Below are 140,560 nucleotides of genomic sequence, written 5' to 3' on the forward strand. Positions count from 1 at the left end.
GATGTGCGCGCGTGAACCCGCGCAGGGGGCGGCCCGCACACAGCGCCGACGGCCGCAGCCCGCCCGGGGCCCCTCTCCCGCTCTGGGCGCGCGGACCCGCGCCGGGTGGCCCCGCGCCCTAGTGGCATCCGAGCGAGCGGAGCGCGGCGCGGGAGGTGGGGCTCCGGGAGGGAGGGGGAGGGAGGAGGAGGCGCTCCGGGCGCCTGGAGTTATTTGACAGGAGCCGGGGAGGCCGTAGAGGACGCGGAGGACCGCTCGGTGCCGCCAGGGCAGCTGCTGCGAGCCGGCTGCCGCCGGTGGGGAGAGGACCGCCCCGCGCCCCGCGCCCCGCGCCCCGCGCCCCGCGCCCCGCGCCCCGCGCCCCGCGCCCCGCGCCCCGCGCCCCGCACGATGCTGCTGCGGCTCTGCTGGCTGCCGCTGCTCGCGGGGCTGCTCCCGCCGGCGCCCGCGCAGAAGTTCTCGGCGCTCACGGTGAGTCCGGCCGGCCCCGCGCCGCGCAGGTGACCCGAGGCGGCGCCTCCCTCCGCCTGCCGTCGGCGGGCAGGTGGGCTCGGCGGGTGCGCGCTCGGGCTGGACGGCGCCGGCTGCGGAGGGCGCGGGGGGGGGGGTCCTAGCGCCGCGGGTGCGCGGGAGTTGGGGTGCGCTCCCCACTTGTGGGCGGGCAGGGCGCAGCGCGGGCGGACACCAGGTCTGGGTCGCTTGCGCCGCCCCGCGGGCTGTTCCCCGCGCACCCACCTGGGGCTCGGCGCCCACTTGCCCGGCCCCCCGGGACCCGGGCGCGCCTGTCCCGGGCTCTCCGCCGGGCGCTGCTGGGTGAAGGGGGTGCAAGCCGTGGGCTCTCTTTGTCGCCCACACGTTTCGCCCGCCTGTCCTGGAGACCCTCCCTCGGTGGAGTTGGGAAAGCAGATGGCATTACAAGTGGGGACCGTTGGTCACTAGTGCGCGCGGCAGACGGGAGGGAGGAGCCGCCTGCAAGTCCCGTGGCCACTTCGCCGGCCGGTCCCCCCAGGGCCGGCCGTGAGCAGGCCGGCGCGCGCCCCAGGCGTGGGTCACTGCGGTTGACCGCTGTGTGTTTTTCTTTCTTAGCTGCGACTTCTAGCCGATGGCCGTGGCCGCGCGGGTCTGCGGTGCCAAGCACGGAGCTATGTCCAGAGGCTGCGCCAAGCCGCCGGCCGCTGGCCCGGGCTGTCTGCAGCCCCCAGCTCCGCAGACCTCGTGGGCTTGCAGTGTTTGCAAACCCATAATTAATGCAATCTGCAGAAAGGAAAACATTCCACTTAAATGTGTTTTTGAACAAGTGCTTGAGAAAACACGGCGGCAGAGAGAACACCTCTGGTGGAGGGATGCTTTTCGGCGGCCGGGGACTTGTCCTGAAGGCGTTTATTGTATCGAAAATAGAGGCTGTGGTCGGTTCTGCTTTTCAGCAAATTCGAAGCACTCCTGTGAGCCTTTTTTTTTTTTTTTTTTTTAAAGCAGTACGAGGGGGAAGGAGCTAGCGAGTTCATGGTTCATACCTAAAATTCTTCTGGAGCCGCCCTGGGTCCCTGCCTTGTGTCTCACAGTGACTCGTAGATTAGAGGCTGCTCACTGGAGGCGCAAGGGAGGTGTTCACACGCCCTGCTTTCTATCTCCCCGGAGGGGACCGTCCGGCAACACGTCCCGCATGTGCTCATGTGTGTACACATCTGTACATACATGTCTGCAAGATGCACACACATAAAGACATCCCCTTATAGTGCATGAAAGGGTTAGAGAAACAGAGACCAGTTCTCAGAGACCCCGAGCCTTCTCCGGAGCTGTGGTGGCGGGTTAGCCACGGCGGCCACGGAGTCTCTGAAGGTGCAGAGGCGGCCACCCGCCTGCCGTCCTGGGGGGAGCCCAGCCGGGTGGTCCCTCTGAGGAGCAGCAGGATCATGTGGTTAGTTATTGGAACAATTTAAATCTCTGCAGATTTTCTTTTCTGCTCGCCCTCCCCTCCTCCAATTTAACCATTTCCTCGAAGCCTCTGGTCCTTCGGCTTTTGGGGTCTCGGGCGGTGCCAGCCACACGTGGGCTCCCGTGGCGAGGCCCATCCCGTGGGGCCTGGGGTGCCTCTTTTACTGCCCTGCCCAGAAAACTTCTGGCTTTCAAACCACATTTGCAAATAAAATGCTGTGTTGCTTTTGCATCCAGGAGAAAAGTTTAAAGCCGTAAAATATTTTGGCAGACTGCTCCTTACCCCGCCCCCAGCCCAGGACACCGGGGAGTTGGCGGATGGGCCGCGTGGAATGTTACACGCGCCCGTCTCTCTGAGGCGCGGGTGTCTCTGCAGATCACTTTCGGGGGGGGGTGGTCTCTTTTGTTCCCAGGGGAAGGGCTCTCTCCACGGCGTCCACATCTGGTCCCTGATAAATCAGAGAGGCCGTGGCATCCGTGGAGACGGGAGCCACAGCGGGGTGTCTCCTCTTCACTGTCCTTATCTGTAAAGTGGGGACCAAGCAGTGATATCTGCTTAGCACGCGAGAGGATTAAAGGTAAGGCTGGTAATATGCCCGGAACATATTCGTTCTCAATTCACAGTGTATCTGATGGCGCCCATGCCCCGTCCCTGTGAGATCGGTTTGAACACTGTCATGACCAGCTCTCGAGTTGCCGTGTCACAGGGGTGCTAGGACATCGGCCGTCCCACCTGTGCCCTGCCCTTGGCGTGTGCGGGAGCTTCCTGGGTGTCCGTCGCGTAGCCGGGCGGTTGCCGGGGGAGCCTCGGCCCTCGGCCCCGTGTTCTGTCTTCCTGTCACCCAGAAACGGGACGCCTCCGGCCTCGGCGGGGTTTAGCAGTCTGTCCACCTCGCTTCTCGGAACCAGGCATCCGTCTTCCCGTCTCCCCGCTCCCCGGGGAACGGCGTGGCCAGGGCGCATCCCTGGACTTTGTGTTCAAGACTCGGAGACTCTGCTTTGCTTGATAATTGCCTTTTTTTATTTTGGCCATAAGACCTTTGGTGTTTTCTCTTATGACTTTCCGGTGGCCGTGCGCAATCTCCTGGTCCGCGATCAGGCCTCTGTGCTGTTTCCGGGCACAGACGGTGCTGACCGAGTCTAACCCACCCTAACCTGGACCCATGTCTCTCTTACCTGAAGAGGTGGGTGCATCCCAAGGCCAGGCCATCTCTGTTTTTGTGGGAGTGGTGGACTCTTTTATTTTATTTCTGTGCCTGGCTGAGACTCGGAATACGTTCCATGTAAATCGTTGGCTGCTCAGAGGACAACTGTCCTCCTTTGTCAGAGGTGCAGGCGTGTGGGTTTTGCCTGACGGCCAGTGAGCCCACTCCTGCGTGTGTCCCGTGGGGCAGTGAGGAGTGACGGTGCCGGTGCCTCTGTCCCAGCGTGTTCGAGGGGAGCCGTGGCCTCGTGGCAGAGCTGGCCGCTGCCACGAGGCCACGTGGGAGGCAGAGTGGGGGGACCTCCCTCGCGCCTTTGCTCTGCCCGTGGAAGGCGAGCGCCCGCTGCAGGTTTCGGTGACGGACACACTGGGTCGGGGGTTTCTCCTTTAACCCGCACGACCCCCCCGCAGGCACATTCTGCTGCGTCCGCATTCGCGAGAAGAGGGAACAGCTTCCAGGGCCCCCGCCAGTGAGCCGGTCGAGATGCGGCCACATTCAGCCTGAGATTGCTTTCCTTCCTCGGGGTGGGGTGGGCGACCCAGCTCTGCTTTCCTGGCACCTTCGGGGACCTTATAACCGGTGCCACCGTTTCCCTGGGGACCGGTAGTCCGTCCTCCCCTTCCCGCGTCGTCTGGCGCACGGGGAGGGCTCTGGCCTCGCTGGTCTGTGGCACGTCGGACCCCAGAGTGGAAACGGCCGTTTTCCACCCCACGTGTGTTTCGTGGCTCCGGACGAGAGGCAGGGAGGTATTGGCTCAAACGTACATTTAAATGCTCGCTGTCAGCTTGTCCACGAGACCCAGCGATGCTGCCGAGATGCCAGCATGGAAAGGCGCCTCCATTTCCGGCCCGCGCGGGGTGACACGGGCACCGTCCTGCTTGAGGCTGTTCTCCCTGGACGTCCGTATTTTAGGGGCGACGGTGGCTTTTCTTTCCCCGCCGCGGGCGCGTCGGGTGCTCCGGGAAGGGGCGTCTCAGTCACCAGCACGCGCCGCCCCGGAGGCGGTTAAGGGAAAGGAAGCTAAACACAGTCAGGGTTTTCCAGCCTGGGGACCCGTCCACGTGGCGGCCAGAAACCCAGACATCTGCAGGAGGCGCTTTAATTTTGATTTGCAGTCAAGACCGTAAATAAAACTCGAGGCCACTTCCGGCCCTGCCGAGACCGCAGCGAGCAGCCGCGGGCCGAGGTCGCGGGGCGAGAGGGCAGCGGGTCACCGAGTGACCAGCGTCCAGGTGGGCCCGCGACGGTCGGGGGTTCAGGATGGGGCCGTCGTCAGGCTCGACGGCGTCGCTGTTGGGGCAAAGGTAACGTTTATACGGCTTTGAGTGAAAAGGGAGCCTATTCCACACGTATAGGACAGACTTGGAACGATGACTTTCCCGCAGAATCTTGGAATTAGGGAAGAAAACGAAGAGGACACTTTCGGACTTCATTTACGGGAAACTGGAATCGCCACCTTCATGCTTCCCCGACCGCTGGTTTCGGTGACCGGGCAGGTTTCGCCGTTCACATCCGCATGTCTGTAGAGCTGGACTAACGGTCGATCGATTATTTAACAAGCCTGCAAGAGGAAAGATGTCAGGAAATGAAATTTTAACTTTATACGGGCTCAGAAGAAATTGTTTAGAAGTGAAAATAGCAGCCGTTCTATCTCGGTTTTGGAGTCCCAGCCTGGAGGTCAAAGAGCAGGGTTCGTCACAGACGCAGGAATGAGCGGGTCCCGCGTAACTCACGCGTACAGCGCTGGGATTGCACAGGCCTGTACCTGGAACCGGGGGCACGTAAGGCCTGGCCGCCTCGCGTTGGAGCTGTGGACGCGGAGGCCGTCTCAGAGCGGCGCTGACGCCCCGGCTGTTCCGGTTTCTGACGGGTGGCGCCAGGCGGCCCGTGCCCGTGAAGCTGGCCTCGGGAGGAGACGCGTCGGTGCAGCGGGCGATGCCCACTCCCTCGGCGCAGACCCTGCTTCCTCACGGCCGCCTGCGCCCCGGCCGCCTTCCTCTCGCCTTCGTGCGCCTCCCAACCCTCGCTCGTGCCCGCGCTTCCCTCCTCACCCCGTGCCGACCCCTCGCAGGGCCGTTTCTACCTTCGTTTTCATTGAAGGCCCACCGGAGGCCTTTTAGCTTCAATTCCTCATTTTCTTCCCCCCGAGAGCCTTCGTCCGTCTCCCCCCGGCCCCGTCCCGGTGGCCGCCGTTGCGGTGGGTGGGCCACGGCAGTCATTCTATCCCCAGAGTCGGGTTACTGACCCCGTCCATTAGCCAGCCTGTGCCTATGGCGGGGTTTTGGGGAGGGTGGGCGGGGGAAGGGGCAGTAAACCAACTCTTAACGTTTGAGGTTGCTGGCAGAGAGTCTTCCAATAATAACGAAGTTTCAGAGCATGAAGGGCTCCAGATAAACAGCGATCTGCGGTGGGTTTGATCACTGGCTCGGAGACGTCTGCGGGGCCGTGCCTGGTGGGCCCCAGCCACCCCGGGTACCTCCAGTCGGTTGGATGTAGCGATTTCTTAAAGAAAAGCTCATCAGTCTGTTGGCAAAAAGCCGCTGTTGCATGTAGGTTGACCTCGTCCGAGTCGGGCGTTTCTGTCTGTCTGTCTCCTACCCTGCGCAGCCATCGAGGCCCGGGAGCGAGCCCCCCGCCGGCAGCCCGAGCGCAGTCTAGAGACCCGGCTGCCTCCTGGGGACTGGGAGAAGCTCTCTGACTTCCCCGGGCTTTGCCGCCCGCTGGGGTCCGGCCCACGCCGGCCCGCAGTGGCCCAGGAAGGATGGTGCCCGTGGCCCCGGGCAGGCCCCGCGCCCCCGCCCCGCGAGCGGGGATTCGCGCTCAGTGACGATCGCGAGGCCCACGGTGGAGGAGACACCCCGTGGGAGCCTGGGAAGCCCTGGGGGCGGCGACCCCGGGGTGGGACCGTCCTCCCTCCTGCCCGCGGGTTTCGGGAGCAGCAGCAGGAGAGGCACCTGCCGCCCGACCGAGAGGGACTCAAGCTTCGCTTCTGTGTTGACCAGGAAGGGATTTTACAGCCCAGTGACGGAAAGTTCATTACTGGGCGGGCAGGCCGATGACCCGAACTCCTCGGGCCGCCTCCCGGGGTGACGGCGGCAGGGTTTGTGATTCCAACTGGGCCTCGGTGCTCGGCGGGCGAGGCTCCCGAGCCTCCGGTTTCATAGAAGCCTGAGTGCGTTGGGTGCCGTCGCTCCAGTAACTCGGAATCGCACCCCAGGGTTCAGGCGTTTACGGGCACCCACCTCCCCTCCCTCCCTTGTTCACATGTGACCACTGCTTGGCCCATCTTCAGGACCGAACACGGCCCCGCCTGCGTCACGCTCCGGTTCTCGCATCGCCGACGCCGCTGAGCCTCAGGTTAACCTCTTCACCTGTCACTCACGGACCTGCACTTCCCTTACTCTACCTCACTTTTAAAAATAACCTAGAGGAAAAAGGCACAAATCAAAGGAACCTCACAGAGCCCTCAGCATGGCTTCCCGCACCGTTCCAGGGGTTACGCGTACCCTCCGAATGTTAGGGGTCCAACGGAAACAAAAAGACTTCATGAGATGCAGTCTCCCCCTTCGATAAGAACAGTCACTTTAAAATAGGAAATAGAAGCCAAAAAATAAGGAATAAATTCCCTACATACCTGCAATTCAATAAACAACTCGAGGGATCTGGACGAGGGTCTTCGAGCAGAATTCAGCGCCCTGGTCGTTTTCAGTTGTGTGATTGATTCAAAGCACTCGGGCCTGTGTCGTGAAGAAATTTTTTAATGAAACAGCACATTTAAGATTAATTTAATAATAATGACCTTCGGAGAAAAGCAGCTCTTTTCCTGGCAAGGTCGAGGCTGCCGGATGATGGCATCCGGAAGGTTCCCAGCCAGTGCTGGGCTCCGGGTTCAGGACCGCGAGTGCGCCCGGCGTGGAGAGCGTGCTCCCGGGCGCCCTCCGACTGCAGTGCCGTGAACCCGGGCGCAGCGTGAATTACACGCCAAGCTTCCCCGTCGCACTTCCATCCCAAAGAGCAGTCCCAGTAAATTTCTTAACAGACCCGTGTGAGGGGGACTGTCTGGTCGTCACGGAGGAACAGCAGAAAGAGCCCACGCGTTGCACCTGTCGAGTCCCCCGACGCCTCCACCTGTTCAGGACTCAGCGCTCAGCACGGTCCAGCTTCCTTCCAGAGGCGAGTTTCCTCGACACGCTATGGTGGCTTCTTCCGTAGGCGCCTGTCCCCAGCAGGAGGAGGAGAGAGGGCAGGGGGTGGGGAGGGGAGGACGGCATCTCCTGTGGGGCCACCTGAATGCTCTGACGTCAGAGCCCATGCCAAGGTCCAGGCCAGGCAGTCCCTTGTCTTTGGAAAACAGATGCACATAAATTTTTTAAAAAATATGTTTTTATTGATTTTGAGAGAGGAAACACCAATCAGCTGCCTTCTGCATGCCCCCTACTGGGGATCGAGCCCATAGACTGGACATGAGCCCTGACCGGGAGATGAGCCTGCAACCTCGAGGTGCACGGGACGAAGCCCAACCAGCTGAGCAACACTGGCCAGGGCTATAAACATAAAGTTTTAAGGATTAAAAGAGATACAATGTCTCATGCCGGTGCCTGCTCTGAGCCAGTCGCTACGGGATACAATGTATCCTGTGGAGGCGTCTCCTGGGCCTGAGAGGCTGTCAGTCAGGACTCTGGGGGCGGGGCTTCGTGCAAGCCCAGACTCACATCATGCTGGACGGTCCAGCGGTCAAGAATGAACACTGTGTGTTCTCCACGGGCCATTTACTTAGGTATTTAGAGAGTACTAAGTCGTCTGAAGGCAGGACCCCCTCAGGTGCCCCACCCCTTTCTCCTCAGGCCGGATTTTCTCTGCTTTTCGGAGGACTCTGCGAGGAGTCACCGCAGGCCCCACGGTGCCCCTTCTCTCTCGAACCCTCTCCCGCTGGGCGCTGCTTGGTCAGGGCGGCCCTCAGTCCTGGGTCAGCACCTGGGAAGCATGGTCCCCGGGCAGGCCGGCCCCAGCGTGTGGCTACCTCACGGCCCTGAGCGGCTTCCTAATCCGAGGTTCTGGTGACCTGGTCTCTCCTGCAGCTGTTGCTTGAGTTTTCTGAGCCCGCGCTGGTACTTGGTGTATTGCTCCGGATCCCATCACCCCAGGATGTGTGGAGAATCCTCTGTCTTCCTGTGACTGGGCGGCCGCAACACCCCCGAGGGGCAGCCAGCCTCTGAGGGAGAGCCCACTTGGCGAAATGAATTTCCATTCGCTGTCCCAGGGAGGGTCCCCAGGAAATCTGGCTGCCTCCACACCCTCCTTACTCCCCCACCCCAGAATCAATGATGTAAAAAGCATCAGTAAAACGCTACGTTGGGATCCCAAGTACATGTTACTGTGAATCGCACCCTAACTTTACCCTAACCCCGTGATTGACACTTGGCGAGTGTGGCCGTCCTCTCGCCCTCTGCACAGGCTGGGGACGTGCCCGTCTCGCGGCGACAGGGAGCCCGAGGCTGTGCCGGGTTCAGACTCTGCGCAGTAGAACTTGCTGTCTTTCCCCCGGCACCTCTCCCGGGTAGAGGGCGCCGGCGTTGTGTGCTCCGGCGATAGCATCTCATTTGTCCCTCACACCTGCCAAGCAGCCGGATGGATTTCATGGGTGTATATATACCTGGGGTTTTTGGAAACCCCTCAGGGTAAGGAAGGTGAGCAACAGCCCCGACCTGAACGTACACGTCGGATCCGTCCTCGCTGCGCCGGGTCCGGAGACATGCTCGCGCTAATCAGGCTTCATTCTTAAAAGATTTATCTAGTGCAGGGGGTTGCCAAGGACAGATCTTCCTCCTCACTCAGAGATATAATCCAGGCGGGGCTGAGGCTCCCTCTGTGGCTCTGCTGGCGTCTCTCCTGCCTTCACACCCCCTGAGCGCAGGTGAGGCACCCAGGCCAGGGAGGTGCCTCTCCTGGGGCGGGAGCTGTGGGGCCCAACCGTCCGTGTCCCGCATCGACCACAGGAGGGAGCCCGAGAGTAGCCTGGCCCCTCCTTGGGGGAGACTGGGGGCCCCAGAGCTGGGCTTTGGGGTTAGGGCCACAGGCAAAGCTTCCACCACCTTGGAGACAAGAAGTGCCCCGGCCCTGCCACTCCGCCTGAGTTCAGGCACCACGTGGAACTCTCCTGTTTTAAAGGTTTGACTCATGACGCAGACAGAGTTGCTAAATTAGGGAACAGAGAGCAGGGACTTTTCCGTGCCCCAGCACCTATATTTGGAAGTCTGCAGCCCGCGTGTCAAATCAGGGCCGTTACTCAGCCGTTGGGAGGAGAGCTGCCGTCCTGGTCGGCGTGACCGAAGCCAGCGGGTTCCACGGAGGGCAGTGGCTCCTGGTATTGTTGGCTAGATTAACACTATATTTCAGGGTTCTCCGGGCAAAATCTGCAAACGTTGCCTTTACGGGGGAGTTTAACCCGAAAGACCCTGTCAGCACCCAATTGGAGTCTGTGCTCCGCTTCAGTCTCCTTTCTGACTGAATCCTTCAGTGAGGTCGGCACACACCCGTCACGGGAGGGGGCTCTGGGAGGTGACGTGCCAGCTCCCAATGAAGCAGGCACATCAATCAATGCCCAGCATTCACAGGGTGTCTGCACATGCTCGAAGGAGTGAGGGGACTTCCCCAGAGGGACATGAAATCTCCTCTGGGTGTTGGGGGAAGCTGGGAGTGTCCTGTGCAGAGAGCCACCTGGAGAAGGGAGGAGCCTCCTGAGGGTCCTGGCAGGTGTGGACATGAAGGGCTATAGGGGAGGGGGGCTGGGCAGCCAAGGGGAGCCTCTCAGGGTGTCAGAGCAGGGGACAGGCAGGCTCCTCATGGAGCCCTGATGTTGGGGTGCAGAAGGCTCCTGGTGCAGCTGCAGACAGACTCCTGATACAGCTGCAATGTTGGGGTGCAGACAGGCTCCTGGTGCAGCTGTGCTGTTGGGGTGCAGACAGGCTCCTGGTGCAGCCCAGCTCTGAGGACGGGCCCTCTGTCTTGGCTTTGCTTGCTGCACTGTTTCTACCGCAAGGACACGTGGTGCTGCTTTCCCAGGACCCAGGCGGGACAGGGTGGGCCACGGACATTGGGTCTAGTCTGTGAGTTTTCTTTAAACTCTGAGAGCATTAAATGTGAGCCTGCAACAGACTCACAGTTCCACGTGCGCCGTGTCTCCCAGCTGTTTCTCTGAGCAGAGTCGGGAGCCGTGAATTACGGGGGTGGTGGAAGCTCGCAGCCGGGTGGCCGCCAAGCTGGTGGGAGTAACACCCTGAGAGGCTGGCCCCTTCCCTCCTCTTGGTCTCTACCTGACTTTTGGACGTGGGGTCTCCTTCGTGGCAGTCGTGGCCTCGAAGCTTTAGAGCACAAGTGTCCTTCACAAGTGAGTTCCCCAGGTAGCGCTTGGCTTTGCCAAGCCCCAGGGCAAGGCGACTTGGGAGGGAGGGCTCGCTGCGTTTTCCCAGAGGGTGCTTTAGAACTTGGGGAGCTGCAGCTGATCCCAGGGGAGGGAGCTGCTGTGTGTGGGGTGGGGGAGGAGACCGGAGGGCCCCCCTTCCACCCGGGGGACGCTCGGGGGAGGCTGTCTGCATGTGAGGGGAACAGCATAACCCTCACATTTCTGCCTGTGAGACGGAAACAGACACAAAGCTGAGGCGACAGGAATCACTAAGAGATGAGGGGGAGAAGGTGCACATGGAAATGGGAATCGGTGATATTTCTGCGTCATGCTGGGCTTTGTTCATTCCTGCAAACGGTGAAAACTCTGGAAGAGCAGGGCCCGGCTGGTGTCCTCAGTCCCCCCGAGACTCCGCCACAGCTTTACCCCCACTCCCTCTGTCTGTCCTGACCTGGTGAGGTCCCTGCGCCTGGCCTCCCACAGTGTCCGGGGGGGGGGGTGTTCAAACACTGAGCGGACCCCCGGTGCAGCCTCAGGAGAAGGGGATCCCGCCCTCGACTCTGCAGAAACCAGAACAGACGGAGAAGCACGTCAGCCGGCCGGGCCCACCGCACAGCCGTCCCCCTGGGCGCCGGGTCCTCGGGAGCCTGAGGGCTGGTGACTGACGGGCAGTGACTGACGGTGCTCGCGTGGCGCTCACTAACTGTAATTACTTAATCCCCTGTTTGCCTCTGGGCCGCCTTGTAATTACCCGGTGACCTGGAGCATCACGTGTAAACACCCCGCCTGCCAGGTTCTAACCACACGCACGTGGTGGGAGGGACCCTCCAGAGCCGAGAGGGGCGATGACAGGCCTCCGCGCCACCTTCCCGAGCCCTGGGGGCACGCGGCCCGGGCCACGCCTGTGGCTCCACAGCCCCCACCTGTCTCCCGGGACCAGGATCCGGCTGGAGTCCCTGTGCCCAGGCGGCAGCACTCGGCCCGGCAGTGGGACCCGCGGGTGTAGGTTCTCTCTGTCTCTCTTTCAACCCTCATCTGAGACTTTTTCCATTGATTTCAGAGGGAGGGAAACATCCATGTGGGAGACACATCGATTTGGTTCCTCCTGCACGAACCCTGACTGGGGTCGGGGATCAAACCTGCAACCCAGGGAGGTGCCCCGACCGGGAATTGAACCTGGGCCTTCTGGGGTGCAGGCCGAGGCCCTCACCGCTGAGCCGGGCCAGGCTGGGTGTGGGTGCAGGGAGGGCCGTCCAGCCGGGCTCTTCTTAGTCCGGTGACGCCAAGGGCCTGTTCTGGCACAGCCCCTGCCATGGGGCTGTGGGCTTGAGGTTCCTTGTTCCCCTCACTCTCTACTCTGTCTCTTCCTCCAGGAAGACCTCCCGACTCCTGGGTATAAATGCCAACGTCCTGGGAAGCCGGGGGCGTGCAGTTAGGCGTGTTCCTCTCATAATAATTAGATGCTAATTAATTAAGTGTATTTTGGAAACTAGCATAATGTAGCAGTTTAATTTTATGGAAATGGCTAATAATGATGTGGAAATGGCTAATAACTTTATGGAAATGGCTAATAATCGTTACTGTAACGCTACTGTGTCAGGGCCCTGGTCGCAGCCCCCCCCCTTAACTCCTGCCCCTCCCGCACCCCGAGCAGTGGGGCCCGGGTTGTGCCCCTTCGCAGCAGGGACGCGGGGTTGAGTGCTGTGCCTGGGGCGGCCGCAGGGGGCTGGGCAGGCGCGTTCCTGGCGGGATCATCAGCTGTAAGTTCTTCGGGACTCGAGGTCGCTCAGGCCTCGTGCGGAGCGTGTTTTGCTGTCTTAAGCCCCGGAGGTTTGAGGATTGACCACGCAGGGCAGTTAGTTCTCCTGGGGCGGCAGCTCCCGCTCCATTTAAGTCAACGCGGGTTTGCAAGTGAGAAACGCAGCCGCGGACGCAGGCCTCCGGCCCGTGACACGTCTGTAGGCTCCTTCCAGTCGGGGACACAGAGTCCCTGGGATTTGTCCCGAGGGTCTGGGTCAGGGACAGGAAGGGCAGCCGGGGACAACCTGGACAGGCGGAACCGGTGGCATCCGGAGGGAAAGCTCTCAAAGCTGGCGGAGGGCGAGCTCGTCTGATTGGTCAGGCCTGGGCCACGGGGCGGTTAGCTCAGCTCGGAAGGAGGAACGCGGGACGAGCCACAGCGGGTGCCGGGCGGGGAGCTGCGGCCTGTCGGGGGAAGGCCGGGGTGTCCTGGGCGGGGATGTTGGCCGGTGTTTCTCCCTCGGCTCGTCTCTGAATCACACATCCCTCCCGTGGTAGGTGTTTGGCTTCTGTCGTCTTGACTCACCCCTGCTCCTCTCACTGACATTGTGAACGGTTTCGAGACCCTTCGAGGACACCTTTTAATTTACCGTAAATCAGGTAAAGCCCACCTTGACTGACCGGTGCTCCAGATGGTTTCTCAGGCTGACGTGCCGCCCCCAGGACGGTTAACATGTCAGGACGTGTGCCCTGCAGGGCCCCTGGACTCCCGAGTGACGTGAACCCCTGGACTCCAGCCCCCACGCAGCGTTGAGGAGGACCCGGTGGGCTCTCCTTCGACGTTAAATAAATTCTAGAAGTAACTTGACAATATAACAGACACTTTGAAAGAAAACCACGTGATCCCGCGGCGCCAGCCACCACGCGTGCTCTGCACCGGGGTGTCTTAGTCGGGACTGTTGCGTGGTTTTTAAGAACGTTGTTGCCCTGCCCAGTGTGGCTCAGAGGTTGGGTGTCGACCGGTGAGCCAAGAGGTCCCTGGTTCGATTTCCCTCAGGGCCCAGGCCCGGTTGTGGGCTCGATCCCCCGGGGGCCTGCAGGAGGCAGCCGATTGATGACTTTCTCTCATCACTGATGTTTCCCTCCCTCCCTCCCTCCCCCTTCCTCTCTCTAAAATTCAATAAAAACATATATTTTTTAAAAAGAACATTGTTATGATGAGGATTTTCTGTGTTTTTCGCTCTGAGCCATGTGGGGGTAGGAGGGGCGCAAGGAGAGGATACTGGCCTCGGACCCCTGGCTTTAGAGGGGTTACAGGCTGCGCGAGCCCCTCCGTTCCTGGGAGGCCCAAGCTGGACAGTGGGCCGCCGGGCACAGCCCAGTGTGGCCACCAGCCTCCTGCCGCCCACCTCTGCTGGCTCCCTGCTTAAGGGACATTTAACCCCAGGTTTCAACAGAACATTTACGTATCCAACCCTCTGTCGTGTCTCACATTTATTACGATTTTGTTAACAGACAATAGCATCACTTTAAAATTAAGGATTCAACACGTGGTGAGCGTCACTGCGGGCATCCTTGGTTCAGGTGCTTGAGGGCAGCCGGTGCCCTGGCAGGCGGGAGACGTCCTGCAGGAGACCTGGGGCCTGGCTCTCGGCTCTGCCAGCCCGAGGGGAGCTGGGACCAGGCCCGGGGCTTTCTCTCGCATCCCTGGGTTTCCAGTCTCCTGCTGCTGATAACCACCCTGCCGTGATGAGCTGTCACACGGCCGCGCAGCCCAAAACCCGCAGGAGGCGGCCCGTCCAGCGCCGTTTCCGGTGAACTGTTTTCATCGTGGAGGAATCCAGGCAGGAACAAAACCCTCTGGGCTTATTAGCCAGTGACTGGTGCAGATAGACTCCCTTCGGGAGTATTCAGTTGGCATTTTTCCATTGTTTTTTAATGTACCGTCTGCACCTAAGGTTCAGACACCAAGTGCCAGACGCGACTGCTGCAGTGTTCCCACGGGCCACGCACAGGACCACGTGCCACAGACTTAGTGTTTACCGCACTTGCAAGCAGTGATACTTTGCTGGCGTCCAGAGTCCTCTGCGGGCTGCATTGGCTGCTTTCATTGGACCGTCACAGGAACGGGGTCTCTGGGACAACAGTGGGTCACAGACAACCGCTGGGAGGGGCATAAGAACCATAAAATACCAGAGAGGGAGGCGTCCCAGACGCCTGAACGCACCTCAGGAGCCCAAGATAAAATGAACTACTGCGTGTCCCCAGGACGCCCCCGGTCCCTGTGCAGAACGGGGTGTCCCACCCTGCCCTGGGCAGCATCTCCGAGGGTCCCACAGCTCCCGCCACAGAGGACCATACGGTCGCACTGAATGCAGGTTACATCCTGCCCACAGGAGCTTCGGAGTCACACGTTGTTTTCGGACGTCTTCCCGAGTGGATTAGACACCTTTCCTGGGCTGATTAGGCCCTTTCCTGGTGACCAGGACGGTTCTCCTCGTGCCGGGACTGGCCTGGGCTGTGTGACTCAGGCTTTTCCTAAATTCAGTGTCGTATCTGTTGGGGAAAGGATTCACTGTAGATGTGGTGAAGCGATGGCAGAAAGTGCAAGGCCGTCCCTGCGTCTGAGGACGCACCCGTTTATCTTTGTTTCTGGACAGTGGGTGCACCCCCCTCACAGTGACCCCTCCTCACACTCCGGGCGGCGTTTGGCTGTGACCACTCGCCCACCCCCGGCTCTGCGGACACAAACGCGGAGCGAAGAGTCAACGCCGGCGTGGTTGCCGATGTTCGTATGGGGTCGAGTGAGACCCGGTTTTCCGCCTCCACGGCGACTGGAGCGGGTGAGGCGCCTGGGCGCCAGGACTCCCCACCCGGCGGGGACGCCCCACAGACGCTCCGAGGGTGGGGGCACCGCAGGCCGGCTTCAGAGCCGCCTGTCCACGGGGAGATGCCGACGGGAAACCCCGACCCCCCCACTGCCGGCGAGGCGAGCGCGGGCGACAGCGATTCTCAGCGTGGGGGCTGATGGGGCGCAGAACTCACCCCGCGTGGCGCCGTGAATGTTTCTACAGCGCCCCGTTCATACTTTCAGGCGAGCGGTTTTATGGACAGTTCTGCTTTCCTGTTGTCTCCAGGGAACTGTAGCTACAGCCTGTGACAGTGAGGTCGCCCCTGTCAGCTGGCGGGCGCAGGGCTTAGGGCAGGTCTGGTCCTCCGGTAGCTTCTCTCCCGGCAGCAAACTCCTGCTCCAGCCTCTGGGACCAGGTGGGGTGGGGACAGGGCAGTGACTCTGGGACCAGGTGGGGTGGGGACAGGGCAGTGGTGACTCTGGGACCAGGTGGGGTGGGGACAGGGCAGTGGTGACTCTGGGACCTGGTGGGGTGGGGACAGGGCGGTGGTGACTCCTGCTGAGCCCTCCCCTTTGCCGCCTGAGCCGGCTCCTCTCCCTGGTTGTGGGCGCCCATCTCTGGCCCAGGACAGTAAAGGGGACCTTTATCCCAAGACCAGAGCCGTGCCCCCCAGGGCCTTGTCCCTGCGTGAACATCAGAAGAGAAGCAATGTCAGTGGGACCTCCCGAATTTCCTCTTCTGTGGAAACTCCTAACTGCTGGGGCAAGTTCGGCAACACGGCCGACAGCGGGGCGGGCTTTGCGGGGCAGTGTGTTTGTGAACAGACGGGGCTCCGTCACTCATGTAATAAATCTGGAGCTTTGGTTGGCTGAGCAGAGGGAGCCGAGGTGAACCCCGGGGCCAGGGTGCGGATCCAGGAGCCGTCTGACGTTTTATTTATATTTTTAAATTGATTTTTAGAGGGAGAGGGAGAGAGAAACCGATGTGAGAGAAACACGGACCAGCTGCCTCCTGCAGGCCCCTCACTGGGGATGGAGCCACAGCCCGGGCATGTGCCCTGACCAGGAGTTGAACCGGCAACCTTTTGGTGCCCAGGACGATGCCCAGCCAACTGAGCCACACCGGCCAGGGTCTGACATTTTATTTCTTGATCAAGTCATGTTAGATGCCTTTAAGGCCACAGGCCCCAAGACGCTGAACATTGAGAAAAGTCTGGATTTTCTCTATTGCCATCTGAGGCATTTCTGGGATAAATTTTACCAAAACATTAAGAAATGGCACATGCGAGTGGCTTAGTACACATACGCCTCTGCTGAGTCCATTTAATTTTATAATACTGTGACTTCCACATACGCAAGTCGTTTTAAAAGATTTTAAAGTGCCCCCTTAAGCCCCCGAGACATGCTGCGGCTTGTAGGCGGGCGGTGGGCTCCCGCCTTGCCCTCTGGGTGTGGTGGCAGGTGACCCTGGCAGGCTCGTGTTTATCGGCACCTAACTGCCCACATCGCCGGATCCTGCATCCCTGGTAGCTCCGGGCATCTTGATCCCACAGGAACAGGGCAGTGAGACTCTGACAAATGAGATGTTAGGTATCACCCTTCATGCCAACAGAGGGAAACAGGCCTCTTCCCCACCGGGCAGGGAGGAGTCTCAGGGCAGGGAGGTCGGCTCTTAGGCTCAGAATCACTGTGTGTTTTATGTTTTGCTGACGCTTTAGGGCCAAGAGGAAACCCTTGCGCCTGATTCAGTGTCGCTCGGAACACTGTGTGTTGGAAAGCCGTGTCCTTCGCTGCTCTGACCCCGCTTGGTTCTCTCCCCTGTGAGGTCCCCAACGGTAGTTGTGACACCAGGGCCCCCGAGGACAGGCTATGACTCACCCACACAAACACGCTTCAGGCCCCCCTGGCTGTGGCCCAGAACCCGGGATCCGTCCTCTGGCAGAAACGTGTTTTGGTGTCAACCTGTCCTGGCACTTGAACGTGACTCGATGTCCCGATGCCACCCTCAGGGCTCCAGTGGGAGGGGTGGGGAAGGACCAGGGCCATTGTGGCCTCCCCGGGGGGGTCAGGGAGGCGGCCAGAGCTGGTGCTGTCCAGGGGTAAATGTCAAGTTCAAGGTCAGGGGCCCAGACAGCAGGTGTGGAGAGTGCACCAGGTGTCCCCGTGTTACCAGGAAGGGCTCCTCCCTGCGCCTGCTGCCCTTGCTGCTACTTCCGGGGCCCTCCTGTGAGCTGGGGGGCTTACGCCACCGAGTCTCCCCTCCTCTCCATGGTGGACACAACCCCCACCTCGCCCTCCTTTCGAAGGAGAGAGGAGAGGCCCAGGCTCCCATTCTGCCTGAAATGGCGGCTGTCCTGTCCTTGTCACTTGGGAGATGGACAGTGAAGGACTGCAATGGGTCCCCTGACTGGCACTGCTCATCCGTGGACGCTGGCGGGACGCTGTGCTCTCCGCAGCAAGGCTCCTCGGTGTGGGTGCGAGGCGGTGTGTGTGAGAGTGTGCATGTGAGTGTGCATGTGCTGGGCGTGCGCACGCCTGTGAGTGGATCCGTGTTTGTAAAATTGGGTTCATGTTCTATGCTGCATTTTAAATATTTTTTCTGTTTGAAAATATTCTCTACATTTTATATGACTTTCCTGGATTAATCCATTTCTGATGGATTAGGGTTCGGGTGGCTCCTTAGGTAACTGATTTGGCGAGACCGCTGTATTGGATGGTCTCTCTTTCAGGTTGGTTTTCCCGCTGTGAGTAATGCCGTGAGCAGCGCTGCGCCTGAGTATCCGTGTGCTTCTCTGATTTTTTTCTCCACCTATATCGTGTACGTGGAATTATTGGGCATCAGGATTTTAAATGCATATGACAGGGTCAGTCAGGGTTTCTGTGTTTATGCAACATTTGGAACCATTGGTGCTGTTGGGAGCAAGTCGCCGCTTAAAATTCAGCATCTGCAAAATTATTTTCCTTGGTTTTTAATCTAAGAACCTATGTTCACTATAGACCTGTGTGGCCAACAGCACCGACCGAGACCCAAACCTCCTGCCCAAGCTGGACGGAAGGGAGTCGCTAGAGCGTCATTTGAGGCTGGTTCACCGGGAGGCTGCAGGGTGGGCCGTGCCGTTTTCATGAGGCTCTGTGCTTTCCAGATCCTGGCGGCAGGTGGCAGGGGGCAGTGGCAGGCGGCAGTGGCAGGTGGGCCCCATCGGGCCAGCGGAGAGGCCGCTGTGGGCCCGCACACGGCAGAGGCAGGCGGGCGCCCGCACACCCACAGAGGCAGGTGGGCGCTCGGGTGGGCCGCCGCCAGCAGGTGGGTGCGCAGTGCTTCCCGCCCGGCCCGCCCTGTGCCCGCCGGGCCTCAGACCCCACCCAAGCCTCCCGTTCACCTCCACGTGCTGAGCAGGAGGGGCTGTTTGGAGCTTGTCCTAAGGTACTTAGCATTAAATGTGCCTTTAGATGGGCTTCCAGGCATTGATTTCTCTCCCAGGGACAGTGACCAGTTGGTGTTTTTATCACTTATTTGTTCTGCCGAGAGAATTGACAAGTATGACTGGAAGCTTTGGGCACCTAACGAAGCCCTTTGTGTGGTTTTCTCAGCTTCCAGCTGCCCTAGTGTCAGGTGTGCAGTTGGGAGAAAGTTGTGGTGTTTGGGGCTCGACCTCTGTCGGAGCTCAGAGCAAGGGGTCGGCTGCATCGACGGCGGGCAGGTCTCGTCCTGAGCGGTCGGGCACGGAGAACGGACTGGCAATTTAACATACGGTGGGTACTGGCAAGACCGCTGTGGACAGTTATCATTTACAAACATACTAAAATGTATTCGTTAACTACATTTATGAGGCATCCCTGCTCCAGAGGGTAGAGATAATCCAGATAATAAAGCTGGTAGTGTCCGTGTGATCTTGGTGATAAGATTCGAAAGTCCCTGGGACTCCATCAAATTCAGAATTACTCTGCACGTTCGGTGTATTTTGTCTTATTTCGAGCAGTTCAAGCACTTGACCCCAGAGCTGCAGACAGCGGGGAGAGAGCAGGGAGCCTGCCCGTGGTTCTCGATGACGCTCCTGCACAGGGCGGCAGAGCAGCGGCCCTCTCGGGGCCCGGGGTCCAGCGCAGCTCCCGGCGGGCAGGCAGGAGAGGTCGCTCACCCGACGGAGGAGTAGAGGTGCGGGGCCGAGGGGCTGCTTCCCAGAGTCACTGCAGAAAATCCAGCGCAGGGCAGAGCAAGGAAATCAAGTCCCAGGTCTCCGGGTTCTCCAGGCGGCACGTTGACCATCAAACTGCGTTTGGATTTAAGGCTCATGTGGCCTTCCTTGGCCCGTGGCCTCCCTCAGCCCGTGGCCTTCTTGATCCGTGGCCTCCCTCGGCCCGTAGCCTCCTCGTCCCGTGGCCTTCCTCGGCCCGTGGCCTGTGCGAGTGAGTGAAAGGGAGGCGCAGACACGGATCTGGACGAAGACCTGCTCTGTCCTTTCCCTGCACTTCTTTTTAAGAAAATTTTATGTTTATCTTTATTGTTGAAAGTATTACGATGCCCCCCTTTCCCCCCACTGGCCCCTCCACTTCTTCACGGAGAGCGGCGGGAGGGGAGGTGACCTGGGGTATTTTTAGGTCAAAGAGCCGCCTTCATCCCTCTCAGGGCCGCCCGGCTCCTGCGCAGGCGGGAGCGGCGGGAGCTTCCCGACCACCGTGATTCACTCATGAATCAGCGGCCGTCCTGGGGGCCGACTGCGGAAACCTCTCGACTCCCTGACCAGCCTGTTCAGATCCTGTTGTGGTTCTGCAGCGTTTTACAGAAAAACAGCCCTGGTTCCAACTCTGCCATCCAAACCCGCATCTTTAACTTTCATTACAGAGCGAAGGTCCAGGGCGAGACCTCCGCCTGCGCGGCGCTGCCTTCCTGGAAGAGGGCGGCGAACAGGACGGGGGCTCCAGCGCCGGGAGGCGGTGCGGCGGGGTCCAGGGCGGGCTCCGCGCAGCCAGCTGCCTCCCAAATATTTGACCTAACGGCGCCTGGGCCGGGTGCTCGTCACGCCAGAGCGGGTTTTGGCCTCTGCGCGTTTTAATGAACAAACCCATCGGTTCATTTTCAGTTAACCCTTCACGTTCCACCGATGAGCAGAAGGAAGGTGGGCAGCTGGGGCCGAGGCCGAGAGGGGCACGATCCTGCTGCGGGCACCCGGCCGTCTCCTAGACCAGGACTTGCTCCCCGTGCGGATCCTCGCCCTCCCGGCTCTGGCCGTAACCGGAGGTTTCCGCGGGTTACGGCTTCACGGAGTGTGGAGCTGGCTTCGAAGGAGAATTCACCAGTTTGAATAAAGACTGAGCTGTCGGCACGTTGGGACGTATTCAGGCGCGAGCCCTTCGAAGGGCGGCCGACCTGAGCTCCGATCTTTCTTGGGGTAGATCTGGTAGGAAACCGGTTCCCGTTGCTTTGCCGTCTCGCCTTGCGCGAGAGGTCGTGTAGCTCTGCATAGATGGAGGCCGGAGCTTCCCGGGCGATGCATAAACCTTAACCCAGTGGTGAGTTTCCAGAACCGAAGGGCAGTGAAGGCCCTGGCTGGTGCGGCTCAGTGGTTAGTGTCGGCCTGACACCCAAGGGTCTCGGGTTTGACTCCAGTCAAGGGCACGATCCTGGGTTACAGGTTCGATCCCCAGCCCCAGTCGGGAAATGTCGGGGAGGCGACCGATCGGTGTCTCTGTCTCTCTCTCTTCCCCCACCTTCCTCCCTCCCACTTTTTCTGAAATAAAAGCAATGGGAAAAATAAAGACAGTGACATTCAGAATATAAAGCCCGAGCTGCCCTTGGAGCGGACACCGATGTGTTGAGATTTGGTCCCTAACAGCATCACAATGTAAAGCTCTGTTGGTTTGATATATTAATGTCACATTTTCGGGGAGAGTCGTAAATACTGTTTAGTTAAAATTAGCTTTAGACGAGCGAGTTGACAATGTGGATATAACTGTTTTTTCCTGAAAAGTGTATAAATCCTGATTTTCTTTTTTACGGTTAGATAACAGGTAGGAAAATCTGTTTCACCGCCTGTTCATCGGGTGTGTTTTCTGGTGTTTCGCCGTCTTTGTCGTCGCCGTGTTCATTGGTTCCCCCCTAAAGGAATTGCCGTTGAAAACACGTACGTGGATTCTGCGCAGTAGCCTCTCTCTGTGTTTTGCGTGTCAGCAGCCGTGGTTCCCGTGGGTCTGGGGTGTCAGGCGCGTGGGATCACTGATGCCCGGAACCGTCCGAAATCAAAGTGTCGCCTCCGTTTCCATCCTGAACTTCACTGTTTTCGAGGTTCGCCTTCACTCCAGGCCTGTTGGGCTGAGTCTTGGCGAGTCTGTCAAGTAGGTTCCCAGATGTTAAGAGCGGTTTTCCTCCCGAGCCTCCCGAGTGGATTTGTTCCCCATGAAACAGCAAAGCGCAGGGCGTGGGAGCAGGAAGCCGGACACGTGGGCGCAGGCGTCGTGTTAATCCCCCTTCGCTCCGATTAGGGGCCTTGGGGCGCAGGGTGCTAATCCGCTCAGCAGATACGGAAAAGTTGCGGCTGGGTCTCCTCTCTCCCGCTCCTCTGAGCTCGGCGCCTCGCCAGCGTTTCTCGGCACGTCTGTGAACGGCTCCCCGAGGTCAAAGCGCCGGTTTGGGGAAGGTCGTGAGTCCTTTGGGGATGAGCAGTGACTGTCTTTTTCTGCTTAGAAAGTCCCTGGCTTTCGGGGCCAGGGAACTCCGGGGCCTGGAGTCTTCTCTCCGTGAAGGTGGAGCTGGACTGGGGCAGCCCGATCCCAGAGCCCTGCACCCAGGGGTGGCGGGGACCCCGGAGAAGAGCAGGGTGTTCTTCTCCCCTCCCCTGAGGCTCCCCGGGGGTTGAGGGAGAGGTTGACTCAGCCAGGATGGGGCACTGGTCCCGGGCTCCCCAAATTCCAGTGCTCCAGGGTGTTTAACGACATGAAGAACCCGGCCCATCACGTGGACTTGCCCAGGCTGGGGCTCTGTTTCTGAATGAGCCACGGAATCGGGGTGTCCCACGCCAAGGACAGACCCCCGCTGCCCCTTCACCTGCTGTCTGTCTGGGCTGTGGCTCCCTGGGGCCTGCGGCTGCCTCTGGGAAGGCGACGGGGCCCGTTAGGCTCTCTCAGGACCTCTTGTCTCTCTGACGCCGACTGACGTTGACCTGGGATGACCGTCTCCAGCGGCGTCCGTCGGCGCGGCCGGGGGCTCCCAGAGCCTGACGTCTCCCGCTGAACCCTGACTGTCCTCGGCCTCCCTGTAACGTTTCATCTCCCTGTGGGACGCGGTGCCGAGCGCGATGCCTGAGGGGCGATGTGGACAGTTACCTCGTATGGCGTCTGCGCTTCCCGGGGACACGGGAAGTGTTTGGAGACACCGTGGTTTGGAGAAGCCCCCGTGACGGGACGGAGTGGGTCTGTGTCCTCACACAGGCCCCGTGACGCACAGCGAGGGGCCTGCCGGGCCTCCGCCTGCACGCGGTCCCTGCGCCTCGCCGTGTGGCCTCACCGTCCCTGGGCGGCTCTGTGGGGACCGGTGTCCCCGCCCTGGGCCAGGGGCTCGGGCGTTTCCCCTCCTGCCCCCTGGTCCCTCAGCCCCCTCACCTCTCTCGCCGTCGGCCCCACAGGGCCCCGGGAGTCCCTCAGAATCCTCTTTATTCCTCCACAAACCCTCACCTTTCCTCCCCCTGTAATTAAAGTCTTCCTTCTTCTCCGTAATTAAAGGTGTGAGTTTCAGGACATTTTTGGGAAAACGTTTTCCCCTCAGCATCGTCTTATTAGCACTGTAGCCGTGGAATGGATTTTTACTGGTTCTTCGGCGGCTGCTCCTTTAGACGGGGGTTTGGGGAGCTGGGGGAGGAGGTTTCCACCCTGAATCCCAGCGTCCAGGTGGCAGCGCCCGGGAGGGGTGCCTGTGGTGACCGTGCCCCCCGCCTGCCGGGGCCTGGCGTCCACACGGGTGCCTCTCGAGCCCTGAGGCGCAGCTGGGGGACGGAGCAGCCGAATTTCAACTGTGAAACTTCGGCGAACCTGAGTGTGAACAGCTCCGTGGCTGTGGCGTCTGAACCGGGCTGTGCGGGTCGAGGGGCGTGTGCTCCGCACCCTGGGCTCCGGCTGAAGTGCCGTCGGGGCGAACCCCGGCCGCCTGGGCCAGCCGCCAGCGCCTGCCCTGGACACCCCGCTGGTGCGAGGCGCAGATCAGGGCAGCCGGCTCTGCCCGGGCGGCGCAGGCGCCCAGGGAGGGGTGTCGGTGATGGAAGACAGGGTGGCGTCCCTGCCCGCCCGTCTCGGAGACTGCACCGGCGTATTTTGACGGTGATGACGCCCCGCGCCGTGAAGTCACCACGGGAGTGCGAGGCGTTTCGGAGAACTGTGAGGAGGGGTCTGTTCCGAGCGCCCCAGGCCTCGCTATCTAACAGAACCAGGCTGTTAAAAAATGTAGAGAATCTGTGTCACGCGTAAACCGAGGCGACGGAGGGAAGCCCCCCGCGCCGCGGACGGCGCCGACAGGAGCCAGCGGGGAGCTGGGACGGCGGGAGAGGAGGTCCCAGGCCTCCTTCCAGCGGGGCCCCGCACGGGGCGGCTAGTAAAGCCCCTGGGAGCCGGTGTCCTGGAGAAAGGAGACCCAGCCGCCTCCCATGGGTCAGTGGCCTGTGGAGAGGGGAGCAGGACCCGGGTCCCGAGTCCTTGGTTCAGTTCCAGCTGGGTGACCCCCTCCGGGAGCCTTGGTCTCTTCAGTGGGCAGGTGAGGCCCCGGGCGTGGGGTCCTCTGGGAGCCTCTGTCTCTCCATCGGTGCCCCTGTGAGTTTCTCCCCCCTTCCTCCTGCCCCGTTCTGTCCAAAGGGGCGGCCTCTGCACTTGCCCCCAGGGCCCGTGAGCCAAGGACCCTCGATTCTCTGTCACGGGGATTCCTGCTCCTTCCCAGGTTTCTCTCACTTCGGTGGTGGTAGTGTCGGTGTTTGCAGGGCGTGGTTGTGGGGAGATGTCTTCTCTGGGTCCCCTCTTTTCCCCAGGGCCTCTCTGTGCTTTCACCGGTCACAGGGTGTGCAGGCCCCTTGGGGGGAGCAGTGAGGAGGGTTCTTGCTGCCTCCAGACATGGGGGGCCGTCACCGGGACGTTCCTTTGTCCGGCTGTTTGCGTGTGGACTTGTGGGGAGACCACCTCACCCCGGAGACCTGGAACCACCCGATGCCACGACGCCGGTTAGCAGCTCCGTGTCCTTCCTTTCAGAATCTTTCCTGGGCGCATGTCCGGCCCCAGGAAGGGCAAGATCATGACTCAGGAGGAGACGCGAGGCTGGGATGCACTTAGGGACGTGGGGACGTTTCAGATGCGCCGCAGGTCCTGCTGGAGTCTGGGTGTGGACTTGGAACCGGGCTCCGCCTGGTCTCCACGTGGGGATCAGGGGCCCTGAGCCTTATACGATGTGTTTGTTCTGTGACACTTTTTTTTTGGACACTTTTAAAAAGTACAAGTGGATCTACGCGTCTGTGAGACCTGGCGGCTGCTCCGGGGGGCGGCTCCCTCCACCTGCGTCCCGGCAGCCGGGCGGCCTCCCGAGACGCCGTGGCCTGCGTGTCCAGCAGGCTCTGTGCCCGTTTCCTGCTCGTAACCCTTCATCACGCCGCCCGTGGGAATGGTTTCACTGTGGAGCCCGCTTCACTGGGGCTTGGCTCAGAACAAATCACCTGGTATCTTGGCATGTGGAAGAGTCTCCCGCTTTGCAGGTTACTCATAGTCTCCAACATGTATTTTAGTGTAATTGGCTCTAAATGCCTTGAAATGAGCCGGAACCTTGGAGGGAAAGTTGGCTGGATGCCTTTGGAGATGTCATTTCGTCAGCAGATGCGTTTGATTGTCCACAGAGGGCAAAGCCACACAGGGAATCGGTGGCAGTCTGTCCTTCCGTCAGCTGTCCCAGGAGACGCCGGCTGCCAGGGGTTTATGAACGGCCTCGTTAGTAAAACAGAGCTGCCCTCTAAACAGGATCGGCCGTCAGGGCTGGGCGGCCTCACACTGGACACAGACCCCGCATTTCTCTGTCCCACGGTCCGTGTCCGCTGTGCCCGCTGTCAGCACCTCCGCGAGCAGGACGCACGGCGTGGCCAAGGGCCCCGGCATTCCCAGCACCCGCTCATCGCGCCTGGAGTTCCCAGGTCCACCCCCAGAGTGCCTGGTGGGGACCGGGGATCCGCCTGGTTGACCGGCAGCCCCGCCGACGGTGGTGCCCACGACACTGACCCGGGGTGGGTGACTCCCGTGGGTGCGGAGTGGGCGTTTAGAAGACGCCGAATACCTACTTTCAAGGCTGACTCACCCCTTTATCTTCATTCGCTTCTCATCTAACCAACTCCGTCCCGTCACGGCTCAGTCTCCGGGATGACGCTTGTGATGTCACTAAGGGAGAGTCTTTGCTCGGATTCCCAGAGACGGAGGGAACAGGTGTGACACAGGCTCCCGGGGCGGGTGAGGGAGCCGGACGTGCAGCCGGGGAGCAGGTGGGCTTTGTTCCCTGCAGGTCACGGCGGAGACGGCCGAGTGTGTCCGTGGCCTCGCCCTCGACTGTGCCGACTCCCGCATCCCTTCTCCCAGGCACCCGCCCCGGCCACGTGCCTTCTGATTGCTCAGCGCGTCCCGCACGGCTGTGCTAACCCGGCTCTCAGGCGGCGCACGATCACCAAGCACAACTACAGACCGGACGCCGCGCTGGGACGCGGAGGCCGCGCAGAGGGACACGCCGTCCACCCTGTAGGGGTTCTGGTCCCCTGGGCTCGAACGCAGCTGGCTGAGTGTCCACATCACGTCCTCCCCCCTCCCAGACCGTCTCGGTTCCGAAATCTGCAGCCTGAGGAAAACGTGGGAGATGTTTGTAAGACGTTAAGTGCTCATTTGGCCTGATTCTGGATTCTTATTGGGATCCTGGATGAGAAACTGGCACTTCATTGCAGCAAAACTAGTGAAGAGAGCACCTGCCCGAGGCCCGGGACCCCGTGGACATTCAGTGACCAAGGGTGGGGGCCCCTCGGACAGAGCGTGTGACTCAGCAGCGTCCGTTCATCCCCACTGCGGCGCTTTGTGGGGCGTCTGTAGGGTCTGCCCTGTGAAGACGCGTTGCCCCTGACCCACGGGAGTAATGACCGAATGTTGACCAAGGTGATTTCTATTGAGAGAGAATTCTTGCGTTAAGGTAACACCCTGCGGCCCTTTATTAGGAAGGGTTTTAGGATAATGGAGTTCGTACTGAATTTAAATAAACGTGTATCTGAAACAATTACTAACCCAAGAGATGTCTTGACTTAACTCGGAGAATGCTAAGGAGAAGCGCGTGTCTGTGATCTCATCTTTGGCATTAGCGCGGGTGTGGAGGCAGGGAAGGAAATGAAACAGGAATGTTTGGGGAAGGCGAGGCTTGCGAGCAGGAGGCGCACACGGCACGTGCCGGTCCCGCTGCGGGGCAGGAACCCAGGGCGCCGTGCGGATCGCGGCCCCAGAGACGGAGCTCGAGGAATTCTGGGAAAGGTTGGGCCAGGGCCCGCGAAGCCGGCTCGGAGGCTAGGAAACACTGACCCACAGTCTAGTGTCCACGTAGATGAAACCACAAGGGCAACACAGGGAACAAAGAGAAACGTCAGCGGCCGGCATCTCCTGTTCTCGCCCCCACGGGTCTGAGCGTTTCCACGCGGTTCCCGCCCACAGGGGACGTCTGGAGCCTGTGCCCCTGAGCATCTGGGCGAGGCTGTTGGACTGTGTGTCTCTGGGTTCATCTAAGTGTTGAGAGGTCTGTCTTGGTTCCCACGCGAGATGCACGGTCCTCCTGGTGCGTGGTGCTCAGAGACATTGCTCCAGCCCCTGTGTCACCCTGTCTGACATCTGCCACCCCACATGTTGGGTCCTCCTCTCTGGTCACAGCAGTCCCCTTCCATCGACCCTGAGAAATGAGCCTTTATGTCCTTCCTGCATCTTCCTTGAAAAACCTATCTCCTCTTGACCTGGAGATCGATTATGTGTGGTCTTGATAACCTGGTGATCATGTGTGGTCTTGACCAGGCGATCAAGTGTGGTCCTGATGACCTGGTGATCATGTGTGGTCTTGACCTGGCGATCAAGTGTGGTCTTGATGACCTGGAGATCATGTATGATCTTGACCTGGCGATCAAGTGTGGTCGTGATGACCTGGTGATCATGTGTGGTCTTGACCTGGCGATCAAGTGTGGTCTTGATGACCTGGAGATCATGTATGATCTTGACCTGGCGATCAAGTGTGGTCTTGATGACCTGGAGATCATGTATGATCTTGACCTGGCGATCAAGTGTGGTCGTGATGACCTGGTGATCATGTGTGGTCTTGACCTGGCGATCAAGTGTGGTCTTGATGACCTGGAGATCATGTATGATCTTGACCTGGCGATCAAGTGTGGTCTTGATGACCTGGAGATCATGTATGATATTGACCTGGTGATCAAGTGTGGTCTTGATGACCTGGAGATCATGTGTGGTCTTGACCTGGCAATCAAGTGTGGTCCTGATGACCTGGTGATCATGTGTGGTCCTGATGACCTGGCGATCAAGTGTGGTCCTGATGACCTGGTGATTATGTGCAGTCCTGATGACCTGGCGATCAAGTGTGGTCCCAGATTCGATGCCCTCTAGATGTTAAGCTCCAGGCAGCTCCTCCTGGAGTTCTCACCCACCTGGACACTGGTAAAATGCCTGACAGAGGGCGGTCACTCCAAATTATTAAACAGGTTCAATTCAAGCTGGATCTGACTTTTGAATTATCTTAGAAAAATGAGGCTTTCTCCTTAGAGAGAGTGAAAAGGAAGTAAAGGCAGTAAAATGCTGAAGTGCATGTTTTTAAAACACACAGATTGGTTTGTATTACTCTCAGCAAATGAAAGAATGAATGGGCGAGTGAAGGAATGAGCGAGGGGTGAGTGAGCGGGCGAATGGCTGCAGGGACAAGCCCTCTGGGGACAACGCCCTGCAGCGAGCATGTTCCCTCCAGCCCTGAACTGCACGCGGAGGCTCTAGAGCAGTCTCCACATTTGCATCATAGAGTCAGGTTCTCTATTAATTAAGAAGGTCGAGGATTCTCCCTGAAACCTGGAAAGCTGGGGCTTTAAAATGAGGACTTACTCTTTTATGCAGGTTTGAATTCACGGCCACTCCCCGCCTGCCCCAGTTGCCGGTCGCCTTTGGGGCACCTCTGTCCCCCCTTCCCGGCCTCGTCCTCGGGTGAAGCTGACGCACTTGGAAGCTGTGCTCACTTCCCATGGCCTCGTGCTTAGAAAGCCCTCGCTCTGTGACTCGCACGGAGGCAGAATCATGCATTTCAGAGGCGTTTTTAATGTTTACTTACGGACCACGTGTGATTCCATGTCATGATCAGTGAAAAGTGTTTTCTGTCAGTGCTACAGTGGGAAACTCAGTATCGTGAAGCTTTGAATAGTGTTTTAACCTGTTTCTTAAATGTTTTGATTTCATTCCAGTCTTTTCTGGCTTAAACCCACACATTTGTTAAGCAAAACATAGCTCATGCCTGATCCGCTCACACCTGACCTGCTTCCCTTTCAGGCGGGCGCCGTGCACACCTGCATCCCGGGCGCACCTGTGCAAACAGCGGGCTGGGCGGGGCCCGCAGACGGGCAGAGCCCAGGGGGTTGGTTTTTATTCGTGCTGCTCAGGGTCCAGCCGACTTCGTTCGGAGTTTGGCCAAGTGCCTTTTATCTCACTCGTTTACCCCCCAGTTCTTCTAATAACGAGCGGATTCTTCAGGATGGGGCGGCCGCTTTCCTTCGGGGCTGTTATCCGAGGATCCGGTCAGAAGCTCCTTCCCCTGCGTGCGCGTCGCCCCTGGAATGTAGCTGCTGCTCAAACGGGGAGGGGAGAGGCAGGTGCACAAAGTGTGTGTTCTCTTATTTCGGACAAAGAATAGTCCCATTGTTAGCTCCACACCATTAAATCATCAAGAATTACGGTCAGATTCCAAATGCCTGAATGCTGGGGTTTGGGGTTTTTTGTATTAAAAGGTGTGGAGGCTGACTCTTTCCATTTCAAGAAAGTGATAATTAGGACGTCTTACCCTAAGACATCAGTTTTCCTCACCGAGGGTGTCAGGAAATGCAAACAGACGGCCTCCTCCACAGAGAAATTAGCGGATTTAGGCTATTCCACCTTTTCATCAAAACTAGAAGATGGGGCAGGTCCCTGTGTGAGCCGGGTCCTGTGACTGGTTCAGATTGGTTCAGTGTGTTGCTCTGTCTCTCCCGCTCTCCGTCTCTGTCTCTCTGTCTCTGCCTCCCTGTCTCTCTGTTTCTCACTGTCTCTTTGTCTCTCTATCTCTCTCTGTCTCTCTGACTCCCTGTCTCTTTGTTTCTCTCTGTCTCTCTGTCTCCGTCTCTCAGTCTCTCAGTCTCTGTTTCTCTCTCTGTCTCTGTCTCCCTTTCTCCATCTGTATCTCTCGTCTCTGCCTCCCTATCTCTTTGTTTCTCTGTCTCTCTGTCTGTCTCTCTGTCTGTCTCTCTGTCTGTCTCTCTGTCTCTCGGTGTTGCACCGTGGGGCCAGCCGTGTCATGAGATCAAGTCCACCCGACCCTCCGGAGCCCAGGAGGAGAGGAGTGAGCAGGGGCGAGAACTTTATAAGGCAGAGGCGCCGTGTCGGTGGTGGATGGACAGAGGCCCGTGTCGGTGGTGGATGGACAGAGGCGCCGTGTCGGTGGTGGATGGACTTCCTAGCGTGCAGGAGGGGCGGGTCAGCATCTTCTAGGAGCTGCCGGGCTGCAGGCGCCTCCACCGCTGGACCCGAACAGCCCGCCTCCGGTGAAGTGAGAAATGGGCCTGAAACCCCTTGGTGACGGGTGAGACCGTGCGGGGCCATTTCTTTAGGGAGCCGCCTCCCGGTCCCGGGCAGCGACTCTTCACCTCCCCGATGGGGGCAGAGCAGGGTGAGTGCAGAGTAAACGAGCAATGAATTTACAAACCCCCAGAAGGCGCCGGTGCTCAGAGAGGACAGGTGAGGAAGACGCACACGCCTCCCCGCGCACCACGGTTTTGCACGCGTTTAGGGTTCGGCCGCTCGGCCCCAAACTCCGACGCAGAGAAGTGTCTGTGTCGAGGCCTTTGGAAGCAGACGGTGGCTCAGGATTTTCAGGTCTCCGGCCGTGGTTCCCTGACACCAAGTGGCCTCAGGTCCTGTCTGTCTTCTGTTGCTCTGCGGGAAACGTTTCCCTAGACTGACCTGGCTTCTCTCTTTTCTCCCCCAGTTTTTGCGAGTCGATCAAGATAAAGACAAGGACTGCAGCCTGGACTGCGGGGGCTCCCCCCAGAAACCTCTCTGCGCGTCGGACGGGAGGACCTTCCTGTCCCGCTGCGAGTTTCAGCGAGCCAAGTGCAAAGACCCGCAGCTGGAAATCGCCTATCGGGGAAACTGCAAAGGTGGGTGGGACGCGCGCTCCTCCCAGCGCCGGTCGGTCCAGCGTCGCCAGGCACGTCCCTGCGTTCTCTCGTCGTCTTTGCCACATTTTTTATTGTTGCTATTAATCGTCCCCTGAGGATATTGTTTCCATTGATTTTTAGAGAGAGTGCAGGGAAGGAGGGAGAGAGAGAAACATCGATGTGAGAGAGACATCGACTGGCTGCCTCCCGCCGTCGGCGCCTGGGATCGAACCTGCAGCCCCGGTACGTGCCCTTGGCCGGGAGCCAAACCTGCGACACTTGGGCGTGTGGGCCGACGCTCTATCCACCGAGCCACGGCGGCAGGGCTGTGTCTCGGATTTTTTTAGGAATTTCGTGGAGTTTGTGTTTTCAGGGCTCAGCAAACACATTCGTGTTTCCTTCTGATCTGAGACCTTTGGGTCTGTCTGTCTTTTCAACAAAGCTTCTGGCATTAAATAAAAAAGCCGAAAGGAGAAAACAGAAGAAACGTCCGATGCCAGGAGACCGTGGGCCTATTTTGAGATTTCTGGGAACAGAACCCTAATGAATGTCTGACAACGGCAGCTTCCGGGAGATTTCCAAGACCGAGCTTCAAACGGACGGACTTGTGAGGAAAGGCTGTCACTTCCGAGTGCTTCCCGACGTTCGCCCGTTGCCGCGTGCGGCTGGTGTCTCCGGGTCACTGTGGGGTCACTGCTCGGTGACCGCCCGGGCCAGGCGGGGCACACACAGCCTGTGAGTCCCCGTGGGACGCGGCAATCCTGCTTCAGGGGCCTCCTGTTATACTTCGTTTCTGTCTTTATGCGTTTAAAGCGACAGCACTTTATTTAAAGTGAAAACCCAGTTCCGTTTCTACCCTGGCTCTAAAATGCTGTGGCCGGGGGACGGGTCAGCCGCCCCAGCTGCAGGCTGGTGGTGGACGGGCCTGGACGGCAGCCCTCGTGCTGTTTGTCACAGCATCTGTCTGCACTGAGAAGGGGAAGAATATTTAATTTATGCCAAGAGCATTCAGCCCAGAATTCTTAAGTTTTCTGTCAGTCGGTCTTCGATATTGCAGGTGGGTGAAATAGTACAGCGGTGTCTGCCTTCCGTTGGCGCCAATAGAAATAAAAGGCAGCTACTTGTGGGGCTCCCTCTGTGTGGCTGCTACAAGGGTCACGCTTCCTTCGCCTGGTGGCCACTGCTCGTCCTGCCCGCACGTGCTAATGCCAGCCCAGCCAGTGCCAGGCCCCGAGCTGGGCCACGAGGACACGGCCCTGACGCTGTCCCAACCTCGGCATTAACAACCACGGTCACAGCCACTCAGTGCCGTTCAGATCCAGAGTCCGGGGTCTGCTGGCCGGAAAACTGTCCAATCTCCCTTTCACTGTATATTATACCATTGAGACTGAAATAATCCCACGTTCCCAAAGCTCCTGCCTCAGAGGAAGGTCGCCGAGCAGCGTGGGACCGCGATCCGGCGTCTCCAGTGTGGGCTACGCCTCGTGGGAGATGAACCCAGGAGGTGGAGGAAAACCTGACCCACGTTTTCTAGTGACCGTGTCCTTGGGATCCTGTTGCCTGGTGGACAGGTGTCCCCGCGAGAAGCGCCCTCGGGCTAAGGGCCCGAGTTCAGGGTCACCTGTGAACCTGCTGTTTCCTGACCTTGTTCTGATGTAGTAGATTCTCTCTGAAATTCTTCCCAAAGCCTCCTCCCCCAACTGCTGCTTAATCCTGTTTTAAGTGACTTTAGCAAAGTAGGAAATTATTTGCTTCCTGTCGAAATGAAAACCATCATTAGAAACAACTGTGATACAACGTTGCTCTTTGTTCCTGCATCTGTGACAATGTGTCTGATGCATAAACAGGCCCGTGTCCCACTGGGAGAGAATCTGTCTTACTTTTCAACTGACAGAAAAAAAATTAACAACCAGGTAAATAAATTGCTTGCTAAACTCATTGTTATTAACTCATCAAAATTTTTTATATAAAAACCTCCTGTTAGGGTTGCTTTGCTGAGCACAGTGAAGAGATTTCTTACTTATAAAGTCTCTGCTCTTTCGTATAAGAACAAAAAGTTTCTAAAAATACGTGATCCAGTCTGCATCAGCGAGTTTCCTTTGGTCTGCTACAGTGATTCAAGTCTTCATTAGAAGGAGATTAAATTAATAACTTGATTTAATTAAGATACTCATATTGCAATGTTTGGTTGCGATGGATTTTCCTACGAGGTAAAAATTGACCGTAGTTTAAAAATTACTGTGAGCCCCAAGGTTATGGGGTAACCTTCATACCCAGGAGGCTGTAACAGTTAAAAGTGAAAACGTCGGAAAGAAAGCGCCGGTGAGCACGTGGAGAATGGGAGCCCTCGTCCAGGCCGGCAGGAATGTAAGTGGCTCGGCTTCGTGGAAAGTAGTTTGGTGGTTTCTCTGTGAGGCAAACACAGAATTATCAAGACCCAGAAAGTCCACTCCCAGTGCAGATGCAAGAGACTCGAAAACAGATGTTCAGACAAGGACTGGCCCCTGCTTCCCCCCGCAGCAGCGCCCGGCAGCCAGAGCGGGACCCACCGTGTCCGTCCACAGCCGGCGCCGTGGTCCATCCACACAGCGGGTGATTTCCAGCCGAGAGGAGAGAGGAGGCTCCGACACGCGCTACGTGGATGACCCTGGGAACGTGCTGGTAGAAGAATCCGGGCAGAGTCCACATTGTCCATGACTCCACTCACATGAAATGTGCAGACCAGGCAAATCACAGGGACTGAGAGCAGATTGATGGTGGGGGTGGGCCCTGGGGTTTCCTTTGGAGAGAACGTTCTGGAACTTGATAAAAGTGGTGGTTACACAGCCCTGTGGATGCATAAATGCCACTGAACTATACTCTTTCCAATGGTTAAAACGATGAATTTTATGTTTTGTGTTGTTGTATCACAGTGAAAAAAATGATGGGGCTTGTGTTTTGAGGATTTAATTTTCTAACAGTTAAAAAAAAAAATGCCCAGAGAAAAGCCTCAGCAAGGCCGCGGAACAGTGAAGGACCTGCTGCGGCTTCACTCCAACTGCAAGCAGACAGTGGCCACAGAGCGAGGAAGAGACTTGTCGCCTACGCGTGCGGCAACGAGGGGAGACGCCGAACGTTTCGATTCTGTTTTCAGAAAGTGGTGGGAGAAAAGCAGAGATGAAAATAATGTATTTTGAAGCTGTGCTGAAAGCTTGATTTCTTTAGGGAGGGGCATCTGATTTAGCCTCAGGTGGGTACACATTAGCCATGAGGTGGTTCACAGTGACGTGGAGGACGGGAGCCGGGCCCACTGCACCAGCTGCGGTCACCCTGAGCTCTGCCGGGGGCGCGCACCTGTTGCCATAGGAGCGTATGGCGCACTTGGAACTCAGCCGGGCCCTAGGCCTCCTGTCGCATGTCCTGACGACTCCAAAAGGAGTAACAAGACACAAGCAACACAGGGAGACGTTAGCAGTTCTGGTGCTTTGCACGTTTCAGCAAGACCCTCCTGGGGGCTGATGTCCGGATTCCTCGCCACGGTCAATGCCCGGCGCCCGAGTTAGAGCGTCTGGAGTAGGAGCGGCGGGCAGGGAGCAGAGGCCACAGCGCCTGACTCCGCGGGTGGCCCCAGACCTGTCTCGGGGACAGTGGAGGCGGATGGGCCTGCAGTGTGTGCCGTGCGTCTCCCTTGCTTCCCCGATGGCGCAGTCGGCGAGCCGGCCACGAACCTGGAACTTAGTGTCTGTCGAACGCGGGGCTGCAGGTCTGAGAACCCTGACAGGCGGCAGAAGTGGCGTCTTTAAGAGAGGGCGGCCACGCCAGGAGCGGCCCGAGAGTGGTTTGGAAAACATATGCTTTCTGGCATGTTCCACGAGAGTTCAAACGCTGGGCGTAATTTGTAACTCCATCCACCGAGTGGAGACCCGGCAGGCGGGAGCTCATGTCACTTTCCCCTAGACAGTCAAACCGCAGGTTATCCTAAAAAAAGGGGATGGGAGTCCAGCAAAGCAGTGGTTTCTGCTTGGCTCAAACACAGGGCGCACTAAAACCACACATGGCCGAGGGCTGGCTGGGGGCCCAGCGCCATCAGGACAGGCCCTCGGACCACAGGGGTTTCTCCAGAACAGGCCCCTGGCCCAGGGCAAGCCTGTCCCGGGGTCATGGCAGCCCAGGTGGCCCACCTCCAGCTGCAGGGTTTGCATGGGGCTCACTGACCCCCCCCCCCAACAAGCTGTCAGACGTGGCCCGAGCAGGGGGCTGTTGCCCAGATGGCACCTCGGCGTAGCCAGCAGTTTTACTACCAGGCAATCAAAAAGTCACCAACTAAAGACACTGGGCAGTGGGCATGCTTGAAGAAGTGTCTTTTGGAGTCCACGGGGCCTTTAAAATCTAGACAACGTGTTATTTAAATCTGGAAACACTTAAGAAAACTTGGGAAGGCCATTCTTTTCAAGTTTTAACATTCAAATGAGCTGCATGGTCCGGCGGTCCAGGGAAAGAAAACCAGTACTTGTGGTGGTGTCCGAGGGCACAAGGCGAGGAGGGGACACCGCGAGGCGTGGCGGGGACGCTGTGGACTTTCTCTGGTGGCTGGAGGCTCCCGAGAGAGAGGTTTCACTGGCTATTGGCCGGGGTCAGGAGAAGAGGGGCCCTTCTAACAGCTGTCTCTGACCTTTAACCCTTTCTCCGGGAGTCAGAAGCCAGCACCGGGAGTGAGCATCCTTCCCTGTTTCAGGTGGCGAGAGCCCAGACTGCACCCCCGAGAGGAGCGAGGGAGCTTCGTCGGGGCCGCTGGCTCCCCTTCCTCGGCGCACACGACCTCCACGGTCGGTTCTCCTGACTCCACCCCTAACTCATGTCCAGGCTGGGATGGGATGTGCTGAAATGTTTTTTCCCCCTTTCAATTTTATTTTGTATTGTTTTCAGGTGTACAGCTTAGCGATTAGACAACCGTATGCTTTACAAAGCGGCTCCCCGGATGTTTCCAGGACCCACCCGGCACCACACACAGTTACGGAAACATTATTGACTGTATTCCCTGTGCTGTACTTTGTATCCCTGTGACTAGTTTTTCGCTTTTGTTCCAGCTTGTTCCAGGCACAGGGATTTCTTCCTGAGCAGCAGCAGGCACGTGGCGCTTTACCTCTAGTTACATTGTAGCGGTTTTAACACGAGTGTCTGAAAGGCCGGGGCAGGATGAAGGGAGGGGTGCTAACGGCCCGTCAGGCTCTCCATTTGCAGCGGGAAGAGGCGGGAGCTTAGTGTCTCGTTGGGATCCTAGGAAACTTAGATGCAGAGCGAAAGGCCACCACGGTTTCCCCAAAAGGATGGCTTTTAGTTGGGGGGGGTCACCTGGGCCCCAGCTTTGGGCCAAATGTCCCGCACCCTGCAGGGGCCCTGATGCTCCTTCCCCTGGGCCTGTATTTCTGGTCTGATTTTATCTGTGGCATGTGGACTGGCCCCCGTGGCTCATCCCGGGACCTGAAGCAACTCTCACTGTATCTGGCTGGACTATAGCTTGCGTCTGTTCATGTTGCGCGAAGCGAGTCCCGTTTCACCGGGGTGACTGAGCCTCTGCCTCCTGGCTCCTTAGGTGTGGCGGGACCCTGCTCCTCTGAGCACACGGCCTCTCACTGGGTGACGCCCGGCGGCAGGGCGAGCTGCCCCGGCTGAGGCTCGCTGCCAGGCGCCGTCCAGCCCCGGCCGCGTCTCCTCTCCCCTCCGTGCCTCCTGCGGTCATCCTGGTGCCTGACCTCGCTCCGCTCTGCTCCTCCCTGCAGACGTGTCCAGGTGTGTGGCGGAGAGGAAGTACACCCAGGAGCAGGCCCGGAAGGAGTTCCAGCAGGTGTTCATCCCCGAGTGCAGCGACGACGGCACCTACAGCCAGGTGACCGCTCAGGGGGCCTCTGCACCTGGGCGGGGGGGGGCTGGGCTGGGGACGGAGGGGACCAGGTCGTCCCTGGGAACCCACCCTCCGCCTGGTGGTCGCCGGTCCCTAACCAGCCTCACCTCCGGGAGCAGGTGCGTGAGTGAGCGCCAGTCCTCCGGGCGCAGGGGTCCCTGTCATTGCTCCGTGGTCACCCTCACCAGGGTGTGAATCGGGATGGGGCAGCCTTGCGGTGAGGCTGTGGGACAACTCACCTGGCTCAGTGTCGAGGACCTGACTTTAATTTAATCACAGTGCAGAGACCACTGAGAGTCACATAGCGACAGCAGCAGCCGGGAGCCCTGAGAGTCCAGACAGGAGGCTGAGGCTCCATGGTTTCTGACTGTCCTCGGACATCGATAGTCACAGGCAGTGTCGGAAATAACCCAGTGCCCTGTCCCCAGTGCGGCAACATGATCATTGTCCTGAAACACAATGCCAACTCACAGCTTCTGGTAGGAAAATAACTCAGGATCTGCTGTGAGCCCCCAATAACAGTGAGAATTCACAATCATTGGACCTTCGGGAGGAAAGAGAGAGAGAGCAATGGGGACAGGCTGGAGCTACAGGGGGACCCTGTGGCTGGTGTGGAGGGCGGCCCCGGAGAGGACAGGCGCCCGAGGGACCCAGGTGGGGGTGGGAGAGGGAAAGGGCACCCGTCTGACAGCTGATGCCAGTCTCTTCTCCTTGACTCTGCACCGGGCACGCAGGAGACACGGAGCGAGTCTCTTGACACCTTGGAGCCTCAGTGTCCCCATTTGTAAGAAGAGGGCTTGGGCTCCATCTCCAAGTCAGCAAGGAAGAGAAGAGATGCGTCACCGCTGAGGGGCCAGCAGGCACCAGCATTTGGTCGGTGCCCTCGGTGGCTTTTATGTCCAGAACCCCGGGTTCGGCTTATCGCTCTCCGGCTATCACTGGGTGCTGAAAGGCAGGGCTTAGGAGTCACGAGAGTGGGTCTGTCCACAGCGAGGCCGCCTGTACTGACCACCAGTCCTGTCGTCTCTCCAGGTCCAGTGTCACAGCTACACGGGATACTGTTGGTGCGTCACACCCAACGGGAGGCCCATCAGCGGCACCGCCGTGGCCCACAAGACACCCAGGTGCCCCGGTAGGTCTGAGTCCCTTGAGGGGGAGAGGCTTCCGCTGACACCCGATGACTGATTTTCTGATCCTCTCGCCTGTGTTTGCTTGTAATTCAAAAGAAACTCAGCTTGGGGGCCGTGCGAGGAGCGATGGGAGGGGTGTCGCCGGGCAAGCCCTGAGGTATTATGAAACCTGTTTTTGCGACGGGCGGGAGGTCGGGTCTGAGCCGCGCCAGGTCCTGGGGACTCGGGACTCTTAGTTTTTAGAAATAACTACAAGGACTGCAGTCAACAGCGGAAAGGACCAAATATTTTCTTTGGCAAAAAAAAGAAAAGCAAACATTTCTGGGTTTGTACGTATATTTTTGCAAAGAAAAAGTGGGTCATTCTTCTCGGCTCTATTTCCAGGCTTGTTCCTGTTGTTTCTATTACTCATCACAGGGCTTAATGTCCTGAACGTAACAGTATTGGCAAGAGGGTGATCTATAAAATAGTCTGTTTTCTGTTAATATTTTACCAAAAACTTTATAAACGATTCAGATCATTTTTATTTGAAAATAGTCTGCAGCCTCGAGTGTTGATTGATTGATCGGGAGACTGATCAGGTCATCTGTGAAGAAATGTCATGTTCTATGCCTCAAAATCCCTAGGTTAGATTTACTAAAACAGGCAAGAAATATCCTTATAGACCAATAATTAAGTACAAAGTGTCTTCCTGACATTTCTCGTAAATGATTTGCATGTGGAGTTTCCTTTGAGGCTTATTTTCTATTTAAAAGGCGGCCTGTTATAATTAGATTCCAACATTTATAGCCGGGGCCTCGCTCAGGACAGGCTCCTAATGGCCCCGGAACGAAGGCATCGTCATTAGCAGGAACACGAAACCTAATATTTCCAGTGACTACTCGTCACTTGAGGGGGGGGGGGGAGTTGTCTAATGGGGAATGAAAACGTATTTATTTTTAAAAACTATTTTGTCATCCAAGACCTAAAAATTGCTGAAAAAATATTTTTAGTGAGCAAACGCTGTACCTAATAATTATTATTTGATGAACTCATGGAGTAAATGAAAAAAGAAAAAAATATCACACTGATTCGGCCCGTGTGTGCCCCTCGGTCTGAAAGGCACCCTCACTTGCTGACTTAGTTTCCCCCGAGGGGCAGCAGCTTCAGCTTCAGTCCAGGCTCATTCTATAGAAGAGGACACGGCTGATGTCTGTTTCTGTGATTTTAGCGACACCATTTGAAAATTAAAGAGTATCCCAAAGAACTATCTTAGAAAACCATGTGCAAAAATTGTCTGAATTTCTTACATTCTCCAACTACTACTTGGCTCTTGGAATCAAACACTGTACTGTTCACTCACATTGTTTTTTCCGCATCAGCAACGTTTTACTGGATAGAAATGCCCCGTATTTTTTCATGGCCCCTCTGGATTTTTTTGGTCTGAGTGATGGGTGTTGGAAGAAAGACTGTTCTGTCCTTTTGCTTCACAGCCTGGCTCATGGTGCGGGAAAGGCTGTCGGGAGGAGCCAGAGACTGCGGGGTCTCGGTTCAGGGTTGGGTGCGGACTGCGCGCTCTCCTCGAACCCTGCTGTGTGTGTGTGTGTGGTGGGCGTGTGCATCTCCGTGGCCTGGTTTTGTGGCTCTGACCGGCAGGTTGGCTTGGCCGGGGTCAGCTCACACCCGTTGGTCAGCTCACACCTCGCTCAGAGTCGTGGAAAAGCTCTGTGCATCCCCCGTCGAGTTCAAGCTTTCGCTCTGCAGGGGTCTGGGCTGGGAGAGCAGCGCGTCGGGAGCGCTCGTGAGACTTTGTGGCGTTGTGGGGAATCCTTGAGGAAACTGTGAAGTTCAAGGGAGAGCTTGGGGCGGGCTAAGTGTACAGTTACACACAGATGCGCAAAGAGTTTACAGTAAATTTCTGTGTAACATACTTTCACACCTTCCCAGACGTAGACACAGCCTCACACATACTGCAGAGACGCCGGGGGTGGGCCATCCCTTTGCGTGGGACTGTGACGAGCGACCTCAGTCACAGCTGTCCACTCTCCATCTGCAGACACCTCCGTGTCCAGGGCCCTCCCTTCCCCCGTGAATTAGCTGGTCCTCGTTACAGCTCAGGTGCACCACCTGCCATCTGTACAGGATGGGGCTGGGTCTCAGCCAGGTCATTAAAACTGGATAAACCTTTTGTCCTGGAGTTTATGCCAAGCCTACCATGTAAGTACATGATAGAAAAATTTTAAACTCAGAAAAAGAAATTTCCAATTTAGCCATAAATAGTAAGAGCCACTGAGAATGTGCAGCTGTGTGAATACAGGCGGACCCCGAGCCAGGCCAGCCCGGAAGGTGCAGGTGCCGTGTACCAGCCGGGCCTCGGTGGACGGAGGGAGCCTCGGCCCGACCCTCCGCCTCCTCATGTCTCCCAGAAATATCTTCCAAACGGGAGGATTTCCAAATTCACAATTATGCATTTTAAGCCATTTACGCAAAACACGCAAATTCCTAATAAGCAAGAAGAATAATGAAATGATGAGGTGACAGGCCTCAGCCCGCCAGCGACCAGTGCTGTGGCTGGGCCCGGCCTCGCGGTTCTCCTTAAGGTCATGAGACGCCCTCAGCAATGCCCACCGGGAACTCGGAGAAGATGCAGGTTTACGACTCACAGGCCTGGCAATTACGTGCACACCTGGGGCCACACACCTGGGCCACACAGCGAGGTCGAGGGGAGAGAGTGCGTGGGGCCTGGTGCTGCTTTATTAGGGTCAAGGGTGGGGCCTGGGGCGTCTCAGGCTCGCTCTTTATTGGTCAATTAAAACACGAAAGGCAGGAACTTAAAGCATGGGAAGGAAAAACAAATCCCACACAAGTGGCCCAAATGGTCAGTTATTGAACCAACGGAGACCTCTGGGGGGGGGTGGGCTCTGTCTCTGGTGTGGGGCTGGCAACGTGTTTACTCAGACAGACCCTCGGAGCGGACGCCTCCGGAACGGGGTTGGTCTGGACAGGAGAAGCCCCAGGAGGGAGCGGCCCCTCCACCCCCACGTGAACTCTTCTGGAGTCTGAGAACCACCCCAACTTTGATAACCTCTCCCCACTGCGCCCACATCCTCGCGACCGTCCGCCCGGAAATAATGAGCAGTTAGCGCAGGTTTTCACGCTGGCGAGTCGTCTGCGTTTCTCGCATGGTTGCCCCAGGTGTCGGTGTGGAGAGGGTCGGGAGAGGAGCATGTGGGGTGTTGTCCAGCCCCTCTGCCCGGGGACACCTGTTGCTGGTGCTGAATTACGCACGTGACAGCCCAGGAAGGCCACCGGGGTCTGGTTTAGGGAGTGATGGTGCCTGCGTCCCGCCCACCCCACGCTCAGGGGGAGCATCTGGGCTTTGCCTCCCCTCCAAGAAATGCGCTCACCACATACTGTTATTTTATTCACGGGCAACACGGCAGCGTTTCCCAGGCCAGGGCTCCAGGTCTGGGGGAGCCCTGCAGACCCACATCACAGGCCCCGTGTCACAGGCTCAGTGCCACAGGCACACGGAGAGAGGGACTCGCCGCGTCCAGGAGAATTCGGGAGGCCTCCTGGGGAGACGGTTTCTGAAAAAGGGGGACGCGTTGGCCGGGCTCAGGAAGGGGGCGCCCTTTATTCCCGAGCGTGCCCTGGCCCTCGCTTTTCTTCTCAGTACGGTTGCTCCCGAGTCCACGAGCTGTGAAGATGAGCAGGGAGAGCCCAGCTCAGCTTGGGGAGGGGCGTGTCCATGGCAACCAGGCCCCACCTGGACAGGAGGACAGGCCCTCAGGACCAACACCTGCCCCTGAGCCCTGCCTGCCCGGGAGCAGCGTTCCGTGCCCGGGGCATGGACTTGCCCTGTTGACTTACACCTGCCGGGGCCACAGGCCTTTCCCCTGGGGTCTCCCCTCCCAGCAGAGCCAGTCGGAGGTAAAGGGACCTCGGGACCTCGGTGCTGGTCAGGGCCGGTCAGCTGCCTCCACCTGCACACAGCCGATCTGTTTTTCTGTCCAGATGGTCTCTGCTGCTTCCTTTTTTAAAGACCTGAGGAGTGACATTGCTGGGGGCAGGGAAGAGCTTACACAGGATGTTTTGTGAGGGAGGACCTCTGAAGCGGCCTATTCTCTACATTTTGGGAATCGCTCCAGGGTTTTAATCTCATCTCCCGCGGTAACCCGCACCCTGGCCGGGAGCTGGTTCCTGGCTCGAGTACAAAGCCGGTTAAGACTGTAAGCTGAGCCTACGTGCAAGAATGCTCACTGCTAGATAGCCCCGGGACCGCACTCCGCTCGGCCGAGGTATGTGTTTGAAGTGAGCTGCAGACTTGGGGTGCTGAGGAGGAGGGGCACACCCCACAGGCTGGGGGCCGAGGCCCGGGATCTGCCCCCACCTGCCCCTTTGAGACCCGGGTCAGGTGCGGGAAGGTGTGGAAAGAGCTCGTCCGCCCGGCCGCCCTGCCAGATGGCTGGCTCACAGGGCAGGGAGGAAAGTCATCCCTTTGTATTGTTTTTTCTGGCAAGTGTTGTAACATCAAAAATGACCGACGCCCTGGCTTAAATGATCGAAGGTTCTGTGTCGTCTGGGACAGGAATGGGAAGGCCGTGGTCCCGTCCGGGGGTTCTCTCTGCTCTTGTGCATTCCATTGTTAAATTTGGGGTCTGGGAAGGCCCAGTTATACACGACGGGATCTTGCCCGTCTGGCGTGGCTCAGAGGTTGAGCATCGACCTAGGATCCAGGAGATTGGGGTTCGATTCCCAGTCAGGACACATGCCAGGGTTGCAGGCTCCATCCCCAGCAGGGGGCGTGTAGGAGGCAGCCGATCAATGACTCTCATCATTGATGTTTCTATCAGTCTCCCTTCCTCTCTCTAAAAATCAATAATATATATATATAAAGAAATAAAAAAGTAAGTGACGGGATCTTGGGTCAGAGAGAATAACCTTCAGCGTATGATCCGTGTCCGTCTCTCTGGGATCCTTGCGTTTTCCTACGATGCCTCGCGCCTTTGCCTCTGCCTGAAATTGCGGAATTCTGTGTTTCTATGAATATACATAAATGATTTCTGAACATTGTCACTTTGTGAAGAGCGCTGTTTTTTTATTTTTCACTAATGAATATTCCTGACACCAAGTTAAGGAACCTCTGAAGCTGGGGAACTTGAAAGAACCGGTTGCCCAGAACCGTTGAATTCCTGGAGGTCAACAGCAGCAGCCCCGCTGTGGGTGATTCCTGACGTCTGCAGTATTTCTTTATGAAAATATTAAAATGCAAATTGAAAGTTGTTTTGCTTAAATTGGAAGGTGACAGATCTGGGGACTCTCATTTCTCCTCAAAATGCCTGTTTCTTTAGGCTTAATAAACCCTGTTCCCGAAAAGCTGCTGTTGTTAAAATGAGGCATTTGAGTGGATATTGTAAGAAGGCAGGAAAGGCCCTGAAAATGGAGCCCACTTTCCACGGAGGAGAAAACCAGTGAGAGATGAGCTTTGGCGGCTTCACGACCGTAGTCGCCTCCTCCACAGTTTCCCTTTCTGCCGGTCTGGTCCCTGCGGCCCAACCGTGGTCCAAGAAATCCCGCAGAAAGGAGAGGCCACGTTCACACAGCTTTATCACTGTATATGGATCTAATTCTACTTTATTGTTATTTATTGTTAATCTCTTACTCTGCCTAATTTATAAATTAAACTTTATGATAGGTTTGTACATATAGGAAAAAACCATATACAGGGTGCCCCCCAAAATGTAGACACACTTTAACAGCTGATTCTATTACATTCTGAAAATGAAATGTATTTTAATAAACACTGCCTTTATCATTACTCAGTATGCATACATTTTGGGGACACTCTGTACATATATTTACGTATCTGTATATTTAGGGTTTGATACCGATGCAGCGGTTCTGGGGGTCTGGGGACAAGAGGGCCCATGACTCCCTGTGGGTTGTTGGCTTCGCAGGAAAGAATTCAAATACGAGCCAGCACAGAGTTTACAGTCAAAGTGAGTTTATTGGTGAAACAGTGAGACAGAGACTGGGCTGCTCCACAGGCAGAGCGTCCCCCCTTCAGCAGAATTTATTGAGGTTCATTTAATGGGGGGAGGGAAGGGTATTCAGTGAGGGGAAGTAATTTCAGGATCTTCCAGGAAAGGGGTGGGGATTTCTCAGAGGCGCTCTGGCTGCCATTTGTGTCCGTGTCTGGGTTCCCTCTGACCCTCGCAGGGCTGTGTGAGTGCGTGTTGATTAGCACACAAATGGCTGCAACGAGCATATTGTGAGGCTAATGAGGCTGGGGCCACGTTTGGTGAAATTAGTTGCCACGTTGGATGGAGCTGGTCTCTGCTGGTTTTAAGCCATAAATCTGGGATGGGGGGTTCGTCTTACTATCTCCTGACAGTTCCTGCAGCTTTATCGATTGCAGCTGCTCCCCAGTTTTATCGATTGCAGCTGCTCCCCAGTTTTATCGATCACAGCTGCTCCCCACCTCCTCCGTCGCACTACCACCTGCGATTTCAGACGTCCCCTGGGGGGTCTGGCTCTGTATCCTTCTTGGATAAGGGGGGAGACTGTATAGACTGAACTAAAGAAGTGATTTTTTTTTAGAGAAAAATACAAGATGTATCCCCTCTAACACGCTGAAGAAACCCCTTTTACATCTACGAGGAGATAAAATAGTAATTTGATTCCGCCAGCACAGGATACGTAACATTTCCAGTAAAAGCTCCAGCTTGTGGGAATCTCTGAAGGCGCTGAATTAACACTGAGACTTAAAAAAAAAAAATAAGCCGCATATTCAGTGAAAACACCAGAGGGTGTGGTTATTATGTCAAACAAGACTTCAGAGCCTGTGGGATCCGTCTGAGGAGCTGCGAGTGACGGGCTCTGACAGCTGAGGCGAGAGGCAGACTTTCTCACGTGGACGTGGCTCAGCGTGGCCCCGTGGGGCTGGGGCCTGGGCTGGGGCCTGGGCTGGGCTGGCTGAGACCCCCTCGGGCCAGCGTCCTCTGTTTCTCTTTTCTTTTTAATTTGGACTTGCTTTTGAATTAGTCAACAGCTTGGTGAGCAATATTCTGGTGTTATTACTTTCCCTTTAGGAAAAATGTGCATTATTTTTATTACTACTTTTCCCTTCAGGAGAGAAAGCACTTTCAGGTTTTTATTAGTGTGCTCCGCTGTTGTACTTTATTGTATATTTAATTTGGTGGCTAATTTGTAATTGAATTTTTCATGACTTCAAAAGTGTATAAACTGTTCTTTTCCATGCCTAGTCCACAATGGCTTTTCCCTCATATTTTCTAATATTTAATAAAACTATAAAAGAGACCAAGACATCTTTTAGGAGCAGATGGTTCCAATTCAGATGACCCCGCTAAAGAATACAGGACGTTCTATGCATATGTATTTTCCTGCTTGCTTATTTCAACAAACAGTGCGTTTTCACAGCACTTTTTAAGGTGCAGCCACAACAGTCCAACGTGGGGAAGGTCTATGACGCTGTTAACATGACAACCGTTTTGCAAGAGCGATACAGCTGCGCAGACTAATCTTTGAAGTCTGTACAGTTTGGATGGTAAAGTAAAGATGGAAGCACAGGAGACAAAGACATGAAGGTGGGTGCTCACGGAGGTAAATCTGGAAACAACTGCTCATTTCCGTGAAGAAGGCTTCAGGATTTAGTTTCTTCTACCCCTTTAGAGGAGGGAATTCTCGCAGGTCGGGTATCCGGGGGCAGCTCCGCAGTGGGGCTCTGAGTGCCCCCCTCGGTCAGATGCTCCTCTGACCAGGAACCCAGATGCAATGAGATGTCTCCCTGGATGCAAATGTGGCTCCGGGAAGCGGGAACCAAGGCCACTGAGCTCCTGTGACGGACACGGTTCTCACCCCATCTGCGAGCACCCAAAGCTCTGCCGTGGAAACTAGTGGATTTCGCCTGGTTTCTTTGTGTACAGAAACGTAATGATAGCAAAACACATCCCGGCGTGGCTCTGGCTCACAGCGGGCTTGTCCCTCACCAAGTGACCGCTGCTGGTCTCTGGGCTACATCTTCCTGCTCTGTCCGGAGGGGGAGGCGCAGGCCCAGCCGATGCTGCTTTGCTGCCATGCGGGTGTCACTGTCTCAGGACTTGCCCTCCTTGCCAGAGATGCCCCCATGCTCGGCGCGCCTGGTCTCTGGCCTCAGTCACAGCCAGGCCAACGGTCTCTCCCCATTTCAGGGCTGGCCTCTGACGGAAGAATGACACAAGAGTGGCTGGATTTTAAGAACTTGGACTCCAACATCACCTTGCATCCAGGGCCTGGGCGCCTGTCCCTCCCATCCCCACTGAGCCACTTTCTAGCGCCGTGTCCGCCCCAAGCCTGTTCACAGCCAGGTGTGCTTGAGTGAGTCCAACATCAGATGGCGCCACTTGGAACTTGCCCGTGTCTCATGAACCTTCACAAACTATGCTCAGGCGTCCGGACTCTCACCTGAGGCCTCTGCATGCAGTCACCACGCCAGGCTCCGCAGAGGCCGAGACGTAAGAGCGAGGCATGTCCTGGACACAGAGTATGGGCACAGAATAGCCTGGATGCAGAGCGTGTGAAGGACGAGCTGGCACCTGGAGGGCCTGAGTACCCTCTGTCTCCCTGGACACACCGAGTACCTTCCTGCTGCAGGTCCGTTTTGCCCGAGCCCCCTCACCCCTTCCACCTTCCTCAGGTGAAGTTAGCTCCCCTGCGTGGCTCTGCCACTTACTAGCTAAGTGACCTTGGCCCGTTACTTACCTCTCTGGTCTCAGTTTCCTCATCTGTATAATGGGCATGATAAATAAAGTGCTGACTCCCTAGGCTTGTGTCAGCATGAAGGACTTGGTGTGTGTGAAGGGCTTGGAGAGATGACCACACACGGGCAGAGTGCCATGTGCACAACTGTGACATCAGTTATCTCAGTAATTTCTGTTTAATGCTTCTCTCCCAAAGCAGATGAGACTTCTCAGTGCTGCAACCCCTGCGTTGCTGGTCCACAGGCACAGGAGGAGCTTGTGTTGAATGAATGAATGAATGAATGAATGAATGAAAGTGGTCACAGAGAGAAGCTGAGGTCACCCAGGCCCGTCGTGTCGGGTGTTGGCTACACATGGTTGGCTGGGTGCTCTGCGTGGAGACAGTTGCTCTGATGGAGACAGAGTTGCTCTGATGGAGACAGTGTTGCTCTGATGGAGACAGTGTTGCTGCTCTGATGGAGACAGTGTTGCTGTTCTGATGGAGACTGTTGCTCTGATGGAGACAGTGTTGCTGTTCTGATGGAGACTGTTGCTCTGATGGAGACAGTGTTGCTGTTCTGATGGAGACAGAGTTGCTCTGATGGAGACAGTGTTGCTCTGATGGAGACAGTGTTGCTCTTTGTGGCAAATGGGCTGTCACCCTCTTGACAGGTAAAATACATGTGTGAAGAGAAGCTACATGTGGTACATGCAACCCATACCTGAGTGTCCTAGAACATTTTAAGTGCACATGTGTTGTGTGCCTCATACATGTTCTCACATATTCTGCTAGCTTCCTGCAACTCTGAGGCAGGTGCTGCTTACAACACCCAGTTTACAGAGGACACTGGAGTCTAGACAGGTGAGGCACAGTCATTGTGTCATCTGCACACTGTCCCTGGAAATTCTTAGCGTGGAGGAAGGGTCCAGAAGCCATGGAGAGACCGATGGTCCAGTGCAGGGCTTTCTGGGACTTCTGCTCTCAGCCCAGTGCCAACCAGAGGGCTCCGAGTAACAGCACAAGAGATGCTCGTCTGGAAAGTGCAAAAGGGTGGAGCCCTCTCTGTCCCTTCTATTGCTGTTCATATTCCTTCCTTTCCTCTCTTCTCTCTCTTTCTATTCTGAAGCAAAGCCACGTGATGTTGTAAATCTACCCTTGGCCGTGAGATTTCCAGAAAGGGCTAAATCACTGGCTTGGCTCCTGCCCGCAGGCGCGAGGGGCTCGGGCTCAGCAGGCGCTCCCTGCAGCGCGCTGACCTCGCTAAGCCCCCGGTTTCTCCTCTGGGGACGCAGCACAGATCTCCTGCCCTTATTTACTTTTAAAGAGCATTCAGTACTTGCGAGAAGTGCTCGTCTCAGACCACCGACTCTGTGAGCAGACCCCGCGCCCTCCTCCAGGCTGCTTGGCTCTGAGTTGGTTTTCTGAGCGGAGCTGGATTGGAACCAAGTGCTCAGAGCTACACGACTCAATAGCTCATCACTCCTCCCTTAAACCACAGACATTCTCCTCACATTGTGTTTTTGTGGTTTCCTCCGCCAGAAATGCATGCCCTCATCACTGAGAAGCCACCCTTTTAAAGCGGCATTTCAGTGGGAGAGTTTGCCCCCATGGGAGGGAGTCAGGGTCCTTAAAATCAGGGTCTGAGGGGCGGCATTCAGGGAGTCCTCGTGTCTGAGCAGAGATCAGGTCTGAAGGTTCTGCCACCCAGCCACGTGTGCGTGGCTTTCAGCTCCCCCCATTTCCAGCCCCTTTCTGCACCCACATCCTAGAATCCTGCCCACTCCAAACCCTTGGGGCTCTTCCGTAGCCCTTACCTCCAGAAATCAGTGACGAGGCAATAGGAGGGCTCTCTGGACTCGCGGACTCTCGTCTGCATCATTGCTTTGCCCCATGGACAGTGAGGTTGAGCTGTGTCTGCGTCCCTGGGCTGCTGCAGGAGGGCTGGGCGGGCAGTCGGGGGGAGGCCTCGTGTCCAGAGGCAGCTGGAAGATGAAGCAGCTGCCTTCATCCCCGTTGGGACCTCCTCCAGGGTCTGAATCACGGAGCAGCTCCTCGGGGACTCTTGGGTCTGGCTTAAGAGGATTTCTTACATATTATGAACAAGATGGAATTATTCTTGTATGGATTCATTCAAGTAAATATCGATTGAATTTAGAGGGGCTGATGACCAAGCTGAAATGTTGGCTGATTCAGAGAGAAAAGAAATTTTCTGAAGGTCATCTTTGGATCTGAGCCTCTGATCCAACTGAACCAGCACTTTGGACTTTTCTGTCCTTAGATTATAAAATATTATCTTGATTCGACTGAGAAGCTCTCTCACGGGGGGCATCTAATTATTATTTAGAGTATTTACATTTAGCTCGGAATATCAAAGCCTACATGGTTATATTCAGAAATACTACCAAATGATTATAATTTCCAGCCCAAAGCAGAAAACAATTTTTTTTGACTCATTGCTGAAACACAGGATAAAAATAAACTGATGACTAAGAAACTCAAGTGCTTAAGAAATCTGGGTTTGTAAGGAGACGGTACAAAGGAAGAAATAAGAAAAGTCGGATCCTGGGCTCTGCGTGGAGGCCACACAGGGAGGCCTGTTTCACATCACGGGGGGACTCGGCTGGAGGTGAGGCCTGTGCTCTGACTGAGACCTGGAGACAATGTAACATCTCACCAAGTGGCAACAGTAACAGCTGGGAAGTAACCAGGGGCCTCAGCGCCCCTAATACATGCAAATAGACCCAGCAGGAATCAAAACTAAGTTTGCAAATGCTCCTCCTGTCCAAAGGTTGTTTCACAGAAGCCCGGAGGAGGGGCTGTGTCTCCACCCCCTGCCTGTGTGTGTGTGTGTGTGGAGGGGAGTGTTTTAGGACGCTGTGTGTGTTCCTTCAAGGGTACCCTCTGCCGCCCTGCCCAGTGGTGCTCAGTGGTTAGAGCTTTGGCCTGAGCACCCAAGGGTCTTGGATTTGATTCCCTGTCAAGGGCACGTACCTGGGTCGCAGGTTCATTCCTGGCCCCGGTTGGGGCCTGTGTGGGAGGCAGCAATCGATGTGTCTCTCACGTCAATGTCTCTCTCTCTCCCCCTCTCTCCCTCCTTCCCTCCCTTCCACTCTCTAAAAATCCATGGAAAACATACATATATCCTCAGGCTAGGATTAACCAAAAAAAAAAAAAAGGGAAAGAAAAGAAAAGAAAAGAAATCCTGCTGCCTTGAGTTTGGGTCGGTGTGAGGACCCATCACCAGAATGCGGTTTTGTCAGTATTTGGGGGACTGGCCGGTAGCCCCGCAGGTCATGTCAGCTTCTCGGTCCTTCAGGATCCTTTCTGTGAGGCGCTTGTGTGGTTCCTGCTAAGTTGCTGTTGTACGTCCAAGAAACGGGGGAAACAGGCTCAGAACGTCATCAAGGGCCTGGCGTTTATGTGAGGGCCGGTCTGTAGTTCACGCCATGTTCAAGGTTGGGAAATAACGCATCTTGAGCTCTGTTTCCCGAGGTGTTTCGCTGGCGAGTACGACCGAGCGTCTGTGGTTATTCTGAACGGACCCGGGTGCGATGTTCTGACCCCAGTCGGCAGGTAGACTCCGAAGTAATTCTGAACAGATTTTTAAAACAAATGTCTTTGAGTATGTTCCCGATGAGGAAAATGTGGGAGCCTAGAGCAGCTTCACCCTAACGGGGCAGAAAGAACAAGACTCATATTTGTAACATAAACCTGAGTATTATATAAATGCAACAAAACTTTTTCCTAAAAAAGCACTTGGTCGGCCTTAGTATCACTCCTGTTTCCCTCTACAAGACGATGGTTCCTCAGGTGTGGCTTTTTTTCTTCTATAAATTGGAATCCACCTAAAACCAAGGCTTTTATTTATCTTCAGTTGCATAACTTTTATTTTTATTTTTTAAAGTTTAATTCATTTGACCACCCCAGCGTGGTGACGCGCAGTTACGCAGGCCGTTGCGGCCTCCAGACGAAGAAATGTGCTAAACTGGGCGCTAGGAGGGTCTTATGCCCAAGGGCAGTGAGCCAGCGGCAGAGGCGGGAGCTGACCTCGCGTTTCCTACTTTAGGATTTGCGGCTTCCGACGGCCCTGCCAGCTCGGGCACCGGGTAGCTTGTCTGATTTAACCAGAAAGTGACAAGGACCATGAATTCATCAAAACGGAACAAAATACTTTATTACCATTATCGATGAACATTTCAGAACCAAAATAATTAATTTCATTCTGTGTTTTCCCCTCTTAGGTTCCATCAATGAGAAGTTACCTCAACGGGAAGGCACAGGAAAAACAGGTAACTATCTTAAAATGAATTTCCATGTTGATACATTGCATCTAATCCAATCTGTGCCTCGAAATAACTTTTCGAGTTACAATTTAAACATGTACCGGTGATGACAATGAGAGCCGAAGCCGCTGGTTAAACATTAGTCATTCAACAAACTTCAGGAGTGCTGGGTGCCCTGTGGGTGCTGGGCACGTACCCTGCCCCCTGTGCCCACATCGGGGCTTCTCAGACCTTGTTTTTATTGGGAACACCTGTAGGTGTTGGTAGGGACCCCCCACAACTGTGGAGGGGGCTCCGGTTTAGCACCTGGGCTGTTACACGTGCGATTCTAAGGCATAGTGATTGCGAGGCCACCGACAGAGGCCATCGGCTCTTCTTGGGAAGGAAGGGGGTACAGTTCCCACCTGTGACAGACTGTGCTCTGGGGGGGGCCCCAGCGAGCACCAGGCAGAGCAGTGAGCCCCTCCCTTCTTAAAAAAAAAAAATGTTTTTATTGATTTCAGAGAGAGGAAGGGAGAGGGAGAGAGAGAGAAACATCAATGATGGGAGAGTCCTTGATCGGCTGCCTCCTCACGCCCCCTGCTGGGGATCGAACCCACAACCTGGGCATGTGCCCTGAGCGGGAATCGAACCCTGACCTCCAGGTTCATGGGTCAACACTCAGCCGCTGAGCCACACTGGCCGGGCTGTACTGGGATTTGCTCCTGAGATTATTATACAACAAAGTGAGATCCGGTGGAACGCACTAGGCTGGTCCTTGGAGCCGAGGTGCCTGTGACGCATCCCTGGGGCCCGGTGTCATGAGCGGGACCTAGGAGCTCACTTGCCGGCCTGCTGTGTCTCAGACTAAGCCTTAGGCTCGGCCAGGGAAGCCCAGAGAGTGTTTTCAACCAATTAAATCAAGGTTACGCACTTGTGATATACGTGGTCAGTGAAAAGACCCCGAGTTCTCTGTAACCCCAGTCCCTGCCGTCCGTTCTCTGATCTCCATCACCCTGTCCCATCACCCTGTCCCTGTCCACCCCATCACAAAGCCCCTCATGGGTGTCACTGCTGCAGAGTGGACGAGCGGCCTCAGGGCTGCAGAGACCGCGGGGCAGCCATTCGCCCGGGATTCCCTCATCCCTGCCCTGCCACTCGGGAAACGGGCCCAGCCAGGGCGTCCGGCCCACCCTCGGGCCCCTGCCAGTCCCCACTCGCCCAGCTCCCGCCAGCCTTCCTCTGGACGCCATGTGGCGACCTGACCTCGCCGACCCTTCAGGCTGAGGTTTATCTCGGTGCTGGGTTCCGGCTCAGGCCCCGTCCGTGTCTCTCCCACGGTGGCTCAGGGCTGGGAGCCACGTGCGGCCCTTGTGGGACCGCGTGTGGAGCCGTGAGTGCGGCGCGTGGGAGGAGCTGCTCCCCGAGCACACGTGTGCCCCTCCCACACGCCCGCCTCGAGTGCCTCCGGGTGTCCTGGGTGGTGGTTCGCGTTAATCTGTGGGCTGTTTGCAAACCCGTGGCCTCCCCCGCACGCACACTTACTTAACTTACTCTCGTGATTGTAGTCTCCTTGCAAATGTTTTCCGTTCTGAATTCAGATGATGCCTCAGCGCCCACGCTGGACACTCAGCCTCAAGGAGACGAAGAAGGTGAGCTGGGGGTCGGCCTGGGGGGGCCTCCCGTGACCTCCGTGCCGAGCGGCCGGCAGGGCCGTGTCCCACTCTGTGAGCACCGCTGTCCCTCGTGGCTTTAGTGCTCCACGTGCTTTCCTAGAGCAGACAGAGCACGAGGTGTCTTTTCAATAGACATCTGTGGACTGAAATCCTGTACCTGGGGGAACAGAAACAGGCGCTTGGAAAGAGCGCCACGGCGTGTGCTGTGTCTCGCTCACATTTCACGCCCGTCGCGTCGCGCTCACCCCCTCGTGGTGACCCAGACACGCTTCGTAACCTCAGGGCGGTGTCTCTGGGGTCGTTGAATCTGTAGTCGTGACGAGGGGGTTTCCTACTCACAGGCTCCCGTAGGCTGTCTCGGATTCGCCGACGTATCCCAGATTTTCAGGTCGAGCGTATTAGGGTTTGAAGACAAAATATGAGGAACACACATAATAAATAAATCTGAGATTGGAAGGTAGCATTACATTGCGCTTTGCAAATAATAATAAAATAACAATAGTAACAGCTCACGTAGGCCCGGCCCCGAGGGCTACGCCTGTGCCCTGCTGCCCAGGTGAGACTCCGAGGGCGGCTGTCCGAGCTCGGGAGGCCCATACCTGGCACAGGTGGCCGGACCCGGCGGTGTTTGGCTGTGGGGTCCTCGGGCACATTGCGCGGCTGACCCCCACTGTAATTATTCAGTTACACCTGCTAAACAGCATCGCCGAAAAGACATGTTCCCGAAATGCCTACACAAATGTCGTTCCCTACGTGCTGCATTTTTACGCAATCTCTCGCCCGAGCGAGACCCTGTGTGTTCCACAAATGTCTGGCGTGGCCACGCAGGGACGTTTTGGACAGTGGGGCCTTTTGCTAACTCACTTCTACCGCGTGGGGCCTGGACGGATTCATACGACATTTGTTTACACCTTTAGACGAAGAAAGAAAGGAAAAAATATGCTAAATGCTTAAAAATGTATATTGTTATTTATTATCATCTCCTGCACACAGTTATTTTAACTCTTTTCTTAAATGTACGATATATATCTATTTATCATATTGATGTGTCTGACTCTTAGGCTACCTGCTGACATCTCTGAGAGACTTTGCATTTTCACGATGATTTAAAAATAACGATCATTTTATTTTTCTTTGCTAGATATTGCGTCCCGCTACCCTACGCTTTGGACCGAGCAAGTGAAAAGTCGCCAGAACAAAACCAATAAACATTCAGGTAAAAAGGGCCCCATGTCGCTGGTTTCGTCTCCTTGAAGTCGGGCGTGTGCAGCGTTTTCTTTGCTGGTGCAGAGAGTCGTGCGAATAGTTCTTAGGACTTGACCATGAAAATACAGTTCTGATTTTGGTGTTTTTATTACACTTTCTACGTTCTTTAAAAGGTTTCTCTGTAGCAGACTATAGTTTTAGGTGAAAATGGAAATATTTGATAATATTTGTTTTAATCTAATTTCCGAGATGCCGAGCAACCCCCCCCCCCCGCCGCCGAATCTGGGGCGCTGGCTGCTTTGTTTCTTTATTGATTTCACCCCTGAGGTTGGCGATGGGGTGCGTCTGCTCCGGGTCTTTGCCCACGGCTCTCCCAACACCCGCGTGCGGCTGAGAGGGTGACCCTCCTGAGACCTCCACGGGCGTGAGGCTGAGACCGCAGACCCCGGACTCCCGCAGGCCCCTGGCCCAGTGCTGGGGAGCCTCTGGCTTACTGGCCTTTTCATTTATGGGGAGAAAGCAGGGGCCCTGGCTGTGTCACCCCTGAGATCCCCCCCCCTTGGGATGAAGTATTTCTCCCCCGACCGACCGTTAGAGCAGCTCAGGTTCCCGCCCGGAGCCACCCTCTGTGCTCACGATGTTCCCCCGTTTTATGGGGCCGCAGCACAGACATCTCTTTCTGCACAGTTGATAACTTTGGTTTTATTGCTCACATTAAAATTAGTGCCAAAAGATAATCATCTTTTGATTCTGCTCTAAATCGTGGTAAATTGCACTCCAGGGAAAATCACACAGATCATGTTTTCATTGTTTATTTCTGAGTTTTAAAATATTTATTTCCCCCATTTTAAAATTTCATTTCTAAATGCAAGATTGTAAAAACATCAAGACACCAACGAGACTCTAAGTTAGGGAGGTTTTAGTCATTTGAAGAGATTAAAATATGAAACCATAACTCGATAGCTACTTTTAAATGTGGACTGTAAAAGTGTATTATGTAAAAATGTTAATTAATTTACCTAAAAGTGTGTGTGACTGAATTTACCCAATTTTCCTCCTTAAGGGGGTTTCATTATATCCCGTGGAATTCCTGGGTTTTGGTATCCAAACTGTGGTTGCATCACTGGGATGCACCGCGTCACCCCGGGAGCAGAGGACGGGAGGAGGCCGCCGATCCCCCGGCGGCGAGGACCCCGGCGTGTGCGCACGTGGTCTCCAGCCCTCGCTCTGTACAGGGGATGTTTCATTTGTTGTCTGACATTAAATAGTGTCCTTGGTAGGACCGTGGCTACAGCTCAAAGGAGGCTTATTACGTAGCAGGCAAAGGCCTGTGTTCCTGCGAATAATGTCATCTTCTCGTCTCGCTGAGTGGCGGGGGGGCTTTAGCCCCGGCGCCTCCGCCTCTCCTGCCCCGGCCGTGGCCCGGGGGTCAGGGGGGAAGCTCTGTGCGGGGCCTGCACTCTGGGGAAGGGGCGGCCTCCTCCCGTCCTCTGCTCTCGGGGCGACGTGGTGCATCCCAGTTATGCAACCACAGTTTGGATACTAAAACCATCGTGATGTGGATGGACCTTGGGCAGAAGCAGGTCACACGTGGACGGGCCACAGGTGTGCCAACCAGGACAGCAGCGGCATCTTCCCTTGAGGCCCTGACACAAAGCCAGGCCGACCTCCTAGCTGACGTGAGGAGCACGTGGATTGGGGGGGCAGGAGAGACACACGCGTTGTGCTTGGGGAAGACACGTCAGGACACAGGCCGCCCGTGGGAGACGGTGACCTGTGCGACTAGAGATGTGCCCGCCCCTCCCCCGGGTGGCTGTGAGTCTGGCTGAGGCCTTTCTTCTCACGGGAACTGTGATCCTTGTGGGGCCTCTGAGACCTGCAGGGGTTGGAGGGAACTGGGGGGACCGGGGGGTCCTGAGAGTCCCAGCCTCTCATCTTTGAAATGGTAGCGGTGAGGTGACCCCGCGGGGTCCGATCACGTCTGCGAAAGGCCAGCTCGGCCAGGTGGGTCCATCGACTCCAGTCAGCCAGTGGGAACGGGATCAATTTCTGGTCGTTCATGTCCAAGCTCAGCCCTGGGCTTTGCAGTCGTGTGTGCATGTGTGTGTGCCTGTGTGTTTGTGCATGTGTGTGCATGTATGTGGGTGTTTGCGTGTCCGTGTGTGGCTGTTCATTGTGGGCATTACTAGTCACTCGCTCTGCAGAGGCCAGGGGCCAGCTCTTGTCACTATAGGATAAATAACGCGAGCGCGCTGGGGAAAGGTCTGCCGTCCCGGTGAAATTCAGGGGTGTCTCAAACGCCGCTTTGGTGGGAGGGGCTTCGGAACGGAAATCTGTAGCTAAGCCGAGAGGCATCTGAGAACGTTCGGCCTTCACCGTGAGCACCTCACGCTTGTGATGAGGACGAGTTTGCGGGACATTAAAAGTGCGTAGACTCGGTCGGGCTGCGAGGTGCCGAGGCTGGACCCCAACAGGAGACATGGGACCTTTGTCCGCCATCGAGTCTCGACAGCGAGAGAAAGCACCCTCTCTGGCCACGCGTCTAAGCTCAGAACTGAGAGGTACATTTTCCAGGTTGGCCTCCACCAAAGGGCACGTTTTCTCTTTAATTTGGAAACTTGGGAATGTTTGGTTTTCTGTTTTGGTGTTGACTCTGCGTCAAGAAAAAATGATGTTTTCTGCATTTTAGAGGTCAGTGTTTAATGCTAAGAAATTAGAAAAGTTTCTCTCAAATGCTTTTTTGGGCAGAGAGTTTTTATTAACTCGAGATTTTCAGATTTTATTTTAAGCATTTTTTAACCGCTGTGTGTTCTCGTGGTTGCTGAGCTATTTTATCTCAAGCCGTTGCAGTTTTTGAAATAGCCCCATGTTACAAGTCAGTTGCCCATGAAGTGGAAGATGTTAATAAATGACTTAAGACTTTTCTCTTTGTTTCATGTCTTGGTCTGTGTTTAGAAATCAAGGCCTTCCCTTCTTCTCTGCTCTTTTATTTCCTGCGGACGTGGTGGGCGGCTGGTGGGTGCTCAGTGACTACCGGAGGCCTGTGAGTTTCCTACGGCCTCTCGTCACGTTTTTGCCACCTTCAGATGTGACATAAAGGGGAGATGGAGGGTTTTGAGCAATAAAGCGACAGGAAGAACCCAGAACGACTCGAGGGGCTGGAGGTCTTTGTTGGCTCCCAGGCCAGCGAGTGGCACAGACGAGGAGCCTCCCTGAGCCCGCGCGGGGGAGTCCGTTTCCACGGTTGGAGCGTAACGCCCGCGTCTCTCTCCAGGCGGGAAGCGGTGTTCTAGTTATCGATTGTGTTTTGGATACGCTTTATTGTTTTCCTGCAGTGTTAGATTTACAGGAAAAAAACCTGCAGGTGCCGCAGGGCCCCCACACGGCCCCTCGACAGCCCCACGCGCCGGTTTCTCCCTCAGCAGCTTCGGGCGTCGCCGTGCTGCCGTCGATGGGCCGATGCTGATGCCTGATTGTTGACTGGCTCCCAGTTTGCATTAAGATTCACTGTCGTCTTGTGTGTCCTATAGGATTTGACAAACGCACAGCGTCCTGTGTCTGCCTTTACGGTTTCGTCCAGGACAGTTCACTGCCCTAAACGCCCCTGCGCTCGCCGCTCGTCCCTCGCTCAGCCCCCGGCTGCCCGGGGCCTTCTCACTGTCTCCATGGCTTTGCCTTCTCCAGGCTGCCACAGAGTCACAATCTTACAGTAGGAAACCTTTCCAAACTGGCTTCTTTTACTTAGTAACATGCACGTAAGTTTCTTCCCTGTCTTTTCACGGCTTGATGGCCCATTTCTTTTGAATAACCTTTCGTGGTCTGGGTGGCCACAGTTCGTGTATCCGTCCCCTGCTGAAGGGCACCCGGGTGGCTTCCAAGATCTGGCAGTTGGGGCTACAGCTGCTGTCGGTATCCAGGTGCAGGGTTCTGCGTGGACATAAATTTCCAACCTATTGTGGTAAATACCAAGGAGCATGATCGCTGTATCACAGTGAGAGTGTGTTTAGTTTTGTAAGAAACCCCCAAACTGTCCTCCGAAATGACCGCGCCACGTTGCACTCCCACGAGCACCAAGGTGGCCTCCGACCATGGGAACGCGCCGAGAGTGAGCGTGAGGCCCACGGAGCTGGCGACGCTCAGGGAGGAGCGACTTCGTGGGGGTGGCACCTGCCCAGGTTCAGCTGGGAAAGGTGAGGGGGAGGGTTCACGCCCGGGTTTGCTCCTGAGCCCCCCGTGTCTCGGGGAGGCAGCCTGTGTGTGAGGCCACGTGACCGGAGGCGGAGGGAATCTCACCGCTCAGCCTGGGATCTGGCCCCCTCCCCTCTGTGCAGGCTGCACAGCTCACCGTCCTCGCTCCAGACAGTTGGGGGGCTCCTGCTTGCCACTGCACTCGGCACCCCGAGTGTCACGGTGTGTGTGGGCACGAGCAGGACTAGCCTCCCGCATAAACCAGAGCAGAACGTTGCCTTATTAGGTGACGTGGTTGGTGCCAGAGCCGCCGTTTCCTGTGCTCTGGGATCTGCACAAGTTAAATATTTAGAATCTCTTCTATTTGAGCACGTCTGCCAGATGCGTCTGCAGTTTTCTCCCCCGTCAGGAGGAGGGGCTTTGAGGAAGAACAAGATGCTCGGGTCTGGCAGCAGGTGACAGCCCCTGTGAGGCAGGAGGTGACGGCCCCTGTGGGAAGCAGGCTGAGTGAGGCTGTGGCCGTGCTGGCCTTCATGGTGGGGCCCCGCTGACCGCAGGGCTGACGTCACTGGGCCAGGCTCCCCACTGAGCTGCTGGGTTTGCAGCTACATTTTTAAAAACAGTTATTCTGTGATTTAAAAATTACAGCAGATATCAGGTTATAAAGTGAGCATTAGACGTGTTTTTGTTGCGTCTTTAAAAATAACCTTTCCCTTCTCAGTTTCTGTTCTCCTCACACTGGCCCAGCACGTCTGTTAACACCCCGCTAAACATGCCGGGTGTGCGTCACTCAAGGCCGAGGCCATGGGGCCTTCTTCCAACAAGATGGGTCCCACCAGCAGCCCCGGGGTGCACAGGACACAGCCCAGGTTTGGGGTCATCGCCACGGAAGGCAGAGCCAGGTGGAGGGTCTGGCCTGGCTGAGAAAGCGGTGAAGTGGAGGCATCTGACCAGCTGCAAACGTGGGAAAGAACCGGCTCCAGGGAGCAGCAGACTGGGCAGGGGGGGAGGCTGGCCAGGCCACTGGGACGGCCCCTGGCTGGAACTCAGCCTTGGACACATGGCCCCGGGACACACATGGCCTGACCAGTTGGGCAGCTCCTCTGTAATCTCCCAGAGGTTTACCCTCCCCTGTAATTAGGATGCCGCTGTCCTTGGGATCACTCCCTTCTTGGGGTCAGGGCTCCTGTCCCTGGCTCAGATGGACCACTGTCATTTCCTTGACTTAACGCTCTCTCAAAAGCCCTGAGCAAAGCTAGTGTCCGCCTGTCTGTTGGCAGCTTACAAACCGACAACCAGTTGTCAGTGCGTCGTCACATGGCCACCGTGTGCAAGGCGCTCGACCTCGGGCCCCTTGTCCTGACGCGTCCCTCCCATGGGCTCTGAGTCCAGCTTGGGCTGGAGGCTCCCTGACTTGAGCTTCCCAGGGGGCAAGGACAGTCCAAAGTCACACAGCGGAGGGAAGGCCGAGGTCAGCGTGGAACAGGCCTGGCCACCCAAGGATGCTGGTCACTGTGCGTCCTGTGAGTTGAGCCTGGGCCTGGAGGCTGGGCCATGTGGTCACACTGGGCCACTGAGTGAGTCTCTCCGGGCAGGGTCCAGAGACAATGGGGACGGGATCAGCTCTGGGTGAACACTGGCCTGTGGCCCAACTTTGGAAAGGACTTTACCTCCCCACACCCGAATCCCCAGGAGGCCTGTGTGGTGGTCCCAACACTCCCTGCTTAGTGGTCAGGGCAGAGTGAGGGCCTCAGGGAGCCGGCGTGGGGCTCAGGGAGTGAGGGCAGGTCAGGGACGGCCTATGCCTCCCATTTGCACCTGGGAAATGCGGGGATCACAGCCACCTGTGAGCCGAGACTCTTGAGTTCACGGGAGTGACCAGAGCCGTGCCCGGTGCGGACTAGGCCCTCGGTAGCTGTGGGCGATTGTGACCGAATGAGACCACGAGTGGTCCAGATGAAAAGTGTACAGAGATGGGAGCTCTGTCCAGTCAGGAGACCCGCCTGGCTGAGCGCCGAGGTCCTTTCTGCTATAATTTTATGTGGTCTGTCCATCTCCTAATACTTCCTTGCAAGCCCAGTGCTCACCTGCCCTTCATATTTGCAGCCCACGGCACCTCGTGCCTCAGTGACCATGGAAGGTCCTGCACACAGAGCTCAGGAGAGCAGGTGCGGGTGCTGCTCGGTGCCGACGAGGCCTCAGAGGGTCTGCGGTGGGAGGTTTGCTGGGTGGGAGCTGCCGAGGACGTGATGGTGGGGGGGCTGGGGCACCACCGGGGGCTCTCGGTGCCCAGGCCCAGGGGTTGGGGATGGTGACTGTGGAACGGGAGCGGGGAGGGTGGAAGCACCGTGGAGAATTAGGCTCCGTGTGGAGGCAAAGGAAAGAAGGCGAAGCCGTGGCACCTCGGGTGCCGGTTGGTGTTTTACTGAGCGTGGGCATGTGAATGACTATGTTCTGTTGCAACTATAAATTTCAAGGTCTCCCCCTTCCAATCTGCTGTTTCTAGGAAACCAGGTTCCAAGTGGGCGCTCGCTCCTTACGTTACTGTGTTTGCTTTTGATCAATTAAAAAGAAGCCACAGAACACGCCATGGCTGATGAAGACGTGTGTGAAAATCAAGTAATCAATTCTAAGGAAAAATAAAAACTCACATGTTGGAACCTGAGGCAGATGGAAACGTAGGCTCAGCTTCACCGTTATCTGGGAACTCGTGGGACACGCATGTGACCGGCCGTCCCCAGACCTGGGGCCCCAGTGTCTCCGTCCGGGCCACCCTGCGTCCCCCCCATCCACGGTCTCACCGAACACTCCCGTTCCTCCCGCGCCCTTTCCTCTGCGTCACTAGGTCTCGTTACGTGTTTCTAATGCGTCGTTGAGGCTTGTCGCCCTTGTTTGTTCGGAAGCGCTGTTCACGTGGGTCTCAGCGGCCTCGAGCTCCCAGCATTGTGGGGAAATACGACTGTTTATGCCGCTTTGTCCGCATTCAACTCCTTTTGTGCGTGTGACTCACTCACTTTGCAGAATGAGGGGTGTCTGTGCCTCAGAGACCCCCCCACGGGGAACATGGTCCCTCCGCTAGTGGCATGTGGCCCGAGCCTGACCTGGAGCAGAACAGCCGGTCACCTCCCTGGAGCCGGACTGTGGGAGGGAGCAGGGCGACCTCCAAGTGCTCGGATCCTGCCTCCCTGAGCCTCTGTGCCCGAGGAACGTCACCAGCTGCCTGCAGGATGCCTCCTTCACCCACCACGGCCCTCACTGAACAACGCACAGCGGAGCCCGGCTCTCAAAGTTAATTCGTTCTGGAAAGTGGTTTGAAAACCAAATCATTCTTCCCCCATTAGAAATAATGTAAATTGAATTAATCTATTCCGGACCCCAAATTATTCCGTTTTAACGTTTCTTAGATCTGGTGCACGTCTAATGTACTGTTTAATCTAGAAATAAACACTTTAAAACCGAAAGACATGGAATGTAAATAAAAACTGAACAAAAAGGAATAGAAACATAGTAAAAATTCAAAACTTTATCATCAGCAGCAAAAGCAAAAAAAAAAAAAAAAAAAACCACCATGAAAATAGTCACAGCACAATTTCCTGAGATGATGACGACGTGAGGGTTTGGCAGCGAACTGACTCGCACTCAGCGTCCTCTCCCTTGTCAGCGGCCTGCCTGAGAGACGTGGGTGATTCATAGGTATCGGCGTGAACGGGACATCCAGCCGAGAAGCGAGTTGTTTGGGACGGGAGACTGCGAGAGCCGGGGTTTGGCTGTCATTGCATCTCCCCCGTAAGCGTGAGTTCCCACGACGCGCCAGGTTTACTGAACTGAACTGCAAAGCTTAAGAGAGCTCCTCAGCCGGAGTGTTTATTCACACAGACACAGGTTTCACCCGACTCGGCAGTAATATCTGATCGTTCATACCCTTCTCAGCAAATTTTAGCAGATGGTTGGCTCAGTCAATTGGCTTTGCTTATGCTGAGCTTTCGATGTGACACACGACCCTCATGGGGACGTTTCACAGATTTTCCAGAAGGATTTCTGTAGACACAGCCTGTCCTTGGGTAGAGAGGGAAGGCGTTTGTGCCCAGAGAGTCACACCACCAATCCTGCCCGCTGGTGACGTTTCTGGGAAAGGGCCAGGCGAGCGTTACGTCAGCGATGCGTTTTCCAGGTGGCCTGCGGGGAGCGCCGACCTCGCCGCCGGTCATCGCTGCCTCGGCAAACGCTCGGCTTGGTCCCTGCCCTCCTGCATTTCCTCACGGGACCTAAAGTAACTTCAGGGGAAATGCAACATCGTCATCTGCGGCTCAGCCAGCTTCCCAGTCACAGGAGGAGCAGAGGCCTCTTCTCGGCGACCCGTGTGGCTCGGCGGCTCCGTGGCGGGAAGAGCGCCCTGGAGGAGCCGGGCGCCGGCGCTCACACCGCGTCTGTCTCCCCCTCTCCTCAGGAGAACATTTAAGCACCTGCTGTGCGATCTGAATGACCCACGGACGGGCTCTGGGATTAGCCCCGAAGGTCGGCCTGGGCGGACTCGGTTTAGCTTCCACTTGCCCGTCCGCCCCTCACGGGGGCTGCGGTCAGCCTGGGAGGCTGCCGTTGGGAAGTCGCAGAACCCGAAAGGTCACACGGATTCCGTGTTCTTCCTCGGCACCCACAGAAAAACAGGCTTTAGAAGTCTGACCGCAGCGTCGGGTAACAGCTCAGGGCGAGCCCACGGCCGACTACGTAGGTTACCAGGGAACGCCTCGCGTGTCGCCACAGCGGCCCTCTCGCGCCGCCTTGAGAACTGGCGGCCGTTCCGGCTGCTCCACACGTCCCCGGTCCAGGCCACGCGCCCTGTGCTCACCAGCTGCCCAAGGCTGGTTTCACTGGTCAAACATAAGCCGGGGCTTAGGAGTCTTTTCCCTTTTGGTTCAGCATCAACTTAAGTGAAAGTTGGTGACAATTGAAAGAAATATAAAATGGTAGTTGGTCCAGCACCAACTGCAATAAAAATATTTGAAAAATGCTTGCCTGGGGCCTGGACTGCCAGCGAAGACGGAAAACCCGGACGCGGACAGACGTCCTGTGAACTGCACCCTCTCTGCCCCTCGCGCTCTGGCCCCGTCCAGGTCCTCGCTGACCACAGGAGTCTACTCGCTCAGCTTACCTGTGGCCTGGACACCGAGGGGCCGCCCTCTGCGGAGGCCACTGGGCACGTCTGGACCTCAGGCCGGGGTCTCAGGCCCTGGAGGCTAGTTGGAGACAGAGGCAGGTCCTACAGGCACCAAACTGCACAGCAGCCTGACCACCGAGGCTGCACCCAAACTAGCCGACTGTCCGGCACCCGGTTGGTAGCTGTAGGTGCCGTTGCCAGTTGGGTGAACGTAGAATTAATTGGCAAAAGCAGAAGAAAAAACTCTTCTCTACTGACCTGAACTATATTTTTAACAAACTTCATGTGTCTCAGATTTTGAGTTTAGTTTCCTTTCTGTGTGTTTTCAGTAGTTAACAATCACGTCCTCAGCTCATCTGTAGAGGAACCTGCAGTGTGTGGGGGAGTGTGAGTGTGTGTGAGAATGTGTGTGAGTGAGCATGTGTGTGCGTGTGTGAGTGTGTGTGAGTGTGAGTGTGAGTGTGTGAGTGTGCACCTGTGTGTGCATGTTGTGTGTGCATGTGTGTGTGAATGTGAGTGTGAGTGTGAGTGTGCGCCCGTGTGTGCATGTTGTGAGTGTGTGAGTGTGTGTGAGTGTGTGTGAGTGTGCGCCCGTGTGTGCATATTTGTGAGTGTGTGTGTGTGAGTGTGTGCATAACGCAGGGTCTTTTCTACAGCAAGCTGTGTTCGCCCGGACGATAGCGTATAGACTGTGCATTAAACACGTTACACTGTGTGTATCGTAGAGACGGGGGGGGGGGGGCTGGGGCGAGGAGCCTGCTCCGGAAGTTGGTTTCTGTGCATTTGTGTTTTCTGACTCGGGAGTTTTCACAGGTGCCCTGGGCGTCTGCTGTGGGTGGTCAGGACAGTGTGACTGCTCCGGGCCACGTGCTCACCTGTCTCTTCCTCGCTCCAGTGTCCTCCTGTGACCAGGAGCAGCAGTCGGCCCTGGAGGAGGCCCGGCAGCCCAGGAACGACAACGTCGTGATCCCTGAGTGCGCGCACGGCGGCCTGTACAAGCCGGTGCAGTGCCACCCGTCCACGGGCTACTGCTGGTGTGTGCTGGTGGACACGGGACGGCCCATCCCCGGCACCTCCACCAGGTAAGGCCCCTCACGGGGCGGGGGGCGGGGTGGGAGCAGGAGCGCGGGCCCCACAGTTCCCACCGCACCCCGACGTTGCCCCGCTTCTCTGTGCTCCGTGTCTGTGGAAACCAGTGGCTTGGGCCACGGGAACTGAGAGGAGACGATCCCTCTGAGGGTCACCGGGACTGACGGTGTGAACAACGGCTCTTTCCAGCACTGGAGAGCAGGGTCTGCTTCGTGAAGGGTGGAAATCTGGAGAGCGGCTCTGCTGTCCGGGGTCGCGGTGGCCTAGAGAGAGTGTCGGGCGTTGACTGGGTCTCCCCGTGGTCCCCAGTGTCAGCCCAGGAGCCAGCGTTTCACACGCCGAGGGCACCGACCACCCCTGACGGCTCTGTGACGTGAAAATATGTGCCTCCTGCATTTGCCACTCAGGGGAAAGTGCTCGGGGCAGGGGCAGCGACAGCTCCTCCAGGGACCCGGGCACAAGGCACCTGCTCAGGTGTGAGTGTCAACAGAGCGTTTCCCACCGGCCCCCGATGGACACGGGCCTGGTTCGTGGAAACACTGTCAATGTGGGTTAAAGTGTCTTTGCAGCTTTTTGCTATATGACTTCACCTCTGGCTTTTCATTAATTTGCATACAAAAAGTTTACAAATATATCAAAATACCTCAGCTGTTGCCAACTTCAGCCATGAGTCTCACCTCTTGTGCCCGGGCACGAGGGAGCATGTTAACCCGTCTGAGTGATGTCCCCCAACTGTCCCAGGGTCACCACGGGGCACTTAGAGGAAGACACATAGTGGGACAGCGTCCTGGAGCCAGGAGTGCGGGGACCAGCTGGCAGACGCTTCCTCGCGACCGTCGGCCACACCTGGCTGCCCGCCTGGCTCTCAGTAGACCATCTCCCTGGGCGCTTGGCTTTGGAAATTGGAGGAGCAGCGTCCCATTCAAGCTGGGCCTTGGTGGCCAGCGCGGCACCCACCCCGGCTGCAGGGACAGACTGAGAACCCTCTGCACGGGCTCATGGTACGCCCAGCCTGGCAGCACCCAGCGAGGAGCTCCGGCCCGGGCAGGCCCCCAGGGCGCTCACAGGAGCCTGCACCCGCCTGCTCCGCGGCCAGGCAGCACGGGATCCTTCCAGGGGTTTGGTGTGGGATCTTTTGGTTCCTGTGCACATGTGAACCAGAGGACTGTCCTCTAAGAAGCCCCGGGAAGCAGGGTTTCTGCATATTTAGTAACTGGCTTGCGCACTGTGTGTTTAAGTCGGGGCGTTTGTTCCCTGGCCCGGGGCTGCGCCTCTCGGAGGGGGAGGTGTCGCTGGCAGATGTCTCCCTAGCACCAGCCAACAAAAACCCTCCAGCTGTCAAAGCCAGAGCTCCTCACACGGGCTCCAGAGTGATGAGATCAGCGTTTTCGATGCCGTCCCTCCAGGACCCGTTTCACATTATGATGGGACCAGAAGCGTAATTACCCCCTTCGCTCTCCCTCCTGACTCTCTGCCCAGACGGATCGCGTCTCGCCAGGGAGGGAGGCATCAGGTCCTCACTGCCCCGGCTCTGCCTCCGGGATGGGCCGTCTCTCCCCTCCGAGTTTTCGGAGACCCCGCTGCGTCAGGAGGAGACCCCGCAGACTCCCGCTGCATTTCCATCTCACTGGTTCATGCGCTTATTCATGGTCACGATGCTGATTGTTGGCGACACCTCGACACCTTCCAGGGACTGCGGGAGGAGCCCCGAGGGGGCAGATGCTCCCTCCTCTCGGGGGGACCTCCTGCTCGGGAGGGTCAGGCAGCAAGTGGGGTACCCCTGGGGCTGCTGTCCACGGCCATGGAGCCCACACACTCAACCAGCCCAAAGCTGACAGCTGACAGCTCTGCTGGGGGACATTGTTTCAGCATCAGCCTCAAGGATGCAATGTTACCAGCCCCAAAGATACAATGTTACCAAGTCCCAAGGATGCAATGTTACCAAGCCCCAAAGATACAATGTTACCAAGCCCCAAGGATACAATGTTACCAAGCTCACCTGCTCCCTCTGTGGCTTCTGCGTCACCTGCGGCCCTGACGACACGCGCTGTGCCTCTAACCACAAGGAAAGCCTTCCCTCCAAATCCTCGGCCCTCCAGACCCCCCTCGCTCTAACCGGCCGGAGTGCCGCCCCTTGACCAGGAGCAAGTGAGTGGGTGTCTGCAGGACGGAGCAAAGGCTGCTCCGCATGGAGCCAAAACCTAGTTCACTTTTTAAAAAAAAAAATGTTTGTATTGATTTTAGAGAAAGAGGAAGGGAGAGGGGGAGAGAGCTAGAAACATCGATGCGAGAGAAACATCGACCGGCTGCCTCCTGCACGTCCCCCGACTGGGGATCAAGCCCCCAACCCGGGCCTGTGCCCCGACCGGGAATCGAACTGTGACCTCCTGGTTCATAGTCGATGCTCAACCACTGAGCACACCAGCCGGGCTCCTCTGCCTCTTTGTGTCAGATGGACACCTCGGCCGTGGGTACAGGTGGCTGCGGGCGGAGCCCAGGCACCGCGGGCACCCCGTGAGGTGCAGTGCGCGCTGTGGGGCGGGCAGGTGAACCTGGCGGGGACAGTGGTGGCTGCTCTGGACAGGCTATTGGATGAAGCGTGGGTTGGGCCGGCTGCCAGCGACTGCATTAGCGCCCAGAGCGGAGAGATATCCCTGCCTCTCCCCGGTGGCTGATGAAGGGCTTGTCCATCTGCCGTAAGACTCGGGCTGTTCCTGCCCGAATTGGGCCGCCCCCCACCCCGAGCGCCGGTCTCCTCCCGCAGGTGTCCTCGGCCAGGGGACCGTGAAGCTGCCCCCTCCCGGCAGAAGGCCGGCTATCTGATGGGCCGCCCGATGTCAGATGCTCATTTCTTTCTTATACAAATGAGTAAAAATAAAGGCTGTGGAAAGACTGGTGGCGGATTCAATGCTGGATCCGAGCTCTTACTCGAGACTCAGGGTCACTCACTCTCTCCTGAGACGGCCGTGTCTGCACGTCACCAAGTTCTCCCAAAGGCACACACTGCTGTCCCTCAAATGTGCATTTTTATATCAGTATCATGCTGGATTTGGAACAAAACTGGGATGACCACCCCGTGTGGCTCACTTCCTGGCTGCTTCAAGGTGGCGAGATCCAGGACTGGGGACTCAGTGGCCACACCCTCTGTCCCCCTTTATGCTGGGCGCTGTCACAGGCCCTACCCGGCCTCTTCTCTCCGAGACCCTATCAAACCCCGTGACAGACGGGGCTCGGGACGGGTTTCCGAGCCCGGATGGAGAGACGGAGCCGGGCGCAGCCTGCTGCTTCCTCCTGACTGTGGACAGCAGCTTGGCGTATACTCAGTGTCACAAAGATCCCCACTGTGTCCTCTGCGACCCGCTGCCACCACCAGGGCCCCGGGCCAGGGACGCGTCCTGCTCCATGCCCAGCGAGAAACGGAAGAACAAGCTCCCTTTCAGAGCCTCGACCCCGCTGACCTCTCTGATCTCTGCCCTCGCAGGTATGAGCAGCCGAAATGTGACAACACCGCCAGGGCGCACCCGACCAAGGCCCGGGACCTCTACAAGGGCCGCCAGCTCCAGGGTAAGTCGGGCGGAGGGACTGGGGGGACGACTGGCCACTCAGAGCTTCCTGGAGATTTGGGACAAGAAAGGATTTCGGCAGCTCTGTTCCCAGCGGGCCAGGGCAGCGTCCTCGGAGCGGTCGGCCAGCGCCGGCCGCCGGCCCGTCCCCGAGAGGCCTGCTGTCGGGCCGTGGCACAGAGATGTTGGTGCCGGTGGTGGCGGCAACGTTTCAGGAGCCGCACGTCTGAGCCCCGATATTTCAGAGCAGGGAGCGACGTCCTTAACTCAGAATGTGCTCGCACGAGGCCCGCGCCCCGGCGTCCGATGTTTCTGTTTACGGAAAGAAAGCAGGACTTCGGATGTCGGCCTCCGACGGTCCTTTTGAATTGACCCAGCTGCTCGGGAAGCCGAGGGTTAGGTTCCGTAAAACCCGAGTTCAGCCTTCGCGTCGGGCGCGTTTAATTGCAGCCGCGAGTTTAACCTCAGAGCTGTTACAGATCCGCCCACAAAGGGCTTTTTCGTGGGTGTTCTTTCATCAGGAAGCCCACGCGTGTTTGTGACCCACCAACACGGTTACTTTAACACGTGAGCCCCCCAGGAGCAGGTGTGAGGTTAAAAGGGGCAACGTAAGGCAAGGACGGTGCCTGGCGGACGGGCAGGCAGGTGTCAGCGTGGTCGTGGGTGGGGTCCAGGCGCGTGGGGACGGGTCGGGCATCACGCGTGACTCTGACGGCGTCGGTGAGCGGCTTCGAGCGTGTTGCTGTTCTGTTTCATTCTGACCATTTCCTTTAAGCATCTCCCGATTGTGTACGTTCCGCCAAAGCCTCCGCGACACGAGTGCCACTCTGTCGTGTCCTCAGTGTGGAGCCCACGTGCGATCTGGGTCTTAGGCGAAGTCTGGACAAATTCCTGTTTAGAAAAATGTGTTATTTGCACTGCTACTGATAAAGGTTTTAGATGCTGACACAGATGTTTTTCTGCTTATCGACAAGGATGAGAAGACAGGAGCCTCGGGGACAGGACACGGCCCCGCTCACACGCGTCCAGCCACCCAAGGGCTTCGCAAGGAAAGTGCCTCACGCGCAGGAACGTGGCCCGGGGGCAGCCGGCGGGGAAACACGGCCCGTCCCCTGGCCCTGCTCATGCTGAGCCTTCCTGCCTCGGGTCCAGGTCTTTCCCGGCTTTGCGTCTGTAGTGTCTCCCGTTGGGGGCAGATTTGAGGACTCTATCGGGGACTCTGTTTCTCCTTGTGCGTGGTCAGCGGGCTGGTCTCTCGTGACTCAGGCTTCTTTCTGCGGCATCTTGGTTGGGGGGTCCCACGGGGAGAGGGAGGGAGGGAGACGGCAGGAAGGCGCCAATACAAACACCCTGCGGAGTCCTAGCTGAGCCCCTTCTGTGCATGTGACAGCTCACCCTCGGGAGCTCGATTCACAGCTGAATCGCCCGCTCCCTGTGCCTGCGACCCTGCCCGGGAAACCTGTGGCCTCAGTGTCAGGCTTTAACAGCGGTGCGCAAAGGTTTTCCGAACAGGAAACGGTGAGTCCAGCCCGTCCCGGTTAGAAAGCCCTCATTGGACGTTTGCTGGTCTCAGTCATGTCGATTAATAGTCTAAGGATCTGGGCTCTGTCTCTCCTCGGCCAAGAGTCCAATTTTTTTGATGATACAAAACTGCATGGTTTCTAAGTCGCACTGCATGTGGTTTTTGCAGACACATGAACACGCTCATTGATTCCCCGCTGAGCTTTGTAGTCGGTGAGGTCACAGTGACAGAGGTCACAGTGACAGAGGTCACGGTGGCAGAGGTCATGGTGGTAGAGGGCACAGTGACAGAGGTCACGGTGACAGAGGCCTCGGTGGCAGGCAGCTCCCCCGTTTCCGGGCCGGGGTGCGGGCAGGGAGCTCTTCACGGTGGAGTCCGGACACTGAACACTAGCCTGGGTTCCTGACGTAAAGGCCCCTGGTCAGTTGTCTGTGGGGATGGCCGGTGGTCGACACCGAGAACTACGGTCCCGTCCTTGTTGGCTTGTCCGGTGTCAGATGCGCCCTTTAGAGGGAGGACGTCTGAGCACTGGGGTGGCACAGCGATCGGGGGAAGCACAGTGGAGGGGTCCTTGTCCCAGTTACGGAAGCCACGTCCCGCTCCCCTGAACCGGAGGAGGCCGCGGGCCTGTCACCTACACGCCGCCTCCCGGCCTCAGACACTAACCAGAGGCCCCGGCGAACAGCCATCGGGTCGGCTCGTCCCCCGGGCGTGCGTTTGGAGGACTCTCTTCTCCTCCACTTAATCATTTCGATTTTTTGGAGATAATTACCCTTATTAGGGAAAAACAACTAGGTCTTAAAATAACTCCGGGACTGAGCTGTTGCTGGTACAGGAGGTTATTCCCAAGTCACACGGCGGCAGGTTGTGCCGGCAGCTACCTCCAGCCCGGGAGGCTGAGCGTCGCCTTACAGGGGCCCGTTCGTCTTCAGTAGCTTTTCTCAGCTTCAGCCAACGAGGGCCCCTCAGTTTCCATGTCGAGCTGGTGACCCTCTCACGCCTAGGCCCCCGGTTCGGGCGTTAGTGGACCGCGGATATTGACTGACACCCTTTTCAGGGCAGTTAGCAGACTCCCAGCTCACGCCACTGGACAGGAAATGGCCATTTAATCTTCAGAGGCCAAGATTTCGCCACGTGGAGGGGGCCACCCTCACCGTCACCTCTGCACCTGGGCCCCGCACCTGCGGAGCGGTGTTGGTCCTGGTCAAGCAGCCCCTCTCCGCAGCGTCCCGGCAGCTCCGTGCGCCCCACGGCCATGACCAGCCAGCAGGGCCCTGTCCCCTGGGTGCCCCTTGGGCTCCCCTGAAGCCACACACAGAGCCTTGTAGAGTCCGCAGCAGTGAAGTCTCTTTTCTCGGGGCTCAGTGACGGCAGGTAGAATGCAGGCCTGATTCAATCAGAAACCCTGAGAGCACCACCCCCCCCCTGAATTTTTCAAGTCCTATTCCAGCACTATTGCAAAATTTTTCAGAATTAATTAGGACTTTCTGAGGCAGCGTAAAATGACCCTCAGCCTGTCTGAAGCACAGCTCGGGCTACTTTCCAGCAGGTATTTAGAGCTGAGCCCAGCACCTGTGCTGAGTATCGCCTGGCACTAAAGACTCCAGTGTTTACCTTTCCTCCAGCCGGACTCGGCCTTCGAGGCTCTTTCACAGACAATAGGAAATGTCAGTATTTCACCCACTGAAAACGTCAGCTTCTGTGGTTTCTGTGTCTGGTCCAATACCGATTTCATAGACACAGGCCTGCTGGGTTCTAGCTGAGCAGGGAGGAGAGTCTTACATTCAGACAGGTAACCCTCTGGCCTGGGGGCGTGGACAGTGGGCACCGTGCTGTGCCCGGGGCTCCCGGCTACACCGGGAGAGGCTTCGGGGTGCCTGCCTCCCTGGTGCCGTCCAGGACCACGGCGCTCACAGGTGAGGGCGGGTGTGCCGGGCGCGAGCGTGGACGTTAAACACCGTGTGTGGGGTTAAGAGCCGTCTGATGACATCAGTGTAACAGGAACGTTGCTCGTGTGAAAGTCCGGCTGGGTCCCTGTGTGTGGAGGGGACGGGACGGTTCCCAGGAGCAGCCCTTGGAGAGAGCTGAGCTACGCCGTTCCGTGTTCTGACCACCGAGTTGATGGTTAATATGAAATTAAATTTGTAGGTGAGATGACTAACCCTTTAGAGGAAAATTGCCTTTTGTAGAATGAGGGATAAACTGACCCTCAACCCAGTGTCACCGAGGAAGGATGCTCCGGGTGACAAACCCGCACGGACATTTCTACCTGAAGACTTCGGGACCGAGCGCCAGGGCCACCCTGGGAGGCTGGTCCCAGCTCACACGTGTGCTACGGGAGCTCCTCACGGGAGCCCCAAAAGGCCCAAACAGGCACCGAGGAGCAGGTGGGGGGCCCCCTGCGTGGGGAGACGGGGCTGTGACGAGCCGGCCGCCTGAGCAGTGTGCACGGCCGTGGGGTGACCGCGCAGGGGCCCTGTCACCACGGTGCTGAGGGAGCCAAGGCCGTGCAGAAGTTCTTGGAAGCAGAGCAGTAAAACCCAGTCCCCCTCTGGGGAGGAAGGCGAGCCCTGCTGTGGCTGCCTCCCAGGTAAAAACGTGGATTTAGAAAAGGTTCCTGCCTCAGATTAACGCAACCTGAAAACCGCGAATAAACACGGAAGCCGAGCGAGGGGGTTTCATTCCTAGTGAAACGGGGTTTCTTTCCCCGTGTCGGTAACGCGCGGTGAGGGCTGTTTGAAAGCGTCTGGGGCGGCCCGTGGAACATCCGAGGAGACCACGAGCACGCTTCAGTGTCAGTAACCGAGTGTGATGCAGGAGCAGCCTCGGTCTGAGGCTGTGGGGCCAGCGGGGTGTCCGACGTAACCACCCTCCCCCTGCTCTGTGCTCCCCAGGCCCCTCCCCTGGGCTCGGGGGCAGGTCCCGCGCTGCAGAGAGAGACCAGATGGTCTTGGCCATGGCCCCGGGCGTCGATTCTGCCACTGGGCCTGGCGGTTCCCACGGAGACGGGCATTTATCCTGAGCGTTGGCTTCTGTAGACCGTGGTTGTTGCAGAGCTTGGGTCCCCGACCTTGGGTGACTGTGGGTGAAGGTCCTCGAGGGCCCACAGATCCCGTGCAGAGATCTCCACCCTCCGCCGTGGCTGTGGGAGGGGAAGGGGGGCCCACAATTTCTGCTCACCGTTTTTAGGGGCGCACGCTCTCACAGTGCTTGCAGCCCCAGCCTCGAGAGGACTCTCCTCTGCTAGACGCACGTCCCTGGTGCTGGGCCCGGTGCTCCACGAATGAGTGTCTGAGCTCAGCCGTGTGTGCTGAGTGGCCTCTTGGCCTCCCACGGACCCTGGGTCGCCCTCGATGTCCCCACTGTTTCTCCTTGATTCCTGTCTTATCAGAATCAGGGTGGGGAAGGGCACCATGGGTCGCTTTCTTTGGAAGGGCCCCGGCTCTCTCGGCGTCTCCGCTCCTCAGACCCTCTGGGATTCTGTCCACTGCCTGGGGGTCTCCAGGCTGGTCTGGGGTCACCGGTGCCTGAGCCCTGGTTGCTGAGGATCTAATTAAATCGGTGTTTTGTTGTCTGGGAACTTTTCATCCAGCTGGGATTAGGGTGCACAAATCATCGGCCGAGTTTCCACCAGAAGGGACCCCGCGCCTCTGAGGTTCAGCAGCCCCAGGGAACCGAGAGTCTCAGGATGGGGCTGACTGGTCAGCCGTGTATCGAACTGACCCACCGCTAAGGACGCAGCGGGTGTGTGACGGGTCAGGGGACAGCAGTGGGCGGGCACGCCAGGCCCCCGGGTGTATCAGTGTGTGTAACGTGATGTGTTCCGATGTCCATCGTGGTCTCACACTTTCACGTGGAGATTTCAAAGCTCTGCTGAGGTTCAGGCATCTCCAGAGTTCGTGAAGCTGACCGCTGACCCCCAGCTCGTGTTCCCTTTCTGAGCTCCTTACCTGGCTTGCAGGGGCAGGCGGCTTGGCGAGGTCCCCGCTGGGGGCACACGCGTGATCCGTGCTCATTCTACGGCACGGATCCCCTCTCAGGACCCCTGGGTCGGTATCTGGACAGGCCCCCGTGGCCACCGTGTCTCCTTCCTCTGCAGCTCGGCCGTTTCCTGCAACATCTCCCCTCGTGAAAGGTTTGTGGGTGGAAAGAATCCACACGGACGTCGCTGGTTCGATTCCCTAAAGTCAGCAAAGCCCAGGCCCAGCGGAGCCGACCCGCGAAGCCCAGAGGAGACCAACGTGGAGCCCTGGGCGCCGGGCAGGTGCCGGCGGGTGAAGGGTGTCGTGGCCTCAGGAAGGCGGGGAGACGAGGGTTCCTTTCAGCCGCGAGAGCTGTTCCCTCGGGTGCAACGGGGGCCCCAGAATCTATCGGGGACTTTGCGACGCTGACTGTGGCCCGAGTCTAGGTGACGAGTGACCGGAGAGGCAGCTGGAGGGGCTCGGGGAGGGGCTCTCGGGGGACAAGTGAGGCGCAGGGGGCGCTGTGAACCCCTCCAGGGGCAGGGCAGGCGCTTGGCCTTCGGGGCGTCACAGCAGGTCAGCTTGTTTCGGTCTGAAGTGTCGTTTCCTACTGATCCCGTTTCTTTTGTTTGTTAATTGTGACCCGAGCTTATTTTTTCCATTGATTTTTTTTTTTACAGAGAGAGGCAGGGAGGGAGGAGGGGGAGGAGCACGGACGTGAGAGGGACCATTGCTAGGTTGCCTCCCACATGCACCCCGACCAGGGCTCGAACCCGCAGCCCTTGGCCGGCAGTCAAACCCGCGCCCCTTCGGCGTGCAGGCCGGCGCCCGACCACTGCGCCACACCAGCCGGGCGAGCCATTCTGTGGCCGACTCAAAGATTTCAAAGCTTCGGCAGAGAGCGGACGTGACGCGCGGAAGAGACAAATGTTTCGTTAAAGGAGACAACAGCCCCGTCTTCCGTTCACTGCGCGTGAGCCCGGGCTCCACGGACCCACGCGGGGGAGAGAACGAGCGACTCAGGCCCAGGGTCCGAGGACTCGGCTGCTTCCCCGGGAGGTTCCAGCGGCCGGGTTTCCGCACAGAGCCGTCTTTGTTTAGACTGGGCCTTAGTTTCTCGTGTCGTTCGCCAGGCTGTCGGCCGAGTCTGCCGCTTGGCTCTGGGCGCCCGGGCTCGGCGCAGGGAGAGCAGAACCTGAGAACCCGTTGCCTGGGCCTCTCTCAAGCCGCGGCCAGACCTGCGGCCCGCGGGCCCAGCTGGGTGAGGTGCCCGGAACGCGGCTGCCTCCGTTCCAAAGCCCATTAGGCGGCCTGTCTCCGTGTCTTCGTCTATCAGCGTTTACATTAGCCTTTGCGCTGAAATCGGTTAAAATCGGGGGTCGTTCTTAAATGCAGACGTCCTGGCGGATTTCCAGGGTGAGTCCGATTTTCTGATGGGCCGAGGGGTCTGTCGCGGGCGGTTCCCTGAGCGGTGGCTCCGGGGGTCACTCCCACCTCCCGTCCCCATGGAGAGAGGACACTGACCGGCTCCCTGTCCTCCTCGGGGGCCCGGGGAACCCCCAGAGGCGTGAGGGGGCCGCAGCCTTGGCCGGGGGGCCCTGAGCCCCTGGGATCACTTTCTCAGGGAAATATTTGGTTTCCCTTTGTCGTCACCTTGGCCTTTGTTGGTTTTTGCTCTTGCGTCCACCTTGCCGCCCTGTGTCCCTGTGTATTTGGGTCGTTAAACCCGGGATGTCTGACTCCTGTTCGGTGAGATTCGCTGGCGGGTCACCGGTCGCCCCCTGGCGTGGCCCCCGGGCAGGCTGTCGGCCCCCGGCCTCGTCACCGCGCCGACCCCGCGCGGCTCGTGGTAACGGCGGTGACTCGCGCGGCCGAGCGGCGGGGAGGCGAGAGCCCCGCTCGCCCGGCTCCGTGGGACCTCGGGACGCACCCGCTCGCTCTGGGTGCGAGAGTTCAGTGAACTGCGGCTTTACAAGAAATAAACCAGCTCGTCGGTGCCATAAAGTCTGATGAACAAGCACGTCGGAGATGGCGGCTGATCCTTTACGACGGCGACGGGCGACGCTTCACAGGTTTGCGGTTCTGCAGCATCAGGCGGCCGGTCCTGCTCTCACTCCCTGTTTCCTGAAGCCCCTCGGACGGGGCGGGCGAGAGGCCACGCTGCACACGAACGACCGAACGTGGGAAAAGGACCAGGGGTTTGGAAAGAAGGTGTCTCCGTTTGAATGGAGATCATTCCTTAAATTACGTCTGTTACTTGAAAAAAAGTAAGAGCAGCCGGCCGGCCCCTAAACCCCTGGGCACGGCCCACCTCTCGGACTGTCTGTGGGGGGACTCGGGGGGCTGTGGCTGGGCATGGAACTGGGGGGCTGCCCCCTGGAGCGAAGAGGGACCCCCTGCCTCCTGGTCACCCTCTACCTGCCCAGGTCGCCGGCCGTATGGGCCCAGGGGCGCAGCACTGCTCCGGCATCGGGCACCGTGCGGGGTGCTCCGTGCGGGGTGCTGGGCGCCTTGGAAGCCACCTCGTTACCCTGAGGTTCGGGGCAGTAGCAGTAGCGTTGCTGTTCCTGTGCACAGACCCGTGAAACTTGGTCATTAGCAACTGAATTCGTGGCGACGACCACGGGCTTCGCTCCTCAGCTGTGTATCTGGAAACATTTTGGGAATATTCTCGGAAATGCGAGGCTGTGTCCGCAGTCCATCCGTCACGGGCGGGGCGGCGAGTGAAGTAAAATCAGGAAGGGAAGCCCTTGTGCCCAGCGCGTGCCCCAGGTTTCTCGTGGGCTTTACAGGCGCACACACGATTCCTGGGCGCAAATGACCACGGTGTCCGCGGTGCCGCGGGACGCCTCGGGCACGCGCCTGGTCGGAGCCCGTCCTGCCTGGTTCTTCCTTTCCTCAGCCGCCTGGTCTCGGAATAAAGAGGCTCCCCCGTCCCGCCCGTGGCTCCGTCATTCGCTTGAGGAACCTGAGTGGCGGGGCTCGTGCGCCACGTGGGACCGCACATCGCGCTAGAGGGGGTGACGTCCTGAGGTGCCGCCGGCAGTCCCGCGCCCTGAGAGGAGCCGGTTGGTGGTCACTCCTCCGGGACAGTCTCATCTCAGGCGTTCTGCCTAAAAACGCTGTGGTTGGTTTGGGAAGGTGCCAGCAGCTTGGCTGGGAAAATCCAAGCAAAGCCGTTGTTTTCTCCGTAATCACAAATGCTCAGGAAGGAATCAGGAGCAGTCCCGATACTGACAAAAACGTGTGTGGGTCGGGTGCCTCAGTACACGTGGACACGTGGCCCCAAACACCTCCCGCTCCGCAGCTGACCGCGTGGCAGCCCGAGCGCGGGACCTGCAGAGACCCGGCGTCCTAAAGGTTGACTTGGGTCCTGCGTGTGTCGCCACAAACCCTCCGTGTCCCCTCCAGGGCCTCCCTGTGTGAGCTCCGGGCCGGTGAAGACGGAGCTGGTCATGGAACACGGGTTACAAACACTCATCCCGGGAATGTCTGGATGACCCGGGGTGGCCCCGAGTCCCCTGGGGGGACTCAGGAAACATAAACACACCCGCCCCCACCTCCCGCCCCCATGTGCGCACACACACGCGCACATGCACACGCACACACATGCACACACAATGCACACACACGTGCATGCACACACACATGCACACGCCCACTCAGAGGCTTCTGAAAAAAATCAGAGGAAGGTGTTAATTCTCATGTTCAAATTCATTTCTTTCCTACATTAGCTTCCTATGCATTTGAAATAAAAAACAAACTAACAAAAAAACAGGCGCCTGGAGACTGTAAGCCGCTCGCTGTTAAATGCGTCAAAGCTCAATCAGTGTCACTGTCACCAGATACTTCCCACCGCATCAGGTCACTTACCTGCGACACCCCAGGTCTGACCCTTGCTCCCGCTCCCCTGCCCGGAATCCCGCAGCCCCCGCCCGATGGGCCACTCAGACCACGACACTGCGCGGACCGTGGCTCACGTGGCCCAGACACACCACACGGGCTCTCGTCAGAGGCTGCCTCCTGTGGGTGCCGCTGTCCCTCGGCCTCCCTGCGCCTTCGGGTGGCCGTGCGAGCGTGCCCGGTGACGGCTGCGATACGGGCCGCAGGTCTGGGATGCGCCGAGGCCGCAGCCCGAGGGTTTCACTTTGTACTGACAGGTGGGAAAGGAGAAACTGCAGAGCAGGTTTTCTGGGGCCAGTAACTTCTGTGCAGAAAGCTTCTGATTGTTAAAACCCTCCGCAGAAAGCTCAGAACGCTCTCACTTTATATCAAGTGCAACACGCACTTTCAGGCGTCACGGCCGAGCCCGGGTCCCGAGGGCCCGGCCTCCCGGGGCAGACGAGGCTGGTGTCCGGGCCCCGCTCGCTCCGTCTGACCCTCGGCTGGACGAGCCTCCGGGGTGGGACTGACGGGCCTGGGACTGGGCTGCGCACTTGCTGTGGGTCCAGGCGGGACCGGAACCCAAGTGTCTGCACGGAAATCTAAGGCAGTGCGAGTGTTTTACTTGGATTCCGCAGGGAAATGGGGTCGAGCGAGCATCTCGGGCTGAGCTGTGGACTTTATTTTCCCACAGATTTGTAAACAAGTCGTTGTAATGATTCTGCTCTGGCCTTGAGAGGACAGCGGTTTCCTCTCTCCAAACGCTGCTGTGACTGGCTGTGAGTTCTACCCCGACGCGCTCCCCGAGTGGGGCTGTCCCTGCGAGGTCCCACCCCTGGGCTAAGACCTCTGAGCTGCCCTGCGTTCAGCTGGGGGCAGGCTCGTGCCCACGGCTGGCCCTGAACAAGCGGGGGCTGTGTGAGGTCACGGCGCCTGCGGGCTGCGATCTGAGAGCACAGATTTACGGAGGCCGCCGTGCGGGCGAGTGGGAGACGGACTGTGGTGTGAGGGCTGGCGCTGCGGCAGCTCCCTTGTCGGCAGGAGGCTTCCCCAGAGGGAGGGACTCGCTGCAGGAGAACCAGGGGCCGGGCTGGCTTCTGAGAAGGCCCGGGAAGGACAGAGGCCGCTGCCGTCACCTCCTGAAGCTGCCTGATGAGCGATTCTGGGGACCGGCTGGCTGTTTCTCTGTGTTTGACAGGGGACCGCGGGCTTTCTCTGTGAATTATAATCCACTTCTCCAGGGGCTTCTGGAGCTGTTTTCACTCTCGGCCTCCCTCCCCCGAGGAATCGCGTCTGTTTTCTGACGTGTGTATTTAGTGAGGTGGAAGCCGGTGTGAAGGGTCCCTGTCTCGGCGGCTGACATGGGCTTGAATATCAGTAACAAGGAACTCAGGTGCCCAAGGACACCTGTGACGATCAGTGTCAACGTGCCTCTCGCGAGTGACGCAATGAGCCCCTTGCTAGTAAGACCCCATCTCACCAATTCCCAAACATTAAAGCAACTTTTCTCTCCGTCACAGGAAAAACCCATTGTGCTCCGTGAGGTCTGTGACTTATGAAAAGATGTGTGTGCTCTTTTTTTAGGTTGTCCCGGTGCCAAAAAGAATGAGTTTCTCACCAGCGTTCTGGACGCGCTGTCCACAGACATGGTCCACGCCGTCTCTGACCCCTCCTCTGCCGGCAGGTAGGTTGCATTTTGACCCCAGGGCCAGGCGCTGGGAAGAAGCCGGGAGACGGGAGGAAACCTGACCAGCTGGTCTAAGCCCAGCCGTCGGCTGCCTGGGAACCGTCTGCTCCCCCGGACGCCCAGGGCGGCGAGAGGAGGCCCCTCCCAAGCAGGAGGGGGCTTTGTGGGTTTGGAGGGTTTTTGTCATGTGGTTAAACCACTGAAGACGTTGTCTGACTGGGAGAGTTTGGGCCACGGGATTTTCCCTGGTTCCCTCGGGTGGTGCGATGGGGACGGGCCAGGGAAGCTCAGATGGCTTCGTGCTTTGGAATTGCATTTTAGAGCACGGACTGGATTTTAAATACTGTGTATAAAATGTTCACTTTAAAGGTCTCAAGATATTATGTCTTTATTGTGGGAAAACAAATACAGGGTGTGTGTCCCCCCAAAAATGTAAACACGCTTTAACAGCTGATAGCACACGTTTGAAAGTGAAGTGTATTTTAATAAACACGGCCTTTATAATTATTCAAAGGGCACATACACATTCTTGGGGGACGCCCTACGTGTCACGTAGAATGTACCATCTGAACTATCTTCAGCGGTTAGTTACCTGACACGGGGCGGACTCTGACCCTAGAACGGGACACGTCCTCTCCGCTGGCCCGGGAGACGCCCTGGGCTTCCCTGTCCTGGGAGATTCTGCCCGACCCCTTCTGTCCCTAACGGCCAACGTGAGGGTGGCTCCCAGTGTCTCGTGGGTGCGGCGCTCCGAGCCTGGGACCCCCTGAGAATCGGCATGAACTGACCCCTCCACTCTGAGGAACATGCTCTGATGGAGGACTTGAGCCTCCCCCCTCCCTCCGGCCCTTGTTGCGCCTCCACGACCCTGGTTTCTGGTTCCCTTCCCCGGCCACTCTCCTCTCTCTGTCTCTGCTTAAGAGTAAGCGTCAAGGGGGGGAAAAAAAAAAAAAGGCACTCTAACGGAAACTTCTATAATTGGATAGTAAGTTAAACTTAAAAAGTCACCTAAATTTAAAATTGGATCTTACGTTCTCGGGAGGCTGCTCCTATCAGAGAAACTAAAATTGGAAGCAGTGGCCTCGCGGCTCCCTAGAAGCGGCTCCGAGTCTGAAAGTATCCAGCAGGGTCCGGAGAACCGGGGCGTTGAGCACACGCTTCGCTCTCGGGGCGCGCGGGGCTCACCCGGGCCCCAGCGTGGGAGCCCGGCAGCCACGGGGGACGTCAGCCCCTCTCCACACTGCCCCTCACTGTCCACTGGCTGACGAGGCCACTTTAACTCCTGGGGCAGTTTCTAACCCCAGCTCAAGTCCAGGCCTCCTAGGGAAGGTTTTCTTAAATTACTCATATCTTAAAATGCAGAATTTTTTAAATTCAAGGGAGAACCTCCAGGTACCACTTTCGGATGTATTCTCATCTGCGCCTTCCATCGTCTGTAGGACACAGGCGACGTGACCATGAACCTCATCTAGGGGGGAGCACCTGGGCCAGGCTCTGCCGTGGGCCTTCACCGGCCGGCTGACCTGCGCGTCCCAGAGCACAGAACGGGGGCCGGGGCGCTTTTTACCTCCAGGACGTGGCCCAGGCCAGGTGCACAGTTGGCACCCACAAATTCACCGTGTCACTTGCAACTTTGAAGCCAACTTGAAAAGTTTTTGTTCAATCCCTTTTTCTAAGTTATTATTATTAATTTACTTTTAGAGGGAGAGGAAGGGAAAGGGAGAGAGAGAAACATCAACCAGCTCCCTCCCGCATGCCCCCCGGGGATCGAGCCCTCAACCCGGGCACGTGCCCTGACCTGGAATCGGGCCGGCGACCTTTAGGGGCTCTGCTGACGCCCAGCCAACTGGGCCACACCAGCTGGACTCTAAGTTATTTTTAAATACATGTCACGTTGAGTGGCCCATCCAGGCAGGCTTAGGCCTCAGGACCCTCTGCGATCGCACAGGGAGGGCCTCTCCGGGGCAGAGGGGGGCCGAGGGAGGTGCGGCCACGGCCGGAGCCCCTGACCTCCCGTTGTCCTTCCAGGCTCTCCGAACCCGACCCCAGCCACACGCTGGAGGAGAGAGTGGTCCACTGGTATTTCAAGCTGCTGGACAAGAATTCCAGCGGGGACATTGGCAAGAAGGAGATGAAGCCCTTCAAGAGATTCCTTCGGAAGAAGTCCAAACCCAAGAAGTGCGTGAAGAAGTTTGTGGAGTACTGTGACCTGAACAACGACAAGTCGGTGTCCCTGCACGAGCTCATGGGCTGCCTGGGCGTCACCAAGGAGGAGCGCAGGGCCAGCAGCAGGAAGCGGCACAGTAAGCCCGCCCGGCCCTCCCCCCGGCCCCCGGGCCCCTCCCCACCCGGCCCCGGCCCTCCCCGCCCGGCCCCGGCCCAAGGCTGAGGTCTCCGTGTCTGTGCTGGTCCCCAGGTCCGAGGTGACGGGGATGAATAACCGCAGGTCACCTGTCCGCAGAGGGGGAGGGGCCCGTGTGAAGACAAGTCCTTCATGGTCCCACAGGGTTGGCCTCGGTGTTGGGGTCAGACCTCGGAACTCCTGGCTGTACCTGGAGAGCCCTGCACTTGGTGCAGGCGGGACCTCTTGCTTCTGGGGTGCCTCCCGACAGGGCCCAGGCCTCCGGGCACCCCGAGGGGCAGGCAGGGTGGGAGCACCAGCCCGTTCCCGGGAAGGGGGCGCAGAGCGGAGGGGGGCAGGGTCTCTCTGGGTGATGTCGTCACTCACCAGGAGCGTCAGTCACTGCAGGAGGTCCAGGCGCCTTCGCCAGGTCCGCCTGGATGCGCCCACGTGCCTGGGTTTTATTCCCTCCTTGGGAACTGAGAGGATCCTCTATGACCACCCCCCCCCTCGGTGCCAAAATTAGCTAGACTTGGTTAAAGGTGGGAATTTTCTCAAAAATGAGCATCGGGCATTTGGGTACATAATTTGTTGTTCCTGGAACCCTTTTATTTTCTCTGCAGAATTTTTCTAAGGTTTTTCCTACTTTGTTAAATTGTTTTCAGTTTGATTGTCAGCCGCCTTTTCCTCTCCCGTGTGATTTGAATCAGTGAAAAGTCAGGAAAACCGAAGTATTCAGGAGCGGACTCGTTGGGATTTTCTAAATACCCAACTGTTATCATTTGCTTTTCCTTTGTGTTTGCGAGTACGTAACAACGCATTTTTCATTCTAAAAAATATGAGAAATCAAATCAAGAACATAAATAGCTCGTGACCTATTATTTTCAGATACATATTCATCCGAAAATACAGGGTGTCCCCCCCAAATGTAATACACACTTTGAATAATTATAAAAGCAGTGTTTATTAAAATACGTTTCATTTTCAAAGGCGAGCTGTCGGCTGGTTCAGTGTGTCTGCATTTTGGGGGGACGCCCTGTATTTCTATGCTACACCTGTGCACTGTGACGTTTCACATACACACTTTCTAATCCCACGTATTTTCAGCGGTTACACAAGATTTTGCATTTCAGTTATTGCAACAAAGATACATTATAGGAAAGTTTGATCTAAACTTTCACTATGACAAAAAATGCAAAAAAGAAGAAAAAAAAGCTAAAAACTATTAGGAAATGTTGAAGCCAAAAAGAGAAAATACTGCTGAAGAATTCAGGAGAAAAGTCCCAGGAGATTACATCATGCCTCGCGGTTCCCCCAGTGACCATTACACAGAAACTCAGCCACTAGGAATTATCCATTTTAGACCAAATCATCTTTCTCAACCAAATTGCCAGGCTCGCTGCATCGCTTCCAGGCAGGCTGCCTCCCGGGTGTCGCTCCAGGTCACCTGGAAACAATCAGGACCATTCGATACCGATGACGTCAACTCTCCCGTCCCCACGTGGGGCGCGCTGGGGGCTGCGAACAGCCCTCCCTTTCTCCATGGACCTGCGTTGCCTCAGGTTTATTGGGACAACGGACATTCTGTTCCACTGAAGTGACTAACGAACAGCATTATTTTCCTGCCCTTTGTATCTTTCATTTATTTTATTATTTTTTTAATCGTCACCCGAGGGTATTTTTTTCCACTGCTTTTCAGAGAGAGTGGGGGCGGGGAGAGACAGAGACAGAGAGACAGAGACAGAGAGACAGCGATTGGCCGGGGCCGGGACTGGGCCTGCCCTTTGTATCTTTTAAATAGTGATTTTTGCTTCTGTGCCTTGAATGAGATACTGCACCCGGTGTCCTTAATGACATTCAGACTTCTCATCTGTGCTGCTGGGGGTTCTTTTTCTCCTCAACACCTGAGAGCACTAACTTCTGCTGCTGTAACTTACCTGTAACCTGCAACTACCTCCTGTTACCAGGGAGACTGAGACTTGTCCTAAGAGAAACCAAGGAAAAAGAGGCGATTGTTAAACAGCCAGACTGGCTTAGAGTGGATTCAAAGTATCACGGCTTAGAGTGGATTCAAAGTATCACTAATGTTGTTTAAATTGGAACCAGTGGCGCCCAAGCCCAGGTTTTTAGTGAAGTAATCATTTCAGGGGAAGCAAAGTGGCTACAATTACCCCAATAATTGAACCATTCAAGCCTGCAATTGAAAAAATAGTCCGTTTATCTATTTATGTAACATTTTTACAATTTACTCGCTACCTTTGTGTTTTGAATTTTCATGTGATCGTGTTTCTTTAATGCAGCAAGAGAAGAAGCGTTTGAAAACAGAATGATTTTGCTCTCTCCTCGGTATTTTATTATCGCGTAGCTGGACGCAGACAATCAATCACGGCGTTTGGGGTGAAAACGCTGCCCTCTGTCTATTGATTTGTTGAAAAGACATTTGTTGAGTCCTCCTTGCTCTAAAAATTGGCCAAGTAACAGAAAATAGACAAAACCCATGTCCTCCTAGAGCTGGTCTCTTAGGGTAGAAACAAGCAATACGGTAAATCGGAAAGTCTGTGGTGCGATGGTGACGCGTGGGGTCGGGGTAAGGGCTAGATGTCGGGTGGGCAGGAAGGTGTCTCACGTGGTGACGCTCCAGTCGAGATTCGAAGGTGGTGCCCAAGGGAGCGTCCCCCCAAGGGGACCTCGGGGTACAGAGAGGAGGGAGCCCAGGCTTAGGAGAGGTGAGAGGTCCGGGAGGCTGGGGGTGGGGGCCGGGGGAGGCAGCGGAGTGTGAGGGGCTTAGCTCGGACCCGAGGTCATGGCGGTGTGGCCAGGAGAATGAATGGAGGGAGGTGCGCCCTGGACACTGGGGCTGGGGACACTTGGGAGCCATCAGGAAACAACAGATATTTAAAACCGTGGGGCTGAGACTCCAGCGCAGGGTGGGGTTGGGGGGTGGGAGGAGAGAGGCCTGGTCTGCTGGGCCTGGGGGTTTCGGTGCCGGGGATGGGAAGGTCGAGGGGCCGGGAGTGGGAGGGCCACCGGGAGCCCTGCGCGGCCGAGGGGAGCTGACCATGCCCCGGGCGGTGGGCCGGGCGCGGTCTCCTGGGACAGAGCAGCCGGCTGGGGCCCCGGCCCGTCTCCGCCTCCCGCTCTTCCTCCCGGCGCCGAGCGGTGAAGCAGCGGAAAACACCAAATCTCGAATCTCCCTCGAGCTCCCGTTTCCCTGGGAAAACTTATTTTGAGCCAAACATGTTCATTTCTCATGACTTAAATAGAAAAGCAAAAGTTTTGAAGGGCCTGGTGTGGCGCCTGGGGCCTCATCGCCGGACTCCCGGCCAGGCCACCGCCCGGAACGACTGGGAAACGGGGCAGACGGTCTGCACCTGCGCGGACGCGCCTCTGGAGTGTTGGGTAAAACGAACATGCCCCTGACGTTGGCGGGAGCTCGTGTCGTGTTAGACAGCGTTTACCACACGTCGGTTGCCACCCACAGCTCATCGTCTGTGCTCTCCCCGTTTGTCTCACGGAAACACGTTTGCTAGTTGCCGACATCGGCCTGAAGTCATACCGGCCCCACCCTGAAGAAACATCTCGAACCTTTCGCTGAACGTAGGGGGTGCCCTTGTTAATACCTTCTTTCTTTTCTCCCTGGCAGCCCCTAAAGGCAACGCGGAGAGCACGTCTAATAGACAGGTGAGTGTGTCTCTATCTTACCCTTAATAATTGGCTGGTTTACTTATAGCTGATAAAAATTCAGGATTCAATGATTGAGCGTCAACCCAGGAACCAGGAGATCGGGGTTCGATTCCAGGTCAGGGCACGTGCCCGGGCTGTGGGCTCGATCCCCAGCAGGAGGCGGCCGATCGATGACTCACTGATGTTTCTCTCTCTCCCCCTCTCCCTTCCTGTCTCTTAAAAAATATATATATAAAAATTCAGGGTTCTGTAGAATTGGAAAGTCAAGTACCTTCCAAAAAAAAAAAAAACCCCAAAAAAGCCCCCCGTACAAACAGTCCAGATGAGGCAGCATTTCCTGTCCGCCCCGCTCTGAACACAGCCAGGGACCCGCTCGGGTTCTATCAGCAACCAGTAGGTTAAGGCAACTGAAAGCTTTTGCCTTAATTTTTCCTTTTAATATTTGAAATTTTAATTATTTTATTATTATTTTTTTAAAAATGGAGTCCTCTTGTTTTATGGAAATAAAGGGTTGTTTTCAAACAGTTCCCCAGGGCCCCGTAGTGTGTTTCTCACGTTTGATGGCGGTTTCAGGGCCAGGAGGCCCTCTGGGCGTCCAGGTGAGTGAATCTCCCGTTTTCATCGGGATCCTAATGAGACAGGCGTTTGGCTCCGAAAGGGACTTTCCGTTTCCCGCCGTGGGTTATAAACACATTCTGTGTGAGCGTCTTTCTCTGAATGTGCGCAATTAGAGACCGTCACGGTGCTCACGCCAGCACCCACCCGGAGTCTGGAACCTTCCCCGGAGAGAAACGCGAGCCGACCCGTTTCTCCCGCCCGCGAAGCTGGGCGAGCCCGCCTTTCTCAGGACCCCCCGTCCGTTTATTTTGTCTCCCCCACCTGACATCCGCCCGACGCTTCCTCAGGCGAGCCCCGTGCTTGTGGGTCCCGAGGGGAGGCTTCCAGCGCACACCTTGGACGAAAGTGAAACCCGTGCGTTAGAAAGGTGCGGGATGCGGTTCTCTTTGTTCAGCAAATGTCTATGGTTTTAACTCTTTAAACCCCTCTGCAAATCACTGGCACTTGAGGGCACAGCCGGCCCGAGAGCTGTCACCCTCGGGAGCGCCCGGGGCGGCTGGTGTGGCCGGTGAGGTGGGATCGGCTCGCGTGATGCCCTCAATCCTGATAAACTGAGGACCGAAGCCTCGCTCCACAGCCTTGCCCTGGAGAGAGAACCCAGAGGACACGCCGGCTCCCTCCAGATGCCTGAGCGGCCGCACTGACCACTGGGCCGGACACGGGGGCGGCTGCCGCGAGCTGCGGCCCTGGGATCGGCCCGAAAGCGTCAGCCAGCTGTGGCCGCGCCGATACAGTAACCGAGATCCACCCGTGTTTCCTCAAATAAAATCGCACCAAGCGCTGAAAGCTTTCACTGCCTGAGTAACCAGAGACAGGAGGTGTTAGGTGGAGGGGGGGAAGGATGCCTGAGCTAGTGTTTAATCAGCAAGTGCGCCGTCTCTTTCGGTCACTTCTCCAGCTTCCACCTTGATTCAGAGGTGAGCAGAGCGGTGCCCTCGGGCTGGGTTGCTGGGAGGTTAGTTCCAGCCCCTCCTCCAGCCCCTTGGACCAGCCTCAGTCGCTGTAAAACCCCAAGAGGGCAAATCTTTCCCCCTCATACTGAAAACAGACCCCCCCTCGGCTCACTGCACGGAGACACCCCCCTCTCTTCCCATCACCTGCTCACGTCTCCATCAGGGGAAAAGTCGCCCCAGAAACCTCCTCACTGTCGGAGTCTAATTATTTTAAACAGTGAGCCAGGAGCACGGAGCACCTTACGTGGTCGGAATTGGTACACGTGGAAAAGTAGATCGGGAAGATGCTCAGCCGCTTTTCCTTCTAAATGACTTTCCATCAGCAGCCAGAGTGCAGGACTCACGTGACTTAAACTCCGCAAGGTGCACCTCTTCTTAGAGAGGCAAAGGGGTCACCAGAAGGAGTGAGAGGAAAAGTGAAGGGGCCAATCACGCCTGAATCAAGTTGGAAGCATAAATTAGATCGTTAAAATGGTTTTGTATGTTAATCCATGGGGAGAGGAGCTTCTGGAGACCAGTGAATAGATGGAGTCCACTTACACTGTTAGTAAATGTTGATTTTCTCAACCAATGTACTTGCCCCGACATTTTTTTTTTTCTTTAATATATCTTTATTGATTTCAGAGAGAGGAAAGGAGAGAGAGACAGACAGAAACATCAATGATGAGAGAGTCATTGATCGAGCCCACAACCCGGGCATGTGCCCTGACCGGGAATCGAACCCCAATCGCCTGGATCCCAGGTCGACGCTTAACCGCTGAGCCACACCCGGCCGGGCTTGCCCCAACATTTCTGATCACCGAGGGTTAGGGCTAGAAGGCGAGGAGTGCCCAGAAGGTCCTCCCTGTTTTTTATTCACCGTCGCAGCCAAGATCTCCAGCCAGCCCGCTTTCTTCTTACTTGTTTTAAAACGTTGCTTTCCCCTTGCTGTCAGCAGCTAAGACCGTCTCGCCCCCGGAAGGCAAGCCTTAGTCTCCGCAGACCCGAGGGATGCGAACCTAACGACGTCTCCTATTTGTCTTTTTTCTCAGCAGAGGAACCAAGGATGAGAGACGGCTCAGCCACGGCGCGCCTGGACCTGTGGGAGGCTCCCTCACCAAAACCCAATTAAAAAACAGAAACAAAAACACATAGTACTTGCACTTTGTATTTTAAATGTAAATTCACTTTGTAGAGATGAGATATTTAAACAGACTGCTTTAATCTGTGAAAAGGGAGGGGCTGGCTTCGGCACATTAATCACATACAATGTATGTGTCCCCTCTGACCTTGGACATCTGTAGTGGGTGGCGCTGTTCTGGGTGGATTTCAGCTTGCTCCCTGGGTCCCACGTGTGTGTGTGCCTAGAGGATGGTGGCCTGGGGCTCAGTGGCTCCATCTCCGTGGCTCCTCAGTGGCACAGGGTGGTGGCCTGGGACTCAGTGGCTCCATCTCCGTGGCTCCTCAGTGGCACAGGGTGGTGGCCCGGGACTCAGTGGCTCCATCTCCGTGGCTCCTCAGTGGCACAGGGTGGTGGCCTGGGACTCAGTGGCTCCATCTCCGTGGCTCCTCAGTGGCACAGGGTGGTGGCCTGGGACTCAGTGGCTCCATCTCCGTGGCTCCTCAGTGGCACAGGATGGTGGCCTGGGACTCAGTGGCTCCATCTCCGTGGCACTCACACTTCCGCTAGCCATTGCATTGAGAACTCCTGTCCTTGCAGCCTCCTGGGGTCCCTGTCGGAGCTTCACGCTTCCATACAAATCTGTCACCTGCTGCTGTCCTCGAGCGCAGTGAGGGTCTGTGTGTTCCTGGGACTTGGTTTGTTTGTTCTATTTTCCCAAGATCCCGCTCCCGCCACGTTTGCAATCACAACAGCAGGTAGATGCCTGGGGACCTGGGGACAGTTCTGAACCAACTTCATGTGTGTGCTTTGCAACCTCAAGCTTGGGCTCAGGTTAATCGGGCAGTAAAATCGATGTTAGGGGGCTGTCCCTGTCGTCCACGGGCAGTGGGCAGGGGTCTGATGGCCAGAGAATAAATGTGATCAGGCCGAGACCGGGGTCTACCTGACTTTTGCCTCTCACCTGGCCTTACCCACCCAGAACCCCTAGAAGGTAAAATTATCACCTGAACCACTGCGGGCAGTCTCCTTAAAGACGGCGCAGCCGGGATAGGCTGTGCTCTGGGTGGCTTGACCGTGGCAGGCAGGGAGCTGTGCCCGTAGTTCCCGTTTCTCCTCAAGTGCATAAGAACTTGTCACTGGGAGATTCTTCTGGGGGGCACGTGGGAGGAACGGGTCAGGAACCGAACGCTCACCCTGCGAGCCACAGGACCTGCCCGGTGTACAGCCAGGGGCACTGTGAGAGTGGATGGGTCTCATTGCACGGCCCGGGAGGATGGTGAGAGCCCCGTGCAGCTGGCGGTGAGGCTCTCAGCTCCCAGGTTCGTGGGGAAACCATCTTCGTGGCCCCCATTCCCCGGCATGTCGTGTACACGGTCCCTATGAACATGCATGAGGACCTGTTGTACGGCTTCTTCCTTACTTAAATGTGCAAAGTAAAAGCTGAAACTCTGGAGCCGCAAATACAGCTCACGTGTGTGTCATTGTTGCTAAGGAAACAGTCATGATCCTAAATTTATTGGATAATCTTTTATATTTCTGAACTTTGAATTTAATCATTTTTCTTAGATTGAAATAAAATATGCTATCAAGACTGTCTCTCGTCTTTTTTTTTCCGGCTAACGACACAGTTTTATAAATGCTTAATTTTAGGGTGTCTACCGGGGGGAGGCATGGACTGGAGTCTGGCTCCACCCCACGGCTGTGTGACTTTGGATGTGTTACTGAACCTTTTCCTGCTTTGGATGGTGGGACGCACCTCCGGGGCGCAGACCCTATGAGTCAGTGTGTGTGACGAGCCTTATTTTGTGAAACAGCCCTGTGCTCTTAAATCCCAGACGAGCCTGGGGACACTCCTGCTGCCCGATGCCATGGGGACCAGAAAAGAAACGGAAGAGGCTCTTATTTTGATGAAAGTGGATGCTGTTCCCCAAGTCACACAGGACAGGCCTACGAGGCCCCTTCTCTCCAGCCCAGGGCCCTGTCCTGGTCAGAACCCCTTCTGTTCCACTTCGCCGTGGCTGTGGCTTTTTCCCTCTTCCCCCAGTTGTACTGAGACGTGGTTGACACACCGCACTGTGTAGTTTCAAGTGCACAGCATCAGGACTTGTACTGCGAAATGACTGCCACGGGCTTAGGTAACACCTGGCAGCCCAGGGGAGAACCCTTGTTCTGCTCCTGCTGAGAACTTTCAGGATCTGCTTTCCGAGCCTGTCCCAGGTACACGCAGCGTCAGCGACGGTCACCACGCTGCGCATTACTGCCGAAGCGTCCGAGCTGGCCAGGCTCCCTCGGGGTCCCCCCTTTCTTGCTCAGAGAAGAGGTGTCTTTGTAAAACCCTATCTCAGCACCTCAGCTGTGCAGTAAGGACGATGCTGGCAGCGGTGTCAGGAGCAAGGCAGCTGTCAGGACAGCCTCTGGGGAAGGTGGGGCCGGGACTGGATTCGGAGCAGATGGGAGCAGGGAACGTGTCGGGAGGCTAAGCCCGGGCGGCTGAATGAACTTGCATGGAGGCAGGAGAGGGAGGGGCGGGGAGTCCGCAGGCGGGGAGCCAGTGCGCCGGGCTGCCCCAGATGGTTCTCATTGCCAAGCATTAAGATTCAGATCTAAAGCAGAAATCTGTTTTCCTGACGTACCTGGTGCAGCTGGTTTCAGTGATAGATGCCTCCCTCCCCAAGTCCTCCCTCGCCTGCCTTCTCCTGTTTAAAAGGCTCCCCTGCATCCTTGTCAGAAATCGCCAAGTTGGACATTATTTACAAAGCCCTACCCGCTCATAAATCATGCCCGTGATGTTACACCAGGCTTTTTTCGTAGTTATCAAGGTGAAAGGTGTCAGCGTTTTTGTAATCAATGTGCAGAAAGGACTGACATAGTCATCAACTGCGAGTGGACAAGCCAATCCTGCAGCCTGCAAAGCTGCTCCAGAGAGAAAGTAGGACTGTGCACAGCACTGCACTTGGCTGGGATGGCGGTGGCAGTGGTAATGGTAGTAATAGTGTTGAAGGTGATGATGGTGATGATGGTGATGATGGTGATGATGGTGATGATGATGATGGTGGTGATGATGGTGATGATGGTGATGGTGATGATGGTGATGATGGTGATGATGGTGATGGTGGTGATGGTGATGATGGTGGTGATGATGGTGATGGTGATGGTGATGATGGTGATGGTGGTGATGGTGATGGTGGTGATGATGGTGATGATGGTGATGGTGATGATGGTGATGGTGATGATGATGATGGTGGTGATGGTGATGCTGATGCTGATGATGCTGATGATGGTGATGATGGTGATGATGGTGATGATGACGATGGTGATGATGGTGATGATGGTGGTGATGGTGATGGTGATGATAGTGATGATGATGATGGTGATGATAGTGATGATGGTGATGATAGTGATGATGGTGATGATGATGGTGATGATGGTGATGGTGATGATAGTGATGATGATGATGGTGATGATGATGGTGATGATAGTGATGATGGTGATGATGATGGTGATGATGCTGATGCTGATGATGGTGGTGATGATGCTGATGATGGTAATGATGATGATGATGGTGATGGTGGTGATGGTGCTGATGATGGTAATGATGGTGATGATGGTGATGATGGTGATGATGGTGATGATGGTGATGATGGTGATGGTGGTGATGGTGGTGATGATTATGATGCTGATGGTGGTGGTGATGGTGATAATTATGTTTTTTTTCCCTAACAACACACACTACTATATAGACCAAAATTTGGAAAACATTTTTGACTGATTAGATATTCAGCCATTTGGGAATTTCCCTTTCTAAAAGTGGAGTTCGTCGTCTTTCACTGTAGTGCTGTGAACAGCCGCCCCAGTGCTCCAGGTGTAAAGCCACTCTTGCTTGTTCTTGTTGGGCCTCTGTGTGCTGGCGGGTGTGGGCTGGTCAGTCTGCTCTGGACCTGACTGGGCACAGGTCTGCTTCAGTCCCGTCCCCCGTGTCGGACAGGCCATCTGCGCATGGTCTCTGCACTGGCCGTACCTGACGCACAGGGTGTTAAGCCCAACAGCCCAGGCATGTTCCAAGCCTCAGCTTGTGACCTGTGTGTTCACATCTGCTGGCTGGAGCCCGTCACCCGGTTCAGAGCCAGTCATGGGCAGAGATGTGCGTGCGCTCACCAGGAGGCCGTGGGTACAGAATGCCACTTACTGCCTCCTGACTGAACTGCAGCTGAGCACGGGCACGTGTCCTGACTGTCCTGGTCACAGGGCCGTGTGCAGTGTGTGGCTGAGTGGGCGGGAAAGGGGATGGGTGTCCAGGTGCCTCCTTGGATGCTGAGAAATAGGGCACCCTTCCTAAATGTGCATGTATGTTTCATGGGGTACTTGAAGCAGAGCCTGCGGCCTAAACACTTTTGTTCCCCAAAGCCCATGATAACGCCATGGGAGGGGCATCAACACCCTGTTCCGGTGGATGGATGGGGAGATCCTGTTGCTCTGCAATGGTTTAAGTGATGATGGGCTTCACTGTAAGACACTGTCCCTGCTTCCCTCTCTTTCTTTCCAGATTTAGTTGTAGTTGTTTTTAACTCTTCTAAACATAGTTGCCTGAAAAATATGCCTATTCAGTGAAATATTGAAAAGCGAATGATGCCGTCATTAGTGATCATTGTCATGATTTGCTCCAGGGAAAGGGCAGTGATGGTAACGGGAGATGGTTGGAAGCTTTGGGAGGAGGCTTTGCAGAGAGCAGCCAAGGTCACCGCAGGCGGGACGTGATCACCTGGCACGTGCTCCGAATCCCAGCTCCTGCACCAGCTCCTTCTCCGTGGTCACACAGCCAGTGGGTTGTCCCCTTACTCTGACCTCAGGGATGGTCCACACTGATCAGTCATTTCGGTGATTCTTTCAGGCAGATGTTTAACAACTTCTCTCCCCGCCAAGCAGAAAGCCCATCGTTGCTGGGACTTGCTGGTCTTGCTTGTTTTTGTCTTGTTTGCTCAGTGCTTTGGTGGAACTGGTTTCTGCTCACGATTGACCCGTAAGGGTTGCGAGAACGTCATTACTTGTAAGTTTGACATGGGCACATCCATCATTTCCTTTTTTCAAGTTTGAGGACCCACATGCCAAGTAAAGGACCTGCTTCTAGGCACCACACACAGATCATATTTTTAATAAACATCAAGCCCTGGACAGTGTCCTCAGTGGTTAGAGCATCGTCCACGCACTGGTGGGTCATGGGTTTAATTCCCAGTCAAGGGCACGTACCTCGGGTGCAGGCTCGATCCCCAGCCCCGGTCGGGGCGAGAGCGGGAGGCAACCAATCCATGTGTCTCCCTCACGTCGATGTTTCTCCGCCCCCCCCTCCCTCTACTCTCTCTAACAAGCAGTGGATTCAGGTGAAGGTTAACAAAAAACTAAAATAAATAAACATCAATTATGTCATTAAATTAAGTCACGTTGGCCACCGTTCAAACACCTCCAATCTCCAGAGAACCGTCTGTATTTCACAGCTCCCGTCGTGTGAAGATCTTTATTGTGATTAAATTTATCTATTTTCCTCTCACCAAGTTCACTTCCTTCAGTTATATCTTAGTTAACAGAAATTCCTTCCTTTATGAGTTTTCTGTTTTTCATATTCTCACCGTGACCTAGAAATGCTGTTTAAGGCGCTCGGGGCGGACTTGTGTTTTCAGGTTCCTCATCTTTCAGGCCTGAACAAACGTAGCAGAACCTGTCTTTTGTTCAAAGCTGAGCACACGTGTTTTGCAGAGCAGCGTCCGCGGAGCACGGGGCTGGCAGCTGCCCCGTCTTGTTGATGAAACGCATGTTGACGATGAAAGGGAAATGGTTCATGTAAATAAACTTGGAAAGGAAGACGCTTGAGCAAACCCAGCTGGCTACCTTTAGGGCGCTGAAAATCCCCCACATTAGCATCCTCTGGCCGCAAGCCAGTGCTCTTATTTGATTATAAATTGGATGCCTTTTCAGTCAATGAAGGCACGTTCGGTTTGGATGTGGTCTCCCCTGAGACGGGCTCACGTGCTGAGAGGGAGGCGGGTGCCCCCAGGGGCTCTGCCCCCCAGGGTCACTGCTCCGAGGCCGCCTGCCCCCTTCCCGAGTGGGACTGCGTGGACTCCGCCTGTCTTTCTCTTTTTAGTCATAAAGTGGTCGTCTCTGAAACTTCCCAGGGCAGGGCCAGGACAGGGCAGCCGCTGGGCCTTCGGGTGGACGACGCCCGTTGTCCTGAAGGAAGCGGATGGGATCCACCGTCCTGCCCAGACGGGAAGCATCGGGGTCTCAGCAGCTGGCTCCCCCGGGCGGTGCTCGGGTCCAGCTTCCACATCCCATTATGGGGAGACCTCGCTCGACACCCTTCCCTGCGACTCCATCCTGTCTCTACCTGGAAGCAATCAGTTGTTGGGAGACTGAAGGCGCGTCAGCCACAGGGGAGCGCAGGCTCTCGCAGGGTGTTTCTGAAGCCACGTGGTATCGCCGACCACAGGAGACGGTTCCACGTGCCCCTGCCCGGGGTTCTGCACGACGCGCAATGCAGAGCACGCTGTCTGCAGCTGCGACGGCTCTAGATGGGCTTTGTTTTGGGCCAGCACCAGCCATCCACGTGCAACTCCGAGCCCACAGCTGGAATCATCGCACAGGCTGAGGTTAAGGTGCGTCGTTCTTAGGTCTGTTTTCACGTGTAAATTCTCCTCTAAAACTCTTCACGTCTCGTTAGAGATCGGAGGTGAAATAATAGTAACGGGCTCACTATTGTCTCGGCATTTTATGGAGACATTCGCGTGGAGGGCTCAGCACAGCATCTTAAAGGCAGCCAGGCAGCCGGAGAGGCGAGCGAGGCGGGCGGCAAACAGACCCTGCGCAGACGGTCAGGTTTCATCAGCTTCCTTCTCGACGCCGTGCGGCTGGGGACGTGGGGCTCCATCAGGTGGCAAGAGTCGAGGTTACGTCTAGTTTCTCTTAAATGGAAAGAAGGGACCAGCGATGGAGAGGCTCTAGGAGGTACTTCATCCACCCCCCGGTTTCTGTGTTTACCCAGAGAGAGCGCCTTGGGTCCGTCATGTGCTTAACCAGGGTTGGACAAGTGTGCGTAGGTGGCATGTGTAGTTGAGTGCAGGGAAGTTACGTATTCATCGGAAACGTGTGTTTGGAATGGAAACGGTAGAGTGAATACCTCTCCGTTTCCTTGCCCTTCGGACAGCGTAGACGTCAGACTGTGATGTCTGGGCAGGGAAACGTGGAACCGTCTTCCCGTGGTCAGTGATACCACGTGTGGGGTGGGCACGTGGCCTTGGCTTGAGTTCAGACGAGCAGCCCACACACCCCTGCACCCTGCATATCCCAGGAGAAGCCCGAGCGGTGCCACTGTCGGCCGGGTGGCACCTGTGGCTGCTCTAAAGCTGGTGGCTGTCGCTGATGCGGGGGACGGTCACAGCTCAGGGGGGTCTCGGGGCTGAGTCCCGGCTGGTCTCCTGGTTCACGAGAGACGGCGTCCGGGCCGTTCCGAGAGAGGCCCCTCGGCCTCCCCACCCCAGGTGTGACTCTGCCTCCTGTGGCTCATTCCTCCAGAAGAATTTAACTGTCGCCCAGAAATGACACTGCATCCGAAACATCACACTTAGTGCCGTGTGGAAGTTGGTCATGGACGTGGCCGGGCTGTGAGGCCATCTCAACAGAGACGCCTGGTCGACCTCGCCGGTGCATTGTCTCGTGTGATCTCCTCACGGGTCCCACAGCTGCTGATCCGAAGGAACGGCAGGGCGTATCCGGCGTGGATTTGCATTTGTGACTCGGCCGGGGGAGGGACGCCCAGTCCCCTTGTCCTCTGTCCGGGGATGTCTCTGAGGCAGGTGCCCACTGGCCACGAGCCTGGGGCCATGCCTGGCGGGTGGGTCAGCACGGGGCGGGCAGGGAGGGCTCGTGCGGAGGGTGTTTGTCTAGAGCTGCTCTGTCTAATGCGGCCGTGGCCACATTGCTGCTGGGGAGGGTGTGACACAGCTTCCCAAATAGTAAATTAAAACAAACAGTGACTGTTAAACTAATAAATGAACGAGTAAATGATTCAACCGGAGATGTGGTGCCGGGTGCTGCCATCCACAGCCCTCACTGGGGGCTGCCCTTCGGATCCCAGTGGGCCTGGGATGAGCCCCTGGCCAGCGGGAGGATGCTGGGGGCAGGGGGTGGGGTGCCTGGGAGCGGGGCTGATGCAGGCAGATGGCAAAGTAACACATAACTGCCTGTGCAGGGCACTTGGGTCCACCCCTCCCCTTTTCAAATACTCCGACCAGATCTAATCCTGGCCCTGGCCGGTTTGGCTCAGTGGTTAGAGCGTCGGCCCGTGGACTGAAGGGTCTCAGGTTCGTGCCGTACCCGGGGTACAGGCTCGGTCCCTGGCCCGGCTGGGGCCCATGCGGGGGGCAACCAATCGCTGTCTCTCTCACATCGATGTTTCTCTCTCCCCACCTGCCTCCCACTCGCTCTCAAAAAACCAATGGAAAAAGTATCCTTGGGTGAGCATTAGCAAAAACACAAATATCCGGTCCTGAAACCAACAGACAAGTATTATTAGTTGCACTTTTCAAACGAGGAGACACAGGGCTTATGTCTGATTCATTTGTCCACGGAGATAAAACCAGGGTACCCAGGACTCAAACCCAAGTCTCCTCTCCCGGGATCCTTGCCTCTGGGTGTCCGGGTTAAAGCCGGGGCCGCAGCCTGGGGCGCTCGCTGGCCCATCTCGGCCGTTTCCATCTCCGTAGATGTTCCTGCAGATCCCAGCAGCCCTGGAAACCCCTACAGCCCGCGACAGGGTTTGCAGAGGGGAGGGCCCGGTGGGTCAGAAAAATAAACTCTCCAGGATCTTTATTGGAAGTAAAAATTATTTTTACAAAATTTCGGAGAGGAAAAGAAAGAAAAGGCACCTCTCTCCGCGCCGGCACCTTTATCCACATTATTTGTTACATTGATGTTCTGCGTCCAAGCCCAGGAAGCCCTAAGAAATCTAGCTTAAGGGCAGCTGAGAAGGAAGGTTTTCAAGGACCACTCATTCCTGAGCTAGTTTCTCTTCCTCGCGTCTGGGCAGAGAACACCCCCTCTTGGTATCTCAGCTGCCTTTGTCCCCCAGCCTCTCGCTCGCAGAAAACGGCATTTCTCCTTCAAGCCCCGGGTGAGGAACACCCGGCACCGTGGCCACGCCCGGCCGGCCCCGCCCTGTCCCAGCCTCGCCTGCCCCCTCCCCTCGCTGTCCCCGCCCCAGGGATGGACCAGGGGCTCTGCTAGGCCTCTTGCTTCTGTGCCAACTCCTCCCAGTCTTAACACGAAAGTTAGGACTCGTCCCTTCCCCCAGCCGCCTGCTCCGCACCGACGGCCCCAGGGAAACACAAATTCAATGACTCAGTCCTTGGCTATTTGCAGAGAGTAACGTTTGCTCATGTAAAAAAGTCGTTTCAAGCCTCATGAGTTCAGAGTTGAAATATGGAGGGTTTTGAGCTAATTGTTTTTCCAAACATAAGGCCCTGACTTTGAGAAAATGGTTAACAGTTCAAAAACGTTTGGACATCAGATAAGTATTACAAAGCGACGTTTAGATGTGTTTCAGGAAGAAGAGAGGAATTGGAAACATATGCGTCATAATTTCCTTGAAACCCGCTTGCATTTAAAGATTAAGGGGCAGAGAGATACTGATTAACCAAATGTGTTCAAGGACTTACTAAATCCAAAATATTTAAAACACCATGAAGACATTTAGGAAGAAAAATAGTTGCTACGTTTACTCAAGTCCACTTAGGCCACGAAAACAGAGCTGTGTGTTTAGAACTTGGAGGCACGATTCGTGGCTCAGTGTCGCTGAACTCGGGCCAAACGAATCATGGAAATTTCATCCGCGGGCACGTTCACTACCTTAGCACCAGTCACTCTCCACAGTCCCGTTAGGAAGTCACAGGATTCCCAGCAGGAGCGGCTCGAGGTGCTGAGAGCGAGGAATGAAAAGCACCGTGGCTGCTCGTTTCGTCACCGTTTCCTGACACGAGTGTCCCCTGTTTAGATTTAATAAATATTTATGAGGCACCCTCCCTCTGTCAAAAGGCACAATTTTTTCTCAGTCATTGGCAGCCCCATAAAAAATTGCTCCAGAGCTTACAAGTACATGTAGCATATGCGGACACAGTCAGTGAAATAGAACGTCATTTTAAAGAGATAAAAGTTTAAACCATGGCCGGTGCGGCTCAGTGGTTAGAGCGTCAGCCCAAGGATCAAATGGTCTCAGGTTCGATTCCCAGTCAAGGGCACATACCTGGGTTGCAGGTTCGATCCCCGGCCCCGGTCTGGAGGCAGCCAATCGATGTGTCCCTCTGATCAATGTTTCTCTCTCTCTCCTTGACCCCCGCATTCTCTCTAAAAATCAATGGAAAAATATCCTTACTCCTTGGGTGAGAGTTTAAAAAATAAAAAATCTCTCATGTCTCACTTTGAACCCAGCCCCTGCCCCACCCAGGCCTTCACCACCATCGTCTGTGTCCGTGGTCTACGCATATGTGTATATAAGTTGAAGCGAGACCTCTTCTGCTGAACAGCAAAGTCGTGGATGCCGAGGAGAAGTTCTTGGAGGAGATTCAAAGTGCTTCTCCAGTGAACCCACGATAATAGGAGAGCGAAACAGCCGTATTGCTGATGTGCAGAAAGTCGAGTGGTCTGGATGGAAGTCAGACCAGGCACAACGCTCCCTGAAGCCAAAGCCTAACCCAGAGCAAGGCCCTCACCCCCCTCGACTCTGTGAAGGCCGAGAGGTGGGAGAAAAGGCAGAACCCGGCAGAGGTGGGCTCATGAGACTGAAGGGAAGCCATGTCCCCACAGCACAGAAGTGCAGGTGAGGCAGCAAGTGCGGACAGAGCTGCAGCGAGGTGTCCGGAAGATCAGCTGAGACAGCTAAGGAAGGCGGCTGCACTGACAGCAGGCGTCGGTGCGCAGGAGACAGCCTCATATTCGAGGAAGATGCCATCCGGGCTTTCACGGCTAGAGAGGAGTCAAGGCCTGGCTTCGGAGCTTGGAGGACAGGCTGCCTCTGCTGTGAGGGGCTCATGCAGCTGTGGCCTTAGGTTGAAGCCAGTGCCCATTGTCCTTCCAAAGACAGGCTAATTTTTGACCTGTGTTTTCACAGTTCTGTGGAAGTTTTCTCTCTGGGTCATGTCCCCATGTTGCCGTCGGTCGGTTTTGCCCCTGCGCACTCGGGCTCCGTGTGACGCGGAGATGCTCACACCCACTCTTTCTCGGTTGTTCTTTGCACACTGAGGGCATGTCCCTCTGCCTCCGTGTCCCAGGGCTGCTGTGACAGTTCCACGGACCCAGAGGTGGAGGGGAGGGGCAGGAACAACAGGGGCGATTCTCTCACAGTCCTGGGGCTGGAGGTTTTCGAAGCTGAGATGTGGGCAGGGCGGCTCCGTCCCAGGCTCCGGGGGAGCGGCCCCAGGTCCTGCCCCAGGCTCTGGTGGCCTCATTCACAGGGACTCCCTCCTGGGTCCTCACAGTGTCCTCCCTCTGTGCCCGTCTGTGTCCAAATGTCCCCCTTTAGAAGGACACCAGTCATGTTCGATGAGGGCCCACCCTGCTCACTTCTGTAAAAAATGCCTTTTCTAAATAACAAAACATTTACAAATAAATGTAACAATTAAGCTACTTCCTTTATCATTGTTTAAAAAGTTTACTAAAAAAGGAGAGATTCAGTAGACACATCAATACTATTAAGTTACGTCTTCAGCTTACACATCTCCAACGATCTTTCGTGCAGCATTTTCTGTCATTTTGTTTTCTCTTCATTTCTGAAGACTTCTGCTCTCTCGCAGGTTTATGGAGCAGCTTGCAAGCCACTTTGCGATGAAGGAGAAAAGGGAGCCACCGGTGGAGGGGTATTAACAGCACAGTGTGAGCTAAGCGCACCTGCACCTAGCAGGTTCCACGAATGTTTGTCTCCACGCCGAGTGTTCGAATGTCAGGAAGAGACGCAAATCCCCAGGCTCCTCTCTTTCTGGGGTGAGTCTGTGTCCAACGTGGCCGACAGTCAACGAGAATCAGGGTGGAACTGTGCCCTGGGTGCACACACTGCATGTGCACATCTGGCGGGACCTTGCCTGTCCCCGACAAGACCTTCTCAATGACCCATTGTCCCAGGACGGGCCTGAGGCAGGTGTAACCTGGAGCCCAGGGCTCTCGCTGACCCGCCACCTGGGCTCAGAGGAATGTCTGTCTCTCTCGGGATAGTGTTTCCCGGAGCCCAGGTGCCCCTGGAATGTGCCCGCCTCGCTCAGGGGCCTCGGGTGGCAGGTTCTTATCTCAGGGCGGCTGGCTCTGCTCCGAATTCCCTCTCCCAGCTTTATCCCCTCCCCACATCTCTCCTGCACCCGACCCCCCAAAAATATATACCAAAAGGTAAAGAAATAGAGTTTAATGTAGAAGAAAAAGGAACCTCATGACGGGTTTTAAGAGCAGCTGTAGGGACTCCATTAATAGGAAGTTTCAGAAGCAATTACAACTTTTATTTTGTAAAATTCTTTTTCATTCTCAAAATGTTCCCATTTCATGGGCCTGCAGAAAATCATGTTTTAAAATATATTTTTCTTCTCTACGTTTTTTCCCTTACGCCGTGGAGTCGCCCCCGGGCCCACCTTCGGAGCGTTTTGCGAGGAAAACTGTACAGGGAGGGTGTCTAGTTTCAGGTCTGCCCCCAATTAATTCACCGCGAATACGTCGCCCTGTTATCTTGCTTCACGGCAAGAAATGAGGTAACGTGATTTCTCAGGTACCTGGGTACGGCTCCCCTGCCTGGGCCCGGAAGCCCGCCCCGGACATGTCCCGCGTCAGGGGCGCCTGCCCGGGGCCTTCCCAGAGCGCGGTCGGGAGGGTTTGGGGAAGAGAAAGAAAATCCTGGGAACGTGAAGAAGAGCTGGGCAAGACTTTCGGTTAAATTAAAAACTCTGTAAACAAATGGACCAACAACTATTCAACTAACTGAAAGATCAAAACAAAAAAGGCCAAGTCAGAAAAACAACGAAATGGAAACAAAGACGCCTTCCGGGCTGTAAGACAAACGTGCCGAGGACTCGGACGCAGACAGCGCCTGGTGAGAGCCGCGCTCAGACTGGGAAGGGGGGGGCTCCGGCGGGTGAGCCCGGGGTGGGGGGCTCGTCCGGAGGGGACACAGCACCTGTCTCAGAGCTGCCCCGTGGGACCAGGGCCTCGGCCGAGACACCTGCTGCCAGGCCCCTTTCTCGCAGCTTTTGTTTCCTTCTGGAACCTTCTAGAAGAGGCGGAGCTCAGAGCCCGCGGCGCCTTCCCGTAGAAAGGCCTCACGGGGCCCTCTGGTCACGGAAGAAGGCGTGTGCATGTGGCGTGTTCTGAGAGGCGCTAGGCGGGTCTGATGCGTTTGAAAATGTCCACGTGGACATTTTCACTCCGTCCAGCGAAGGCTTGCGTTTTATTTACGCTTCCTCACCTGTTGGATTTTAATGTTTTTAAATAACAAAAATGCAATGCTTATTTTAAGTGAAAGAATAGAATGTAAGGTGCGCCGAGTTAAGCATCTCCTCTCAACCTCCCCCTCCTTCCCTCCGCCCCCGCCACGGTCCCCGTAGAAACGCGCCCAGCTCCGCCCTCCTCCGCCCGGGGCCGGGCCTGTGCGAGACAGATCCGCGTGGCTGGGTTTTTTCACGTCTTCCCAGTTCAAAAATGTAGACACAACCTTGTGACGACGGAAAATTCTGTTTCTTGGTGGTGGTGGTGTTGATATGAGCCGTACGTGTGATTAAATGTATAGAATTATATGCAAATATCCCCCCCCCAAAAGAGCCCACATAAACCGGGGAACGCAGGGAAGGTCTGCGGGCAGCTAGGGCGCCAGGCGGATGGGAACCCCCGTCTTTCCATGGTCCTGGAGTCCCTGGGAGTCACCGCTGGGGGGTCTGAGTGAGGGGCACTGGGGCCCCCCCGTGCGTCTTCCGGCCACAATCTCCTCACACGGTGAAAAGCAGCCACGTGGCATCTTATGATGAGCTGTGTCCCAGCCTTTCAGATGGGAGGGACCTTTCTTTCCCTCTTCGCGCTGGTCTGGCCGCTGGGACTCAGTGCCTGAGGGTGCCCACTGGTGTCCTCGGCCCACTGCCGGGGGGCGGTGGCCTCCTCTGACCTTGTCCCGGGGTCTCAGCCCTGAAGGACAGCAGGCCCGTCGCGCAGGGTTTGTCCCTCACTACGTCATGTCCAGTTTTGATTATGGTTCTTTTTCTAAACAAATATCATTTTCCTATTTCACGAGATTCCCTAAAGCACAGCTTGCTCCTCGGAGGGTCTCTGAGCAGTCGCTCACCTTGTCCATCCAGGTGGATATTCGTCAGGTAAGTCACAGCGGCGGGCCTTAGGGATTTAAGTAATTTAGTTGGTAAACGCATCGCTTTATACTGTTTGGATAACGTGTCAGTGAGCTCACTGCTAATGCCGCTGCCTGGTGGAGGCCTGAGCCCCGTCCCCTGCCGTTAGGGTGACTCTCAGCAGGGTGTCACCTGGTTGGCCGAGGTCTCCCCCGTGAGGTGGACCCGTCACGGGCATCAGCCACGGCATTGCTGGGACGAGAGACCGACGCGGACACTCCCAAGACGATGTCTACCTTGCTGACCGGCCTTCTCGAGCCAGAACACATCCGTGCGGCCGGATACTTTTCTGCCGTGACCAGTCGGCAAGGTGTTTAAAATTTCTTAAATTCACGTAAGTGCAGACATCAGTTATCTCGTGACCGGTCAGCAACGTTCAGATACGGAAACACGTGTACGCTCTCGACCGGTCAGCAAGGTGTTAATTCTCACCTGAGGGTGTTTTTTCATTGATTTTCAGAGAAAGCGGAGGGGAGGGAGGGAGGAGTAGAGAGAGGCGTCGATGTGAGAGGGACACGCACCCGATCTGGGCCGGGGATTGAACCTGCAGCCCCGGGGATTGAACCTGCCCTTGGCTGGAATCAAACCCAGGACTCTTCCGTGCCCAGGCCGACGCTCTGACTGAGCCACGCCGGCTGGGGCTGAAACCTACCTGGTTTTATTTACCAGTGTTACCCTAATAAATTCAATTGAAACAAAACAAAACAGACAGAAAGTATTCACAAATGCAGTCATCTCAGAAAAACAGCAACGGGCACAAAATACTCAGCCGATGGCCAGTTCCCTCGAGGTCTTGGCCACCCCTCACTTTCAATAGCAGAAAGTGGCTCCCACGGTCCCCGTAGGTGCAGTTCACCCCGGCCATCAGTGTGATACCCGCGATGGGCACAGGTTTAGTCAGCGATGGGGACACTAGTTAATCAGCACCATTTCCCCAGAATCTGGACGCACCGGACGTTCACTGGGCGCAGACGCATCTGACCCTGGAGGCCCTGGGTGTCCGCGTTCTGCAGGGGCCCCGGTGGGACCGAGGTGGCACGAGCGGGTCTGAGCGGAGCGGCGGCCGCGGCCGAGCCGCGCTGGATGAATGCGTCGCTCTGTTCCGCTCGGAGGCCAGGGCTCCTGAGGACACGGCCTTGCCCTGAGCCCCCGGCTTCCCGGGGCGGGGCCTTCAGGGGAGCAGCAGGAGAACACTGCCGCCTCTCAGGCTCTGCAAATGAGAACCACATGCCGGCCCGGCCCGGGGCCGCCGGCCGCCCCCACGCCCTCACCTGGCTGCCGCACCCGGCCCCGGACAGTGGCCCGCAGAGGGCAGCTGCTGGCCACAGGGGTGCGTCAGGCGGGGCGGGAGAGGCTGCCGGGGCCCACCCTGGGCAAGCAGGATATTTAGCTTGTTTTTTTTTCATTGCTATTTTGGAAAATTTCAGAAAGTATTTTTAAAATTCATATGAAGTATGAAATGAAAATTCCAGTCATTTACAGTTGTCCGTGGTAACTCTAATGGGAACCTCCAATGGGGTCGAACAAATAACTCAGGAGACGGTGACGGGAAGGCGTCGCCCGTCGGGCTCCGTCCCTACTTGGTCCTAAGACGTGAGACGACCTTGCGGACGCATCACGGGAGACCCGAGTCGTCGGGAGGGCGGGGCCGCGTCGCGGGGCTTCGCCGGGCCTCCCGTGGGCCGGGGCGGGAGCAGGGCTGGCGTCCACGCGCAGAAACCCAACCTGCGGCCCAAGTGGCGGAGACGGGACGTGGGCAGGAACGAAAGAGGAACATCCTGTTTTCGTGGATTCTGGAGGCGAAAGTACAGCCAGTGCTAATTCCTGACAGTCTGGACCTACAGGCCTGAGCTGTCCTCTCGGGTTTCTTGGTCCAGATGAGTAGGTTTTTATTTGTCAAAACTGCCTGACGAGGACCCGACGAATGTTAACCTCCTGCCTCTTCACACAACCACTGTTGCTGAAATCACCGGAGCAGCTGAGGACGGCCGGGCTCCAGGGCCGGGGAGGGCGCAGGGGACTTGGCAGGAGGCAGGATACGTCGTGAGATCCTCTAGTCGCACGTCCAAGGTGCATGGATGGGCCATGATTTGCAGAAGAGAAACTATAAGAAATGTGCCTGCGTCTGGTGCCACAGGCAGGTGAGCGATGGGCCCTCGGTCACGTCTCACTCCCGCCCCCGCCAGCCCCTGCTCCGCGCCCTCCCCCGTCGCAAACGCCGGCATTTTGTGGATATTCAGGCTGCGCCTGTATCACGTCAAAGGTGCCCAGGGCCACTGGCCTTCGCTCTCACAGTTGCTGCTGAGAAAGGGGCTGTTTTATTGTGACCATGATTCACCTTTTCAAGCTACAGGCTAACAAACAAGCAGCCAAACAACAGCGTCAGCTAACGGTCCCGGGTTCTCGCTGCAGAAGCGGGTGGGGGTCCCGGCCTGGCCCGGGGTGGAATCGTGGCTCTCGCCCCTCCCCGTGGGCCCCTGGAGTATTCAGCATTTCTCGACTCGTCTGTAAAGTGGGTCAACGGTTCTTCTTGGAGCCGTGAGTGAGAGGACTAGGCGCTCGGGCGGTGAGCCGCGTGGGCACCGGGCCGGGGCGGGCGGGCGACGTGAGTGGTAACCGCTGTGCGTGTTTCTGGGGAACACTTTCCACCTGACGGGCAGGCAACGTCCGGGCCCCCACGGTGCCCTCACCCGTTGAGTGAGGAACAGTCATCCATCCAACTTGTCCTAATTCTCGTGTTCACGGCCAGTTAAGAGCCTCGTTGTTTTCTGAGGTCTCGGCTGCCCTGGATGGGCGTGGTCAGGGCCGGTCTGGCATCTCACCCCCTGTGACCCGGCGGGACGCTACTTAGGGGACACAGAGTGGCGGAGAAATTCTGCAAACTCCGATGGTCTCAGTCAACCCAAAATATGTGTCCAGGCCCATTGAGTGGCCCGCGCTGTCCTTCCGTCCGGCCACCTGGCTGAGCTGGAAGCAGCCCCCCGGCCGTTCAGACGGCCTCCCGCGGACGCGTCCTTGCAGCCGGCAAGGCACGCGGCTCCTTCGCGAGCGGTTAGCAGGTCCAGGGTCATGTTTTCCAAATCCTGGCCCGGCGCTGGCTGTGACACACGCTCGGCGTCTGGAAGCGACTCCGGCCAGGACTGGGGCCTCTGGGCTGCGTCACCTGAGGCCCGCCCACGTGCCGGGATCACCTGACCGCCCTGCGTGGAGCCGCATTTACCTTCGGACGACCCGTCTCCCCGCCAGCCTCTCCTTCCAGCCAGAGTCTGAAGTAACTGCAGACGCAGCGGGTGAGTCCGTCTAAGTGATTTACGGTCTCCCTGAGCCTACGCTCGGCGCTCTGCCCTTGCCGAGGGCAAGGCTTTTCTGAGGGATCATTACGAACGCGGCTGTTTCGCCCTGCGAGACGCGAAGCGGTCATCTCATTAGGGGCTTTTATTAGATGTCTGGACTCTCCAGTGCGTCGGCCGCGTTTGCACATGGGACTTTATAAGCACGGAGGGAGTCGGGCATGCGTCGGTCAGGAAAACCCAACAGCGCGGGCTCGAGAGGGATGGTGGTTTACGCGGATGTGCCTACCGTCGGTGCCGCCGCGGGGGCGCCAAGGTTTCCTTCGGAAGAGTCAGTGATTCTCGGCCACGGCGGCTTCCAGAACCTCCCGGGCTCCCGCAGCGTCTCCGAGCAGGTGCGGCCACGGAGGTGTGAGGTGTGTCACGGGAGCCACGGGCTCCTGAGGCCCCGGGGGACGCCCCGGCCGTGCTGGGGGCCTTCTCGCTCGTCTTTCCCCGGAGGAGGGAGCCTCGCCCTGACTCCCGGAAGAGGCGCAGGTGGGAGCCCTCCCGCCCGAGGCAGCCGGTCCCCTCCCGCGAGTCCCAGCAAAGCGCCTGCAGGTGGCTGCTGTTTCTCGCTTCCTCGGCTCGATCCCCCCGTGGGCCCCAGGAGGTGAGTTGACGGGAAGGGAGCAAGTGCAGGAAGGCGTCCAAACACCCCCCCTCTTTGTATGAAATGTCTCTTATAAGTGCACCCCTCAGTCTCTGCAAAACTCCAGGGGGGCTCAGAGGACGTGGGCCCCAGACCACAGGGCGGGTCCACAGCCCGGCCTCTTTCCCCCGCGAAGCCGTGCTCAATACTAAATTAATCGTATTCATCGCTGTCTTTCCGTAGTAAATTCGGGGGAGGGCCACTTTTCTGTACTGTTTGAAATGATCACAACGGCACCATGATTTTAGTCAAATCAAGGAAGTAATTTAAATGAAAACATCCTATTTTTTGCACTTTTCTGGAAATTTTTTTTTTTTGGTCAACGCTATATAACCTGGTGACAACATGCTGGACCGTCTTGGGGGGTCACGAGGGAAAAGTGGGGCGTGAGACACGTTTAGCCTTAGTTGTGGAGCGTGGAGAATGCAACGGTGATTGGGCCAAAGAAATCTCCCCGGCGAGGTTCTGCCTCCAGGAGAACCTGAGTTTATTCGTTATAACAGAGCCTGCTTCAGGGGCTGACGGGAAGATTAAATTGTCCGTAAATGGAATTTAAAATTTAATATTAAAAATTTAATAAAGATTAAATAGCCTATAAAACCCAGAAGCCTGTCGGGCCCAGTTAGCGTGTTAATCACTATACATTGTTATGGTCGGTCGTGGTTATTAAAGAGCCGACTCATAAAAATTAGCCTGCACGCCCAGAATGCGCCCTCCTGCCCCGTTTTGCGATGTCTGAACTGTTAACAGGCTCCTGGTCACAGGTGTGGCGAGAACACTTGCCCCATAAATTCATTACAACATCAGTACCTGAGGCAGCCTCTGTTTTCCACGCACGGGGCCTCTCCGCTCATCCCACCGGCCTCCCTGAAGTTGCCTGTCGGGTTTGACATTTCTGTCTGGGAAGAAGCCGGCGGTCAGTGCGGGGCGGACACGGGACTCGGACGACGGTGTTTCTGACGGGCACAGGTCAGCAGGGTGGGGCTGGGGCATGTGTTTGGACCAGAGCTTTTGTGATCTTGATATGATGTCACCACGCATCTTGTTCTTTGCTGTTTGTTTTTGACACTTATTAGGACAGCGGGTGCGGGCCTGGCATCATTATTTTGAAAGTCTAGGCTTATGGTTTGTGTCATAAATATAGTGGCTATTTCAAGAAAACACAACACAATCCGTTCAGAACGAGAAAGTAAAGGCTCCATGGAGCTCAGGTGGAATCTTGTGATGATGTGAAGTTTGGGCAGAAAGGTTAGAATGACCGAGAAATGAGGGTGTGAGGGACCGGCCAGCGCTGCCATCGCTGACCACACGGCCGCGGTCCTGGGGTGGGGTGGGGCACGTAGGTGGCAGGAGAGGAAAAAAAGATGCTATAGACTCAATGTCTGTGTCCCCAAATTTATATGTTAAATGCTACCCCCAAAGTGATGGCATTAGGGGGTGAGGTTCTGGGAGGCGGCTAGGTCGCGAGGGCAGAGGCCTCGAGATGGGATCAGGGCCCTTGTGAATGGGGCCCCAGAGAACCGCCTGCCCCTTCCCCGAGGCGAGGACACGGCGGGGAGATGGCGACTGTGTCCAGGAAGGGGGGTCTCATCGACCTGGGCCTGTCGGCCCCTGGGTCTTGGGCTTGCAGCCTCCAGAACCGGGAGAGAGAAACGCCTGTTGTTCGTGAGCCCCAGGCTGCGATGTTCCCGCTCAGCAGCCGGAACTCAAACAGGAGGGAAGACGAAGGGCTGGGCGGGCGAGTGGTCAGCTATCAGAACCATGTTTTCATGGAAAACTGGGAAGCAGAGAATTTTAAGAAGGAGACGTGTGACCCAGAGGAGAGATGTGGGATTGGGGACCGTCGGGGGCTGCGGGCTGAGCAGAAGCTGTGCCTGGCCCGCGACAGACACCTGGCGGTTCTCCCGTCTGAACACAGCTCCGTCCTCTCGCACTGTTACTGGAAGGACAGCAGGTGCTCACGAGGTCAGGTCCACTGTGGAGGCTCAATAAGCAGTAGCCGCTATTCCAGAAAGGCTGGCCGGTGTTGCCGGACGCCTCACGGATGTTCGCGGCGATGCTGAGCCATAAGAGAGTTTTTGAACTGGGGGGAGACCCTGACGCCTTGCAGAGCAGCGCTGCTGGGTGGCGGTGGTGAGGCTACCTCCCCGCTCCCCTCCCGCCTCCGCCCGGTCCAGCTGTGGGCCCCGAGGGAAAAGAAGGGCTCCTGGTGGCCAGCGGGGCTCCAATAAGAAAGCAGAGCCCAGCAGCCGTTTCTGCACAGGGGCGTCGCCTGCAAAGCCCCTCAGGGGGCAGCCTGCACGACCCGCCGGCCGGCACCGTGTCCGGCCCCTGAGCCCTAGGAAGGCCCTGGGACCCTGTTTCAGCCAATAGGACCGAGGCCTCCCCTGTCCAATCAGCTGCGCAGCTGTATCTCCATCAGTATCATCTCTGACCAGTCAGTAGCTCTGTTCTGACTAATCAAGACAGTGCCTTGTTTTTAGGGTGCTTTTTTGGCCAATCAAACTGCAAGGATTGAGAGCCCTCATGTCCAGGAAGGTGGACCCGGCAGGGACCGGGTGGGATTCTGTCTGTATAAGCGGCTCCCTTCCCTGAGGGCCTACTTTTCCTCTCCAGCTAGGACCTACGGCCGCGTCCCGGGGAGGGCACCCGAGGGGGCCGTGGATGGAGTGAGGGAGTCAGCGACCCATAGCCACGGTCAGCAGAGGGCTCCCTGGGCCAGGCCCCCGCCTGCAGCCACAGGACAGTGTCCTCATCAGGACCAGACGTGAGCGTCTGCTCACCTGTTAACTTGCTAAGTGTCCAAACCCGCCCTCCTCTCGGGTGGTGACAGTGAAAGGCTGGGCTGTGCTTCCGTGGAGTCCACGGGCCTCGGGCATCATTGCCGCTCCCTGTGCCCCGAGGAGCCCGGAGCTGGGGGCTGAAGGCCATGTGCACAGAAACCCCCCTTCCCAGGGGCTGGGGTAGCTCAGTGTGCCCTGGTCAAGGGCCCAAGGGACAGCCGTGTGGAGGCCGAGGCCGGAGGTGCTGCTGGCTGGCCTCTTGTGCTCCTCGGAACATTTATTAAACCAGTTTTCTGCAGTTTCCCAGGCTGGAGAGGGTCCCCCCTTCCAGGAGGCACTGCCAGCTCAGCAGTGTCACCGCGGGTCCTGGGGTGCAGCTGGTGACCCCCATGCTGCAGATGGTGCGGTCTCCAAGCCCTTCATTTGGTCTCCACGTCAGCTTTCGTCCTAATTTGCATGGTTTTGGCTGGAATCGCATGGCAATATTGAAGCCCCGGACAAAATCAGCAGATCTCATCCGACGTTATTGCGTACAGTTCATGAGGTTTTGTGGTTTCATCATCAAACGTGTAGTTAAACATTACAAAATGAAACCATAAAAACCTTGTCTAGGGAAAATTCATGTCTCTTTGGAGGCGCCTAACGGGCCTCGGTGCTGAGCCGTCGGGAGGGCTGGGAAAGGTTAGCCTGAGACTCAGTAAACATGCTTCCATGAGGCACGAAGTCCAGAAATTAAGTTGTTTTTAATAATTTGAAATTTTGAAGTAAAAATAAGCTTTAAAAATGGGGGTAGTCCAAGGAAAACAGTCTCCCGAGTGTTCTGGGCACCGCGAAGGTCAGATGCTGAATCGACACTTTGACCAATGCCCACGGGACAGCTCAGCATCGGAGAAATAAGCCACCTTTCCTCGCAGATGGTGCGGCGGGGACGCTGGTGTCTGCAGGCCCCTGGCCAGCCTTCCCAGCTCGGCCACTCTGGCTGCTGTCCCCAAGGCTGGCTCTTGTCCCTCTACAGTGACAACTTTATTTATACTCACTGTTCGTAGCAAAGATGCCCAGCCCGTCGGCGTCCGGGACCCGTGCTCCTCCCTCCCTCCTTGTCAGTGAACATTCAGCAAGGAGAAGCCTTTCTGCCCGACAGGAAGGGAACACAAGGTGGGGGTGAACCCCTGGTGAGCGAGCAGAGGCACAGATCAGGGCTGGGCCCAGCCGGGAGGGCCCTGCAGGCAGACTCGGGCACAGGGAGGCCTGTGCAAAGGCCCTGAGGCAGGGACTAAGCTGGGGAGGGAGCCCCAAGACCTTGCGGGAGGCACCACGTTGGTGCGTGAGATCCACAAGGGAGGGGGACTGGTCAGCTGACACGTTATCACAGGGGCCACAGAGGTGTCCTTGTCACTTCCCGAAAGACTTGTTCTGCTGACGTGACATTTAGAACAGAGAGATCGGCGGTTCACGGTGGCCGCTGACTTCTCCCCACTCTCCCCGGGCTCCTGCTGCCCGGCCCTGCGGAGGCCGCCAGAGGCCTCACTGTGCTGATTGGGCCTGTTTTTTGTGGCTGTCAGAAAATAACCTGTATTTATTTTGAAATAATGCTTCCTGCCTTTTGGTTCTATATAAATATAATTTCTATTTACTGTAGAGAATTAAGAAAATACAGGAGAGTGTAAGGAAGAAATTTAAATAACTTTTATTTCCGCCACCCAGAGAGAACTATTGCTGATGTTTCCTGTCGGGCTTTTCATGCATAAGTTTATGTAATTGAGATTATTCTGTATATATACTTTCAGGCTCTCATTTTTTACTCACTATCACATTGTGAGTAATTTGGTCCAACCTGCGGGGACCCCACAGTAGAGCGGCCCCCGCCCCCTGCTGAATTTGTGAATAATTTGTCTTTCTCGGTGCTACAAAAACACTACGTGCGCCTTTGCTCGAGTTGGTGAATACGTTTCGAGCCCTGGAAGTTTCCCAAGGGGTGAAAGGCCATCGGTATTAGGTTTTGCGTGAAAGTTTGGGCTTGTGACAGCATCCTGCTCACATTGCTGCTGAGTTAACATTTTAGCTGCTTTGCATAATTCTTCCGTTTATTGTGGCAAAATGATGCAGAAAAATATAGTTTCTTCTGTGACGCTTTTCTTTGTTGACGGTTGAGTTACAGGGTCCCCGAGAGAGCGTGACAGGCTGTGGGAGGGACAGGCTGGCTCCCGGGACTTGTCGCCGGAAGGAAGACTGTGTGAGTCGCAGGTGTCCCCCAAGAAGTCCTGTTTCCTAACCCCCGGAAACCGTGACCGTGGCTGTATTTGGAAACAGGGTCTTCGCAGAGGTGGCTGAGCTAAGGTGAGAGCAGACGGGGTGGGTGGCCCTGACCCGATACCACTGGAGTCCACGTGAGTGGGTTCTGGGACGCTGTCACCCACCACGTGAAGACGGAGGGGAGGTCGGGCTCACGTACCTCCCAGGAGGACCGAGGGTCACTGGCACCCCAGAAGCTGGAAGGGGCGAGGCAGGAAACCACGCTGAGCTTGGGGGAGTGTGGCCCCGAGGCACCTTGGTCTCCAACTGCCGGCGTCCAGGAGGGTAGGAGGACAATTTCTGTCATTTTAAGCCACAGCCAATGAACACGCTAGAAACAGAATGCGTCCCAGGCCCCCCCCCCCCCACGCCTGGGCCCAATGTGTAAACAGCAAGCCGGCCGGCAAAGCAGCACAGACCACCCACGGGTCCACCCTCGAGAGTGGACGCTCCGCAGGGATGGACAAGGAGCGGGTGGGTCGGGGCCACAGGAGGTGGGAATCAAGAGGGCGACTGAGCCTCCTGCTGGACACCCGTCTTGACCCGACGCGTCCCAACTAGTGAGCCACCCGAAAGGAGAGTGAAACTGCTCCCCTGGGGGGGGTGCCCCTGGGGGGGTGCTAACATCGAAAGCGGGAGCGTGGCCGGTCTCTCCCGCCTCGGCCCCGAGAATAGACTTAACCACCAGGTGGACTGAGCAAAGACGGAGCCTCAGAAGCTGTTTTTCTGTTGCCAAGCGGGACAGCTTTCTAATGTCTTTTCCTGAACCCGTCCCCCGCCTCTGAAAGGTTCAACGGCGTAGACACGCCCTGACGTGAGCAGTGGGGTCCGTGGCTGCCGCTGACGTGGCCTCGGGGAGAGCAAGGGTTTCTCCGAGGACACAGCTGAGGTCACCGGCCCCCCGCCTCCCCTGTAGGCACCAATTGGTGTTTGAATAAAGTGGGACCCCCACTCTGAAGCCACTTGCTGATATTGTATCGTCATCGTCATCACCATCCGGGCAGCTTCCACCAGAGGCGGAGGCCATGGCCTGTTCTGCCAATCAAAGGGTCTGTGCAAATAACTTTCTCCCTAAGAATTATATAGAAGAGTCACCTTCCGGAGCCATCGGCAGCCTTCACGCCAGGAGTCCAGAGCCTGTCTCACAGCATCGACCGCGACCGGAACAGCGGAGGCGTCCCCTCCGGGCCGGTCAGCAGGAGTCCCCAGGCGGGACTGGGAGCCGCAGCTCCAGGCCCACCCGAGGGCTCCCCACCCCCAGGTGCCCTCGGGAACTAGACCCGCAGCTCCTGCAGACGGCGCTCTGCACACGGGAGGCGCCCCCCTGGGCTTCAGACATGAACTGTCACCTTAGCCGCTGAGGACAGCGTCTCCGGCAGGTTCCATGGGTCGTGCGCAGAGTTCAGACAGCTTGAGCTCCAGGTGTGCTTTCCGGCCGCGCCATGCTGCCCTGGGCAGGGGGACACGGTGCCCCACTGGCATCCAGCACCACCTGGAGCCCCATGTGAGGAGGGCCGGCTGCTCCGCACTTCGGGGCCTGTGGGGCGCAGGTGGGGGACCCCGCACACATGCAGGTTCCTACAGGAAGCCTGTGCCCACCCGGGTGACTGGCCTGCCCTGAGGCAGGGACCACGGTGGCCGCAGGGGAGTCCCTGCCTGGCCGGGACGCTGCCTGCAAAGCTGGGGCCCTGGGAAGGGACCCCGGGCCCCCTCAGATGCTGAGCCTCACCGTCGGAGCGGCTCCGTGCCACTCACACAGGACAGCATTCCTGCTGCCTGATTAAAGGCATTTTCTTTTGTGAATTAAACCGCACTACACAAACCCCAAATTGTCTTAGTACCAGCCACACAGGCAGCCACTTTCTGATCGCTGGGGGCCCCGGCTGGCCCCAGACCACCCGGGACTTTAGCAGCTTCGGTGCCCGTGGGGATGCCAGTTCCTGTGTGTGGGGTGGGAGCCGGTCAGCGAATCACAGGAGCAGTTACAAGAAAAGCTCGCTTCCCCGCTGTTTCCCATAATTGCCCTTTCTCAACCCAAAATGATTTCAGTGGAAAAAAGCAAACATCCATCTGGCTCTCCCTCTTTCTCCCTCTCTTAATATTTCTTCTTTTGTTTGTAGTCAGTGAAGGCAGACTGGGGGTGCTGGCTGGGACCCTGAGGTCCCCGCACCTGGGGTCCGGGCGTGAGGCTGAGGGGGCACCGGGGGCGGCCCAGCAGGAGGGACTCTCGGAAATGGAACGTGGTTGCAGCCAAACGTGGCCCCCGGGCCCCCGTCTCCCCTGTGGAGAACGTATCTGACCATCACGCTCGGGACAAAACTGCCCCGTCCAGGAGCCTCACTCAGGTCTGTCAGAAATAAGCACCGTCCAAGGTCCAGTCTCTTCACAGGTGGTATTTGTAAAGCTGTACACTTGAAACCTGAATGATTTCATTAACCAGCGTCACCCAGCAAGTTCAATAAAAATTAAACACCGGGAGGCCCGGTGCCCAGTCTCATCCCAGGCGACGCCCCTCCCTCCTCCCTGAGACCCCGGCCTCAGTGGGCTCCGGGTGACCTTGTGAAGGTCGCCTGGGCTTCCTCCCAGCGGATGCTCCATAATCAAGGTCCAGAGAAATGGGAGCCTGGGCTGAGAGTCATCGTCAGGTGTTGGGAAGGGATGAGATACAGGCTGTGCTGAGACTCAGTTTTCTCATTTTACCCAAGAACATGGCGCTGCCACCAGATGTGGTGCAGGAGCCACAGTCCCCGACCAACAGGCCTGGCAGGGAGCGGGGCAGAGCCGGCCTCTCTGTTGGGACAGAAGGCGCTTTTCTTTGGAAGACACACAGACACTACTAGGGAGGCACCGAGAGGAGGCTGTCAAGGGAGACAGGGACCCCATGTGTCCTCGGGGACCCCAGGAGTTTCCATGGAAGGTGAGGGTGCCACCTGGCAGCGCCTCCTGGGCCCCATGTGCGGCTGTGGCTTGCAGGTGGCACAGGGAGAGGAACGGTGCCACCCCCCCCAAGCTGTCCCTGGACTGGTATTTCCGTCACCCTCAGTCTCCAAGAAGAGGGGCTCTCCCTGCGTCCCCTCGGTGCCTGGTCCCCACTGGGCCGCAGGCGGGGCCCTCGCAGCAGGTCCCACGACGTGGGTCTCGGGCACCTGAGCCGGCACCTGGGCCTCAGCTCTGACTTCACCGCGGGCACTGGGCTCGTCCGTGATCTCTGAGGGGCTGAGGTTTAACGAGGGCCGAGAGCTTACGTGTTTTACCAAATCCTTGAGGTGAGAAAGAGGGTCCCGGTTACAGGCTGATGGGCTGAAAGTGGGCCGGAGCCTCTTTCCCGCCCGTCGCTGTCAGACTGGGAATCAGGCGTCTTCACCCAGCGGCTCCCGGCGGTGACGGGACCTTCCAACCCCCAGCAGAGCACGTGAGAGCTCAGGGAGGGACGGGCGTCCTGAGCTGAAGACAAACGCTGGGCGGAAACGCCTGCCCAGACTCTGGCCTAAACCTCACAGGGAAACAGCCCCACGACCAGGCTCGCGGCGTCGGTGAAACCTGAGCCGCATCCACCCCGGGCCTGGGCCGGTGGGCGTGAGGTGCTGGCCCTGGAAAGGGAACCTCCAGGGGCGGGAGAGAAACTCCGCTGCCAGTCAACAGTCTGGGTGTTTGTTAAAATGACCCATCGACTAAACGCGACCGACGCCTCGCAAATCGTGATGTTGAGACGGGCGCTGACCACCTGGGTGCTCGTGGGAAGAAAACATTCTCTCCATCGGGGGAGAAAAAGCCCACGTACCTTTTACACAAATTTAGATCAAAATGAGCAGAAGCGCAGCAAGCTCCCCGAGACGTCCGTATTTGAGGATCGTGGCAGCTTCGGGGGGGGGGCTTTGGGGCGGATCACGGACACGAGGCTCTGACGGGAACAAAGGAAAAACCCGCCTGGCTTCACGCGGCGTCCCCCAGCCGCCCCCGCGACCTTAACCCTGCGCGAGCCCCAGGCTGCAAGAGCCGAACCCCACGCGCTGGGTGCGTGAAGGGGGTCACCCCTCACAGGTCGGGGGGCCAGAGGTCTGGGGCCCAGGTGTCCCAGGGCCACGCGCCCGCCAAGGCCTCTAGGGAAGGACTCCTGCCCCGTCCAGGCCCTGGTGGCTCCGGCGTCCCCTGCTTATGGCCGTGTCCCCCAGTTTCCGCACAGCCGCCTTGTCGTCCCTGTGAGCCTGTGTCCTAATCTCTGCCTCGAGGCCACAGTCCTCGTGGACTAGGGTCCCTTTGACCTTGTCTTAAGCTGGTCACGTCAGCGACGAGTGTTTCCAAACGGCCTCATCCTCAGCTCCCCGGGGTCGGCACGTCCAGGTCCCTTTAGAGGAGACTCTGGCCCCAGACGTGTCCCTGAACTTTCGATGAGCTTGTCCCCTCCCAGCAGCTTCTGCTGCCGACCTGGGGGTTAGATTTCGTGAGAAGAGCGTGTGCCTCCTGGACCCCGAAGCCCCGGAAGGGCTGGTCCTACAGACCGTGAGGACGGCGGTGACCGTTGTCAGCGGCGCTGGGGGAACACAGCCGAGGTGGAGAGTTTTGGGCCCGTGGGCGCCTTCAGCTTGTCCCTTCCTGTCCGTCACAGGGGCCACCAACAACCGCAGCCCGGCCATCGCCTGCCAGCTCAAAACACGCGCGACGGGCTCCGACGGCCAACGTCAGGCTGCGCGAGCCCAGAGCCCCCGGCCTCCTCCCCGGCCTCACTCCTCGCCCCAGCCCCCAAGGCCGGTCACCCCAACACCGAGCTCCGCCTCCCCCTGCTCTGCACCCCGGTGACACGTCCTCCCGTCAAACCTGCCGCCGGTCCCCTGCCGCCTCCCACGGAAATGGCTTTGAGGTTTGGGAGGTCCGGGAAGTAGTTGGATCCAGAACCGCGCAAAGTCCCACTGTCCCCGCGTCTTTATCTTTTTCCTGTCTCATCTCCTCCCCGCTGGAAACCACGAGCTCTCTGCAGACGCCTCGGCCCCGAGCCTGGCCTCCGCTGCAAAGGTGTGTTCAGGTCACGTCCACCTGAGCACAGTCCTCCCGAGGGGAACCGTGGGCTGAAGGAGGGTGGACTCGGGGTCACCCATACATGGGCACGAGAGACCCACGTCTGTGAAAACCCCTCAGCCAGTGTGTCTTTACGACGATCTACAGGTCAGCTCCATCCAGCATCCGATCTCAACCAGCAGGTTTCCGGCGGGAGGGGCAGAGCGCAAGGTTTGGGAGGGCCCCGGGGTCGGCCGGCCACGGGCGATGAGCGGGGCCGCGAGGGCAGGGGGCCGCTCGGGCAGGTAAAAGCCTGGTTCCAGCACCAGCAGTTCCAGAGAGTTCCCGACGGACTGTTTATTATTCCAATAAAGTCATATTTGTCTTAACCACAAATATTTTCCAGCTCAACCTACATTCCATAGACGACCAAAGGCAAAATGGATGCGGCTGAATGAAAAGGCGTGAGTTTTGGAAAAACATAAAAATGTAAATTTATTTTTCCATATTTAAACCAAAACGTCGTGGGAGTGTTTCCTCTGGAAATTCAAAGGCCTCGCGATGGGTGAGAGTCAATCCTTGACAAGTCACACAGGCGGAAGCCAGCTGCCCGGACCCCCGGGGGCCACGGGCTGTGGAAGGGGTGCTGTGCGCCCCACCGCTCGCCCCGGCACGGCTCCCCACCCGCACCCCCGCTCTGTTCCGACCTGAAGCTGTGCTTGCTTAAACCATTCTAAAAATTGACTTTTATTGTGGGTTTCCGAATTTTCTCAGTGACATTATTAGTTTTTCTATAGATTTAAAAATAGCAACACGCTCACGAAAAGTCCGAGTGGAGCCCGTGGGCCCTGCGCCCGGGCTGAGGGCCGCGTGGGGTCGACCCGAGTGGAGCCACAGCGCCAGCCACGGGGCCGGGCCGGCCTCTCTCCTGCAGCCGGTGACACTGAAATGGGGCTTGGCTGCGGTGAATAGAGACTGAGCAGTTTTTCCATAGTTTCAAGAAGTAAGGGGAAAGTCAAGATTAAAAAGCCAATAACGTTCTGTTTCAAGGACTTTCCAAAATTGTTTTTTAGAAACAGATCCAGGTCACTGAAAAAAAAAAATGTTTTAATGAATCACTAATCTTGTCATAAATCCACAAATGGATTTAATGTGCTGATCTCTTGGTCGGGAATGTCGGCGGTTGTTTGGCATTTTCCTAAGTGGAGCAGGTGGTGCTACCCGGGGAGCAGTACTTCTCTTTTCCAGCTAAAAATATGTTTTTGGAAAATGCAGCCATGGCTCTAAGCCAGTGAAATGTTTAGCTCCTTCTCTAGAGAGATCTGAGGTTACGGCTGGTTCCGGGGGTGGGAGGGTCTCGTTCTCCGAGCCCTGACTCGCGGTAGCAGGGTAGGTCGGCGTGGCCCCCTTTCCTTCTGACTCACGGGCCCCGCGGGAGTCATAACGACATTTACACTCTGACAGCTGAGAGCAGGGGTGTCGATTGAGACGGATCCTTGCTTGAAACAGGCGTCAGCGGGAGCGTCCAGGAGATGCCGACAGGAGTGGCCCCGAGAGCTGAGAGTTCATGGATTCGGGCTTGTCCAACAGATTTAAGGACCCACGTATGCAAAATGAAGAAAGAGCGAGAGAGCGAGAGCGCGAGCTCGTGGACACGGACACAGTGTGATGGGGGGGGTAGGAGGCGTGGAAGGGGCGTGGATGGGAGAAAAGAAATTTAAAAATGACACCAATATATGGTTGCCAATTTCATGTTTTCATTTACTTGCCAAGTGAACATTATAAAGAAATGTAACCTACTATCATTATTTTATTTGAGAACAAACGCCGGGAAGGAGGGAGGATACATTCTAACAGTTCTCCTGAAACTCAACCAGAACCAGCAGGATCCGTCCGGCCCCGGCTGGGTGTTTGGCAAACATGTATCTCCCCCGCTGTCTTATGTTTACCAGCTGGTTTGTTTGTTTCAATAGGTCCAGCGACAGCCACTTCGGGCCCCTTCGAGGGTGGAGCCGGGAGGTTATCAACCACAGACAGGAAGTAAATCCTGAGATTATAAATTTAAAAAATATCCAAAGTCTAACATTGGCACCCCTGGGGTGCCCGGGTGCGTGCGGAGGGACGCGGATGCTTGCAGAGAAATTATTTGAAGGGGTAATGACCAAAAGCTTCCCAAATATGGTTAAAGGCAAAAATTTACAGATTCAAGAATTCAGTGAACCACAAGCAGGATAATCCACGCGTGGGGGCGTCCCACTCGGAGTACTGAAACCTGAACAGAAAGGAAAATATTTGAAAAGGTGAGAAAAGTAAACGCGTCTCACCAGGCACAGATGACGAACACTGTTCTCGTTTTTGAAAAACCATCTGTTATTGTTTCTTTTTGCACAAGACACTTAAATCAACAAGTAAAGTGGAGGAAAGGGCGTTTTGGCTCTGCAGACGGATGCGCAAAACACAAAGTAAAATAAAAATTAGTGGCCGGATTATCCAAATATTTGGAACCTCGAACAAATATTTGGTTTCACTTTGAGGCAAATAAACAACTCGGCTGCTTCTTTTTTTATCCCCTGTGGCTCATCATGTGCGGCGACGGCCGACACGGAAACACTTGAAGGTGAGCCAGCAGGCGCCGGGGGCGAGGAGCGAGCTGGTCAGACTCCTGCGAGCCAGGGGCCCTGGACGCGCGTTTAACAGGACTGTCGGCCCGGGCGGTGTGGCTCAGGGGTGAGAGCGCCGGCCTCGCACCCAAGGGTCTCGGGTTTGATTCCAGGTCAAGGGCACGTACCTGGGTTGCAGGTTCGAGCCCTGGCCCCGGTTGGGGAGCGTGTGGGAGGCAGCCCATCGACACATCACAGGTGGTTTTAGACAGAGACCGGGGTCTCTTCAGGTCCCGCAACTGTCCCGGGGGATCCCGTGTGATGAGATGCGTGGGCCAGGACGCCCCGAGACCCGCGAGGCCCCCCGTGCGCAGAATAGGGCTGTTCGCTATGCAGTGAGGTCCTCCCCTCTTGGCTGACGGCGTTTTACTCGAATATACGCTTCGTGTCTTTGTGAAACTCCAGCTTCCAGTCTCCTAACAAGCACTTTAAACAAAGCAAACGTGATAAAGACGGGTGTGCGTAGAGATGGGGACATCGGACGGGAGCCTCGGATGCTGATGCACGGGTGAAAGGGAGTTATGGTGACTCCATTCCCCGTGGAGTCCACGGAAGTCACGGTGCTGAGCCGGAGACTAATCCTGGGCTCCCGGGACCCCCAGCCCGCGGGTCGGTGTCGGAAGGGAGGGTTCGGCGCCTGGCTCAGGTGATAAGACATGAAGCCTTATCACAGGTTCTTCTCACCTGAAGAAGACAGAACCGGCAACTTATGATCTGAGCACAAGCTGAGAAGAGAAGGGAGCGATCTTTGCTGTCAAAACGCAGTCGGCGAATGTCCTGCTGGCATCCGCCCGAGTGTTTGTTCACAGCTGCGGGCGGGGGGGAGAGCATTGGAGTATTTGACAACCGCTTTTGCTATTTTTAATGGTATTTTAATGATAAAAATAGTAAATGGGGATCTTCAAGGATCCCTAAGTGTCTTTTATCACATTTCCCCACTTTAACTCTCCTCTTGAGAGCCTCTGGATGGGGCCCTAGTGATCGCCACTCAGCCAGTAGGGCGACGTACGCGTTTCATGTTTCTTACTGGGGGAAGGCGAGAGTTACCAGGAAGCGTGGTCTTCGCCGTGGCCGTGGCCTCACTGCCGTGGACTAGAGACGGTCTTTGCTGGTGTTTCACTTCAGGCTGCTGGAAATAAACACAGTCGCCGTGCCCTAAATGTTTATGCATCAGTTACATGACTCTAGGAAACTGCGGTGTGCCAGGTGGTTACCAAAGGGAGCTCATATTTCTTTTCTCTCTTTTCCCACAGCCTGGAACAAATATATGAACAATTCCTCGTGAAGTAGGGAAATAAGAAAAATATAAAACGAGGAATTGGTTTTCTAGCTCTGTGTAAATACATTTTAAATGACGCAGTCATGTTTGTCATTCCTATCAAGTTTTTAAAAATATATTTTTAGTTGATTTTTTTTAGAGAGGAAGAGAGAGAAACATCGATGTGAGAAAACATCAATCAGTGGCCTCCAAATGCACCCCAACAGGGGACTGAACTGGCAACCTGGGCATGTGCCCGACCAGGAATCGACCTGTAACCTTTGGGTGCTCAGGATGATGCCCAACCAACACCGGCCAGGGCTCTATCAAGTTTTAAACCCTGAGAAGTTCTCTGAGGCTTATAATCCTGGCCCCTGTGAAGTAAAGCTGGGCTGGATGCTTTTATATGTTAATATCTTAAACTGCCAAACCCTCCAAAGGTATATGGCTATGATTTTGGTAAGTTTATTGTGAAAGAAATCAGGAGATTTTTCTTTGTGGATAGAAATGTACGTGAAGCTACACATGTTCAGTTCTCCACTCAGTGCTGATCTGTCCATGTTTTAAGGCTGTAAACTAGATGCTCAATGGAGAAACCACGGGGGTCACGGGGGACGTGTGGAACGCAAAATCATGCTGCTATCGACAAACGAAAACCCATGTTAACATGCCCCTAACAACTCGGTTTGTTAAATCTAAAGTACTGTGGCCTTGTGTCTCGACTCTCACTTGAGATACTTCTTCTGGTCCGAATGGGAGAAATACCTGAAGAAAAACTGAGCGGGACACTCCAGAGAGGGCCACTCTGCTGTTAGGACAACTTCCAGGCAGACGGGGGCCGTCGGAGACCCTCCTGGTCCAGGACAATTACAAAAATTGCAGGATGCAATAGAACTCCCCTCAAAAACGAGGCACACTTTTACTTAGCATTCTAGCACAGCTTCTGAAAATTGTGGGGACCATTGCCGTGAGCACCCACACTTTAAATTTGCAAGAGTGCTGAATTTTGGGACTGGAATGGTGGGTCCAGGAATAAACATGGGCCTAGACAGCGTGTCATAAAGGCTGCAAAGGTCAGAAACAAAGCAGGCTGCTCTGCTCTCTGGCCCAGAGAAGCGTGTCCCAGGGTGGAGGCCAGTGTGGTGGCCACGGCACAGACGTGGCAACAAAGGGGCCTGGGCAGAGGAGCTGGGGCGGTGCTGCTGCTTCTGTGTGACTCAGTGTCCCCGAATCCCTCAGGGTGGGAGCGGGAGAGAGAGAGGCAGCCGGCCAGGTGGCTGAGACGATTCCTCGTGGCCTGCGTGGGCCCGAGGCCTGTGCTTATGGGGACACTGTGGATGTTTTGCAGGCTGGTGAATGGAGGCCAGGTCGTGTGAATTTCCCTCAGTGGCTCCGGGGATGCCCAGGCGGCAGACAGCAGGCATTTCCTCCCACTGGAGGCGCAGAGAGGCTCCGCCAGCCCCTATGGGGCTCCGACCCCTGCCCGGGAGGAAGCGGGAGCCAGCTCAGAGTCAGTCCAAGTTCAGGCTGGACGCTGCTCAGGGTTCAGTGACTCGGCAGTTTTTACTTGGAAGCAATAGGTTAGATTCTCTCCCACGGAGCTCCTGTGACTCAATTGAAAATTAAACTCAGATTTAAAAGAAAATAAAGTTATTAAAAAAAACAACCTGAGGCTGTGGCTCCTGGGAGACTGCTCTGTGGCCTCACGCATCCAGCATTCGGCACACGCTATTATCTGTGGACCAGAAGGGGCCACGTGCTAACCAGACAAGCTCAGGGAGGCCTGTGTGGCCGCCTTGCAAACTTAGACCTAAAGTAACCACAGAGGATGGTCCGAAATTAAAACTTTTTAAATTAGAAAGCAGTCCATGGTGGGCAGTCATACCCTAGGCCGGTATCTTCCCTGACAAAGGTCGGTCTTTACCTTAACTGAGCCTGTCTGTCCTTTTGCATCTACGGTAACGTCACGTCTCCTCATGACATGAGTGATTTTTCCGGCCTTTCCTCCTTCCCTTCGTCTGCTATGAACCTACGAGGAGTCGGGTGTTAGAGACAGTGATTAGCACCAACAAGGTCCCTGGCCTCCTGCTGCTGTGAGTCTAAGGCGGGGACAGAAATGCACCGAATTACGGCTTTGTTGTGCTGAACAGGGTGGGTGCCCTCTGATTCCCTACCTTTCACGACCCGTCGGCCCAGGGACTTCAAAATACCCCGTGACCTATCGACACGATTTCTTTCACGGTTTAGGGGGTGACGGAGGGAGAATGTACTGCTAAGCGCGTCCGATCGGACACCCGGCTGAGCTCTCTCTTGCTGGAAGGCAGTGGGTGTGGACACTGTTACCCTTCTACTCCGTGTCTAAAAAACCCCGAGTTTGGGACAACAGTGTGTCCTGGTAGAAATGTTTCTTGCAGCTTAAGGTGGCCGTGTGGCCCAGTTTCGTCCATCGATGTGACCTGGTGCCTCTGAGAACGCCCGTTAAGCAGGAGAGACTAGCTGGGGAGCCATGTGCACAGACAGACGAGAGCCGAGGCAGCCGCCTTGTGAGCACGAGGCAACAGCGCTGTCAGGGCGGGTGGTGGCAGCTGCGGGAAAAATTTCAGGGTGAAAAAAGTTGGTCGTGATGTGCTGAAAGTTCAGTGGCCCCACTCACGTGGCCACGTGGCCTCCTGACTCCTCCCACTGTGGGGCGACTCCGGCCCGGGCCTCTGAGTTCCTGCCCGTGGCCGGCTGGGAGGGTGGGTGCAGAGGACGCGCCTGTTTCTTAGGATGATGCTCCACCGATAGAGCTTAAACTCCAAACTCAGGATTCAGGATTCCCCGAGATGAAGGCTTTTCCCATCTGGACGGACGGCTCTAAGTCTCCGCCGCCTGACGCCCACGTTTCTTTTGCCGCTTTTCTGTTTCCTGCTTCCCAGTCCGCCTTCTACTCAATACGACTGCCTTGGCCCCCGTTTGAAAGAATCAGCTGGGCCCGGCCGGCGTGGCTCAGCGGCTGAGCGTCCACCTGGGATCCCGGCGATCGGGGTTCGATTCCCGGTCGGGGCACAGGCCCGGGTTGAGGGCTGCAGCTGATCAATGACGCTCATCACTGATGTTTCTCTCTCTCTCCCTCTCCTTTCCTCTCTCTGAAATCAGTAAAGATATATTTTAAAAAAAGAAAAAGAATCAGCTTAAATACTGCGACATGTCGATCTTGACTCTCAGCTGAAAGTAACTTCCCCTTAACCCCCAGCGGTCAGCACCTGCATTTCTTGAGAATTCGTAATAACTACTTTAAACTCAAATTCAATATTTAACTAGCTTCAGATAGAAAAAATACGGACAAAGATTGTTATTGAAGATTGTTAAGCAGCTTTAAAAATTCTGCAAATAATGTGAATATTCAAATTGTTTTCTTCTAGATCAAGTATATAGAACCCATTCAGCAACTACTTATAATGCTAAAGTTGTAAATCTCTTCATTTAACCAATATCTCTTGTTTTGGAATTCCTACTATCTGAGAATTCCAGTTTTTTGTAAGATAGATCGTAATTCAATGAACTTACAGATATTCAATGGAAAATGGGCTCCGTGAAACATCATTTAAAAACCCTCTATTTGGCACCTAATCGTTTACGTTTATGAAATTAACAGGCATGGATGCCCCCGGGTAAGAACTTATTTATTTTTTCCTGTAACCAGCACTTCAGACATTTTCCTACATAAAATATCTCAGTTTTGTTCGCTTGTAAATTTCATTGTTTTAAATCCTGCACTTCTTTTAGAAAGTTCTTCTCTCTCATCAAAGCTTAACCACCCCCCTCCCTTCCCCTCTCCCTCTCTCTTTTTTAGAGAAACAGGATGAACGAGCGAACAGAAGCCCAACACTGCGGCTGAGAACCCGAGTGCTGACCTTGCTCACAGGTGGTCCCGACCCCTTGTGGGTGGGTGGGTGCCGGCCACCAGCTGGCGCCGGGCGGAGCTCGGGCCACGGCAGCCCCAGCTGCGCCTCCTTTCCAGCTGCCGGGGCACCCGCAGGGCGCCTGCTGCCTGGGACGCTCCGCGGCTGCTGCCACAGAGGCGAGGAAGCACATCCACCCCGCTGAGCCCGACGCCCTCACCCACGCGCCGCCTCGACCACGGTGAGTGCCAGGTGCTTGCCGGGCTGGCCCGGGCCGCTGCGGCGGGCCCGTCCTTCTGCGCAGCCCCGGGACGAATATCGAGGAAGCAGGACCCGCGGGGGCGCCGGGCTGAGTTCTGAAGAGCTCAGAGGCCGGCACGTCCGCAGGGAGCTCACGGGCTGACCGTGGACCTGCGCGCGTGACAGTCGGTGCGGCCGGAGGAGCAGTGTCCCCGGCGGGGGGACAGTGGGAACGAGGGGCGACCGTCGGGAAGGGCGTGTGCCAAGAAGGACGGGACTTGAGTTTCCCAGGTTGGTGGTGAAGCAGGAAAAACCACACCCGGGAGGACACAGGTGGGAATTCCAGCTCGACGTGGGCCAGCGAGGGGGGGACATGAGCTGCCCGCGGACACTGTCCAGAGGGGAGCGGCCAAGGCCTGGGCGGGTCGGGGTTGGTGCCAGTGAAGGTCTCCGTGGGAGGGTTCAGGTCGTGGGGGAGCCACGCAGGTTGGGGTCAGTCACTGGGGAACATAACGCGGCACAGAACTCGACTGTCCCCCGCGGTGCCCGTCTTTACAGCGAGGAAAGTGCCCTTTCACCGGGCTAAGGCTTCACGGTGTTTCAGACGCCTGAGGGACGGCCCCCAGCAGCGCTGGGTGGGTGCCGATGACCAGAGCCGAGTGCACAGAGTGGGTGCAGAGGAACAAAGGCGCCAGGAGATCCACTCGTCTCATGCAGTTGGAGGGACGGTGGCTGGCGGCCCTTGTTTTGGGGAGAAAAGGCTCAGAGCCTAGCAGGGCTCCTGCGGGACAGCAGACGCCAGAGTCCCTTTCGGGGAGTGGCGGGTGGCGGATGCAGCGCCACGGGAGAGCTGACTGCGTGAGATTAGTGGTGGGAAACGTGGCACCCTGGGCGTGCTCACAGATGTCCCTCGTTTCAGCTGCACAGTCAGGAGGCCAAGCCTTGGCCCTGTTTGTGCCGACTCCTCTGTGGCCAGTTTCACGCCGTGGACATTGGTGGCTAACGAGATGCTGTTCTTCCTGTGGTTTTTCAACGTGGCCCTGACGTCTGAACTCCCGGAAACGAAGCCGCGAATCACGGCGGGAGGGTTTTTCCTACGAAATGTCCCCCGGGTGGTTCTGCCTTGAGCCTGTCTTCCTTCCCTAACCGGGCACAGTTCTCTGCCTGGGGTCTCCCCTTGCGTTTTCCGCCCCCGGCCTTCGCAGGTGCTGTCTCCTCGCTGTAGGTAGAAACGCCCCGTCTGTTAGAGGTCTGTCTCCAGCTCACATTCTGAGATAAAATTTGCCCACAGTGAAAGGGCCCAGGTTTCCATGCACCGGTGTCACCACCACTCTAATCGAGACCTAGAACGTGCGAGTCTCCCCACAAAATACCTTTTTCCTCAACACAACCCCCCGTCTTCCACGGTGACCCGCTATTTCTGGTTTCCTTCCCTGTGCATCAGAGCCCTTTGCCCTTAAACTTCGTATAAACGGAAGCGTCCGGCCTGAACCCCCCGTGTCCGCCGTTTCCCACTGGGTGTGCTTCAGAGATTCAGACAGATGACTACGGGAGTCGGCCCGTTCCTTCCGCCGCTGACTCACGCTCCGCTGTGGCTGCATAATGTGCCGCAGCTGCTTATCTGTGCCGCTGAGGTTAGAGTTGTTTCTCGTTTGGGGTTATAATGAAAAACATTTTGTGTAAGTTCTTTTATGGGAGGATATTTTTATTTCACTTGGGCAAAAACATAAGCGTGATATTTCTGCCAGTTTTCCGAAGCAGCTCGACCATTTTATACGTCCACCAGCAACACATAAAAATTCCAGTTGCCCCACATTCTTGCCAGCTTTTGGTATTAACGGTCTTTTCAATTTTAGCCATTTTGAAGTTAGTGAAACAGTATCTCATTGTGGTTTTATTTGGCGTTTCTCTGATGATTAATGATGCTGAGCAGTTCTGTTTATTGGCAATTTCTGTATCTTTGTGACATGTCCAAGGTTTTTGCTCATTTTAAACGGGGTTGTTTGTCTTATTTATTTTTGGAAGCTCGTTATAATCCGAACAGGGGACCTTTGTCAGAGATATCCTCGCAAATACTTTCTACCCGTTTGTGGCTTTTCCGTTTTCTTAATTATGACATTTAATGTGCAGAAGTTTTTCATTTTGATGGGGTCCAATCTCTCAAGTCTCCTCTTATAGGTAAGTGCTTTCTTTGCGTCACCGCTAAGAAACCTTTGCCGGTTTGGACAATAAAAGGACATTTCTCTGTTTTCTTCTGGGAACTTTATAGTTTAAGCTTTTCTGACGTATGTTGAGTTCGTGTTGGTAGGGTTCTAAGGAATGGGTTGCCGTTCAATTTTTTCCTGTATTTATCCAGATGGTCAAACACAAGTGGTTGAGAAGGTCGCCTTTCTCTGAGCGACTTCCGTTGTCGTCTCAAGCAAGCGGCCTCGTCGTGAGTCAGGAAAGCACGTGGTGGGTTCTCCCAGCTCGGCTCTTTGTGAAGTTCCCTTTGCCTGTTTTATGTCCTTTGGGTTTCAAAATGAATTTGGAAATCAACTCGTCAGTTTCTATAAAAAAGCTTAATAGGATTTGCCTGGGATTGTGTTAAATCTATGAATCGATGAGTGGACAGTTGAGATCTTAACAATATTGAGTCTTCAAATCCTGAGCATGGTGTGTCTGTCCATTTACTCGGTTCCCTAATTTCTTTTAGTGCTGTTTTAAAATTCCCCATACGAAGGACTGGAATGTGCTTTATAAACTTGATACTCAATTATTTATGTTTAATGATATTGTAAATGGAAATTATTTTATCTCATATTGTTTCGTTTCACTGTTAATTCATAAACACGGTTGTATTTAGCCACCTAGGAGCTGTTTTATTCTAGTAGCTGGTTGATTTCTTTGTATTTTCTGCATAAACAGTATTTTCTTCTTTAAATAAACAATGTTTTTTCTCCTTTGTTTTTAATAGTTTTGCTTTAATTTTTTTCCACTGCCCTATTTCAATAAAAAGGATTTTCAGAACAGTGCTGGGTAAACATTGGGAAAGGAGAGCCTTGTCTTCCCGATCTTAAGACACTCGCCCGCCCAACCTCACGCGGGACGCGGCGCAGTGAGCCCGTCGGGGAAGGCGCCCGATGAGGGCTGGGGGTCTCGGCTCAGCCTCCGCGTCAGGCGGAGGGTGTGCGCTCGCATTTCAAGTTTGTGTTCTCTGAGGGTTTTTTTTTTTTTTTTTATTATGTATAAATGTTATAATTTGTTGTGTTTTTCTTGGCACATGATAACACGTATTTTACTTCTTTAATCAATTATTATGGTGCCTCGTATTGGTTAAATAATAATGTTATACAAACCTTAACATTTTAGTTTATAGATAATAAATTGATTCCTTTAAGTTTACAAGTTAATAATGAACTTCTGGTGCTGGATGGGGCTCCCAGAGCTGTGAAATGCTTGATGGTGCTGCTAGTGAGACAGCAGTAACCAAAACAGAGTGACATGCCAAAGGGCTCATCCTATTGCATATAAATTAATAATAGTGACATGTTAGCTTATAGGATTTTCATAGCTGCCTTTTATCTCATGGAGTAATTTTTATCATGAATGGATTGAATTTTGTCAAATGCTTCCCCTAAATCTACTGAGATAATCATATGCAGGGTGACCCCCCAAAATGTATACGCACTTTGAATGACTCTAAAGTCAGTGTTTATTAACACACAGTTCATTTTCCAAACTTAAGAGAATCTACAGAAATGAATGATTTTTTTGGCCAACGCCTGTTTTAAAACTGATGACTGTCCTGGTCCAGGCACCGCTCATAACACGAAGCAACGGAATCGCAAACATGGAGAATCGTTTCGTTCCGTATTTGTGCGCCCTCGGTTCTTTGTTGCCGGTTTTGTTCCGTAAACTTTATTTTTCATGTATCCCCATAAAAAAAAGTCTAGTGGCCCTTTAGGATACATTTTCTTTGTTCAAAGCTGAGTCTGGCTCCATCCATTATTTCAAATAAGTCAAACATGAAAAGCAGTGAAAATTAAGTGAAGTATTAGCTGTTGAAGTGTGTGTACATTTTGGGGGACACCCTGTATTTGATCAGAAGACCACACACAAAAGGGTATATGCCGAACCCATAGGAAGTTCAAGAACAGACCCAACTAACCTGTGACATAGAAACCATGATGCTGGTGCCACCGGAGAGGGACCTGAGCAGAAACGGGCACGAGGAGACCAGTTTAGTGGAATCCCGCACACGCTGATCTTGGTGACGACACACAGGCGTGTGCGCCTGGGTACAGTTCACAGCATGAGCTCCCCTGGTCGTGATGGGTTTGGTATTGCAGGTTTTGATTGTGTGATATTTTGTTGTTTCTGAATAAAACCGATCTGCAGTTTCCTTCCCTCCCTCCCTCCTTTCCCTTCCCTTCGTAATATCCAGTTGTCTAGATCCCTGTGTCGTCTAGTTTTGGTATCAGGGTCATGCCGACCTCATAAAACACGTTGATAAGTGCTCTCGCCCACTCTGCTTCCCGAAATAGTTACTGTTTTGAGATTAGTGTGACTAATCTCAGCTGAGGTTGAGTAACAGGGTCAGTATTTACCTTTTTGCCTAAAATAGTCCTAAAATTCAGACACAAATATATAAAACACGATTTTCAAAACACTGGTCCTCAGGCAGAGAGCGAGCGACCCGTGAGAAGCGGGGAGCCCATGACGGGACCCCAGGTGGCTCAGTTCCCTGAGTGTTTCTAAGCTGCGGCCCAGGGAGGAAAACCCAGGCAAACCGCGGTGTCCGAGCCGGAGAGTGGACAGTGCGGTGAAGCCAAGGCAGCCGAAGCTCCCCAGGCGCAGTGCTGGGGGGGGACATCAAACTTGGGGGACCCAGGGGCCCGGGAGGGTCTCTACAGAGTTTGGGTTAGTGCCTGAGCAAGAGGCGGGGATGACCATTCACACGGGTCAGGGGGGACGGTGGCTGCCACACACACGACCAGAAATTCCGCCTTTTCCCACCAGGCACACTGGAAAAACTCATAATTCACGGGCATCGGTCAGAAAAGTCAGAGAAGTCTTGTTTCAATCGTGGCAAATGATTATTCTCAGAATAAACACTGGTCCAGACTCACTTAATGAATCATAGAAGCGAGACTAGAAAGGACCAAGCTGCTTGCAAGTAAATTAACCTCAACCCAGAACAAAGCCAAGAATATTTACAAGAATTCAGAAGTACCCAGCTCCCAATAAGGTAAAGGACACAGTCCTGGGTATCCAGTCAAAGAGGACCGAGCCTGTTCAGAAGCAGAAAGACACGATTCATGATGAATAAAATTGTCAACCGTTGTGACTCACCCAGAAAGGACGCAGACGGTGGTTGTCAGAGGGGCACCGAAGCAGTTACTGCAGTGGATCCCGATGCGGAGGAATTTCATGAGGGCCACGAAAGGGGAGAGACAAAGGTCAGACTTTAAGAATTGGTAAATCACTGTCTGATTTAAAAAATATATTAGATCAGGATAATGGCAAATTATACGCTGAAATTTTACAAAAAGATATTAGTAAACTCAAAGACATAGAAACAGAAACTACCGAAAGGAAACCAGAGAGAGAGAGAAATAAAAACGGGAAGAGTTGCGTGGACCGTGGGGCAGCTCCAGGCACACACCCCAACCAAAATGTGACTGGAATCCTCAAAAGAGGAAATAATGGCTGAAAACCCCTGGAATTTGATGAAAAAAATTTATCTACACATTTAAGAAATTAAATTCCATTAAAAAGAAGAAATTCCAAATAAGCAGACCTAATAAAGTCACCTTAAGAAACTAAGAAAGACAAGGCAAACTAAACCCAAAACAGCCAGCAAGAAAAAAATAATAAAGATCGGGGTGGACACGGACCATCGGAGTCCCTGCGGGAGAAACGGGAACTGAACAGCTGAGCGCGTTGAAGTCGGAGCCGTGAACCGGAGGGAAAAGCTGCGGTGTTTGAACAGAATGTTAACTAATATTAACGGGCCTGCAAATAAAACCCGATCTTTTATACGAGTCTGTAAACTCTGAAAATGCAAAGTTAATAAACAGCTGAGACGATGGGGGTCTATGGGGTGCTGAGTAACCCCGGCTGTTTAATGCGTCCTGGGCGACGGCGTTTGCGCAGGTGTTTCCACGAGTAATGAGCTGATGCGTCGAGCTCGGTTCTCCCAAAAGCAGGGAAAAAACCGGCATCGCAGGGGGAACGTTTCTGTTAACGTCCTGTCCGGAGTCAGGCGTCCTGGGTCCTCCGTGGCCCCTGTTCCGAGGTCCCCGTCGCCACCACCAGGGCGGCGTCGCCGCGGGGCCTCAGGGCCCACCTGCCCCTTCCCGCCGGGTCCGGGCGCCCACCCGCCCGCCCTCCCTGGGCTCCGCGCGGAGCCGGGGACCCTGCCCCGGGGACCCTGCCCTCAAGTGGGGGTTGAACCCGGCGCCTCCTCCCCGTGGACAGACTGTGGGGACAGCAGCGAAACGCGGGCCTGGGGCCAGGTGGCCCACCCGTGACTGACGTTGCTTCCCTACCTCTTCTCACCTGCTGCCTCTGACCAAACCCCCGGGGGAGGCCCCGGACCAGGGACTGATGGCGGCTGTGGCCAGTGGCCCCCCAGAGCGAAATCCTGAGGACAAAGCCGAGCAAGCCCAGCCTCCGAGGCCACCGCAGCCCCGGCCGCGCCCCAGTTGGGGCAGGTGGGGGCCCCGCCCGGGGCTCTGCCCGCGGGAGCAGCGAGGGCGGACCTGCTGCTGGTCCGATGCAGGAGCTGAGATGCCACCTTACCTCGCGGGGCGGCGAGGTGAGGGCCCCGTGGGGCCTCCGACGGCTCAACCGGCCCGGGGACTCTCGCCGCCTTCCTCACAGCCCCACGCTGATTTTTTAATTGCTCGTCTCTACAAGCTGTTATCTTACGGGTGCATTTGTTGACTTGTGTTGCCCGTTTGCATTTTATTCGTCGCTGTCCCGTCAGCGAGGAGCGAAGGTGCAGGCTCAGCAGATGCCGTGGTCGGCGAGTGAGGGGGAGACAAAGGTCTTTCACAAACAAGTTCTTTCTGCGGGTAGATGCCGCACCGGAGGATCGCTCGGGGAAATACTGTTTACATATTTAATGCTGGCTCTGGAAACGTGGTAGAATTTTTGGTACCCAACTGGCAGCAGCTAAGACTTCGGGTTTTTTCATTTAATGAGATCATGTTTCCTGCTTTGTTTTTCCCAACATGAATATTTCTTCTTAAAAATAAAATGTTGTATCAAGAAGAGTTTCTCCGCCGATTACCGCAGGTTACTGACCCCCCGGTGGGCGTCTAGAAGTTTCTGCCTTTACCGGCTTCGGTTTTCGCCTGCAGAGGCCCCTCTGCCCACGGCTTCGACCCACGAGGGCGCCATCCTGGGCAGGCCTTCGGGTCCAGAACAAAGGGAAGGAAACCAAAGGACACCCAGCAAGGAAAGCTGAGGAAACAACGCTGCTGTGTGAATTAGCTAAAGTCGTGGTTCATGAGCCTTTCCCAGAAAATTGGATGCGGCGAAATAGCGAGAAAAATGCCACCACACAGGCACCTCCAGGGTATAAATCACCCAGGGAGGGGCTTCGCCGGAGCCAGGAGAGCGCGAGCTGAGGCTGAATCGTAGGATTGAGGCCGCAGGACGGCCCGGCCAAGCCCAGGTCTGTGCAAACAGGCAGCTGGCCGGCCGCCAGGGCCCGGACAGCGTGGCCTGTGTTCCCCGCTGGCTGGCACCTGCTGCGAGCGGGCCCCACGGAGCCTGACCCCAGGTACCCGGCCCTGCGGCGGGCACCCCGCCGCGGCACTGCCGTCCCGCTGAGCCGACCTCGCGCAGACACGCGTGCTTGTGGGGGAAGACAGGAGGCCCAGATGGGAGCGGGCGGCCCTGGGCACCGTCGGGCCCCGTGCCCCCTGGCGCACACAGGCTCCCGGGAGAGGCTCAGAGGGTGCCAGCCGGTGCCAGCCGGGTGCCAGCCGCCGTCTCTCCTCCGTTCTGTTGGAAGAAGCTGGGAGATTTGGAGGCAGATCCTGGGCTCCTGCCGTGCCTCCCATGGCAGGATAAACACCGCCCTCGACGGGTCTGTTAGGGGCAATTAATCATCTGGCCCCGGGATGGGTTTTGGAGGGGCCCATGTGCCTCCACCAGGAGGAATTTCTAAATACCCAGCAAAGGCACCGTAGCTTTTTTTTTTGAACATTTAACAAGGACTGTTTCTTCAGAACGCATTTTCTACCTAAAGGCACCGATGGCAGGACCTCAGGACATGATCTGAGTGTTTTTCTGGACAACAAAGCAGGTATTTTGCAAGGTGACGGCTCCCAGGGAGCACACACTGCCCTTTCTGTGGACGCGTCCTGACGCTTACGGAGATTTTTTTAAAAGAAAATATTTGGGCTGCGGTTTAGGAATCAAACAGCCTTAAGTATGTAAATAGTGACGGGCTGGAGTCTTTCTAAAACATATATATGAGCCATTAAATGCGCGGCCAGGTCTGGCAGCCAGACCGTGCCGGGCGGGGCGCCCAGGCCGCTGCTCCTGCAGGAGGGGCTGCAACGCCGGGCGCGGCGGGACCGGCCTCACGGGGCCACGTGGGCGCTGCTCCGAGGCGCCTTCCTCGGCCCCCCGCGGAGCGTCCGGAGGTCCCCCGGCTACTTGAGCGTCTTCTCGGGGGGTTCACGTTGGGTCAAGACAGTTTGTTATCTGGAAGGGACGCTCCTTCCCCCCGGGCGGCCACGGCGGCCTCCCTGCTGGGCATGAGCTCGCGGGAGCAGGGAAGCACCGTGTGGGCCCCTCCTGGCCCGGCTGGACCTGCTTCCTCGCCCGCACGCGCTTGCGGGGTCGTCGCTCACACGTCGTTCCTCGGCTCTGCTTAATTTCTGGGTTTGGGGGCGGCGGGCACTGGGGTTTGTAAACCTGGAATCTCTTCGATGTGATAAGCACGTGGCGACTCAGAAGCCCCTGGAACACACTTGGAAAAGACTGTCACTCGTGGGAACGGTGCCCCCGGCCGCCTCCGGGCGCAGTCAGTCCAGAGGTGACTGCACGTCCCCCGAGCCCGGGCCCGTGGGAACCTTCCGTCTGGGCCGTGTCCCCAAGGCCACAGCCTCAGGCAGCCTCCTGGACCCCGTATTTACAATTTATTAATTTTTAAATTCTTTTTATTTTTTAGAGAGAGGAAGGGAGAGGGAGAGGGAGAAACATCCGTGAGAGAGAAACACCCGTCGGCTGTCCCTGTGCAGCCCCCGCTGGGACCAAGCCCACACCCAGGCCCGGGCCCCGACCGGGAGTCGAACCGGGGACCTCGGGGTGCCCAGGGTGACGCTCAGCCACTGAGCCACACCGGCCAGGCTGGACCCCTATTTAAGCAGAAAATGCCCGTGCCCACCCCCAGAGCCCCTTCGCTGCCCCAGGTCCTCTTGGTCCTTAGTGCGAGGTGACGGCGTCCCCGAGAGTCACTCCCCCTCCGAGGGGCCCTGGGCGGTGGCAGGAGCACGTCCCCCCGGCCCATTTATTCCAAACTGTTCCCGTGATGTCGGCCGAGGGCTCAGCTGGAGGGACTCGCCCCTCAGCCCCTGGGCCTGCACCGGCTTCCCCTCTGCCCCCCTCGGCCTCTGTGAACAATTCGCTCATTTCCCAAGGTCCGCGGAGCGGAGGCCGCCGATGGCCCGCGTCACACAGGCGTCCTCCAGACACGGGCCGCCGTGGACATCTGACCACGGTGCTGAGGGCCTGCTGTGGGCCGGCCGTGGCGGTGACTTCATGCGTCGGAGACGGGGCGGGGGAGGGAAGGGAAGAAATGTCTGCTCTGTTTATTTATAAAGTGTTTACTGAGTTTAGAAAGAGGGAGAGAAACATCAATGATGAGAGCGAATCACCGGTCGGCTGCCTCCTGCCCGCCCCCTGCTGGGCATCGAGCCTGAAACCCGGGCATGTGCCCGGACCGGGAGTCGAACCAGGGACCCCTCAGTTCATGGGGCGACGCTCAGCCGCTGAGCCACCCCAGCCGGCAGAAGTGTCTGCTCTGCGGTCACGGGACTAATGAAACCAACGGCCTGCACGGAAAGGCGTCCACACGAGGTTGTCGTCCCCGGAGGCAGGTACTAACCAAGACATGACGTCTCCGAGGGTCGTAGAAACATCTAAATTTGGCTGCAAGCCTGTGGGAATTCCCACCCGTGGTCACAGTTACGGCAACAGCCCCGAGACGGACGCGATTCGGACGGAGCCCAACAAGCAGGACCAGTGACGGGCTCTCCGCGCACAGAGATGCCCTTCGCTCGCGGACGGAGGACTGTTTCGCTCGGAGGAGCCAGGGACGGGCGCGGGCGGCCCCGCTGAGGAAGCACCGGCTGTTGACACAAGGGGGACATCAAATGTGTCTTCAAGGCCATCCTTCAAAATGAATCCCAAACCAAGATCGGAAGGAAAACCTGCGAAGAACTGAGCAGGACCATGTGCGAGGAGTCATCACCTTAAACGGGTGATTTAATGGGTTTAATGGGTTTAATGGGTTTAATGGGTTTAATGGATGGGGCCGCGGGCCGGGTGCTGAGCGACCCGCACGCGGAGCTCACGGGGCCTAGCGAGAGCAGAGCAATGAAAACCAGGCGGGAACCGCACCACGGGTGGGCCCAGGAAGGAGAAGCGTCTCCGATTGTGCTGCTTGAACAGTGAACGTGGCCCAGGAGACGCTCGCAGCCCTGACGCCACCTCAGGGCTCTTTCCTGGGTGACGGGTTTATGGTTTCTCATGAAATAAAAAACAGACATAAAACCAGGCGCCTAAACTACGCGAATGATCAAGTCTGGAGCAAACCAAGGAGTCACAGCCGCAGAGCTGGTTCTACACAGGTTTCGAAAGCTGCAGGAAATGTCCGTGTCTCTATTAGTGACAGTTTTCGTGGACACCTCCGAATCAAACGTGGCTCACCGTTAGCGCTCGGCGCGTTTCTGGAGTTTTCCCGTCGGGCACTGAAGTAGCCGCCACCTTTGTCGGAGCCCAGGACCGGCTGGCAGGGTGCCTGGGGTGAGACCCGAAATGCAGACGGTCCCTTGGGTGCTCCAGGCCCCCTCCCTCTGCCGCCTCTTCAGCCCCAGGCCTTTCAGGGAGCGTTGGGCGTGTGGTCGGCCGACACCATCGTGCCTCCCCGCGGGCTCCCCGTGGGCTCCCCGTGAAAGCCGAGCGGTGCTGAACGCCCATGTGCTCCGGCCCGCCTCTCCCCACCGCGCCGCGGGGCTTTCAGGGCAAAACGAATCCTGTCCTCGCAGAAGTAATTTCACACCGGCCCTCACCCTGCCTTCCAGTCAGCACATCGACTTTTATTTATTTGACTAAGTAAAGCCTGCGCGGCTTTCTAAGTAACACCATCCTCTTAAAAATAACAAGGCCGGTCTGCCGTCCCCGGAGGCGGGGAACAGAATAAACGACTCCGACAGCTCGGGGGGGTGGCTTCACCGAGGACTGTGGCCGGCGAGGGCCGTTCGGGGTCTTGGGGGGGTGGGACCTGCCCCTCCGACGGCGTCAGCATCGCGTGTGTCACATCCCAACACAGAAATGACTTCATATAATAAAGACGCGTTTAGATCCCAGCACTGGAGTTCAGTTACGTGTCTTCTGTTCCCTAAACGGCGACTTTCTCGGCTTTGTCTTTTGACTCAGTGAAATGCTGAGGGTCTCCCTCTGGCCGTCCCGGCTGCTCTCGCTCTGCGCCAGGGGTCAGTCGTCACTCGCGGGCAACACACAGCGCTGGCCTCGGGCCCCTCGGGCCTCAGCGAGTCAACGGCGAGGAGCCAGGAGCGGAGGCTGCGAAGGCCGGTCCAGGGGAAGGGCCCTGGATGGCACCGCGATGGGCGCTTCCAGGGGAAACATATTTCAGGTCTTTTTATTTAGTTTTAAAATGGAAAACATGATCTGATCTACTTTCCTTCGCACGCACAGAAGATCAGGTGCCTGCGCAGATACGTTAAGAATCTCAGAGACGCAGGAATGCGGCCAATACAAGTGTGTTTTGAGTTTGGGTCCTGGGGCCGAGTCCGTTCCGTAGGAGGACTTGGGCCCTCGTGACTAAAGCGTCATTTCGTGTGTAAGTCGGTGACGTCTTAGAGGGGAAGGACCTGGTCACAGGTGAGCTCAGTCTTGCAGGTAATGTGATGGCCCGGTCAGAGCGGGCGCGGCTGCCATCCTCAAAGATCCATGAAGTGCTTGGTGCTTTGTCTACATTTTTAGAAATACAAACCCAAAGAGACAGGACAGGCTCCCCGTCTCATGAAGGGAGACTGAGATGCAGGAAAGCTGACTTCTCAGCCCACGTCGGCGGGGCAGACTCCAGGCCACTAAATCCCCCCGCGTCTTCCCCGGGCCCCTCCAGGCCCCGTCGTGTCTCCGACTGGAGTCTGGACGCTCGGTTCCCTGCTCCGGGGCTTTGCCCTCCGGCGTCGTCTCAGGCGATCACAGGGTGAGCTGGGAACACGTTGCTGTTGTTGGTAACGTCTGTTCCGAAGTAACAGGAATTCCCCTTCCCATTTTTAATGTAATTTTAAGCTGCTAATTCTTTACTTTCCACTATTTTTCCTCTGATACGATAGCCACATAAAAAATATCCAAAATAAAGAGACAACTCAAGAATATGAGGACAGACCGACCAACATACAAAGGGGACGGATTTAAACCACCGACAAACGGGACCTGCCCCGTCCAATCCCAGCTGCACAAATTGTATCCGTTGCATCTGTGTTGGCCAATCAGAGCCGAGCGATTTGGAGACACCTCATTTACATAAAATGGACCAATTTTATGGGAACCTGGGTGGGAACTTCCCTGCGCAGGCCTCCCTGGGCTGGACCACAGTCAGGACGGAACCTGAACCTGCGTCTCCTGGGCTGCAGCTCTTTTTGCTCAAATAAATTTTCTGTCCTTCATTAGAGTAAAATTAATTTTGGTTTCCATAGAAATCACAGCATCACATTTTGAGCAACGTCAGCTCCCGTCATGGGTGTGATTTCCTGCGATCCAGTCCCGCTCGGCAGGAGAGGTTCAGCTTCGCCCCCAGCCCCCCGGCTCCTGGACGCGGTCGGGGGGGCTGGAGACCCCCCATCACGGGGGCAGAGGCACTGGGCGCGCAAGATGTTTAAGACGCTGGGTAATCAGATGAAGCTCTGCAAAATGTTTTTATAAGATCCACACTGGAGGAAATAATACTTGAAATAAATTGCTCGAGAATAAAAACTAAACGTAATTCATTAGACTTAATTGTATACCCATGAAATCTGCATTTTTTCCTACGCCCGTGTTCTCTGACTTGGTGATTCCCTTACAAACTCTATGTGCAAAATATTTTAGTTCATTTAGCTGCTTGACAAATGTTACGTCCTGATATAATCGTCCCACTGCCAGATTTTGGACGACTGCTTCCCTCTGTCCCGTCCAGTTGTCTGTCTGTCGAGCTGACTGGCATCTGCGTCCTTCCTAAGTCTTTTCTTAACGTTTACTGGGGCGCTGGCTGAAATGAAACAGAAGCACGGACCAGTTGTCGTTTATAATGACATTTTACCATGTGGAGAACTGGCTTTAGATTTTATGTGCTTTGCATTTTATTTGCTACTTTAAAAGCTGAATACTGCATTTTCTAAAAAATAAAAAAAAAAAAAGCGAGCATTTTGACAAGAATTATACAAAAACCTATACTCTTTCCACCTAATGGTTCTGTTCTCATCTGGCAACTAATAGAAAATATTCATGTAAAAAGTAATTTGGGAATGGGGTGAAACAGGCACCAAAGGTCAAACAGTAAAGTACAATGTCAAATAAGAGAACAGACCGGTTTTTTAAGGACTTTTATAATATGAAGAGGAAACGGCCCTCAATAAACCAACTTAAAATTAAAATACAAATTGAATGAAAGTATTGCAAACACATACAGCAGACAAAGCTAATCCTTAATGAACAAAATTGTTTCTAAAACAATATGCATGAAATGTTCACTCCAATTTTTTCAAAGGATGAGGGACATGAAAGGCAATTCAGACAACTATACATGGTCAATAAACTTAAGCAAAAAATATATGTTTCTAGCAAAACTGGGGAAGCAATTGAGCAAGTAAGTTTTTTGTAGCCTCTCAGGCTGCCAGGATTCTCAGTGTTTATTCTCAACATTGATGAGTCGTATACGTTGATGCGTTCTTGCAACCTGCCTGTAGCAGAGCTGGAGATACACAGTAAATGCTTTTCAAGTTGAACACTTTTAGTCAATAATTAAATTTTAATGACTTTAAATAATCAGAAAGCTAAATAAATATTTATCCTTTAGACTGTACCTTTTGTGTGGTACAAAAAGATGTGCTAAAACATAAAAAAAACCCACAGTGCCGATGTCTTATGTAATGCACAGAAACTGAAGATACAGTTCCAGCATTTTGAAAAATAAGTAAAAGCAGGTTGCCCCGTGTTCGATACAGGGACCTCCTGCCGTGCGTGAAATGTGGACACAGGATGGTGAGGAATAGAAACAGTGAGACAGAGAAGGAAACAGCAGCCAAGGCAGAAGGTAAAAGATGCAATGAAGTATTGGATTTGCATCGTAACGTTAACAGCGGGATCTCTGGGTGGAACTGAGAAAATAACCCCCTCCTTCCCTTCTTTCAGATTTGTGACATAAGGTTTCCACAATCAGACTAAAAGTTTTCGTAAATAATGGAATATAGCAGAGCAACAACTACGCCGGTGAGAACGGGTTTTGGCAGAGGGCAGAGAAACCGTGACGTTGGGAACAGGGACCTGAGAGGCACCCGGGTCTCGCCCAGGTTGGCGGGAAACAGCGGGTCTGGCACCTGGTGTGAATGCCCAGCTGCCTCTCTTCCCGAGGCTCCACCTTCACAAACTAGAAGACGCCAGTGCTGGGCTCAGGGGAGTGACACTGTGCAGGCCGGGCCACTGCCCACCTGCCCAGCTTCAGGGGCAGCCGCCGTCTGTGACATTTGTCGCCATTTAACATGGTTTTCAGCAAGTCCTGTGCCAACTTTGAGACTCCAGGTGATCCACTTGGCCAGCAGGTCACCCTGTGGTCATTGGAGCCACTTCATCACCAACAGCGATCCCCAGTCTGGGCTGCAGTGACCAAAGAAACTTAATTCAGTGCAAACACCTCAGCCTCGGGGTGAGGCTCCCCTCAGGCCCCACGGGCTGCAGCCAGGCCACCCCGTGCTGGTCGCCCACATTCTCCCCCGGGAGACACCTTCGGGGTCCCAGGGACAGTGTGCTCCCTGGGCCGGGGGAGCTGCTTATATAGACAGAAGTCTCCGCCCCCGGTCCCTGATTGGTCCGTCCTCATGCAAATGAAGGCTCCAAATCCACACTGTTTGATTGGTCCAAAAGGCACTGTCCTGATTGGTCAGGATGGAGCCCCTCTGATTGGCCGGTGAAGGTGCTGGTGGGGCTATAACTGTGCAGTCCTATTGGATGAGGGAAGCCTCAGTCCTATTGGCTGAACCTGGATTCCAGGAGCCGCTTTATAAACGCAGCTCGGCCGCCCGCCCTGTGCAGGGAGGAGAAATGGGCAGCAGCCGGGCGGGGTGTCTGTTGGGTGAGGGGCCTTGGTGGCCGTGTCCTGACCTGAGGGTGAGCACAGTCCCGCCGACGTGAGGACGGGCTGGGCTTCTTTCCTGAGTATGAGCCGTGTCGTCCCCGCTGCGTGAGGAAGGACATGATGGCCTTTAACTGCACCACTGAGACTCTAGAAATAATTGTTTGAATGACTGACAATTCCTGGTCTGCACTAAGGGAAACAGATTCAAGGGGAGCAGGGCTCTCCCTGCCCCACCTGTGGAGTCAGCCAGCATCCCGCCAGGGTCGCTGTGCTGACCACATGCTCCGGTGGTGTGGCTCCAGTTTTCTCCTCGGCGTTTGGGGACATCAGCAGAAAGCTGCAGTGACACAGCCCTGGCTGTCCTGCCCTTGCAGACCCCAAGGACGGCAGGGGGTGTGCGTGGCCAGGTGGGCAGCAGGGCCAGGTGGGCGGCAGGGCCAGGTGGGCAGCAGGGACACGGTGCCCACATCGCCCGCCCAGAGCCTCCAGCCACCCAAGACGCGCGGGGACCAGACTAATTGCATTTCTGAGATCTGATCGCTCTTACAAAGCATCTTGGCAGCGATCTTGTAAAACGGGCGATGGCTCTGTCCCCAGTTCTCTGTTATGCTAGAGACTCGGAGAGGCCTCGTCCCCCTCAGCCGCCCAGAGGCCCTTTTTCCATAATGTTACTGCTTAGCAGTTGAAAACGAGCTCTTTAGAAGACCATTTAGTGCCGTTATTTATGGCAAAGAATAAACACTGCATCTCAGAGGACATTTCTAAAATATCAAGTGAGACATATTTAATGGGGATGGCGCAGCGTGATACAATCGCTAAGGCTTGGTGAAACTTTAAATAAAATTAACACGCAGCAGGTTAACACGCCCGTGTCAGAGCATCTTAAAACTGCAAGAAATAAACACGCTCACTCTCAGCCCGTTTTAAAGCTGCAGTAAAGTGAGTTCTTATCTCAGTTTATCAGACGCCTTTCATGGGCCGGGTGACCTCAGCCGCGACGAGTTTTAACAACACGGACATTCTCAGTCAGCGTTTTGAGTCTAGAGAGGCCAGAGGCGCGGGGTCTGCGGAGCCCGTTACTCCAGGTGCCGGTCCAGCCGCCGGCTCTCTTACGGCCCTTTGTGTGTGGCTCATATTTTCAGTCTGTTTGTGTCTTTGAATCTCGTGTTTGACGACCGGCATTGTCCTGTTGGGTCCCTCGGTGTGCGGACAAGCCCAGCTGCGCCCCAGGCTCGGGGCTGCGTGAGGCCTGCCCTCTCCCCCGGGTCTCCCTGCCCGTGAGGTGCTCGGGGCTCC

At 56.1% G+C, this 140,560-nt stretch overlaps 1 protein-coding gene across 5 annotated transcripts; it reads left to right on the plus strand.

The window, feature by feature from the left end:
• The first annotated feature begins 236 nt into the window (after positions 1-236).
• Positions 237-88,774, plus strand: SMOC2 (SPARC related modular calcium binding 2). Of its 5 annotated transcripts, none has more exons than XM_081139743.1 (14): positions 237-318; positions 376-471; positions 30,387-30,558; positions 36,318-36,424; positions 37,472-37,571; positions 50,532-50,579; positions 52,121-52,204; positions 53,370-53,444; positions 63,673-63,859; positions 67,348-67,430; positions 78,380-78,479; positions 80,511-80,785; positions 84,467-84,504; positions 87,110-88,774. In XM_081139743.1, exons 2-14 carry the CDS (start codon positions 391-393, stop codon positions 87,125-87,127), a joined length of 1,368 nt encoding a protein of 455 aa, XP_080995869.1. In that variant the 5' UTR covers positions 237-318; positions 376-390; the 3' UTR covers positions 87,128-88,774. The 5 variants fall into 5 exon arrangements, with proteins under 5 accessions (XP_080995869.1, XP_080995871.1, XP_080995872.1 ...); XM_081139745.1 differs by having other exon boundaries at positions 87,113-88,774; XM_081139746.1 differs by having other exon boundaries at positions 52,154-52,204.
• The last annotated feature ends 51,786 nt before the right edge of the window (positions 88,775-140,560 follow it).

Source organism: Miniopterus schreibersii, assembly GCF_964146895.1.
Source record: "Miniopterus schreibersii genome assembly, chromosome: 6".
Taxonomy (NCBI): domain Eukaryota; kingdom Metazoa; phylum Chordata; class Mammalia; order Chiroptera; family Miniopteridae; genus Miniopterus; species Miniopterus schreibersii.

Coding starts and splice junctions, on each gene's coding strand:
- SMOC2 (XM_081139743.1), top strand. CDS start 391: ATGCTGCTGCGGCTCTGCTGGCTGCCGCTGCTCGCGGGGCTGCTCCCG. Junction 67,431..78,379: donor CAAGGGCCGCCAGCTCCAGG/GTAAGTCGGGCG, acceptor CTCTTTTTTTAG/GTTGTCCCGGTGCCAAAAAG. Junction 78,480..80,510: donor GACCCCTCCTCTGCCGGCAG/GTAGGTTGCATT, acceptor TTGTCCTTCCAG/GCTCTCCGAACCCGACCCCA.